This window comes from Haplochromis burtoni, unplaced genomic scaffold, assembly GCF_018398535.1.
Source record: "Haplochromis burtoni strain Fernald_Lab_line unplaced genomic scaffold, NCSU_Asbu1 Contig_48, whole genome shotgun sequence".
NCBI lineage: Eukaryota > Metazoa > Chordata > Actinopteri > Cichliformes > Cichlidae > Haplochromis > Haplochromis burtoni.
In genome coordinates this window covers 231,655-375,833 of record NW_024582409.1, presented here as the reverse complement: position 1 = coordinate 375,833, position 144,179 = coordinate 231,655, and the positions used below count along the sequence as shown (strand labels likewise).

The following is a 144,179-nucleotide window of genomic DNA, read 5'->3' as shown; positions in this document are numbered from 1 at the left end:
TGTGGTGGAAAATTATATTAAAGCTTACATGTGGATATGTATTTGTTTCAAGGTGTATCTTTTTTTGAGTAGGAGCAAATTGGTTTTGGGCTGACAGAGCAGGAGGATGAAAGAATACTGAGAGAAAGAGTCGGTGCACCAGTTTAAATCTCAGCACTGGATTTGTTGACAATGAGAAGAATGTAGATTCGTCCCCGGCGTAACCTTTGAGGCAAATGCGGTGTAAACATGAGGTAATATCTCCAAGTAGGTTGAGGAAATCCAGCCACAGAGGTTGTTATTTCCCCAGAGTCTGATACTCCGGTCTGCCTGTAGGAGGAGCTTTCACAATTGAAGTAAAGGAAGCCCCGAGAGGAGCTGCAGCATTGTGCCGCTCTGTCTCACAGCAGACAACTCGAGGTGGAGAAGGGGGGTAAACTATGTCTGCTCAGCTTAAGGGTTGACTTGTATTTTGTTACCTCTGCTTTTTGGTCCTGAAGAATGTCAGTAACAACTTTATCATGCATTATTTTTTCGCTGTCTTATAATTTTGACAAACAAACACTCGTTTCAGGAACCACACCAACATTTAAAGACTGAAAAAAAAGTCAAACCCACAGACAAAGCCAGTCCATGAAAGAAATCACTGCTACCCACTTCAGCTACTCCAAACCATAATTCACACAAACACAAGTGAAACTTTATTGAGTGCAAAACCACTGGCTCCATCCAAGTTTTTTTTAGGAACTAGTATCTAGGGAGTTAGAGTTCACTTTTCAAAGCCATGTGGGAGATATACGATTGCATACTCCTGTTTGATTTGTCCACTCTGTCCTTGTTCAGTGTGGGATCCCGAGAAACACTTTCCCATGGTAGGATGCATACCCTACTATCCGCAGTCGGTCCTAATGGATGCCGTCAGCTAGCTTTCAATGAGTGAAAACAACAGGAGAGGAAGTACAGTAAAACTGAAACAGATGTAAAGTCCTGTCGACTCTGTTAGCCCAGTTATTGACTGTCCCCTGTCCAGGTAATGAAAGGGCACCGTTGTCGTGTACCACATGACCCCATTGTCTTTGATGTGTTTCGTGATGAATACCTTGTAGTAAAATTGAGACTAAAAGTTTTTCATTTTCTTTCTATATTCTTCAGTTTGGTCTCCAAAACCCAGTATAGATTTCTCCCTCATTCCTCAGCCCCAAATCTGATAAATGCTGAGTGAGTCTGCCCCCAACAGTTCATAATCCACTTATTCTGATTATGAACTTGGGGGGGGGGGGAATTGCTGACATAGAAATAAATGTCTACGAGTTTTGCGTCGGTGAAAATGCTAGATTTTGATAGTTGAGCTTCTTGAGGTGAGCTTTGTGTTATCTTTGCGATAAGCTTAAGGCCAGGAACACATGCTGCAGTGACTGGCCTGCAGCCTCGACAAGTTTAATGAGACAAATAAATGAATTTTACTGTTGCCACATACAGCTCCTGAGCGCTTATTATCAGGATTATTGTTGAAACTGTTATGAATGGACGAGGGGAGAAAAAAAAGATGTCGGATTGTAAGCGGTGTTGGGGAGGGGGGGGGGCATGATTGGCTGATGTTACATATGTCCTTGATTACCTTCCTTCTGCTTTTATTCTAATAAGTGGCATTCTTTGTACTCCCTAGGACAGCTAGACAGTCTGACACACGATGAGAATAAATATTGCATGTGGTAGACATTAAGCTGTCATCCTGGAAAAAAAGAAGAGATGGAGAAATCCGTGTGGTGTTCTTCGGCGCTACACTTTGCCTGCTCTTGTCACAATTGTCACATCTTGATGACTCCCCCCTCTCTACCCCAGCCCCCTTATTTTCTCTCGCCCAGTCAACTGCCATGAATGACAGCATGGATACCCCATATAGAGAATTATTTTGGGTGATGTAGAATGTACTCCTCTGGGTTACTGTTTGAATTTCTCATGTTTGCCTGTTTTTTGTTTGGTTTTTTTTTTTTGCACCCCCACCCCACAGAAATATCTTTAATGAGTTATGGCTTTGATATTGTGTCCTTAACGACCATCTTAAAGACAAATCTATGGCGGATGGGGTTGTTAAGGTTTCATCTATCATGTGCAAACGTTTAAAGTCACAATATTTAATGGGTGTAGTTATCAAAGAAAGGAAAGTTGTTTTAAAAAGCTTGTTACCAGCACACCCTCAAGGTTTGTTTGAGATACGATGTGAGATGATGCTCTTAATTAAAGCTGCTCCCATTGTGCGTGCGCCATGTTCTGTTTCCTCCAGCCCATGATTGCTTTGAAGATTGAAAGAAGTTGGTAATATTGCTGATAGTGTGTCTGTGTATGCGCGCGTGTATGTGTGTGTATGTGTCAGATCTCCTCCCTTTCTTAAAGACGCGATGGGTAATGCCTTTCCATCCGGCTATGGCCACAGGGAGCAGAGAGCGTCTGCACTCTTGTCGCTCAGGAGCTCACCACTGGGAGGATGAAAAGCTTCCCACAGAGCCCCTGACTTCCCAGCCTCAAAAGCCACCATGAGCTCATACCTCTCATTTCTCTCTCCCTCCACAGAGGAAGGGAAGAGGAGGGGGTAGTATATGCTGTGTGCCGCAGCATCTTGGCCCCCTAGGTTGCTCATCCTTGTAACCTGGGACCAGACAAACAGGGGGGACTCTGGGTTTATTACTTGATGATTCTGTGTCTGGCATCTAAGCCAGTAGCTGTCAGGACATGTGAAGGGAGTAAGTAACACATTCAGCTGAGCTACCCAGACTCAGGTGCTGGGAGCTCACCTGTGGGTGTGTCAGTGATCGAGCTGTGGAGGATGTAGGTAGCGGATTACTCTTCGGGTCTGTCAGCACTCAATCGCATCGGGACTGAGCACTCAAACCGGAGGTGGCCGACCTTATACAGGCTTAACTGGCTCTGCACTCATGATGAAGCCAACCTGTTTGAGTGTATGTCAGACGCAGGCCCAGGTCATTTCTCAGGTAGCTGCCCCTGTACTTTAGATGTTCCTATTGTTTGAGCCATTTAAGCAGATCAAAGCTCTGACAAAGCCCAGGGAAGCCCCCAGGCATTCAGAAACACAGGAATTATCCCCCTTTAGGATTCTCACACAAAAAGACAAATAGGCAAGCTCCGGAGGGTGGCCCCACCTGGGGAACATCTCTATTCAGAGCCAGTCTGTTGCAAAAGGTCCAATTGTGGGGGGTTTTCTTCTTGTAATTGTAGAATATATTGTGTTTTAAATTACATGTACTTTAAATACAATAAGCATTAGATCCAAAGCTTGCAACAAATGGTGTGATGCCTATTATATTTTCTAAATGTAAGACGTAAGGTGTCACATGGTCTTGGTTTCATGTTGACTGTTTTTTACCTTTAAAAAATAAAAATAATAATAATGCATACATGTTTGAGTTTTGCCAAAGTTTTTCTGGTTTAAAAAAACTATATTTTTCCATTTGATCTGAGAGCACAAACACAGCTTGTTCCTTGGACTTGTTTGAGCCTTCAAGCCAGTGAATGATTAGCAGAAATAATGTCTCTGTCACCCTTAATCACATTAAAACGTGGTTAACATTTAATTTTTCCCACTTGATATGCAAAAATTTCCACTTGATTTGCAGCAGAAGCCATTGGAATTCCATTATAAAAAGAATAAAAATTTCAGGCATCATTTGTTCAGAGAGGGATATCAAGAGCAGAAAGTGCTGAATCTTTCTATTAACCGAGCAGTGAGAGATGGCACTCAGTTCTGGGACATAATAGAGACTGACAAGACACATGCACTCGCACACGCTCTCTCTCACACATGCACACACACACGCACACACATCTTTCTCACTTGTATTAGTTTAGAGTACGAGGTTGATGAAGAAGACCTACAGGGAAAATATTTTACTTACATCTTATTACTGATTTTAACAAAACTGCATATCTTTTCACTTGCTTATTTTTAATCAGGCAGTAAACCTTCCCCTAAAACAAAAGTCAGGCCTGTTTCTTGTGTTAAATAGGCATTTCACACTGTGAATGGGCCTCCACGAACAAGAACACCCCTTTATTCTTTAGTATGACTGAGAGCCATAAAGACACAAAGAAATCTGCAGCATGTTTTACATAAACATTTTTCCAAATTTACACATCCACATAAAATTTCACACAAATAATTGGAAGGGACATAAATACAAATTGCAAAGTGGCACGGGTAGACAGTGGTGAAGTTGACAGAATTGGTTTTGGGAGTCATGTTGACGGCACTTCAAAGCTCTTAATTGACAGCGCTTTGTTTCTGGAGTTGTGGGAAGGGGGTGTTTCATGTTCCTGTGGCAAGGTGTTTGTCTGGTCCTGTGTCACTCAGTGCAAGGACCCGGAGACCCCCGTGCTCATTTGCAGCTCACGTTCTCCGTCTCGGCTCCACATTATTAAAATCATCCCTCAGCCTTCTACCAAGAGCCTCTTTGTTACTTGGCTGGCTTGGCTCAGCTCTGTCAAGTCTCCACCAATTACAGTCTCAGGTACAATGGTCTATTCAAAGGATCACAGCCCTTGACTGGTGTGGAGAGAGTGATTTGTGAATCATTATTCAGCCGCCTGTAGAGAACGCAATACCTGAGGAATGCAAATAACGTGCCACCAAATAGACAGCTGTGCTGCTAAAAGTGACAAACTACAGCTGTTATTATCTCAGATTGGATTTTTCCCCTCTTGGAGCGCCCTCCATCTCCTATGTTTTCAGGTTTTCTGCTTTGGCTAAATGTGTTTTATTTTTCTGTCCTTTATTGGCGAGATGTTGGATGCCACCTTATTGTGTGTTATTGTGGTGGCAGTCAAGCGTCAGATCTGCATACATGGTGTGAACAGTAAGGGAAATATTAGGTTATTCCTCTTAATAGATGTCCATCTGAAAAGGCAGACAGATGACCTGGCATATGAGGCATTTCAGATTTACTGCGCCGGCCTGTGGTGTTATTTTAACTTGTTGAGAAAAACATTCAATCAAAGCAAAACTGTGCTCTTCGTTTTGCCCGTTACCTTGTCATATATTGTATATTGATAATCATTAGGTAGGAGCAGCGATAGGGTGCTGCAGGTGATAAAGCGGTGACATTGTTATTGGAATAGATGTGGTATTGAGGTGGTGTGGTTCCTCCCAGTCTTTGATTCTTATGGGCTTTAAACAGGAAACTAGGATTACAGATAATGACAGGGACCCCTTAGAATCAATCCAGCCCAGGAGCCGCCGTGTGAAAATGGATTTGTGTGATGCTGCTCTTTGAGATCCGTCCAATCCCAGCCTCGGAGCTTGTGAGGCTAATCTCATAATTGCTCTAACCCCCTCGTATTGTTCTGACTGAGGGTTACCATTAGCTGTGAGGATATCTTTGTCCTGCAATGTCAGGTGTCCTGCTGGACAAGAACACGTAAAGAAAAAAAAAGATCATGCAGTTAAGAAAGTGCCAAAGATAACAGTAGGTGGTTAGTTGCAGTGCTTTCTCGTTGCTTGAATGTTAATGTTTATCTAACATTCAAAAAAACACTCGGCTGGTGGAAGATTTCTTTTTTCATAGTTTAAAAAAGTATATCGTGAATTTCACTTCCACATTTCAGAGAGAAATGTGTGACTTTTTGCTTGAGCGATTTCAAAATGCACTTATTAAGAACAGTCTTGTTGTCGAACTGATTATTTTAATGTCTATTTAAATCATTTATTTATTATCTGCAGGAGCAAAGGTGTCACATTTATTCGAGAAGTGCAAAAAGGGAAGGCATCATCTGTTTGTTTTTTGAACTCTTTTGAAAAGAAGCCATGAGGTGAACTGCTGACCTTAGCCACTTTTCCACCTAAAAGTGGCTAAACCGTCTTTCTGTGCAATTAATTTAAGAATACCTCAAATTACAACAAGGACAAAACAGCGTGAAATGACATGCAAATGTCTTTAAAAGTCTGAATTAGGTTAATGATACAAAACACAACATTTAACACCATAAAGAAGGTGCTGAAAACAAAAAGAATCAGGTAACATATTTAACAATAAAATAAAATGAATGAAAACCCAAACTTCAGCAAAATTAAATATTCTTGACACTTTTTACTGCTTTATGTCTTAAAGTGGAAATGAATGCCCTCCTACTTTTGGCATCATTTTAGGATCACTGAAAATATTAGGACCTGTTTTATACATATATATATATAAATCCAGTTTTTGTATTTTTATTATGTTTCTTTCTCTTTGCTAAAGGATGTGTAGTCAAGTCTGATTTTTAGTTGAGAACTTGAACGGAAAGAAAGTCAAACTCTGAAAGGAAATGCCACCTTTAGAGTGCAGTCTCCCACAAACACTCATATTTTCAGCTGCTCTCATGAATATGCATGCATGCAGCGAATAACAAATACGTTCATGTTAATCAAGTCCTCCAACGTGTTTTGCGACTGCTGTTTTTCTTTTTTTTAATCAGGTTGGTGAAAATCAAGGAGTGGGTGGACAGTCATGACCCCGGAGCCTTGGTCATCCCCTTTAGTGGCGGCCTAGAGAGCCTGCTGCAGGACAAGAGTGAAGAGGAGAGGCAGAAGTACAGCACAGAGCACAAGACGCAGAGGTTAATTAGCATTCAGTCTCCCCACACTTTATTATCAGCTGTGTCCTCCATGCACTCCTTTAATTGCATGTGCTGATAGAATAATAAATGGCAGAGTAATTACCATTATAAAGCAAAGGATCCCTCTTCTTACTGAACAACTCAGTCAAAGGGTTTTCCTCTAAATTAAGTTTTTAACTGTCATCTGTCATCTGTAGGTATAATTATAACTTGGGCATTTTGGGTTTATTGTTCTTGTGTGAAAACCTCTATGGAGAGAAAAATTGTGACAGGAGATTTTTTTTCCCCCTTCTTTCTCTCAGCAAAGATCGAGGCATTGGGTTGAATTCTTAAAAATGTTAAATGAGTCTACAAGCCTCCTAATTAATCAAAGAAACCATTGGAGAGTTGAATGTCTTATGCGAAACGAAGTGACCCATCTTATTCACTTAATGAGTTTATATTGGAATGAATGGGGCCTTGCCATTGAGGTGAACTTTGTCTAGGCATCAGCAGCGATAAAGAATACTTAAACAGTTCAGACCCCTCGATTCAAGCTGAAATCTCTCCCCACCAGTGCCCTGAGCAAGATCATCAAGGCAGGCTACGCAGCCCTGCAGCTGGAGTACTTCTTCACTGCTGGACCAGATGAGGTCCGTGCATGGACCATTCGGGTAAGTGCCAGCTGCCTGCTGTGCGCATACGTACATGTGAGCGTGTGTATCAGACTCACACACACACACACGAATACACACAGTATCCCATGTTCCACCCTGCTGGCACCTTCACTGATATCGCACACTTTCAACTTTGTCATGGTTGTGCTTTAGCTAGTCATTACAGACCAAGGATAACTTCAATTACTGGTGAGCTGCTGAACAGTGAAAGTGGGGGCTACATTGATTGAGGAGGGCAACAATTGATTTTGCCCATTACGTCCATGAGAATGTTTCCATCCTGTGCAGATCTGCCTGCCCTCCTCCTGCCGCTGGAGATAAGGAGCCCGTGCATTGTGCCTGCCTAATCTGTGTGACGGAGGTTGTCTGTGCCAAAATTGATGTCGCTTTTCATTCGACTGTTTGTGGGCCTTGCTGGGGGCTCCTCCTCCCCGTGTGTCTCAGTTTACTGAGCCCAGCCCGCCAAGAGCTTTGTGCAATGGGATCGCAGCATTTACATCAATACAGATGTTTGCTTTGCATGTTGGTATTGTGTCCACTTATATTTTCTTTCCTTGAGCAGATAGAAGTATCGAGTGCAGAAATAATAAGCTATTTTGTCTGAGTAACATTTATAAGTTCATATCGGTGGTTTAAAAATACAACAAAGTAACTTTTGAGAAACTTCAACAACTAAAGATTTGGGTTGTATTCAGTCATACAAATTCATATCCATTCTTTCATCCCATCAGATATTTCAAAGGATTGTAATTTGAATGTTTTTTTTTTTACGATACAGAATGCTTTCAATCTCATAAACATAACTTGTCCGTTTGAAAAAAGGAGTCCCATTTTCAAAAAAGCATTGCAATTTTCCACAATGGCATCTATTCAAAGAACTTGTCACCAAGCAGATCATTATGGTTTTGTTCCCCGAGTGTGAGACCGTTCACTGTTCACATTTTGTTGTTCAATTTGTTCAAAATCTTGAAATAGCCCACTATAGATGGTGGAGGCAATAATGGTAGAAAAAGTCTCATGTGTGGGCGGGTTACAGATTTGACCACTGATGGAAATACTGCTTAAATTTTTATCTTGCCCAAAGATGGCATCACTTGTCCACTTACAAAACACACATAAATAGGGGTGTTTGTTCTGCGTGTGATGCAGCTTTACCAAGATCATTTTCCCTTGACTTTGAATAAGCTCATATTGGCTTCAGCCTATTTTCAGACATCTACTTTTCAGTGCATGGGTGGATTATTTTGCATAAGATTTACGAGTGCACTGTTCTTCACGAAAAGATGAATCGATTTTTCACACAAACAAAACACTAATTTAAAATGCTATCTCGTGCTTCATTATTATTACTATTATTGTTGTTATTATTGTTATTATTAGATAGAGACGTGGCTTCAGACAGTTACATTATGAGTAATACACAGGTTTCCAAATATCCCCTAGAGGACTCCAATATGCATTTGTAATATCTGCTATAGCAAATTGCAGTGATAAATGTCCTGTTTCTTTTTTAACTAATAAGAAAGACTTTTTTTTTTTTAAAAAAGCACAAGATTTTGCCTTTTTCTCCATTTAAATATATTTATATAAATATATAATAAAATTGCATGTTTCTTATAAGGAACATAATGTTCACTTGATTTTTTTGGCATGAGAAAAATGACACATACTTTTTTTTAATGGGATCTATATGAATTTCTGCTCTCCACTAGACAGGGTCTCCTTTTTTTTTTTTCCTAATTCTTTTATATTGTGGTTGAAACAAAATTTAGCCACCTTCAAACGATTCACCAAAATCATATTTCGGGTGAATGTTAAATGTTTTGTTGGAGATTATATGACACCCATCCACACATCAAACTTGATCCTTTATTTTTCTTTTCTAAGCATTTTTAAACTAAGCACAACCCAGAGGGGAAGATGAGCTCACTCGCTCTTCATCCTCACAAGACACGTTACATTTTAGTCAGATGACATCACCGTGTTTAGATGCACACGTCTCAGCATGACTGATGTCCTCGCTATTTAGAGCAAAGTCCCAAAACACTTCAAAGGCATCCTGGAAAGCACGCTTGTCCTCCTCGGCATAACTGATTACAGCCAGCCTTGATTGTGTGTGAGGGGCATTTAGTCAGGTAAGCATCAGTGAGTAACTATATTAAGCCAATACATCTTGCATTGTAAAAACTACACTCAGTAATGTCGTGTTCCTAAGTCCTTTAACATGCTTTATTAGGCAGCCTCGAGGTGACCATTATCTATCAGCCTGCTCTGCATAGCTCTTAACTAGGACAATGTGGATCTCTTGTAATGCACCATATGAAAAAAATCCCTCCCTTAATCTATTTTTCTCCAGATAGACAAACCTTGATGCTGATTAATGGTAGTTAAACTCACAAGCACTCCGTCAATGAGATTGCAAGTAGATGGTAATGTATTAGAGTCATTAAATACGCATCATTCTTTTGGCATGAAATATGTTGACCCCAACCTGATTATATACATAATTAAAACTGCTCAACAGTTTCTGAGCACGGAGCTGCAGAGCAGAGAGGGAGCGAGCAGGTCGACAGGCAGGAGTCATAATGATGCACAGCAGCCACGTCACTTATTTGGGTCATTTGTCATTTCCACCCAGCATTATTTCAACGCATATAAATTGCACATTTTGTCAGTCACCAGTTTTGTCTTGGAGTGTTAGAGAGGGCTCAAAGTGCAATATATAAAATATATATACATATTTTATACATCTATTAAACTGTTACATGTAAATTGAAATCTCAAACAGCTCCAGTTAATATCAAATCTCTGCTGTGTAAATGTAAAAAGTTATAATACTCCAAAACTCACAGGAGTACATTCAACATAGTGAAATACCACTGAAGGGTTGAGCTGAATTTGAATTACCAAACTCTCACAATAGTAAAGGCCTGATGCAGTGGGGTCTATACCACGCTTGCTTCTCACTGCAACGCTGGGTCTTCTTGCTGTCATGACCAGAGAGCCGAGCAGCGACCCACAATGAGGCAAGATTGCTTGGACAGAAATCAATACCACCACGGAATGGGAATCAGGAGGCATTGATAGCAGTGCTGGGTCCTTATCGGTGTCCAGGCTACCCTAGCAGGTCACAACTGAGTGGAAAGCTATCCAGAAATCAGGACTGAGGCAAGAATACCCCCGACTGAAAATCACCCCCAGAGTGATCACAACGCTATCACCCCATCAAACACCGTGTCGCTCGCATGCTGTAATCCATCTTCTCCAAAACAATTCATTTGTCCTCTCTTTTCCTTCCTTGTGACAGAAAGGAACTAAGGCTCCACAGGCTGCGGGGAAGATCCACACAGACTTTGAGAGGGGCTTCATTATGGCGGAAGTAATGAAATTCCAGGATTTTAAAGAGGAAGGCAGCGAGAGTGCTGTCAAGGTGAGCAGTCAGGGTGCCAGAGGAGATGAGGGGAAGTCTCCTGTGATCAGTGGAGCTGACAGTCGCCACACAGCTCCTACTGAAAACTGCTCTTCACCTTTACTCAGGGGAAGAAATTACTGCACACACTCCAGCACCACTCCTGACAAGCCAGCTGATTCTGGCTCTAAACACTGCCATTCTGCTCCAGCTGTGCATATCTTTATCACAATGTGTCTTAACTGGCTGATGGTAGTTCTTGCTCGTGGCTCAGCGCAGTCGCTCCAAGGAAGCACTTCTTCACCTCACCAGGCATTTATCAGATCTACAGAGTGCGCTGTTAGCTTAGAGCTCTCTGTTACCAAATCCCCAAGCCACTGTAGGCATGTGACAGTGATATAAAGCGGCAAGTTAAATAAAGTGTGAAATTCCTTAAATAAGGACTGTTTCATGGTTTGCAGCACAGAAATGTGACTTGCATGTCTCCTGTTTTTATGGGCAGTGTTTGTTTTGACCTTTTTAACTGCACCTTGTGGACACACCTATCAAGTGTATTAAGTCATTTCACTGCTAAAGGCAACACAATACTTTTCTTTCCTGCTCCAAGTTGTACTTTGACATTGAAAATTTGTTTAAAATCTGCAAACTGTAATCAACTTATCGAATGCACACGGTTAATAATGAGTTCATCGACACTGTAGGATGCCTTTTAAATTAAAGGTGCACTTTTTTTCAATCCTTTATTTTCTTTAACGAGAAAAAAATCTACTTTTAAATCTCAGTTAATTAAAGCAGAAGTGACTCTGATTTTATGTGCAACACTTGTGCGAAGCAGCTGTAAGCCATGCTGTCGCAATCCCCCTATCACCACCATCAACTCCATGTGCCCACTTACAGACTCAACTAATGTAATTATGGTGGCACAAAGGGCCCACGGGGACCAGTGTGGAAAGGAAGCACTAAAAAAAAAAAAACATTTAAATCTCCTTGCTATTCAAGTCCTTTTTAATAAATATTTGATATTTAATGCATCGGCAGTGTATTGTCCACACCCTCCATAAGCTGCAAAAAGAGAGCGAAATATGTAAGTCTCTGGGGGGTTTCGCCATTGTTATCAGAGGTTGAGATCTCAGTGTCAGGTCCTTACTGCATGCTCTCTTACTAATCCCTTTTTGAGCCTCAGAAGAACATGGAGCGTTTCTGACTGTGGCATTAAGGTCCATGCTATTTAATGCCAGTTGTGGGAATAGGCTGTCTGAATAGGGCCAGTGTACAGGGATATCACATTATTAGTAATCATATCTGCTTAAGCCAAGCTTGCTGCTCCAGATGGCTGCTTTCAAGTGCAAATGAACCAGTTAGACGTGTCTGGTTTAATACATACTCAGGAATCACAAATAGCCATTGATTTTTTTTCCTGTCTCCCTCTCCATCCAGTGTTTCTGGTGGTATTGAGCTTGGATTAAATGGTCTCCTGAGCCTTTAAAGGGACATTGATTCTTCTAATTAATTGTGCACTGTGCAGAACCAGAATGCATAAACCTGTCCGTATTAGCACTTCAAGTCAATTATTTTGAGTTTGCCGGGAAGGAGAACAAACACTTACTGTACACAAAAGAAATGTTAGAACTTATTTTGTTTCCTTGAGAAGTTTTATAGTGCTGTAATCAAAGACTTATTAACATTTTGTGCTTGTGCACATGAAACTGAAATGGGCAGAAGAGAGGATTATCACTCAGTGGGAATTCAGGCACCCCTCAAACAAAACATGCGTGCACTTGTGTGTGCGTGCGTGCGCCTGTGCAGGCGTGTGTGTGTGAGTGTGTATGCATGTGTAGATGAACATTTGCAAGTGTAATTTTAGTTCAAGTTAAATCTTTTCTAATATTATTTAAATTATAAAGAGTTTTTAATCTGCTCGAGTTCATCCACATGACAGACTAGCTATTTCTTAGCATACAGCTTACAATCTTTTATATTATTTTAATGATTCTTTTTATTTTTTTAACCCCACAGGCAGCTGGTAAATACAGACAGCAGGGAAGAAACTACATCGTCGAGGATGGAGACATCATCTTTTTTAAATTCAACGCGCCGAACGCACCAAAGAAAAAGTGACGCAAGAACAATGCGTTTGTTTGCACAACTGACTGTCTTGTTGCCTTATATCTGGCCACTTTTACACTTTTTGTTTTCCGTGCTGTAGGACTGAATCCTCCACTCGTGTGCCAAGGCACAGGTTCAGCAAACTCTGACAGCTTTGCTATTTAAGATCAGGATCGGCCCCCACTCCAAATTGTAGCAGCATTTGAAGGAGCATATTACTCTCCAGATACTTCATTAATCTCCATCACGGGTGCCAACACTGACACAGCTGACAGCGGGGACAATGCCACCTGCTCCTCTCCCCCTTCTGCAGATAATGCATGTTTTACAGTAGCCCAGATGTCTACACTCAATAAAACATTTGACAAAACCAGTCTGTGTGTGTTTTGGGATGTCTGTATTGAGTGGGAAGCTGCATGGGGATAGTGATAGCGGTCCTGCCGACCACTGATTAGAGAATTAAAAGACACAGCTGACACTGACTGTAGCATAGAGGGGACAATTATAATTAAATCTGTTAACTGAAGCTGATTTTGGAAGGGCACATGCTGGATGCAGGTGTCTTGGCCAAAAGAAATGGTCACTTTAAATGATTATTTGCAAAGAGACTGAGTTAACCTTTCATTTATCATTTTTATGACATTATTGTATGATATTATACATGCGCTCTCTTTCACTATGCCACCAGCTTTTCGACTCTGTCCCTAAAAAAAAAAAAAAAAACAGAAAAATAAGAATAGCACATTTTTTATGTTTAAAGTTTCCTACTCCCATCCTTGAACAACAAATACACATCTGCACACACACAAAAAAAATCCAAGAAATATTCATACAAGCCATATTTTTACAAAAATAAAAATAAAAACTCCAGCTTTTAGTATATTCTGTATGGTATGAAAATAGAAGTTGATACAATCCACAAGCACAACCAGAAAACGATTCCTGTTGTCTGAAGTAGTGTTTTTCTCACCCCCTATACTTTGTGTGTAAGTGTTTGTGAAGCGTTTATGCTGATGGAATTGTATGGCTGCAGCCGCAGTGCTCCAAAGTAAGATTGTATTCTCCGTGGGAGTCCGAACAAAGAGCTGCAGATCAGCAGTGCTTTGCTGAATATCTTGTAACCATTAAGACTGCGGAGAAAAAAATGGCTTTTTGATGGGAACAAAAAGATTGAATAAAAATGGTCATTTTTCAGAAAGAGTATTGCATATCCAAGTTTTTTGGATGGGATGTTTTATGGAGTGGAGCCTGTGCTCGCACTACAAAGCATAGTGTTTGTCATGGAAATAAGGTGGATTATAGTTTTCAGAGTTTGAGATCAGTGGCAAAATATAGGATAGTGTTTATTGTGGTTACTTAGAAAGAATGACGGATGACAACATGTGTATCAAATAACATTAAGCTTATTTTTCTTGGTAGCTTTACCATTAACCAGTGGTTTTAATCACTGAAATTTCTTGCAGCAGACCAAGAATGTTATTGCTACCAACACTTAGAGCTCTCGCGTACAGTATATGCTTTTACGACGGACTGCTTTGAGTTGACTGGTTTCTAAGTGAAACCATACAAATCCTCTGGAGAGCACAATGGGGGCTTGAGACTAAACTGTTTTTGCATTCTTCTCGGGGTGGTATTGGTGTTGGCCAACCTAAACCCAACACAGAAGATTATTCATCTGCTGCAGTTTTGAGGCTCAGGGATTGATGAGTTGTTCCCAGCGGTCTGGGTCATGGAGTATTTTGTTTTTCATAAAGTGACAATAAATCCTTTCAGGGCAAGTAATAAAGCTATTTAGAATCATGCAGATGCAGTATAGGAACAAAACACCAGACCGAAAAAGTCCTCAACATGCTGTTTCAGGATTTGATACCAATAATTTTGCTGTCACAGAAGAAGCAAGGATTCATGAATTATAAAGTCATTGGGTGTCCTGACATCATGGAACACATTATAAAATATATATATATGCACAACCTCACAGTTAATAGCAAAAACAAACGCGTGTTAAAGTATCCGTAAACATTACCGGGTGACATAGGTAGGACTGTAAAAACTGCCCGGCAGGGCTCATGAAACGAGCCCAGAAATGTGACAGAATCTCTGCTGGTACAAATGTGCCGTCAGCACCATCAATCAAGTGGTGCCACTCTGCCCCGAGGCAAACCACAGTGGCATCAAACCAAGAAGGACACAGAGTGGAAAGCTCACTTTAAAACACACACCCAACAAAACAGACTGCGGCCTGCTGCTGTAAATCACACGGACACCAAAGAGCTTTGAAGATTTTTTTATTTATTTTTTTAAACGGAATGTGTGAGTTATAACAAATAAACATATAAATAACTATGGCATTTTTCAGAGCAGTAACTACACACGAGGGATCGTGTTGGGAAATTCAATGGTTATTATAAACATGCTGTATCATATTATTACTGTGAGGAAATTATCTCTATTTTGGATAACAATAAAAATGTTGCCATGTTGTAATTGCTGCTATTGTGTGACTTCTCTGTGTGCCAAATGCCGTACGCTGAATGGAGGTAATACGGAAGCAGGATTGGACTTTAAGGGGGGAAAAAAGTTTACATTCACATATGATACTTCATGCAAGCGTTTCCTCTCATTCATGTTGAACTACCATGCTTTGATTTATTGCTCCCACAGTCAGGGTGATAAAACACTGTCCAACGTAGTGCTGAGTGAAAAGAATGCCATAAACAGCTGAGAGGAAGCTTAGAAAAGAGTATTTAAATCATAACCTCTGGAATTTAGTTTCTCTTTTTCTTTATTGTTGCCACATCACAAATCTCCTTTCTGTGCCATCATGGTCGCAGTCTTAATAACAAGTTAGGTGTTTAAACTATCACACAAAATGCAGCAAACCATCATTTAAACAATAAACGGCTACATCGTCTATGTAATGTCCAAGAAACGACTCCTGCGCATCTTCCCACCTTTACTGTTACGTGCTGCTCTAACTGCTGTGCATATATACTGGCCTCTTAATTACACACACCTGCAAAATCTATTGCAATTCAGAGCACCAGCTCTGAAACTATAATTAATAATAGTTTAAAATCCGTAATTATAATCTTATAGTTGATATATAAAGGTGACAAGTAAAGGTGTTGCACTGGACTAGGTGTTTTGTGTCCTCTATTTTGTCATTACTGAGCATAATGCCAGGCATTATTTACTATGCAAAAATATGGAACTGCATTACAATTAATTGTGTAGCTGTAACTGTGGCCACCGAGTTTAACCTCCTGACACGTTGTGTCCTCATATGGAAACGCTGCATTTTGGCTTTTCTGCTACTTATACTTCATTCTTCTCAATAAAATGTTTTTACTCTGTTAAACAATGGTGACTTTTCGGTTATGCTGTCAGGTTGAATCTACTCCACAATGACACATAATGTGTATCTGAGAAACTTATACCACGTTGCTGAACTCTGTGCTGCACCCTTGCTCCGCTGTTTACCGCACTGCTGGTTGTCTAGCTGCTGTTTATGTTTGTAAATGTATGTCTTTTCATACTTTCCACCTTTGTGCCTGCTTGTCGTTGTTTAACCTTTGCTTTTGTGCCATGCAATCTACTATCAAAGAACCGTCTATCCTTATATGTTTAAATAAAATTCATAGGTTCGATTGTGATCCCGAATGGGAAATGCATCCACACATCCTCTGTGTTGACAGGAAGTTGAACTTCCACAATAAGAATATCGTAAAAAGTTTTCTAGTAGCTACGTTTGACCTCAGCCCTCATTGTATAAAGCGCCTCTGACAAAGAACGGTATGATTGTTCCTGTCTCAGGTGCTTCATAGTTGTGTCTGACACACATTTGATATTCCATCCACACTTCTTCATTCTGCACCAGTTTCAATTTTCTCTCTCTGGACCCATTTACAGTGCCCCCAGTAGGGCAGTTTCTCTCCGTGGGGTCACTCTCTCTTGGACTGGCCTTCATGAAAACAACTGTCAATATGTTAATACGAAACACTCAGAGCCATTGTGGACTCACTCAGTTATCTTTCTTATTTCTACTATGTGCCACATAAGCAATGTCCACTCCTAGAAGCTGCTGCAGAGAAGTTTTTGCATTGCAACAGACTGCTTTGCTTTTATAGACTTTCAACTATAATTTCATAGAGTTTATTAATAAAACATTGCATTTGCATAGTATTTTAAAGGTCCTCGCTCATGTAGTTAAAAGGTCATTTCTGCCCATGCTACACTGAACTTTTACAGACAAAATGAAACGTCCACTGGGTAACTGCTCTGCAGATTTCAGATTCATCTCATGAGGTGCATACAAGATCTGTCAATACAATCTAATTTCCTTTGTTTGTAGCTATGGCTCTAGAGAATACTCACAGGTTTAAAGACAAACACAAGAGCAGTAACCTGCCTCTTGTAGGCCACTGCATCCACCAGAGTGTTGTTTTTAGGATATTTGACTCTTCCCTTTAACTTCGAGGTCTGTAGAAATTGTTGATACGTTTCCAAGGACTCCTGGAGTAAGACAGACGTAGCTGCAAGGTTTTTCTAAAGCTGTTTCCATTGGCCTGTGTTTACCTGACATTTGGATTGACAGCAGAGTGATTGGAAATATCCACCATTCACTGCCGTGAGCTCCTGAGTGCACGGAAAGTGCTTTTGTAGTCTGGCTGTAATGGGCCAAGTTTGAATTGAAGGTTGGGAGAAATAGCCTCACTGCGGTCGCGCACTGTGAGGAACTGACACACCACAAATAATACTGAGAAGTGGGGTCCTGATAGCATCACAGCCACAGAGCAGATACAATAGCATGCAGACTCTCATTTCAATGCACTTTCACAATGTTGTAATACGCACAATCAGATGGAGGGGAAGAAATCCAGTCAAATACAACCTCAGATTCTGTCTCAAATGTGTTTTATCCCCAAGTAAATGACACAAAAACTTCCTATTTCCATATGCATCGTGGGAGAATTCAGAATCGGAATTTCACATATCATCGCCTTAAAGAGTAGAGTAAATCTCTTCCCTAAATTTTAAAATATGTATGAGCTAATCTAGCATTCTGACTCAGTACAAACCATCAGTTATATTAGTTCAGTCCCAGCAGGCCACTAACTGAGTTTTTAGTCAAAATCCACCCTTTTGTTACTTTGCATGATGAGAAATTAAAAACCTTGTACACACAAAAATATTATATTCCTAAGTTATGGCACCAGCAAAGATAATAGTGGTTTGGTCGATTAAATTAGAGTCACTTTTTGATTGATTAACATTTTGATACTTGTGTTGTTCATCTTTTATTTCCATGGGTCCTTATATGTGTGTATGTGCATAAATGTGTGAGCAGGGAAATATTTGTCTGTGTGCTTTGCTGACTGATTTTAACTGCATCTTACTGTTTTTTATCTGCCCGGAAACTGCAGATGGAAATTAACTGGTAGCTAAATCGGATACAAACCATGCGATTCGTGTATTTTGTACATGGTCGCTGAAACTAATGAAAAGAAACCCAAACACCTGATATTTGCATTAGCTCGATTGCTTCTAAATGTGTGACTTCACAGCAGCCATCTCTAATGTTTTCTTGCAAAATGGTAGGCTGATCTGCAGGACCTGTGGTCCCATGATCTGTGACAAATGACAGAACATTAGCCACATTGGGACGTAACAAATATGGTTTTAGTACACCCTTTTTAAGCAACTTTATAAAATCTTCCTTCTTTAACAGGGAGAGGAATATTGCAAGTTTCACTTCACTACATTTGTCAAACAGTTGTAGTTACTTTTCAGATTACAGTTTGTAATATTTTATCTGTGTCCCATTTCTTTTTAATAAGAGGTGAACTTGCTGGTGTGTTTCCGGTCATTGTCCTGTTGCATAACCCAAGTGTATTGTACTTCATGGCACAAACTGATGGTTGGAAATTCTCCTTCCGGATTTTCTGGTAGAGAGCAAAATTCATGGTTCCATCAATTACGACAAGTGTTCCAGGTCCTGAAACCGCAAAGCAGCCCCAGACCACCGTATTACCACCACCATATGTGACTGCTTTTTACGGAAGCGTAGAGCTGCCACCCAGGCAATAGAAAAATACAGCTATATCACAATATAACTTGAAAACTTTATTGTTCTAACAATATACTTTTCATGTTAGTACAATATACTTTTCACATTTGAACAACATAATATCACGTATTACAATGTACATAATTATCACGTTATAACAAAAAAACCTTTCACATTCTTACAATATAAATATAATATTACATGAATGTGATAATTATGTCAATTGTAATAACGTGATTTTATGTTGTTGAAACGTGAAAAGTACATGGTTAGAACAATAAACTTTTCGCGTTATAACGTGATATAGCTCTATTTTTCTTTTGCCTGGGTGGCAGCTCTACGCTTCCGTAGCTTTTATCAAATGCTATGTTAGATTTACGCCATGTGTAACAGGACACAAACCTTCCAAAAAATGTCAACTTTTGTAATGTCAGTCCCTAGAATATGTTCCCAAAATTGCCTTGAGGAGCATCAAGATGTTTTTTTGGCAAATGTGAAACAAGTCTTTTTGTTTTTCTCCTTGAAACTTTCAGATAAATACCATTTTTGCCCAGTGTCCCTCTTATTGTTGAACACTGAAGTTGACCTGACTCAGGCAAGTCAGGTTTGCTGTCCTTCAGATGTTGTTCTAGGTTCTTTTGTGACCTCCTGTATGAGTCACCAATGCGATTTTAGAGTAATTTCCTGGAAAGGTTCACCACTGTTCCAAGGTTTCTGAGTTTGTGGATAGTGGTTGTAACCGTGGTTCTCAAGAGTCGCAAAGTCTTAGGCTTTGCATAGATGTCAATTACTTTGTTTAGATTGCGGCATGGTGTGTTGCTTTTTTGAGATATTTTTGCCTACTACTCACAGTACTTATAGTAAAGGATACTCACTATTGATCACTGATGAACAGATGATCTGGTGGAGAACAGCTGTAGGTGGCAGACAGAGCTCTTGAACTATAGTTAGGATCATACAGAGAGCGTGACTGCCATGCTTTGGACTAAAACAGGGTTCGTTCACTGCTAACAACAATGTAAATACAACCCTCAGTGCCACCAACACAGTCCAGCTGAAAATGCATACCAAACAGGAAAAGAAGCCAACAAAGGATGACTGACGTGTCGGCTGACAAATAATAACAAGGTAAAACAAACCAGCAGCCAATCATTTTATGTGGAACGGCGGGATTTCCTGTATGTGACGCAAATGCTCCCAGTCAACAGCGGAGGCCCCACCCTTTGTGTTACCTACCGCCCGTCAATCAAAATAGAAAAAAATCAGACACTTATCACTAATTTCCACGCGTATACAATCAGTGTAATCTCTTGATCATGTCCGGTGGCTTGTGACTATCAAGACTCTCCGTTTTAGGACAAGTCACGCAATGACTGGTACGTAATATCCATTATTTTGCACCCACGTATGCTAACGAGCTATCTCGGGTTCCTCTGGCTAAATTAGCTCGCTAGCAGGCTAGTGGGGATTCTCGATGGTGATAGTGCTAATCATCGCCGGCTAAGTTGGCAGCAGCGGCTAACGCAGGGCTCGATAGCTTAGCTGTCTAGATTAGCTTGTGTAGGACACATCACTGTTTAGCCTTCATTTAACTAATCAGTGCTACAGCCCCGTTAAATGGAGGTTTGTGATATTAGTAACAGCGGATGTAGTTGTCGGTTTAGTGGCTAACTGTACTTTAACGTGGGTGTGAGTCACAGGTTTGTTTAGCTAACGTTAGCTTCGGCTGTTCCCACAGTAAATGTTTTTCACTTCACAGCCCCAGAACAGCCAATGAAAGCGGATGATATGGCTGCCTTAGACGTGGACAGCAGTAAGAGCGACTTTTTGCAGCAGGAGGAAGGCAGGGGCAATCAGGTAAGATTTTTCTACTGTATCGTGGTTCTCGTCATAGGTCTTGCCTGCGGTTTTAGTAACAAGAGAGTTTGCGTTACATATTTGAAACCAGGTGGGGGTTATTATTGTACCCTGATTTGAACTTCTCAAGCAACACTTCCTCCCAAGCTGCTTACAAATCCCGCCTCCTTCGCTAGATTTGATGGGACAGACTCCATTCAGACCCAAGCCTTATTGTTTAGGTGGTGTCCACGGTTTTGTCTGAGGGGCACTGAACAAGACAGCCATTTAACCAGTACATTCACTTCTTAGCATCAGTCACATTTTCTGTGCGGTTCAGACTGATGTCCACACACTTTATTCCTTTTAAACCTGCCCCTTTTGAGCCAGAGACTTGGTCATCACCCTTCGACCTGCTAGACATGCTGACCCAACCTACACTGAGGTTGGGTCACTATATTCAGAGGTGGACAGCAGTACTGTCTGATGTAGTGAGCCAGCACCAATGCTATATCTGATTCTATTTTAGCAGAAGGAAAGGTTTTGGTCACACCTGAGCAAAACTGTTGGTTGGACAGTAAATAAGCAGGTTCGGGTTACTTCATTTGTCCTCTTAGGTAGATTTGGTCGGCAGTAGTCAGTTACCCATCCCTACATGTGTATTTTCAATACACACAACAGATAATCGTAGAAAAGATTAGGGGGGAAAATTTGTATCAAAGCTATGATTTGTTTATGTGACTAATAGCTGCCGGAACAAAGCTGCTCTTTAGGCCTGAAACCTTCGTCTAGAAGGAGGAAACTGAAACACAATATGCAAAGGGTGCAAGTCGTTGAGTAAAACTAAACCAACCAACCAGCGTAACCATCGTGTGTACTGGGATGTTGGGTTCAGCTGTGGCTCACCAATCAGGCTCTTAGACCATTTAACAGTTTGAGTTCTTTACGACTCAATGTCCAAACCATAGCATCAGGGTAGGGGCTAAAACAGAGCCAATAAAAGCACAATCAAATTATGGTTTAATCGTTGTGGAAGTGAGCAAGCATGACAGGCTCTGGTGCCCTTTTTTACAAACAGCTCCACCATTTGCTTCAAAGTCCAGCTTTGAATCAATAAACAGACATTTGTTTGACGTATTTGTAGTTATAAACTGAATTAAGTAAACTAAATACTCCCTAATTCACAATGGGTCACGCCACTTGTTTTATTTGACAGGGATTTGTTTTGGTTTGGTTTAGACCTATGCCCTTCCTGATTCCTGAAAAGGATTTGTACCCATTTTACCCATGGCTCACTGATATATCATGGCAGGTTCATAGTCTATAGTATAATATTGCAATGTACACAGTCAGACAGAGGAAACTGATACCAATTCTGTGTCAATGTCTTTTATTCGCAAAGTTAATAATACAAAAACATCTTATTCCCATATTCATCATGGGAGAATTCAACATCAGGATTTTACTTATCATTACCTTGATGAGCAGAGTCAATCTCTTTTTCCTGCTCCATGTAAGCCATCAGTTATACTAATGCTAACTCAGTTTTTATTCCATTTCATGCCTTTTTGTTATTTTTCCAAGCTGAAAAATAAATTCCACGATTCCTGAGTTTTGATATAAGAACTGGTACTGGGGAAGAAGATGTTGGTTTGGTGTATAAAATGGCAAAATAATTATCTGCTTAATAATTTTAAACATAAGATACACTGGCAACATCTGCACATTTATTAAAACAATTGATCAACATGGCAAATAAAGGAACATGAGATGTATTTAGTTAGATAATATTTTTAATTCATAAATGAGCTCGAGCAGTGGCAGATTATCTAAAATGCTATTTTAATACCTCTCCTGTTACTGTAGCCTAATGTAAGGGTAGTTTGATCACATTTAGCATAATGGTTGTCTTTTTGTAAGTCATTGCAAATTCACCTTCACAGCCCAAGGTCAAGTTAAAGTGTTTAGGAAACAAGGTTTGTTTTTTGTTTTTTTAAACTATTCCTGTGTTAAACTAAGGTTGACTATAGCTTCTGTTTTACAACGGGATAAAGACAGGCCGTCCATTTTTCAATGTAGTTTTCAGTCTCTCATCTTAGCCTGTTGTTTTACACTTTAATCTGTTGTTAATGAAACTTCAACATCAATCAATCAGAGAAAAAGCTCTCCAACACCTTAAGATGAGCTGATATACATTAGTTTTAATAAGCTTTAGTGTTATTTTTTTCTGTAAATGTCTGTTTAATTTACTTCCATCACTCGGTGAGGATTTCAGGTTCTTGTTTTGTTAGGTCAGTACTGAAGACTTAACTGAAATAGACATTTCATACAAGCCTGCATGTATTTTTGTTGCTCAATTTCATTTATTCTTTGATGATATCAGTATGAGCTCTGAAATTTGTGTCTGTGAAGTAAGTTTGCAGTTTTTGGTTTTCATATTTTCATAAGAGAAAGTTGTTTCGCTATGTTCAGTTTCTGTTTCTAGCTGGTCCGAGGTTATTGATGTATTATGCATAGTATTGCTCAATATTTCTTTTATTAAAAACAAATGTGACCAAAACACTGCTGAGAATCAGCCATGTCTGCTTGAAGCAAGGCGTGCACCAATTCCATGCATTCACTTTAAAAACAAATCCAGCAGAGACAATTTATTATAAATAGAACCTCAGCTCGTTACAGCTCGGATGAGAAAATCTCATATAAGAGATGTTTGATGCAGTCAACACAAACAGCGACATGCCCATTCACTCAATTGAACTGTAGTGGAAAAACATGGCGTGGATCAAACAATGAAATAACACAACCAAGTACAGTTAGGTGTAGGGATGGGTATTGATAAGATTTTAACGATTCCGATTCCATTTTCGATTCTGTTTAATGATTCGATTCTTTATTGATTCTCTTATCGATTCTTCTTTTTAAAAAAGGAGAACACTAAGGTCGATTAGCTTAGAACTTTGTTTTATATCTTCTCTTTGAACAAGATAGAAATTTAGGAGTAACATGGCCTTACAAACCCAACAGTGAGATCTTAAGAGATCCACAGCCTACGGCTCTTCAATGGGGTGTCACAGGGTCCCCAGGAAAAAAATGTAAATGTAAAATAATAAAATAAATATTCTTCCTGTAGCAATAACAAAGTTTAACATAAATTATTCTGTAGCAATTACACAAGAATATCCAGTAATGTCCCTGCCTACAATTAAACACATTCACTTACCAAAGTGAAATCGGGGGCATCTGCTGTGGCAAATGGGTGCAAGCCTTTTACCACAAACTTAGACACTGCTCGGTGACATTCGTCTATCCTGGCCTGAAAGGAGACGCTACCGGTAGACTGCAGCGAGAACTGCCAGCATCTGAGCCAGCCAGTCTGTCTCTCTCATCATGGTCACCTAAATGCACAGTAATGGCAGGTTTTGTAATAAGGCAGATCGCCTAACATAATATGCACTGTTAGTTGATTATTTACCTGCCGCATTAACGGGAGAGGACGTGCAAACGTTACCGCTGCTGCTGGGTTGAGATTCACGAGTCCGGAGCGGAATTAAAAACACGACATTCATTTAAGGTCATCGCGTGTTTTGTGAGCAAATGCTTTTGCATATTCGTAGTGTTTCCTCCCTTAAATGAAATATCTACTTTGCAAGTATTGCAAGTTGCCCTGTTGTCATCCGTTCTCGTAAAGTATAACCAAACTTTTGAGCGTTTGAGCCGCTTAGCGCCGTGTTTCCTGCCAGGTAAATGACGCTCCGCAACGTGGTGACGTCATTCGGGGCGACTGGAATCGATAAGGGAATCGTTTGCAAAAATGGCAAACAATTCCAAGGAATTGAAACAGTGGGAACCGGTTCTCAACAAGAACCGGGTTTCGATACCCATCCCTAGTTAGGTGTGTTGTCCATATAGCATCGATGCAGGACGCTGATAACATTGGGTAGATTGACTAGCGCTTGCATCTTCGGGGTTTGTGGTTCGACTCTCCTAGTCAGCTGTGGCGTTTGCGTGTTCTCCCTGTGCCTGTGTGGGTTTCCTACACATGTGTCAGCTTCAGTCTTGTTAGGTAATCAGTGATTCTAAATTGGCAGTGGATGTGAGGGAAATAAAGTGCTTGAAGTGTTGTATGAATGTAGAGAGCTTTGAGTGGTCACTAAGACTAGAAAAGCAATAGTTAGATGCCAGTATATCATCTATTATTGGAGTCAATGCTACAGTGCTAATAAAAGACAAAAGGAATCAGCTTAGTTACATTAGCATGAATAGGAATGGCAGACAGACCTCTAAATTTCAGCCAAACAAAAGAATTTTGGTCATTTAGCAAATGCAGGTTTTTATTTTCACGCAGTCATCTCTGTACCTTAAAAGATGAATATAACTAGAGTTCTGAATCTACTTTTTAAATGTGTTTTATTTTATGTGATTTGTTTTCTTTCTCAGATCTCAGATCCATCTACGCAGCTTACTGGGACAGAGAAATGGGAGGTGTTAACCCCCACAACAGCAGCAAAAGATGAGTCTGGAATAGTACAGATCCAAAGTCAAGGGATATTAACGTCAAATGGGCAGTATGTTCTTCCTATCCAGAACTTACAGGGTCAGCCAATCTTTGTGACGTCAGGAACGGACGACTCCTCTGCCAATTCAGTGCCTAACATTCAGTACCAAGTAATTCCTCAGATTCAAACAGCAGATGGACAGCTGAGCTTCTCCACGGCCAGTGTGGAAGGACCAACCCTGACTCAGGATGCTACGGGACACATTCAGATCTTGCCTGATGGTAGCCAGAGTCTCAGTGTGACATCAACTGCAAACATCCTTAACAACAACCAGAACCTCATTTCACAGACTGCTAACATCCAGCAGATCCAGGGGGTTTCTATTGGCAGCTCCACCTTCAACAACCAGGGCCAGGTTGTTACTAATGTGCCTGTGGGTTTGCCCGGGAACATTACCTTTGTTCCTGTTAACAGCGTAGACTTGGACTCCCTTGGCTTGTCTGGTGCTCAAACTATAGCAACAGGGGTCACTGCTGATGGCCAGCTAATTATGGCAAGTCAGCCTGTGGATGGCTCTGAGAGTCTGGCTAAGACAGATGACCACCTCTCACAGACACTACCAGTAAATGACTCGAATGCAAATCCTGAGATATTTGTGCCAACGTCTTCCTCTCTACACATTACAGCAAGCGAAGCAGGTCTGCTAACCCAGAACACTTCATTACCATCAGTGGCTACGGAGCAAGCCAACCCAAGTTCTGGTCTCCAAGAAGGCTTCGTCCAGCAAAATCAGGAGCTAAATGTCCATGCGTCATCAGCTCAGCCAATCATCCAGCTGCAGCAGGTTCCTGTTCAGACCACCAACGGACAGGTGGTGCAGTCAGTGGCGGCAGGTGGGCAGAGTCTGCAAAATGTGCAACTGATCAACCCGGGAACCTTCATCATCCAAGCTCAGACAGTTACGCCATCAGGTCAGATACAGTGGCAGACCTTTCAAGTGCAAGGAGTGCAGAACCTCCAGAATCTCCAGCTGCCCACCACACCGCCCCAGCAGATAACTCTTGCTCCAGTCCAGACCCTGTCCCTGGGTAACATCAGCACAGGACAGATCCCCAACCTGCAGACAGTCACAGTCAATTCAGTGGCCCAGCAGGAAGGAGACACCGATCACCCTGCAGGTATAGTAGCTCTTCATATTGTCTCAATACACTCGGGAGAAGAAAAATTTTGACCAATTTGTCCTTTTGTGGCATCTGTACATGTACCTTATTGGTATTTATCTCCTTTTTATGTTAGCTTAAATGCATCTTTTCAGAGTGGGACAAATTAGACCTTTGCTGTTGTTATTAGTGCGTGAACTTTTTTGCTCTCTGACCATTTTTAATGTAGTCGAACCCACCTACGAGTAAAGGTCTAATCAGCAATGGAACTTAAAACACATGGTAGACTGTCCGGGGCTCTATTTAAAGGTTTTAAAGTCAAAATGCTCTTTCATTATTTTACATCCCATAATTATATTCTAATTCTCTTTAAGTTTCTTGCATATTTACTTTTAAATCTAGCCCGTTTAGTGGCTTCCAGAAAGGTCTTTCATGTGCAAATTACTTGTAAATTGCTATAATGTATTCAATTACTAATTATACTAATGCAATGAAGGTCAGTGGAATTTGTTCTTGGTGCTCGGAGTAGACAATCCAGTGACGTCTTTGTATTTGTTTTACTTATTTATTCATAATATATTTATATAATAATCCATGTAACTTTTAGATTATGTGTTGTTGTTTAAAAGCACACTTGGAAATATCAACGTTGGTAATGGCTGGATTCCATTTAGATGCTTTTGTTTCAAGATCCTAAAGTTGTGCACGTGAAACATCGTCGTGTTTATGGGGACACAGGAATAACATTAAACAATTACACCAGTGCGTTTTCTCCAATGACCGCTCTGGTCCATATTGACATGATAGCATCCAACAGTTTCGGCAGATTTCACATCATAATGTGAATTTTCCATTCCCAGAGGTGCTGTATTGGGCTGAGATCTGGTGACTTGTGTAGGACATTTGAGTACCAAGAGCTCATTGTCATGTTCAAGAAACCGGTTTGAGATTAGCAAATTATCCTGGACATAGTCAGCAAAAATCCTCCTGTAGGGTGTGTTGTTTAAACAATGCTCAGTTGGTACAACGTGGCCCAAAGTGTGCCAAGAAAATATGGCCCACACCATTACACCAGCAGCAGCAGCCTGAACTTTTAATACAAGGCGGTCTGCATGCCTAAATGCACTGATTTGCCCCCATGTGTTTCCATTAAAGAGCAGTTAAACAGGTGGACCTAATAAAGTGGCCAGTGAACGTAGTCTGCTTAGTCTCATCAACACTCATTGTTTACGTCCTCAAAACGTCTTTGTGTTTCAACTTTATATGTAATTATTGCTGTCATAACATTGTGATGAAATTTCTGATTGTAGCAAAGTCCATCCACCCATTTTCTGTCACTCATGTGGGCCAAAAAGTCCACAGGGTACGCTTAATTAGTCATCAGAATTCTCACTGATACATTAAGTCTGCTGCCTTGCTGTCAATCACACACAGTTACAAAGCAGCTCTCACTGTTCAGGCTTTTTGGCCAGTTATAACTGAAGACTGTTAATATTAATTTTTAGATATTCAGATCAAGGAAGAGCCAGACTCTGGAGAATGGCAACTTAGCACTGATTCTACCCTGAACACGAGCGATCTGTCCCACCTCCGAGTCAGACTGGTGGATGAGGAGGATCAGCTTGGCCAAGAGGGCAAGAGGCTGCGCAGAGTGGCATGTACCTGCCCTAATTGCAGAGAGTCGGGTGGCAGGTGAGTAATCTTGACCTTTGTTTCTTTTGTTTCTCTCATCTATGTATCAGTATCTTTAATGTCAGTGCCTGTGTTTCGCAGAGGATCTAGCATGGGGAAAAAGAAGCAGCACATCTGCCACATCGCGGGCTGTGGGAAAGTATACGGAAAGACATCGCACCTGCGAGCACACCTGCGCTGGCATTCAGGGGAGCGACCTTTTGTTTGCAGCTGGATGTTCTGTGGGAAGAGGTTCACACGCAGCGATGAGCTGCAGAGGCACAGGAGAACACACACAGGTGCCCTTTTTTTTGCTCCCTTGATGTTTGCACATCAGGAAAACATCCATAAAATCAGTAAAATGTGTTAATTTGTGCCCTGCAAAGCGTGAGTCACCTAAGAAATAACAGCGTTTGTCCCCCTCTGGATTTAAAATGTCAGGTTAGGATTGAAGACCATTGTGAGAAAAACACACATAGCTAGATTCACTGGCTTAGAGGGAATCTTAAAATGTGCTTTAAACAGTTTGTCCTGCAGTTGAAGGATCTGTTAACAACAGTGAAACTTTACAACAATAGTGAGCTGAATGTTTATTGTTTTGATTTTTAGTCATGATTCATGAAATGCAGGAAGTATGAGTGTATGTATGAGAATTCCAGATAAATCTACTGCCACAACGTTAATGGCAGGACAGACCTTTGATAGCGATATCACCACTTGGTCATACTGTTATCTTTGCATATCGCTGGCAGAGCGAGGCCTCTGACAACACGGGCTAAAGTAGCCTTTTATTACGCTGTCAGCTGCAGGATATGAACAGTTAGCATTCACAGTTAACATTTCAAGAGGATGTTCGATGATTGTAGGCTTCTAATTGGTAATAATTGTAATCAGCTGTATAGCGTCAATTTGTCATTTCTGTCAGTGACAGACTGGCTTTAGGAAACTAATTCAGATTAAACATTGGACCCAGGTCATACAGCGTTCAGTAACAGCACACAATAAAACTATTAAGAATGTGCATGTCGCTGGCAGTTCTGCCTTTTGTTATTTTTGTGTGTTCCATCTATTCATGGATCAATCAATTTGAACTTTGCTTGGCACTTTTTTTTTAACTTCTTGTGATCTGGTGATAGACGACATGCTTAACCCTCTCCAAATGAATTCAGCATCAAACTATCTTTGAAACTGTTTCCTCTCTCTCTCTCTGGCAGGAGAGAAGAAGTTTGTCTGCCCAGAATGTTCCAAGCGCTTCATGCGGAGCGACCACCTGGCGAAGCACATTAAAACTCATCAGAACAAAAAAGGCGTGAACTCTGGCAGCGCCGTGGTGGCCTCGATGGAATCCGCAGGGTCCTCAGACAGTATCATCACCACGGCAGGCACCACCCTCATCCTCACCAACATCCAGCAGGGCTCCAGCAACGCCCAGGACATCCTAGCCAACGCAGAGATCCCACTCCAGCTCGTCACCACAGTAGCGGCCAGCGAAGTCATGGAGTGATTTACACTCCGCTTATGAACTTCTGCGACCTCCCTCATACTGTATACTCCTACCTGCATTTTTATTCACGTTTTGAAGGAAAAAACTAAAATTATAAATATATAAATATATATATTTTAACACAGAAATAGTCAGTCCGTGTCCATCCTCAGCGCATACTGAGAGAAAACAAGCAAAGGTGGAAAAAGACATTGCAGTAAACACACAAGGAAATGCCTTATTTTGTACAATACTGTGTAGTTGAAAAATGTAGGATTCCACTTTCTTTTAAAATTTACTTATTTGTTAATAATGTGATTTTCATGAAAATGATTGGTAAGTTGAGCAGTCTCTTTTCTCCTCACCTTTTGTTGATGGTGTATTTTGATATGTATTTTTCTCATAAAGTGGGCAACCCCCCCCCCCCCCCCCCCCCCCCCCCCCCCCCCCCCCCCCCCCCCCCCCCCCCCCCCCCCCCCCCCCCCCCCCCCCCCCCCCCCCCCCCCCCCCCCCCCCCCCCCCCCCCCCCCCCCCCCATATATGTAGACCCAGACCTTTATACTGCATACAATCAACTGCAGTATTTATTAACTGTTAAGTTTTTAAAAATATGTTATCTTATTATGCATTCTTGTTTCCTTCCAGTCTGCTTGCAAAGCCCTCCTTCCTCCCTTTTTAATGAGTTTGCTCAAGCCTGCTACATTTTGCAGGTGAAAATGGAAAAACAATCAAATTTTTTTGTATTTTAATTCCTCTTAACATTTACTCTTGATATGATATACATTATTTGCATATGAAATATTTTGACTGAAGAGCTGTTTATATTGGGCTTTACATAAACGACGCGTTTGCGCCATTGAAGGTTCAGAACATTTCAAATGGCTCCATTATATGTAATTCATGTGTTTTTTGGGGGGGTTTGTAGAAAAAAGAAAAAAAAAATCCTTTTTGGAGGATTTCCAAATGAAAATATGTTGTAATATTAAGAAAAAAAAGCCATTTTTCTGGAGGTAATTGCCAAATTGAAAACCAAACTCAGGGTGACTCGTGACTGTGTGATGTAAGTAAAGGTAAATTACCCCTGTAGCTTCTCGGGCCATAGCGGGATGTTGTGGGAACATTTGTTTTTTTTTTTGATGGACGGAAAAGCTGAGGCCAATGAAGCTGTCATCATGTTACCTATTTGATCCTATCATGTCAGCTGTGCTTTATATTATAATTTCTCTTTTCATAGCACCCACCTGTTCATGTTAGGAAGTTTTCACCAGGATCTGGCTCTATCGGTCCTATCGCGCACTTGAAAAATGTCTGTATTACTAAAAAGTGGTACTCTTTTAAACGTCACTGCTCTCAACACTTTAATCTTGTTCAGATTTTGTATAAAAATATTTTGTATGTTTCCCAGCAAACTGTCTGTTATACCCACTGTCAGTAAATGTGCATTGCTTTTTTTTTTTTTTTTCTTCTCGTGTTGTATTTCTTTATCTGCATGTTACATTCCCCTGTAGTGGGTTATCCATTTATGTCTCTTATTTCTTTCTTCTACTGCCACCTCCCAAACTGCTTAACTATTAAATTGAATACACATACACACTGAATATTAAATTTACTTGTTTCATATTTATTCTTTAGTTTTTTCCCCTATTTTGAGACCTTCCTCTTCAAGAGAGATTAAAATGCCATCTGAGTCAAATAGCAAGAAACGCATGAAGAAGAATCTTCATATTCTGTGCTAAACACTGAAGGTTTATCCTCACTCCAGTCTTCTGTATAAATATGTCAATATAGCATCAATATAAATGTTTCTGTTATACTTGAATGCTCTTTATTTTTTGATTTCTTCATTTTTTTTTTTAATGTATCTTGGTTGTACCATGTCTGCTGTCTGAGGGCAGTTTGATATTTCATACTAAAACGACTAAACGTGAGACCAGTTTGATTTTTTTTTTCTTTTCCCCCAAAGACGCATCAGCTCTTTGCAAAGCGCATACTGTGGGTTAGTAGTCCAGTAGATGTCACTACAGCCAAGGGATGAGGACGGGAGGTACGTTTGACCCCTTGACCTTCCCCGTGTAGCTGCAGCTAAGATGAAGACAGAAGTCACCGAGGCCAATGAGAAGTGCAGACCCCACAATTAACCGCAAGTTAATGTCACACAGAAATGTCAGGAACATATTCTGCTGCTGGAGAACCAACTGCTGTCTCGTGACTTTGAACAAACCCTGCAGAGAGGCACGAGACGTAACAGCTGCTCTGCCTCCGACTTCAAAATGTGCACGCCATTTCCTGACGCTAATTTATTAATATTTTGATTAACCTCGGATCTGACACGTGCCGCATCACTATCTTTAACTCGTCCACTAAATGGGACATTTTGCTAATTCGGTAGTGTTTCTATTTTGTTCTATAACATTAGACTCAAGTCTGCAGAATCAGGGAGTTGGTTACATATTATAGCCTACCTGGTTTTAGTGCCTGTGAACATAATTAAAGTGGTAGTCTATGAAAAGCTTTATCTGGTAAATCTGAGTGGAAAGCACATGCTTTTTGACTCTTAGTCAATTTGAGTTTGAAAATGTGGTCCATAATGTTCAAAAGGACTCGTTCATTTTGTCGTTCCTTTCATTTGCATAATTTAATGAATCCAATTCATTGTAATGCAATACCAAGTGCACCAGGAACATAGAATGACAGTTAGAGTTAATGAAATGTGTTAACGGTATCATCATTTACGTGTATGTTAATTAGTCCAATTAATTTCCTCTGCTCGGTAATCTGAATATTGTAATAATCTTTGCTCCCCTGCAGGAATGAAATCTGTGATGCACAGACCTCAGGGACGATCAGCGCCGAGTATCGTGGTTTTTCCAGTTGTGAATTGTTGCAGATTTGAGAAAAATTCAGGTGCTTTAAGGTATTTTCTTTTAGTTTTTTTTTTTTAGGTCTGTGCAGCTTAATATTGCATACCACTGGTTTTGTGTCATCTGCTTTAAGCTTTTATGATGCAAATCATACTCCTAGACCAGTATCAGACCCCAGGATAACTTAGTCTTGCTTGACAAAGTGCCACTGCCTCGTAACAGGAAGAGCCGCGGTTCTTCTGGCCGTGGCAGATAAAAGGTGCCATCAGTGGGCGATCCTCCGTGGCAGCTCGGCAGGTTAAAGGGAGGAAAGAGAGATCGGGTGGCTGCTAAGCGTGACACTATCCACACTCACTTTTCAACTAGCCACCTAGATTTGAGGCGAACTTTGTTCAAGCTCCTCTTTTTGTGTTCTGAGACGCTTATGTCAACATCACCCCGCAGTATATAATAACGACAAGAGCTTTCGGCAGTCCAGTTAATGAATTTTGAGATACATCTTACATTTTTAAAAAAAGAAAAGAGCCACAGCTACATGCAAGGCTTAGATTTGATCAGGTGATGTCTTCGCAGCACGCACTTAGTTGCAAATTGTAAGCGATGCCGTTTGAAGACTACGTGGAGCACATTTTCGCAGAACAACAATGAATCAGAATTCATCCTGTGTCCTGCTTTGGAGAGCAGAAGCAAAGAGATTTCCATCATATGACTTCTGTGTTGTGTTTTTGTGATAGACAGGTATCATTTCAAGCAGCGCTTACACTACAAGTTGCTTGTACGCCTCCATTGTACCAAATAGATTTGGTTCTTCTAACTCTGTTTTTGAACAGCGGTGTAATTGTACATGGTGCTCAACTTCTCTTCCAATTCATGTGCAAAATGCATAAATACAATAACTGTGCAGAGGGAAAGGAACACTGTAATCATGCAATAACATTTCCAACTGTATGTGTGATAGAATTCAAAATGATATTGGGATTATGGTTCTTAACCATTGGGAGGTAATGTGAACTGTTGGCAGAAATGACTTATTTCATTATGCTGTCCCAAATATACGAAATACTTCAGCGAGAGGGCTGCTTCTTCCCTATCCGTGCCCAATTTTAACTGTTTTCCCCAGTTGTTGAAGGATAGGCCTGCAATTTTGCAGAATGACTATTATTTGCCTTTCTCAAGGAATCAACAACTTGAAAGTACAGTGCAATGAATTGTTGGGGTTGTGCAGCTGCATTCATTTACAATGTGCCCCCCCCCCCCTCAAAACATTTCACAGAATTTAAAGCATAAAGCCTTTATCTAATTTTTGCTTAGATATGAGCTGCAAGCCTCTTCATAAGTGAAAAGCACTTACCATGCCGCTTAATATTTTGTTTACAGCGGGGTACTTATGTACTTATGTTGTTTTTCTCTTTAACCATTAGGAGGACATTTGAAAGTATGTGTTTTTTTAAAAGTGCCTCCCGTTTCAACATTCCTGACACATTCTTGCCCTTGATCAACTGCAGAAGGCAGACAATAGTGCAGATCATTTTCCCCAGGCAAGGAAACACAGCATGGATCAACTCAATAACCTGATATTCGCTGTCTTCTGAATGTGGCCAATTTAGCAGAAGGTCAGTGCCTTTTTTTTTTACTTCAGAGACTATTTGGTGACCTCCCTCCAGAGCCCCAGCAGGACCAGAAGAGACAAACAGAATCGTCGAGCTAGAAAGTGCTTGTGCTGACATTGCTTTAAGGTCTGGACTTGTCAAGGTGAACAGATACCTGGCGTGGGACAGGGGGGCTATTATGTAAACCTGGTGGCCAAGACTAGTAGTTGCATGCTTGTGGATTTGATTTTGTTTGCGCGCGTATGCGTGTGTTTTTTGGTCATTATTGATAATAACATTATAGATGTACAGCCAGTAGAAGAGTAAGGTGTGTGCGTGTAGCTGCAAATCGTCTTCCATCATCCTCCTATGCAGAGGTGCCCTTCACAGCGACAAATTTAACACTCTTGTCTCGGGAAAATTATGGTCTGCTATGTTCTGTTTCAAGAGGGTGGAGTTCAGATCAGATCTGTCTTTGCTATCTTTATTGTGAAATTTCGCTCTCCTGCCGTTTTGCATTTATTCAATGTATGTTTTTGGGTGGGTTTTTTTTGCAAATCCAGCTGAGAAAATTGAATCAACAACAATGCAAGACCTCCATTTGAAATTTCCCACATTATGCCATTCTTTGTACTCATACACAGTATGAGTCTGTTTTTAGTGTGGAGACAATTGCATAAGATAACGTTAGAGATCTATGAGAAGATTAGCAGGGATAATTTTTAGCCTTTCCTCACAGCAGTCATATAGTTTTCACTCTGTATGAAATAACTCTCTTTATTGTGAACCTCAAGGTCAAACAGCTTCAACTTTCCCGAGTCGAGGGGAGGGAAAAAAAGACAGAAAAAGAAACACTGCGAGTGTGCGCTGAGTATTTTCTTTCTGTGACAAGAGCTGGCCTCCGGACCATTGAAAACAATTTCCGACATGAAAGGAGACGTTTTGTATCTGAAAATGTACATTAAATGGTGTCAACAACATCCCAGAGGTCAGAGCAGAGTCCCCATGGAGACTGAATCTGGCTGCTGCGCTCAGAGACCAGACACCCCCCCTGAGTGGCGGCTCTGTGATGGCTCTCAGTTTCTCTCGTCATGTCCCTGGCAGCTTTGACACAGGTAATATGCATGCAGGCTGACAGTGCCTGGGATGTGCGGCAGAGACAATGATGTACATATCATTTTCCTCACTGACTGATTGAAGACTGTAATCTGTGCTGGACTTTCTCTCTGATTACACACGTCTCAGGGAGCAAAACAAGGACTCTGAGCTGCCACTGGGCACTGGGCTCATCCAGGGCTTTCAGCCTTCAAGAGGACTGAAGTCCGCCTTTAAGGTGAGCTCAATTTTCGTCCCATTTACACTATTGTTACAAGTGTCGGATAGAATGCATCTAGTAGATAGTGGTCAAACAGTGGCTGTCTGAAGATGACACAGGAACAGAGATGTATCTGACACCCAAGGTCATCCTATTCCCATCTCCAGCGCAGTCACAAATGTTTAGAGCTCCTGTAAAGGCACTCACAGCGAGAGAGCGGAGCAATATGAATGTTACATTCACTGGCAACATGCAAAGTGTCTCCTAGAGCTCAACAGGCCAATATTAAACCTTTCCAGCAACAAAGAGAGAACATGCTGTCGGTAGCTTTTAGTGCTCTATTGTTCTCTGTACAAAGAAGGCATTTAACTGGTCTAATGATGAAGCAAACCATTATTTCGGGGTATTTTCTTGCATAATATGTCATGTTTGCAAACAGCGCACTCGCACACGTAATACACTCATAACCTGTCTGAATAACCTTGCGGGGTACTCTTGTGTCTTTATGTAAAACCTGAGAGATTTCTCTGTTGACAATAGGTCAATCCTTTACAGAAGGTACCTAGCACATTACAAGGTTGGTCTCCAGGGAGAAGTAATGGGTTCTGGGCAATTGACCAACCTGCCATGCTTTACTGCACCTGCACTGAGTTAGAGCTGTCATCATTACCACTTCCTCTAACGTTCCCCCGCAGCAACCCAGACACTCCCACTTACAGCGATATTTCACTTTGGTGGAACATTTTCACTTTTTTTTTTTTTTACACGCTTCCCCCCGTATACGAGTGGAAGAGTCTAGCTTTTAGTTTCGAAGCAGTACGGTAACCTCTGGCAGGCGTTTTGGGGTCCGCACTAAAACATAACATTTCCAGAACAGGCCCCAGTTACACGCTATGATCTGACTTGAACTTTTTCGATTGAAGAAGACGCTTTCCAAAAGGGAAAAATCTTAAGGAAAAAAAGGTTGTGAAAGACGTCTGCCCATATTCTTTCTGTGTCAAAATATGAAGAATATGAGGTTAGTCATTTGAATGGCATTCATCCTCTATTTTAGTTGGGTTATTCAAAGTGATTGCGAGATTGTACAGTCTGAAAATAATCATTAGGCAGTTCCGAGAAAAAAGCTGTTTGAATGGTTCATTAAAGTGAATCAGAAACGGAACAAGCTCCTGCATTAGTTACTTAATCAAGACTTGCTGTTAGAAAGCACCTTTAACTTAATTTGTATTTTTCATTAGTGCAATCCTTTTGAAATTGTTCTGCATTTAAATATGTAGCTACACTACAGACAGAGGAGGAATCAAAACTGTGGAGGTCACAGACATCACGCACGTACAGCTTACTGATTACAACGCCGTCTGAAATCGGGACTAATCAACAATTATGACAACTTCTTCGTGCTTTAACAGTAGTTACATTAAGACTAATGTGGACAGAACAAACAACTGCAGAGACGCAAGTCTTTCCTCGCAGGTTTGTCGACAAATGATCTCACCGCAGGATCTACTTAGTGACTGCAGAGGTGTTTTCCATCCTGTATCGTGATATTAATCAGCAGGTAGTTCTCTCCATCGGAATTGCAGATGTTTAAGTTTTCAATTTTTTTCTTAATTTCTTTTTTTTCTTCTGAGGACTTTTGAAAAGATTTAGTAGATTCACCCGATTTCACAAAGCCTTTGAGATAAAAACAGCAATATTCACTTTCTGTTTAAATATTTGGAGAATTCTCTCGCACAGGTTGTTTTCAGAAACGTGTCTGATAAATTACAGTAAGGTACTGACAGCTACATTTGACACCATTAAGCTATAATTGTACAGTGTCACCACTCTAATCCACAACAGCAGCTTCTTACTGTTAAAACTATCACGGGAAAGTCCAGAATATAGGTTTTACAGTTTATGACTGGCGAGTGCCATTACATAGTTATTTTGGTATTCATGCTGTAATCGCCATAAAAAGATAATGTAACATAATATTGTATGTACCGTGAACTCAGTTTCCTGTCTTTTCAAATATATCCTTTCACTCCTTGCGCTGCATCTTGCTACATTCAGTATTTTGACACCCTGAAGGTGAATTTCCAGGAATCCCATACATGGTGGTCCGCAGTTCTTTAACACATAAATGCTGTAAACAAGAACACACATCATTAAAGTCTAAAAACAAAGCAATACTGAAACGGCCACGTCTAAATTCATGATTCCAACGTATCCATTAAATTTACACTGTCTGACTGTGTTAAATGAATTCAGTCAGTAGTTTGTACTTTATAAAAGGTTTTGTTTCTGCTCTCTGGGCAGGTAACTAAGATGTAAGAAGACATGAAAAGATGTAAAAGTCACTATTACATAGAAACTAGCCAGTCACTTTACCATATTAAAAATATTTCACATTTTTTGAATGACAAATATCCGAAATTATCAAGGCCTCAAAGCCTGCAGCAACTTTGCTCTGACTTGCAGATGTTTTTCTCTCGGTTTTCACTTCCTCCTCCCACACATGTCTTATATCAGTATTTGCCGGATCCAAAACGACCAGCTTCGAAAATGAAGGAGAGGAACTTTACATTGTGCCAGAAAAAGGAATGGAAATTGCGGGCAGTGTCAGATAATTGAGCTTGTCGTAAGAGACATGTTAATAACAGACGGAGATGCAGAAGACTTGTCACTCCGTACCCTGGGTGACAGACTCTCTCTGCTGTTGATGAGCTGTTTTAGAGGGGAAATTGTTCCACGCAAACACCATCGTTATTACAAGCTGGCAAGCTGCTCGCTTGTGTACCCAATTCTGCTTGAACTGACAGAATCCAATTGACCGGCACATATTCATGCACTTTATTTTCTTTATTCTCACCAACAATGCAGATAATTACTGCACCAAGTAAAACTGAAAATAGAATTTCACTGTGTCCCAGAAAACAATGCCGGAGCTGTCTCAGCAACATGTCTGCTGAAATTGCCATGACTGGGAGACCTACTGTAAGACAAGCAGCAATCCAATATTACTTGTCAACGTAAAATCTACTGAAACTGTGTTGGCACTTTCTTGTGTTGCAGAATACAGTGAAATAACTTGCAGTTTTTCTGCTGTCATCGTCCCTTCAGCTGTGAAGCAAGGCCGCATGCAGTTCTTTATTTAGCAATGCGCTACACCAAGCCTTATCGACACATTTAGCGTTGTCTTATAACCCACACTGGATTCGAGGGTCTCTGTGCATCCCGTTGAGGGTAAACACTTCCATTTACTGTCGCTCGACCTCAGGGGGTTTCTGTTTGCATGTAACAGCGTAATCAGTATCTGTAAACAAAAATGGTGAAATTACAGTATCAACATTTGAACTTGAGATGTCATCAGTAAGAGGAGATTTGGGTTACCTCATCGGCTGATTATGTGCAGAATATTTTTTGTCTTTGAATCTCCAGGTTATTAATCAGCTGCAAACTGGAGTGTACTTTTATGCTCAGACGATGGCAATATTTTCTGGTTTAGTTACACATGAATAATTCACCATTTCTCCCTTTTTTTCCATGTGTCACTGAGGCTTGTTCTCAAAGAGAGATGACATATTTCAAGAAAACAGCACTTATTTATTTTCATGTGTTTTTGTTTTGTGTTCTACTGTAAAGGTTTTTTTCCTCACAAGTTAATATGTTTTTTCTTCTTTAAATTTCTTTAGCTGAGCAAATTTTCTTTACGACATCTTGTTTAGTTTATTTTTGATAACTTTGTATTAATTGGTGCAGTATTTAAACTGTCAAAAGGATCGACCCAGGATGTCATTACCTTGTTTTTTGTTTTTGTGGGGGGGGGGTTTTTCCAAAAAGAAATCTTTTGACATTTGTAGCAGTGCATGTGGTTTTAAAGGGTTGGAAAAGGACTGAAAATGTGTATGAACGTTACCCAGAAGAGTTGAAATAGATTCATTTGCCTAAAAATGACTGAACATGGATTTTGATGTGGTTAAAAGGCACATTTGCCCTAAATTTCAAGCCTGTGTTCTGCTCAACAATCCCCTCGGGACCTAATGTAATCAGCAGAGTAGCAAATGGGACGTTGTCTGTGATGCTCATGCCCTCGGAGAATAGCGCCCATGGCGGGAAGGTAAAGTGTCTCCCAGGGACCGAGACCACATCTGCTGAGTTCATGTCCCTCTACCACCTCTGACACGTCTCATTAATAAGGAGCTTTCAGTGACATTTATTTAGTTATTTATTTAACTTTAACTTTGTTGTGAGTCCCTGTGTGCGGAGGATGTGTGGCTGTCATACTAATGTATAGGGACAGTGTAGTGCCGCTGTCCAACAAGTCGTCCGTTATCTGAGGGAAATGTGTCTGTCCAGAGGTGGGGGCGGCTTTGTGCTCTCAACCAGGCCACCTCTCAGCCTTTGTGCCAGTAACAAGCTCAGCTCAGGCTCCAACGAAGCGAGAAATTGTAAACTCTCCGGAGAGGCCCAGTGGAGAGATAAGGGCTTAGTGTTTGCTGGCAATGTGCATGGGGAGGAATCTGATACGGCCGAGTCCCACGCCAGAATGGGAGTGATGATACCTCCCCTTCTATGGAGAGTTATGTTTAATCCCCTTTACCAGTGTATTCACTTGCAAATATTCCTGTCACCATTAATATGTATTAACATCCTTCACACACTGTTCAATACAGATTTATCAGACTCCATTTTTCCTCTTGTGCTCACCATCATCTCTGTGCTGCTCTTGGACCACAGCTTTTTATGAGGAGAATAGACCTGAATGTGCTGCTGATGTTCAAGCAGTCTGGAGATCCTACAGGGTTTAATGTTGACCCCACCAAATAACCAAAAAGCGTGAGAAGAGGTGTGTTGTGCAACATTGCGTGCATAAAAATATTAAAAACTAGATTAAAAATCCCTAATCTGCCTTCTGTTGTTCCCTAAAGTAAGCCGTAATTCAAGTGGTAACATATTGGCACCCTTTATATTTGTTTTTGACAATATTTTTTATATCTTCATAACAAAATTACATGATTGGATGACTTATAAACCACACTAACCTAACATAAGCATGTATATCTTTTATGCTTACCTGCTATGATATGTTTTTGTTATAGATAAACTCTTACCTGCATAATCTTCCTACCTGAAAAACATCTTTAGCTCACTGATATCTACAGAAACCTGCTTATGGCTTAACTTTTCATGTTAAAATCTTATTTTTGATCATTTTTTTAACTTTAGCTAATTTCAAATTGCAGCACGTGGCATAATCTAACAAGATGAAGAATCTTGGATGGGATTTGGTTGACATTTTGTTTGTGTTTGGGGGTCTAATCCAGACAAAGCCCTGAGAAGCTCATTACAGCCTGGTGAGGCCTTAAGCCTGTGCTGTCTGCATTAAAGCAGCCAAGAAGTGTCTGTCAGCTTTCCTGGCAGAGCCCAAATCAAGCTGTCAATTACTGGACGTGTTTATGGAAATTACATGTTTGTTAACATGCTGGAAAAATGTGCTCTCGTCTCAAGCAGCATGTGTTCGGAGAAACAATTTTGCTCGGAAATCACCTTTCAAATGGATGAAGGTGATCCTCATCAGATCACAGACACAGGGAACATTTTAACGCTCCCTGTCCTGATACGTGCGAGGAAAAGCCCAGACGGAAGGAGACACAACCAACAATCAAAGGTGGAGTCCATGAATGACGCTGTGTTTTTGTTTATTAAGTCATCTCTGTTGTTCAGCCTCCTTTGTTGTTACTCTTAAAAAGGAAAAAACACAGGTTTTGGTTTCTAATGCAGCTGTGAAAAGAGAAAGCTGACATCCAGCTGTGCAAAGTAAACGTTGCACTAAAGGCGTTCTATATGTATACAAAAAAAGGGTGATTTCACCTCGACAGGGAGCAACGTGTCTGATATATAAACAGGAATATCAAGTTAATAAGGGATGCACAGCATCTCTATATGAAGTTGACACTTTACACCAGGAGAATACAGCTTCACCTTAAATAGATTTGTGACAATGCCTCGTGAAAATGAAGCGCTCTCTCCCATTCAGCCTAATGTCTCAGATGAGATGTTTATGTCAATTTCCTCGTTGAATTTCTTGCACATAAAGGCCTTGATTTCAGCCTCCCAATGATCATGAAATTGAGCCAATCGACATGCATGTCTCAGATGTCTGGTCGAGCTCATCTTAGACAAGGTAATTTTGTCGGAGCAATTACCATTGTAATGTATTCCAAAGTCAGGGCATTTTCTGCTGCTTAGGTGAGCCGCTGACAGCATGTTTTGATTTTTAAGCAATTGTGCTTTTCACTCCGAGATCATGGCCCAGGTCTGCATTTCTCCCTATGTAACAGCCCGCTATGATTCCATTATTTCACATTAACATCTAATTACCTCACTCAGACCCGCAGCTATATTGAAAAGTCAGTGCGAGTTCTGGGGTTTGATGAAGCTGTAAGTAAAGATGGGTGTTTACGAAAGAAGAAAATCCAACTGTAAGGCATACGCAATTCCCAGTGGGACCATATTACCTGTCAGGGATGATGACAATGCCCTGGAGAATGTCACTGTGCAGTGAAACTGTCATCACACTATTACGCTCACCATTACTGGCCCTACATCTCCATGTAATGGCTGTGGCACACTTTACAATTCAGATTGTCTTCTCAGTCATTGGCACTTAAATGCTGCACTCCATTTTATGAAAAGATAAAGATCTCTGTAATCTGCCAGAGCTCAACCATCCCTTGAAAGCTTGTCAGGCAGCATTTTGTTGTTCACAAGAAGTTGTCATACCCCATAGCATCTCCCATTGTTGGGCTGGTGAAAGTGTCTTTCTGAGTGCACTATTGTGTGCTTGTTGATGTGCGCTTGCCTATAGAGTCAGATAGTGTTTTGGTCCAGCAATCTATTCGAGTCATCACAAGAGGAATGTGTAATGTGGTATATTGTACAGTTGAGCTGTGACTGCAGAGCAGCACTGCACGTCAGGCGATCCCTTAGTCACGGGTTGCCAAATTAGATCTCAATGGCGGCGTTTGTTTTGTCACACTTTATCTCAAATGCGTAGCATGCCATACTCGCCGGGTTTACATTGGAAATGTGGGTGTTTGTAGGTTGAAGAATGAGTCTGGAAATAATAAAGATTTTTATGATCCTTATCAAATTGAGAAAAATTGATACGAATTAAGCCGTCGATCTTTAAAACAAATGTACATCCTTACTTTTGAGATGACGGCTGGGCTCTGTAGCTTTTGGCAAATGTTCTTAAAACTATTGTGAATAAAAGAAAGATGTAGTCACATGTCACAGTTAGCAAGGTGCATCCATAAATGGTATCAGTGCATTACACAGAGATAGATACTTGCTAAAAACGGAGTAGCGTGCACATAAAACATAAGGATTTACCTGAGAATAGCCTTTTTGGTGGTGACTTTTGTTTGTACAACCAAGCTAGCTTTAATATTTGTTAGATAATTGCATTAATAATGCTTCAGAATTGGCCAGCGCAGGTGAAATGGTCCAGTTTAGCAACTCAGAGTAGCTGAGCAGAAGCTTAGCAGATAGCTTCTGGCTTACCTGTGCCCAGTAATGTGGCAACCTCAATGGTTATATAAAAAGATTCATTCTCATACAGTTGTCATGAAGTGTGGATGTAAGCTATAAATATTAAAATCACTTTTTTGTGCTAGGCTGTATCAGAAATGATTATTTAAGGTCTAGTTTGGAGTCTATGGGGATTGATTCACTTTTGGGCTTGTGATGCTTCAAAGTTGGCTTCATTTTTTAGTCCCATAGTTTACCACTTTGTTTAAATATGACTAAACTTTTAATTTCTTTTGATTTATTTATGTATTGTGAACAGACATCAGGAGAACTGTCCGGACTCTGTAGTGACTTTCTGTGATGGGTTTGGTTTACTGGTGACTTCAGTAACTACCCTGACTATGTTTCGTTTGTCACACATTTCAATTTCCATATTGAAAAGTGTAAAGAATGCTTAACACTCTCAGACTAGATTTGTAAAAAAAAAAAGCACTTTCTCACTGAAAATCTGCAGCCTACATAAAGTACAGTCTTTGTTGCTTCCACTCTAATAATAAGCTCAAGTCACTTTTGATTTGGGGAATTGTTTGCACGGAGAAAAATACATGTATAGAATATCACCAGACATATGTCTTCACATTTCACTTGCCGGCAGATCTGGGAACAGTCCAAATGGAAAAAGCTAAACTGCGAGCCTGTGTGCGATAGCAGATTGAGTTTAACAAGCCAGATGGGTTGTAATTGTCTGATCAATCCAATGTTTGTGAGCTTTTATGCCTTTTCTTATGGTTTGTTTTCCTTACGTGCTATTTCCTCTGCTGATTTGCCTTCCCTTGGGGAGTGTCTGTGTCAAAAACACTCTCTGCCTGACCAGCTCTACTTTGCTCAGGATTTTGTGTGCTGCCTGAGTCGGGCAGTACCTCCCGTGGAAGCGACTGGAGCAGTATCATCTTCCACGCCTGTCTGCCATGCTGCTGCAGTCTCACTGGTCACCTTTTCAGAGCAGTTGTCTGTTACAGTGCTTTATGATTAACGCTGCCCCCGCTTTCTCCTCTCCGGAGGTTAGTAAAGACTTTCTTTTCCACTAAAGAGTCACAGAAATGTCATGTCATCTTTAGTGGAAGCACTCATCCGCATTAAGATATTTACATACTTCCATAATTAAGCTGCCTTTCCGCTTTAACATGATTTAGACTTGAAAAGAAATAAGACGTTCACACGTATCTAACTTACAACTTTTCCGAGACACAGCCTCGTGATGCAGGCATTGTTATTTTCATGCCACATGTAACAGCAGGCACTCATTCTAATCATAACTTGAGAGTTGGTCCCTGTACAGATGTGAAGAGGTTAACCCTTCACTTTTGGAAGCCGCTGGCTGGTTTTCTTGCCTCTCCTTTACTTTATCACAGTAATTGAGACTCTTTCATGGTACTTCTGTTTCTTTTCCTAGATATATAATGTACTGGATAGATCCTCAACATGCTCAATCACAGAGAACTAATTTGACTGTATTGTTTGACAAGTGTTCCTTACAGCTTGGTGTGAGTGAAATGCAATCTGAGAACAATTATGCCATTTTCTGAGAACAGTATGGGGCAGGTAAGAACCATTTGGGATTTTTGCAGGTTAAATGTAATGGCTACTCTTAAGTACAGAATTTCAGAGTTTTTGGGGGGATTTTTTTTTTTATAAATATATTCAAACCTCACTGCTTCCTGCAGGAAAGAGAAAAGAAAGTCAACTATCTGTACTGGATGCGATATTGTAACATTTACAAAATGCCCATCCTCGTATCCTCTTTCTTGCATTTTCTTTAAAAGCTTCAGGATCTGTGACTGTCTGCCTCAGAAAAAGAGGAGATCCGGTCATTTTCATGGTGAGGCTTTAATTCTAATTCTGCACCACATCAGGTACCTAATCTTAAAAAATGGTCGGTAAAAGACCCTGAAGGTGCACTGGCATTTGAGAGGTAGTGAAGTAAAAGAGCTCAAGGTTGCAGAGGACTGAAGCCCATCTGAGCCACATCTCTGAAGCCCCTGTTGGACTTTTAAATTTTTATCACTCCTGATATTTGTTCTCAATGGCAAATTAACAGCCTTCCTCGTGCCATTCAGTTTCCTTTCTGAAGACAAGGCTTAAATTTTGTCTAACTGCCTGAATTTACTACTCTTCTATTTTTCACACGACAGAATCGATAGCAGGACTGAAGAAGAGGGGATAAAAATTTATGGTATCTTGCAATTTAATGGTTGAAAAGATGCAATTTGAAAGATCATAAATTGTGAAGGAGCTTATGCTTCATTGCACTTGATTCAGTGCTTGCTGTTAGAACTTGATTTGCGAGTGTCTGCAAAGTGTGATTAACGAGGCGATCAATGTGCAGTGCAGCACACTATGGCACTCCTAATGCTCTTCATTAGAATAAATAAAATAAATTGACTGCAGCTCTATGAAAACTCTGTAATGGTTAAAAATCAAAGAATGTCATCCCCCCCAGCCACAATTTAGCTTCTCTCAGCCTGCATCCACCTTGATCACATTATCCTGACAGCCTTGTCTCTGAACCTGCAGGGGCCCTGAGACGAGCTCACGGCGAGGGAAGTAAAAGGAAGTGGTGTATCGGCGGGGGCCGCAGCCTATTGCTTAGTCGACTGGTAATCATAAATCGGAGGCTTTTGTACAGAAAGTGTTGGGGGGAATGCGGTCCGTGGAGTATTAATGCATGAAATAGCATTTCAAGCTGATAAACGGTTCGCAGGATGGTCAGTCTGCGCAGATTGCTCTTCCCTCTTTCCTTTTCACCCAGGCATATTGTTTGTAATAACATTTACCAGAAAAATTTATTCCACCTCATCTCATGTTTTCTCACCAGACAGCTTGGTATTGCTGTTGTGGCGGTGGGCAGGTAATATTCACTCCTCCTGTGGGTTCTCTCTGGATTATTGTCTTTCCAGATTACACTTTGCTGAATTGTCTTCAATACGAGCTGTCATGCAGTCACTTAACTTGGCCCTTTAATTGATTTCTTGCTCCGTCTCCTGTGCAGCTGTTAAAATCAATTAGCTATAAGTAACTGGGCAAGAAAATGTATTTGTAAATGAGCTGGTATTGATATTTTCATCTTTCTCCATTAAAAGCGAGGCATCGACTCAAAGCTTCACGTGTCATGTGTCATGTTGTCTCTTTGCCTATATTATTACTGAGGAAATAGCTACAGGTAAAGCAAATATGACATTCATAACAGCAGAGCAGCTTGTGTGCACGTATTTTCTACAGCTTTCAGTATGTAAGCTGTTTATTTTTATCCTCTTCACTATGGCTCCGTGCAGGATGTTGATGATTGAGTCCATACAGGTGACCACCAGCCCCCCTCTTTGTCTTTGCAACACATTTATGCTTCTACTGTAAGGTGAGTCACCTCTCCTGTCACTCGGTCCAACCTTTATTAGCTCTCTGCCCATTAAACATGGCCTGAGTGCTCATTTTGCGTGGAGACATTTAATTGCGTGCTGCTTAAGCGTTAGACCTAATAGGCTAAGTGTTGGCTCCTACAGAGGCTATATGAACTGTGCATGAACTGCAAAACTTTCCTCCTTCCTAAACCCTTCACTGTTCATTATATTAATCAACTTAGACAGCTTACTTTGTTGTCTAATCATGGTAAGTTTGTGTCAATTAACTCATACATTATCATAAAAACATCCCCTTCATTGCGAGGAATTCCTTTAAAGCGTTATTCGATGGGTTGCAAAGATCTGTAACTATTTAAGATCAGTTAAATCCAAAATAAAAACATAATTGTTTAAAGGTTTGCTCACTAGATTGGGTTCAAAAGCACTGGAATATATGAAATTGAATTGTGTCAAACTGAAAGTCACTCATGTGTGTATAAGAAAGCAAATATTCTCTTATATATTCCAGTCATGCTGAGCCCAGTATGGCTCCACAGAGGCCAAAATGTGCTATTTAGATCTTGGATAATCCAGCTACACTATAAATGTAAAGATCAGCAGAACTTAATAGTGCTTTATATTTAAGCCCCCATTAAATATTCCAGCAGGTTTGGCCAATCTAACAGAATACTGGAAAAGACCAATAAAGTTTATTCAACACTAAGGTTAATCTTTCATCATGGATACGTCACGCCTAATGAAACACTGTTGAAATCTAAAAATGTATTATTTGTTTTCAGTGTAATGACCTTCTGCTTGTTTGATCCTTAGTTTTAAAAGTATTTTATTTTATACACACAGAGAGCAGCGAGAGAAATGTATAAATGCATATGCTGTATGTAATTACTTACAGGAAGCACTTTGTTCTCCATTTCTACAAAAATTAATCAAGACTAAATATAATGAACAAACAGGAGGGAAAGGCATACAGGATTTTAAGCCTTTTGAGGTGAACACCCTACCCACACACAGGATTTGTAGTAATCTACTGTGGGTGGATCATCTTTTAACTGATTTAAATATTCTATTCAATTTTTTTTTATTGTATTTCAATATACAGAAAGTCATGCTATACAAAATAAAGCACTCCAGTATCGCTCCACTTATTCTCATTCAGTTGACATATTAAAAAGAATAGGTTGAAGTGCACGCTTATTTAATGTGTCACACCCTTCTCCATCAGTTATCAGTTGTTATTTATCCGGCCTCCTTACTTATATAAACCTTAATAACAACATGGGGCAAATTTCTAATAATACATAACACATGCACTACATATGTATGTATATGTATGTATTACACTACATAAAATACAAATTATTATCATCTTATCTTGTTTTAACAACTATATAAAATCTGCTCCACAGTTTCACTCCACACGCAAAAAAACAAAAACGTTTGTGGACGTACACCTTGCTTCTACTACTAGGGTTGGACCTCTTTTTTTCCTTCAGAACTGCCGTAATTCATCAAATTCCTCAGATTTTCATCCATATTGACTTGATAGCATCACAAATTTGCATGATGTGACTCTCCGATTCCAGCACATCCCACAGGTTCTCTATTGTATTGATTTCTGGTGACTGTGGAGGCCATTTAAATACAGTCAACTCACTGTCATGTTCAAAAAAACAGTTTGAGATGATCTGAGCTTCGTGACACGGCGCTTTATCCTGATTCTAGACTATTTTTTCTAGTCTTATTTAATTTATTTTTGATGCTCATGCACATCATAGCCTAAATTCGAGAGGCACCTGCTGCGGTCTTCTGCTGCTGTAGGCCATCTGCTTCAAGATTCAACAGGTTTTGCATTAAGAGATGCTCTTCTCCATATCTTGGGCATAACAAGTGGTTATTTATTTCTAGGGTTTTACAGAGAATGGTCCAGACACTTGGTTGTGCAGGAAAATGCTAGCACCCCCCCCCCCCATTCTGATAATTATGACTTTTATTTTTAAAAGTGCTAAATTGTGTCTTTCTTTGTGTGCTGTTTTGGTGAAAGTCGAACTTTCTGTGCCTGTGAAAACAAAGCCATACTTGCAGAGCACATTTAAGCACAGAAGAATGCCAAATACTTTACACTGTATTTGTTTATAAATCATAAATAGTATAGATTACTTTTTACTAGTTGACTGGAAGCCTTCTGTGTCGTCCCTGTCGAGGTGGTCAGTTTCTGCAGGGTTTTCTTTTCTTATGAAGGAATTGTTTTAGCCGTCCATGATGGGAGGAACATTTCTTGTCCCTTGTTTGCTTGAGATTTCTGCAGCTACTGTGGGTCAGACCTCAGACATGGTGGCCACTGATATATTCCATGAGAGAGTACTGGATACCCTAACGTAATTATAGCAGCATCCTGAATTATTTTGGGGTTTTTTGTTCTCTTCATGATTTCCCTGGGTATCTCTTTTCAAATGGAGGACAATGTGTGCAGTCATTTCTATATTTTTGTTTCCCACCGTCAGCCAGGACACTGCTAATAATCCATGAAGGCATTTTTTTTTATCCTAAAAGGTAAACCATAACCTGGCCCAGACAAACAGGAAGGGTCAGTGCTGAAACAAAACGCATTACGTTTTGTTGTTTAGTCTTGCATGTCTGTAAATAACATATTTATTTCCAAGAACTGCTTGAAGATCGGGTTTAAATTGCTCAGATAAGATGATAGTAGAAGAAAAATGTAAAATTTAAGGTTATGTTGTAATAGTCTCTCTGTGAGGTACAATATCCACCCCTCTTTATTAGGAATTTTTAAAACTACTTTCAAGTTGGGCAAAAGGCCGGAGTGGAAAATATATGAGTTTAATCCCACAAGAACGCAGACGAGGGGTTAACACTACCATTGTGAGAACAAATTAACTAAAGGATATTCTATGAAAACATTTAACATGTTGGATATACATGTATATTTAAAGCAGTTCACACCAAAATCTAAGGTACGTGTGTTAGTCTAAATGTGTTCCCTTTGGTTTATAGCCCTATTTAACTGTCGGCTATGCTTTGGTGTAATAGTTGGAAAGATTGTGATGTCTGCCTCCTCTGGAACATAATAAAGCTAGAAGACAGACCCTAGAAAGTTTTCATATCAAAGCTTTTCACTTTTATGTAATACAATACACCTGCGTGGCAGATAACCATCTGCCAGATTATATTATTATTAGTATTATTATCATTGTTAGTATTATTATTATCATCCATTTCAATGCTGTAACAAAACAATTTCCTAAACAAGAGATAAATAACATTTTTGTCAGAGTCTTTCCAAAAATTCAGCCGAAAAAGAGAAAGTTGTATTTTGTGCGTACCAAATTACACCTGACAGCTAAAGGGAGTGTGTAGCCAAAAGGGATGCCACAAGTGTTTACATCCTATCTCACGGTTAGATGCACACTTCCTTCGGCCCAGATACACAGTTGGCAGGTGCAGTTCAGAGGAAAGAAAACCGTAGGGACAAAAATGTACATTTAGAAGGTTTTTTTTTTAATGTTTTGAGTAACCTGCTCATTCCTGTAAAGATACATTACTATGTTAGCTTGTTTCTACTACTGAAAATCTCATAATTTGAACGTAAAGTAAATTAAAATTTTGAATTATTCAGTTTCAATTTGAGATGATAATACAAATTTTGACCTACGGCATCGCAAAAAAAATGTTTACAGGTGGAAATAAGCTTTTACACAACATGTGTTTTCTACCACAATGCAAAAACGATTTAGTTTGATGTGAAATGTCTCTTTAAGAGGTGAGTTACAAGTAAAAGTGCAGCATTGGGAAGGTTATTTGAGCATTTATCTAACCTTTAAGTAAGGAAAATGTAAAAGCATACAGAAGTTACCTTGAAAGAAGCCTGCTGCATCCACCTGATAAATCTAATGAAGTGAAACTGAAGTATTCAAATACTTACTTTTAAGGTATCATACACGTTTTTCAAACACTATCAGTGATTTAAAGTCTATGCCGCTGTAAGTTTAGTGTTCTCTCCATATGTTGCGGTTTCTGGTGTGTCTTTTAACTCCCACTGTCCCCCTCCATGCCGAGGACAGAAACAGCTGTTGTTGCTCACAGCTACATAACAGTATCGCTTTGTAAAATCATTGATTTGAAACTTTGACATCACACTCCTCATCATGTTGGAGCATAAGGAGCTGGGAGGGGGCACAGGGCAGCCGAGCTGTGAATAGACCTCATCAGTGAGGGTGAGGGTTCAGATCCTTATATTAGTTATACAGGAGTCACCCTCCCCGACCTAAGGCAAATAAGCCACTTAACGCAATTATTTGCAATCACTAAAGGTGGTGTTCATTAGAAAAAAGATTTTTTTTTCTCCCTTGCCTCGACATAATTTCCTATTGTTCGTGTGAAAATGGCAACCAAAAGGGCATTTTAAGTGTTATTGTAGAGGGATTTTTTTTAAAGACTGCTTCAAAGTCTGAATAAACTTTGAAATTGTGAGATAAAACTGAGCCTTATTGCGCATTGACCCTCGCTGGGAGAGAAAATGGCAGCCTTCTGCAGCACATTGTATTGGGCTGATTTGTAAATATAAGCTTTTGAAATGCAGTACAATGCTCCATCATGAATATTTCAGCTGTTACACTTTCCGTGCTATTGTAATACTTGGACTGTTTTTATTAACCTTATCAGTAGGTATTGTGGTTGGAGATTTTTCGTCTCGAGAAGAAATCGGCTCCGTGCACAGAGCGAGCAGATGAACAATCATCTCAAACTTTCCTTCTAGTGTTTATCTGTACATCTGTCTTTGTTTGATTACAGTCTGAAGAACAGAAGCCTCACTCTCTTTAGCCTTCTATCTGTGTGGGGTGTAATGTGCTATTTGGTAATGCATAACAAATATCTGACTAATTAGCAGCTCCCTCACGTTGCTATATGTTTTTTTCGCTCTGCATATTTCTGCCTTCCAGATAGTAATGCAATTAAGCGACAACACTCCCCCCCCCCTCGCAAAATTGCTTAAGTAGATGTAATTAGGGAGCGAATGTTTTGATGAGGAGAATAGAACTTATGGAATATATCTATAAGCCTTCACTGTGGAGAAACATAGAGCAGCTATAGAAAATGTGCATTTGCAGATTGTGTTGTGTTTCTCATTTAAAATACAGACTGATGTCTTTGCATAGTCCACATGAAGATTCGAAGCATGTAATTTTCCATCTGTGTCCATATTTCTGTCTCCCTGGACGGTGTTTTCTTGCCGAGACACATAAAGACTAAATATAAGAATTAAACTTAAATTAAGGGCACAGCTCTTCAGAATATACCCATTTAATTTGGTTACATTTATTATCATTTGGTAGAATTTTCCACAGACTGCACTTGGTCCTCATCACTTATACTGAAATAGCATTAAAGGGGCATTTGAAGATGTAAGGTGTAAGAAGTGCATAGATCTTTTACTTTTATTACAAACAAGTCAGAAAGTGAATCACCCAAAGATGTAATGAAAGAATGTATGAACAGTAACATTTATAAGAGTAAAAGCAACTTTAGATGCTGCTGTATATGTTTTAAATTTCCACCAGGGGATCCTTAAAGTTTCATTTAATCAATAGAAATACATCTTCATTTATTATTATGCATTTATTTGGAAATGCATTTTGTATCTTTAATTTCTACGCATGTTGGAGGGAAGTTATAACTTCAATTTAAAGAAATGAGTCAACTACAAGTACCTCAAAAATGTGTTAAAGTACAGTATAAAATGTATACTTTGTAAGTATTCTCCTAAGATAGACTTTTTCCTGAAGTTTATACCGAAACACTGATGTGCATTATTTGTCGATGTAAATAAGGCATTCCTTTGTATTGTGTCATTTAAACTCCTCTGAAAATCCCCCATTATTTACCGAGAAAGCAGCTGAGCCAATCCCTCCTGACATTAAACCCCATACACTGAGCCGCGAGTTTGAGAACTTGTGGTGGCATGCGCATCTGTGTGAAAACCGGTGGCTGCGTGATGCGTCACAATCGCCTCTGATCAGTTACAATGGAAATAAATAATTCATGCTGGAGGAAATGAGTCTAATTAGCAGGCAGTTTGGGTCCTTTGATAAAGCTGGGGACTAATTCTATGAAGGGCAGGAAGCTCTGTCATCAGTCAGCCCTGAACAGATTAGCATCTATTATGAATGAGGGACGAGCACCCTGGTGAAACCAAGTGTGTCCGAGAGACAAACTTAATAACTCCTGCGATGGGACGAACTTCCCCGCAACCTCCACCTCCTCCACAGTATAACACACGTATATCCCCTCTCCCCCTCTCTCTCTCTCTCTCTCTCTCTTTTTCTGCCATCCTGCAGGTTTATTGTGTGCAGGTAGGAGCATGCCGTTGCAGTGGAGAGACTCGCCCCTCTGTCCATCACTCTGACAGCTGTGGAAATACATTCGCCATGCTGCATTAAGGAGCACCCACAGTGTTTAACACCACACTTAAACACAAAAGAAATCTGGGGCACCTTCTCCATGCCTATTTTACACAGCCTTGCCCCAAATACGCAGCTCTTTAATGAAAATATCTTTCAAATTTAATGCTTTTTTTCCCCAAATCCTGACAGGATTTTTTTTCTTTTATTGAAGAATAGGTTGCAGTGAAGAGATACTTATATAAATGTGAAACTTGTGGATTCGACTGATGTCGCATCTCTTCTTTTTTTTTCCTCTTTTCTTGCAAGAACAACACAATTGAGGCCAATTAGAACTGAGTGCAGAGCCGCTGTGACAAGCAAAGGTCCCGGTATCAGGGGGGACACGCGTGGGCGGGGTGGACCTGTCAGCGCTACATTGAGAGAGATAACAATAAATAGCTAATAATGGCACTTAATGAGCTTGATTAAGTTGATTTGTTATGGAAAAAGTGCGGCAAATGGTGGATGTAGGCGATGTGATGAGAGATTGATTTTAATAGATAGAGAACACTGTTGGGGCTTTGCTGCACAATGGGGCTGCAGAGGGAAAATAAGGTACAAAGGGATGCTGAATGGATTCTCACGAGACATATTTGAGATAATTAGATAAATTTCACACTAACATACATCATTCACTCAAGGACATGATGAACATGTTATAGCCTATTTCTCACCAGGGTTTCATATAGTCTGAAGGAAAGGCTGGTGTGATTATTTTCAACTTACATGTTTCCAACAAGTGCAGTATGTTCATACAGTATATGAATGTCGGTAAATGCTATAATGGGAGCAGTAATGACTGCCAGATAATTATCCCTCCCACTCAGACTTGACGGCTGCTGAATTTCTTTCATTTCACCACATAATTGTCTATGATTGAACTGGAGATTTTATATACTTCTCTGTTCTTTCAGGCTGAGTTGACTTTCCACAGAGATGGTGGAGGTTATCACAGGGCTCTACAAGTCCCCCGAATTGCCCTGTAAACAACATGCAATAGTGAACAAAGTTTCCCTGCATGGCTTTGAATATGCCTCTCCCAATTTTCCCTCGAAAGCGACAGAAAGTCATATGAAGGGAAGTTTAATTAAGTAAGAACCTGTTGAGGAAGATTTCCAATCATGGTCTTCAGAATGAGTGCATTCAGCGTATTCATCTCCAGGCGATATGCTCTCTCTTTATCCAAGTGTGCGCTGGAGCTCTCTAGAGGGACCCCAGTTAATTGAATACATTAAAGTAGAGCGCCGGAGGCTTTATTTATTTTTCTACTTTAGTCAGGCTTGTTTAAAGGAGACCAACTGCTGATGTTTGGCCCCTTCTAGAGTTTAAATGGTCTCTACACTGGGAGTGGCGTGCAGGAGTAGAGGTTTGAGAAGAGATTTGATGTAATCCACAGCCTTCTTTATTCAACACGAGCCCCTGAGTGAGCCTGGTTTATGTATTTGGCAGTCATTCAAATGTGCATCTTGGCCCTCAGGCCCACGTCCCATTATGCATCTATAGGACTCAGTGCATACACTGAAGGTTTTATTTTGCTCCCCTTTAAAGTTTATCTGCCGCTCCTGCGGCATTCTTTCTCGCTTGTAACTTTTACAGAAAGTTGAACCACTCTTTGCCAACTTGACATCTTTCTGGGGGTTTTCAATTTTAGCATCTTGTGGTTCTTTCATGCAAAAACCAGCTATGCACAGATGAGGATACCCTATAATAATTCTTGATTTATGTGAACTGTGAACTGAGACTGCACGTGCATTACGGACACAACATGTAAAACAAACAAAAAAACAGAAAAAGTTTCAGATCTTTTGTTATATTTAAATGAGTCATGTGCATTTCTTTTTAAAGTCTCTTTAATTTGCGTGTTTATTCGGACGTCTGCGAATACATATGTGAGTGCTTACTGACTTATTACCCCGAATACTGGATGAATGAGTCAAACATTGCACAAAACTTCAGTTCAAATGTTATTTTGTTCATTAGTTGCCACGGGCGCAGTTTAAGTTTGTGTTATTTCAAATCAAATACACTAGTAAAAGAAGCAGTTAGTACCTGACTTTTAATTGCATCTCAAGACCTGCACCCTAACCCGAGCCTAGGTGGCTGTAGCAACGCCAGAGCCAGTTGTCTAACAAGCAGCTTGACTGCTGGACCTTGGGGGTATTAACATCATGTGATGTGTGAAATTCAGACAGTGGCTTCTATCCCCCCAAGAGGGCACCGAGATCAGATCCCTGGACAATACTCATTAGTCAACATGCTCTTCACCTTCATCATCGCATTTATCACGAAGGCACAGAAAACTTACTTGCACAAGCACATTATATGCTCATTAATAACCTGATACAACATTCATCTTGCAGAAAGAAAATTAATTTCCTTGCTCTTGTGCACTTGTTCATTTTAATGTCAATTGTCAAAAAATCCTTTTTCTTTGTTTTGCCAAGCAGGACTTTCAGTATCCATTTAATCATAGTTAAAAAAGGTAATAGGACAAATGTTTTACTGCATTGTTAATCTGGCCGGCTATTAAAAACTGTTTTGAAAGTTAAAGCCTTCTCTCTCTCTTTTTTTTGCCATAACAAGCACAAATGTTCGGGCTAAACAACAGAAAGGTCTTTTTTGAAACGCGTGTTTGCTGTTGAGAAAGTTCAGTTTAATCAGAATATGTAAAACACTGTGATTTGAATACCAGGATGCCTTTTAATAGAAAAAAAAAAAGGACTAAAGTGAGATTTAAAATGAACAAGGTGATTAAGAGCGACCGTGCTGGACATTTATAGAGCAGGACTGCACATAATGAATAAAGATTCATGCTTTAGTCCCAAATTTAAATTTTTGCACAAAATGTGCCTGATGTAGGCAGCTTTTAATCACCTTACTGACAGGAGTAACTGCTTTCATTTAACCTTGACTGAAGATCATGAATTCTAAAGCATTTAATTGGATACATCATTTAACAGAATGAACAGAGCAAATTTTCACCAATTCAAAGGCTCAGATTGACAGACAGTGGCAGTAAGACCCACCACAATTAAAGCTGATCTGTATTCACTGGCCCTGTCACCCATCGCCATTAGTGATGTGACTGTTTGATCATCTCTGCAGAGAAACTTTGCTGAACTTCACCTTGTTTTGAAAGGACTAGACGTTGAATGAAAGACGAGGTTTGAGAAGGGGAAGGGGACACACACACGCGCACACACACACACACACACACACACACACACACACAAAACCCACCTCTGAGACCAAAGCTCCCTCTGATGTACCTCAGGTTTAATAGCAGTAACTCCTAAAAACCGGACACGACTGGACAAGAGAAAACAGTTCAAGTCTCACGCCATTATGTTTATTATATCCATCAGTGGCTTAATTGAAATGTTTCAAAATCAGAAAATAACAATGCCATCTTTTTGAGACATTGAAAGTAATGGCTTTGTCTCGGCGCTCTCTGCAGACAATTGCCCCAGTGATGTGAAAAACTGTGTCAAGTGGTACACTGTGAAATGTGCGGCAGACACTTAATTGTTTTCCTGCCTTTGACTTTAGAGAGAACAAATTCAATCTGCGTGCCAGACATTTCCTCTGTGACTAAGCCTAACCAGCCAAAGCATGTTTGGTTAAGCAACCACCCCCAGGGTTAAATTTCTGATTTTGCAATTACAGGTTTTTTTTTTTATCCGCAAAATACATTGTGTTATTTAAATGAACATAGCTTTGGGATGTTTCTGTTAACCAGATCCAATGTATTGGTTCTGAAAGTCAGGTCTGGGTACCCCCGAGGGTCCATGGGAGCGCCTTGGGGGCTGTTCTCCAGAAAAATGAATTGTAGATTAATTTCACTCTATTCTAACTCACAATTTCATACAGAGAGAATAGAACAGTTTTTGGGTCATCAACAAGACATCTCTATATATGAGGATATTTGTGGTATCCCTGTGCCAGCCTGCGGAAGACTGTAGGAGACTGTGGAGTTTTGATTTAAATAAAAATACTTTGGGAATGAGTCTCTGTCTCGAGGAATAAACAAAACCAACTGACTGAGTGTTGAATCTGCATAGCGTCAGCTACAAACCAAAACACTTCATTCCTTCCTCTTGGGAAAAATCTCAAAGATTTTGCAACTGGGATGACAGACACTGACTTGTTCCAGCTGGAGTTGATCAACGCTGACATTTTGGAACAGAAGAAAGGCATGTTAAAGGAAATGCAGATTAGGGAGACCAAATCAAATCCACTCAAGTGTTGTTCATTCTGCCCTGCCACAATGCAAACCATGTGTACTGCTTTTAAGTGGTGAAAATAATCTTAAGATTACAGAGTGGTCTCTGGTGCTAATTGTCTAAGAGCTGTTTTTCTTTGGCTCCCATTAATTCTTCCTTTAAGAGCTCGCCCTGCATGTTTTTACTGGATTTTGTCAACTGTTAGCTTTGGAGATATTATTTGATGGCAAATGTAATGAGGGAATCATCATTTCAACATGTGTGGTGAAACAGATCTCACAAATGTTCTCCGGGACAGCTGTCGTGACAGATTTGAAATGTTAAGAAGTTTAGACTGCCTCAAAGGAGAAGCACTTAGCGCCCGCTCACTGATGTGAGTTGTTCTCATGCTCAGCGAGGGAAGAGTTTGACAACAAGTCCAAGGCATGAACAACTTCACTGCTTCCAAGCAAGAATCTGTGATGCACTCAACCACATAAAAATGCAATATTTTTAAAACCTCAAATTTTATTATGGTTAAAATATCAGTTTCTTTTGAAACTGGGAGCTATAATGTTATTAAAAACACTTTTTTTTTGTTTAAGGTTAGGGATAGGGTTGCATTTCAGGATGATTGACACTTGTGGTGCAGAATGATGCGCAGACCTTCGCACAATAAGGCCTTTTTATATACTTCTCTACTGAGAGCTTAATTTGCACTTGGAGGTGTGCCTTAGAAAGAAGACTGATATACTCTCTAGAGAGTCTGGATTATTTTACAGAGGTAGAACATTTTAAGGTGTATTAAATCACATATTATTCCAACCAGATTATTAGTTCTGTTTTTAAACCTCAAACAAAGTTTACCACAACTTGTCCAACTCACAGTTTCTCACATCAAACATCAAATAAAAAGTAAGGTGTACTCGAACTTTTCTCAGAAGTTCTGCATGCAGGCTTCATTTTCCCCCCATTACAACACACACAAAGTGTACTGTTACAGAAATGGTCAATCACTTAAAAAAAAGTTAGGTAGGGTGGTTTAGAGGGTGGGGGCAAAAAAGCAAACCAACACCATCCATTTATCCCTCTTTACCTCCCGACACCCTCCCTCCGCTCGCCTTGCAATCCAGCGTCACCTGTCTGGAGTTAATGGTGACGCAGGGCATAGCAGCATGCATAGGTGCTTTCATGACTGATTGATATTGTTGGGTTTAAGGCTATAATATTAAACAAATGGTCCATTCTAAAGGGCCCAAGGGAAATTTTGAAATCCTCGCTGTGAAACAAAAAGCACCTTGCAGCCACGGGAGTAAGTAAACACACTGCAGTGAAAATACAGCAGCTATCTGAGGATGAGGGTCTGTAATTATCAGGCTGGATTTTAACCAGTCACTGATGCATTCTGAGAGAACGGCGACAGTGACGTGGATAATTGTGTGAAAATGCCTTGTTGTTGATAACAGAATTTTACATCCTCGATATTAAGAAACACTCCAGAAAGAAGTTTTTGTTTCCATGTTTCTTAGGGGGTTTTTTTTTTGCTTTCTGTTTTCTGCAGCTGTAATGACTGTTACTGATACAGCACTTCATCTTATTGTGTGCAATAAAATGTTACATCCCCTATGAACATGTTTTTTAAATGTAAAGACACAAGTTCCACAGACTGATCTGAGATTATGTATGTTTCATGTGTTACTGATTTGTTTTGACAGCCTTACTCACTGTATCCACTCCACTGAAAGTCATGCCGGGCTTGTCCATTTGCCTGTAGCCCGGATTCATGACCAGCAATGAATTCTCCAATGAAGAGTCTGAAGGAGAGAGTTAATGAAGTAAAAATTAATGAAGCACGTGAGCACCACCATCTCAAGGCTGTAAGCTCCTCCATGCCTCATTTATAATGTATGATCTCAATAAAAATCAATCCAATGTACCAGTTCTTACTTAGGGTAAGAATAGATTTACAGATTACAGCCCTGTGTTCCCCTGGTCATAATTACCCCACCACCTTACCCTACTTCAGCTCCTTTAGATGTTTTTTATGTAAAGCTTCAGAACGTTGTACACAGACACATTCATGGTCTTCCTGTCAAAAAGCTGAATATTCAGCTGTGATCCACCGGATGCAAAGCCTCACAACCCCTCGCTACTTTTTCCTCAAAGGCTCGAAATTGACTGAATTTCCGTCTCGTACAATACGACTTTGCGGAGAAGCACACATGTCTCGGGTGTCGGGTTTTTTCGGATAAAGCTCTGATGGTCCTTCCACTTTCTTCTCGACTCCTAAAGACTTTCTGAAAGTTGAAGACAGACCAAGTGCACCGAGTTACCTGTATTAGAGCTCCCCCTTCAGGTGCCACAGAGAACGATGCATCTAGGGACTGAACTCCTTCACATGATGAAGAGCAGCAGCGTTACATGACAGCGTACAGCACATTATTTACCAGACACACACTGAGATCATGAGTGTCTATTTTTAGATCGTTATTTTTACAAATATATTTGGCAGTGCCTTAGTGATAACTGCAAGGAAAACGCGAAGAACGTGATTTAAATTCCTTTAATTATTTGTCCAGTTGTTAAATGTGCAGACTCTCTCCTGTAAATCCATCTTTACCTTTTAAAGCAGACTGTACACTCACCTGTATACTTGCAGTAATGGTGCATCTGATATATAAACAATATACATGAAATAATTTCCCCATTTAAATGTTCTTTCTGTCATTATTTTTTTTTTTTTGTCTCGTCAGTTTATCCTGGAAGTGAAGCTGCAAACTTCGCAATGCTCCTCTCTCAACTACCTTAAATGATTAACATTCGCAATTGCAGTCAAAGGTGGATAAGAGGCAGGTTTTGTTTTACATAAACCCGTACGGGCTTTGGAAGTGTACATGAAAAACTGAATTGTCAAGTTCAGCTGCCTGATGTGCCTACCCCTCCACCTCCATGAACAATTCTGTATTTATAATGTCATCTTATCACGCTCCCCTTGAAGGCAGCAGCAAGTGCACTTATGCCTTCCTTTGTTAGGGTGAGTTGGCAATTTCCTGTGAGATGGAGCAACTGCAGGCAGCCCTTTTCTTTGATAATGTCCCTGACACCTGGACCAAACTGCTGTTTCCATCACTTTCTAGGCTGGAACAGGAGGGAAAGGAACGTGTCATGAGCCTCCTGCCACCCCAGAGTCGCTCACTATGCATTTAACAGCACTCTGCTCACTATACTTTACAGGATGTAGAGGTCAGAGCCAGTGGGTGACTCTTGTGTGGAAAGTCTTCTTGCTGAGCGGCGTCAAATAGTAGGAGCGCCCGGTGTAACTCCTCTTTCACGTCCTATTGTTTGTCTCAATTTATCATGGGAAATATGTAAGTATTTAATTAGCATATTCACAGTAAGGACTTAGCTTTACATGGTCTACCACAGTGTACCATGTTACATTCGTACCATGTAAAGCTGGTTATTAAGCAGCAAGCCTGAAAGGGTGTTTATTACAGAGGCCTGACAGATTGATTCTAAATTATAATTAATCAGTTGATTTTGACCCACAGATTGTGATTGTGCCCTGTGAGTTTCATTTATTCAGCTTTTCTTCTGGCTCTGCTACAATCACCATAGACCTGCAGGACTCTCAAGCAAATTAACAGTCTTCACGCTACCCTGCAGCCATAATGAAAATATCAGTCAATCAAAACCCATATTATGCTGTGAAATCCTACCACATATCTCCAGACCTGCATACAAATAGTAACTGCAGAATAAGCGCTCCACCTGTTCTGGCTTTATCGCTGGAAGTACATCAATAAAGCAATTTTTAAAAGCCACTGTACTGAGTTTTTTACACTGCCACTGTGTCTGTTGACATGCAATAGAAGAGATGATTTGGGCATTAAGATGCTTTTGGGGATTCCAGCCTTAATACCTGGAGGTGGGAGAGCAGGGCATGCAGGGATGTGGAGCCCATCTGCGACCTGTCTGCAGGTCCGGTGATGTATTGCTGTGGGCTGGACGGTCACAGTCAGGGCTGTGTGTTGCTGTTCACTGTGCCATAGCACTCAGGGCACTTCAACCCCTAGTCCCTCCTTACAGGTACCCCGCAGCAGCCCCGACACCACCGTGCGCTACTCATTTACTGCTACACTGGTTTTCATAATTAGCGCCGCAAGGCCTCATTAAATCTGCTCTAATGAATAAATATTGTATTTCATAGCCTGATTACCAGATCAGCTCAATGCTTGAGCGTTGTAAACAATTACTTCCCTAAATATTCATCACCCCAAAGTGGATGATCATTGGTATTTAATACAGGACTAGTATTTTCAAGTGCATCTTTATTATACTAATAATAGTTTTTGAAATGTTGCTTTTGGAGGGAAAAAAAGGGGGGTGAAGAGAAGAGATGTTGTATTAGTAGCTATATATATAATAATGCATTCTTTAAAAGTGTGAGGATACGATGATTATTTTCTAATTATTAATTAAGAAACACCAGACTCACAGACTTAATTAGAAATGAGAGAAGATTACAAATTTGTAAGTTGACAGAATTATTATGGGCTAGTGTTATTTAAGTCATTTTTACACACACAGTCTGCCTAAAGTGTGACTAAAATACCATCACATGGTCCAACAGCTTTAATCAAATAATGGTGGTCTTTTACAATAGCAATTTTTTAACCATAAAGCAATCCCTTCAGCATGCTACCAAAGACCAGAGATGGTGGCACTGACAAAATTACAAGAGAGTGAGCTGGAGGTGCCAGAGTTGAAGATTTTCATTGGGAGGATGGACAAGATTAGGAATGAGTACATTTGGAGGGGAAGATCAGGTTGAACAGTTTGGAGCCAGTTAGGGAGGCAAGGCTCAGAGGGTTTGGACATGTGCTGAGGAGGGTTACGTTGGAGGATGTTGAAGATGGAGCTGCAGGGCAGGAGGTAAAGAAGAAGACCACAGAGAAGATTCATGGATGTGAACATGCAGAGGGTTTGTGTGACAGAAGAGGATTCTAGGGACAGTGTGAGAAGGAGGCAGGATGATCTGCTGGGGTGACCCCTGAAGGGAGCAGCCGAAAGAAGAAGAAGAAGATATCACCCTCATGTCTGTGCTGCCAACATGCAGCAGGAGCCAGCAGCTGGTTAGCTTAGCATATCTCTCATCTCTTATCTCTCTCCTCCTCCTCAGCAAGTTATGTTAAGTGTTCTTATTGTTTGCATTCATCACACTACAATCCTCAACCGGTTTCAATTAACATTAAACGGGAGCAGTGCAAATAATTCTTTATAGTCTGTCTTGGTTTTCCCCCATTTTCTACATTCTGCTAATTTAAGCTGTTGGCCTTAGAAACACATTAATTATGCAGACATTGGAAGGATATTAATTAGATCACCCAGTTCTTTAAAATAATTTTTTAATGAAAATATTTCTCAAAGAGATTGATTTTCATCTCTCTGGCTTCAGTGCAATGATATTCATGAGAGGCTCAAACTGGAGCAGGCAACTCTCATTGAGATGGTTTTAACTTTCAAACACATATACAGATGAGTATATATACCGTTGAATGCATACATTTTTCCTCTAGAGTGCTGAAGCAAACACTGTCATGCTGTGGGGATGCATTAGCTCCTCTGAAGAGGCCACTGATTATATTATTCCTCACTCGAAGAAACCTCAGGACTGACGTTCCTCATACAAATCAGGAGTAACATGAAGCATAAATGGTACATAGCATAGATCAGTTATCTCTACTGTACATCATATTTCTACTTTTTTGAGGACAAGCTGCTGCATATCACAGATAGTAACAGTCATAATGTGGCGATGCTGGGTGTGTACAAATGTTCAATTATTTTCTGTTTATAATTTTTTTATAATGAATTTGTTTGTGCACGGTGCATATTAGGCTACGGACAAATCCTACAGCTGTGCTATCTTCATGAATCTCTGTGAATCAGTAGTTGGAATATCCTAAAGATCTCTGCTCATAAGTGTTTACTGTCTTTAAACGAGTGATTATTAGTTAGATTATTGATCAGATTGTCTGCACTCCGTGTGTACGGACTGGTCTGAAGCCACCATACTGACCTGCATGATGAATGAATTCAGGCATAAATCCTGGATGAAGTCAAGCAGGCAGTGATCCGCAGAAGATTAAGACTCTGCAGCTGTGCTGAGAGATCACTGCATTCTTTTTTCAGCCTTCTGCATGCATTGTATGGGTATAGCTAATGTTATTTATTTTTAGTTCTCCTCTCTTGTGTACATTTCGCTTCAACAAATGGCAGGATGCAGATCAGTGATGACGTGGGCAGTAATGAGTGACTAGACAGACGGGCCAACAGTGAAGGTCAGCTGTAACAAACTTACTGATAAACAACAACACGGAAAAGCTTAAATTTGTTCTGCTGCAACACCACAAAGCCTTCTAACCTCCGTACGGCACATACAGTCATGTGAAAAGAAAAGTATATTCTGTTTCAATTCAAAGGTTGTCTATATCTGGAATAATTTAAAAATCATCTGGTTCTCAGCAGCTATTAAAATTCTTTAAATACAACCTCAGGTGCGCAATAACACCTGGCATTTTCATTATTTATTTAACAAAAACTAAGCAGAAAATTGAGAGTGTGAACAACTAAGTGCACCTTTACTGCTTCGATTGTATTTAAGAGGGTAAGTAGCAGCCAGGTGCTGTTAATCAAATGCATTTGATCACCTGTAAGTGTGAGCATAAAGCTATAAAGCATACGTTTTGGCGGTTTGTTGATGTGGGGCATTCAGGTGTGCGTTAGCACAATACCAAGGAGGAAAAACATCAGCGATGATCTTAGAGAAGCAATTGTTGGTGCCCATCAATCTGGGAAGGGTTATAAAGCCATTTCCAAGCAATTTGAAGTCCATCATTCTACAGTGAGAAAGATTATTCACGAGTGGAAAACATTAAAGGCAGTTGCCAATCTTCCCAGGAGTGGACGTCCCATTAAATTCATGTCAAGGTCAGACCATGCAAAGCTCAGAGAAACTGCAAAAAACCTACATCTCACACTCTACAGGCCTCAGTTAGCTTGTTAAATGTCAAAGTTCACGACAGTACAATCAGAAGAAGACTGAAAAAGTATGGCTTCTTCAGAAGAACTGCCAGGAGAAAGCCTCATCTCTCTGAAAACAATATGGCAGCATGGCTGAGCAAGGTTTGTATCTGAACAAACCACAAAACATTTGGAACAAAATCCTTATAGACACACTACCAAAGTGAAGAAGTTGGCCAAGTTCAGAGAAAGCCAAACACTGAGTTAGCCAAGGTGGTAGAGGAATGATGATTTGGGCTTATTATCATCGGGTCGACCATGAACTCCTCTGCATAAAAAATATTCTAGAGTCAGATATAAGAGCGTCTATTTGAAAGCTAAAGCTTGGCTGAAGCTGGGTGATGCAAAAGGACGATGATCCCAATCACAGCTGAAAATCTCATCTATGTGTGTTTCAGTGGCCCAAAGTCCAGACTTGAACCCAACTAAAATGCTGTGGTGGGAGCTTGAGAAATGATAACTTCAAGTTGTTGCTGGTAAAGGTGATTTTATAAGCTACTCAATCACCAAAAATGATTGAATTTGGAGGAACGGTTCAATGTATAAAAATTGTGTGATGAAGAGCTGAAAAACTTCAAAGTGGACAGGTATTTGTTATAATAAGGATTTTCTGTGCTCTGGGTAATGAAGTGAGATTAATTAAGTACAAAAATATTGCTTATTTAAAACTACAGTATTAATATCAATTCAGCATTTTGTATATTTGTTTTTGCATTAATTTAATGTGCATCCTTATTTAGTCTAATAATAGTGAGTGGGATTTAGGGAAAAGCTGTTTTGGGCTTTTATCACATAAAAATGTCAACTGTTCTCCAGTTCTGAGCTAAAATGAAAAGATTGTTTGTGGCAATCCTGATTGTGAGCATGTAAAAAATATTAGACTGAAGGCACACTGGATGCTTTGCTCACACTTCAGCAGATCAGCAAAACCACTTTTATTTGTATTTTGACTTGTGTGGTGCCTTTAATGCAGCATGGTTGGTGTAAATGGTGATTATCAGACCCATTCAAGCTTGTGCCGGCAGATGAATGACAACCTACACCCCCCCTCACAGTGCAGTGGTTGTGACAGCCCTGAAGGATGGTGTCTGCCTTGTTAAATGTTTTACTCTGTGTGAAGGAATTCCAGCTTACCATAAACCCTGATGACACCTAGCTAACATCATGCTAGGTGACTAAAGTGATGTCCCATTCTTAATCAGTAGGGTTTAATATTACGTCAGCCGACTCAGCCCACTCTATGCAGCTTTAACAGCTTAAAATCTTCTGAGAAGGCTTTACACAAGATTTAGGAGTGCATTCATAGGAATTTTTGACCATTCTTCCAGGAGTACATTGGTGAGGTCAGACAATGATGTTGGAAGACAAGGCCTCTGCTCTAATTCATCCCAAAGGTGTTCTTTCAGGTTGAGGTCAGGACTCAGTCAAGTTCTTCCACACCGATATCGCTCATCCATATCTCTATGGACCTTGCTTAGCGCACTAGTTCGAGTCATGTTGGAAAAAGAAGAGGCCCAAACTGTTCCTACAAGGTCGGGAGCATGAAATTGTTCAAAATGTCTTGGTATGCTGAAGCATTTAATTTCTTTCACTGCAACTAACTCCTGAAAAACAACCCCCTCCACCAAACTTGACACTTGTCACAATGCAGTCAAACAAGTACCATTCTCCTGGTAACTGCTAAACCCAGAATCGGACTCAGCCCTCAGCGATGGAAACTCATTCCATGAAGCGCTCTACACACCGTTCTTTAGCCAATATGAAGACCACGTGAAGTTCGGAGATCTTTAGCGATTGACCCTGCAGAAAGTTGCCGACCTCTGTGCACTATGTGGCTCAGCATCTGCAGACCCTGCTCTGTGGTCTTAGGTGGCCTACCACTTTGTCACTAATTTGTTGTCGTTCCCAATCGCTTCCACTTTTTTGTAAGTTGACAATGGAATATGCACAGGTGGCATCCTCGCACGGTACCACGCTTAAGTTCACCGAGCTCCTGAGAGAGACCCATTCTTTCACAAATGTTTGTAGAAGCAGCCAGCTTGATTTTTTTTCTTTTTCTTAAAAACACCCGTGGCCATGGAAGTGATTGAAACACCTGAATTCAGTAATTTAGATGTGAGAGTGAATACTTAGTGAGTACTGCCAATATAGTGCAGCGGTCCCCAACCCCCGGGCCTCGGACTGGTACCGGGCCGCGAGAGTTGAGGGTCAGGTGTGAAATGTATGGTTTTCAGGGTTTTTATCGTTAACTCGGTTTTCCTGGGTCTTTTCACGTGTTATGAATACATCTTTTTTGGTACCGGTACTAGTTTTATTTTGTTGTATTTATCCGCGACACCTTAAAGGCCGGTCCGTGAAAATATTGTCAGGCATAAACCGGTCCGTGGCGCTAAAAAGGTTGGGGACCGCTGGTATAGTGTATTTGCCTTTTATGTCACTGCAATCACACAGAAACCCCCCCACCTCGAGTATATCAAGAGTATATGCAGCTGCCGCTGTCGAGGATGGAGTGATGGTCAAGTCAAAGAACACTGACAGCACTTTGCAGAAATCAACACTTTATTGAAACTGTACAGCGAACCCAATGAACACAAAGCAAGCATCACCAAAGGTGTACAGAGCCTTATAACCAAGCAGCAGTAAGAGAACCTCCACCTACAGTGAGGAAACTCCAACCTTTTTTTACTTCTTTGTCAAATAGTATCATACAATTAGAGTATTTCCAGGTCAAATGAAGTACATTTCAAAGACGAACTGCACAAAGGTTAATTTCATCTCATTGTGCATACGAGTATCACTTCTGAACAGAAAATGCAGGCCATAACTCTACTGCACCTTCAACCATTCCTACTTAACTGCGTAAGGCAGAAAATGAGCCAAAGAGACTGGAGCAAAGCGAGAATGTGCTTTAACAGGATAAAATGATTTACAGGTATGAGATTCCCATTAGAGTGTGCTAATTGTTTCCACACCATTAGCGACAGTTATCTAATGAAGGATATTTAACCAGGCGCTGTAGTATATCTCACAGTTCCTCTAGGTTTTTTTCCCAGCTGCACCCCCCTCCCACTCACGGCATGCACATCACTGGACCATTCCTACAGGCCATCCCAAGCAAACATCTTTTTTAAAAAAAAGAGGTGAGAAACAAGCATAAATTTGCAACTGGGGGTCAGTCAATGAGTGCAGTACAAAAATCATTACATTTAAAACAATGTAAAACAGAGCAGATCATCTAAACAAGCCTTTCTGCAGCAAATATGATGATTCAGCTATAATAACAGACTTTACATTCGAGCCATATGTACATTGTAGGATTTAAGAATCATCTTACAGTTAAGATTGCAGATTTGGAGTGTTTCGCTCAACCCTAGCTTACAAACAACTAGCCTTAATGTAAAGCTCAGTTCTTGAGAACAGACAAGAAAAATGTGCAGAAGAGAAACAGCCTTTGTTCTTCTTCTGTCACTGAAGTGTCAGATTAACCAGCGGAATAAATGCAACGCGCTACAACGCTTCAAAGCTATGAACATCGTGATGGCTGTGTGTGTAAAAAGTGGTCACAGAGCAAGTCAGTCAGGTGCAGAGGCTGCTTCGCATTCACGTCTCACTCACTGCTTTCTTCCAGCTCCTTTCTCAAGCTGCAGAGAGAAAATTAATCTGTTAATAACCTTACCCCATAACATAGTGAGATAAAGATTTTAAGACAAATGTGCCACTCACCTTTTCAGGTAGGCGTGCACATTGTCAAAGCCGTGGTATTTGGCCAGGTACACCAACACTCCCGTCGCGCAGCGGCCTTCTCGGGCCCGGCAGAAGCTGCAGTTACAGATCCCTCTGCATGGTGGGCACTGCCACTCCTACCCGGAACAATGAGAATGAAATGAGTCACACGTACAACGCATACATACACAGAACACAGTACATGTTTGCAAACTTACCGGATTCAGCAGAGCATCTCGGACCTCTTCCCCATAGCGGTTACGAAGACACGGCCCGCAGAACTGACCCCTGACGCCCACGCACTCCGGACTACGGCAGTTAGTTTTGGTGTCGACTGTCTTCTGGCGGCACTGGTGGCAAGTGGTTCCCTGAAAAGAAAGGAGGTTTGTGAAGCCGAGTTGGGGTGTTTTTTGTTTGTTTGTTTGTTTTAAACTGCTCAAATGTTTCACATTCTGAGTCAAAGACTTACAGTGGAGCTGTTGTAGACTTTCTCTCGCACATTGTGGCAGATGCGCTGCAGCTCCATCTCTGTGATGTCCTCCACAGGCCTCACTACATGGGGGATGGCCTTGCATCCAGTGAAGGATCGGCGACGGGGCTGCACACCAATTTGTTTTTAAAAAAAAGTTAATTAGCATGCTATTATGTCTTTTAAGCGAGTCTAGAACTTTTTAAAATGATTAACGGTGCAATCTGACTTACAGGTTCATCAACTTCCTCATAGAAGCGACTTTTGCGGACCAGGCTGAACTTGTCCTCAAGCTCTTCCTCTGGAGGTGGGCTGGGAGGTCCGTCCACCAGGGAGCGGGACCGTGTGTGGGGCCGAGACAAACGCTCTTGGTTTCTCCTGCAGGATCCCGGGGTTCCCATGGACCGCCGAGGTGCCTGTCGGGGCTGAAGATGTGCAAATGTTAATATAGTATAGAGAACCAATTGGCGAGGTAAAAATAAAACAGACGATTTGTTTATCTCCGTTACCGTAGTTAACGACATCCGCCTTCCAGGAAAGAGTCCAGGCACTTTGTTCAGTTCTGCCATGAGCTTTGCAAGCTGTAAAACAAGTCGCCATAAGTAAATAAGGCCAAACCATGGTCAGTTTACAAAGTGAATTGAATGTAACCAATTTTACCATTTCTTTGTTCTCCTTAATATTCAGGGCTCTTTTGCTCATGAAGTTCTCCTCTTCATCCTCCGAGTCAGAGTCTCGCACTTTAGGCTGAGGCAGTGGTTCGGATGCAGGCCTCTTCATGCTCGTCTTTTTGGTGGGGAAATTTAAGGCAACCTTCAGGGTGTTGGACTTGCGGCCACGTCTCGGGGGTTCAGCATCTACTTTCTAAACAAAAATATAAACATGAAATTAGAGGAAACGCTTGGGCTTTCTGAAGATGTTCAGTTCCGTTTTGCTTTGCGCAGACCTTACCATAGCTTTTATCCGATTGCTGATCACATTCTCCTCAAACCCGCTGCACGTGTCCTCCTCCGAGGTAGCCTCAAACACTTTCCGCTTCTCCACCGTTCTCCTCGTCTGTCTCAAGTTGTTCCTCTACAACGGACACGAGCATTAGTTTCATACAGTTCACACATAATAACATTTAGCCTAAATATTTCATTGGCATTTTATCGTTACCATATTTGCATAGCCTCCATCGGAGCCAAAACTGTCGCAACTGTCATCAGAAGAAGAAGAGGAGGAAGTCTCAATGGGGACTAGCGGGACGCTGCGGAAGCTCCTCAAGCTCATCCTGGTGGATGGAGACTGGGCGGCCAGTTTCTACAAAAGAACAGCAAGAGCATTTAGAGAACAGGTACAGGAGCACAACTGCTCAAAAATCAGGAGGGCCTATAGAGCCACGTGATTTACTGTTCTCAATGAAGACGCTAACAAAACCACCGAGACTTCCTTGCAAAGCCTCAAAAGAAAAGAAATGGTGGAGCTTCATATGAAAACTGAGCAACAAGAAAGAAAAGTCTCTGAAGCCCAAGCTGAGGTCCAAAAACCAGACAGAGGTTCTTTAAAAAACAAAAAGTAAAGGAAAAGAAATTGCTTAAAACCACTTTCACAGTTAATTCTTTCGATGGGCTTTTCATTAATGTTTGAGCTTCGGATTTATGGGACACACCCCTGACTATAAAGCTAGCAAAGGCAGACAATTGGACCATGATTGATCTGCATTAAAAAACGTGGATGTACGCAATAAAAACGTTCATTCCGCCGTATATGTTGCATTTCAGTTCGTTTTTTTCAACAACGCCAACAATAAACAAGGACTATAAGGATAAGGGAAAGTTGGTGTTTACAGTCCAACTTAACTAAGATAATTTATTCAAAAAAGTATATTATCCACTCAAAAAGTTAATAAAAGCACAAATGATAAAGGAAGTAATTTTATTAAAAACGTCAGGGTGTTTTTCTTACCTTGGAGCGAGTGAGAGGCATTTTTTTCTTTTAAAACTCGTGACACACGAAAAGAAACGGATCCAATCCGTGCAGCAGCTCTGCAGCGAACAAAGCAGGACCTGCAGCTGCAAGCGGTCCACACTCCGTTCATTTCCCGCGCCAACGCAAGGTCCTGAAAGCTGCATAAAACGCAGCGACACGTTTTTTAAGTAACAGAGCAAATTTATTATGAAAAGCACAAGTGCCAAACTCTTAAACAAGCCTTTATAATTGCTTGAAGTGTGCTCTATGTTTATGTGAACCGCCAGACGTAAAAACTAATGAATTAATGAATCATTTGAGGTATGTATCTTCCACGGCCTTTACCGCGGCGCGAATTTTTTTACAGAGCTATTTGCATACAAGGCGGGTAAAATGTTGATTCTTTTCCAACTTCACAAACAGACCAGATTTTTCCCCCCTTTTTTTCTGCAAGGTTATTTCATGTTCAGACCAAAGTTCAGCATCCACACTTAAGTTAGAAGCCAGGAAATCAAATACAATTTATGAATCCTGATTTATATTTATACATATAAATATTTATGGTGGAATTTATACGGGTTTTTGTTGCTAAATAGGATAGATTGGATAGATTTGTTGGCAAATGTGGGATTGAGATAGAAAAAAAGAGAGAATTTAACGAAATTAAGTTAAATTTCAAAGAGAAAGTTACCCTGCAGACTGCTGTAAAGGTGCGATAAGACAAAAGAATGGCTGTAAACAACAGGAAGCGGGCATGATTGCTTATACATCAAAGGGAATAATGGGGTGGGGTGAGGTAAATCAGTTCAAATAAAACTTTGCACTTCTGAATTATTATATGTTAAAAAACACACACACACAATAAAATTGGTGAGGCAGGAATGTAGTTTAAATTTAAATCTTTATTTTTAGGATTGATAAATAGCATCATATTTTCAATGCGAACCACAGTTTTGAATGTCATCTGCAAAAATCACAGACTACACTGTCGTTTTTAAAAATACGTGAACAAATAAGCTCATTTTTTAAAATACAAATCCCAGTTACTAATTATGTCATGTGAGCAGACATAATCCATGTGTAAAACCTTTTCAGTGTGTAACATGTTCAGTTCTTGTGTGGCCTACATTAAGTTCTTCCACCACCACCGCGCCCTCCCCTACCCCCCCTCCTCGGTCGACCTCTGACTTGTTTATTGTCCTGCCGTGGTAATCTCTTATGACGCTCCACTTTGATCCACCCTCCGTCACTGCTTTTGCCCCCCTCCTTTTCCTCACTGGCATTTTGTGTCACAGACAATAAACCCGGTATCGATGGTGTGCGGCTCTGTGGTCTGGCACTGTAACTGTTGGACGGCGGTCTCCATGGATGTCGGGGGGTTTTGCCACCTTTATTATGAGCATGTCCACCTCTACCACTACTCTCTGTATGACCCCAACCCTGCACCCCACCCACAGTAAATGTATTGCCCGTGTTGCTATTTCTGCGATAGTTATGCACTGCCCCTGCACTGAGCGGGCGCTCTCTGTCTGAGGTGCTCTCTGACGTAGTGCTGGAGGGACTGCTGCCCTTTGACCCCAGATAGAGCGTTGAGAGTTTGGCCGACAGGCTGGCAGTTGGCGAGGAGCTGCGTGAGTCGGCCCAGTGAGAAGAGTTGACGCGGTTTGGAGAGCGGCGCACAGCTGCAGCATAAGAAGACACATGTCTTTCATGTGCAGACAGGAACTGAGGCAGAGTGCGAGCATCAGAGCTCGTGAAGGCAGTGTGAGCAGCAGTCGTCGGCTGGGATTTCTGGGCTATCATCTGCTTCAGTCTTACATTGTACATCCACTTTGGATCAATATCTAAAACAGAAAACACGTACCTCATATACACCTCCTATATGAAGAATTTTTTTTTTTCCGCTAAAAAAACGATATGAATAAATAATAAATATTTACCGCGGTTTGATCTGTCCTTGAGGTTCCAGTCTGTGCTAGCTGGGGCTGTTTCAATGACGAGCTCCACAGTCTTGATCTCGTCTCGTCCACCATTGACGCTCCATGTCATCGAGCAGCTGTGTCTGGTGGACTTGGGAGACTTGACATCATTCTGAAGTGAAAGTAGTGATATTTAATGTATGTTGTTAAACATGATTGTGCGTGACTGCCTGTGTGATGCATTTTCAAACTGCAGCTGCTAAAATGACCCACCTCATAATTGACGGTATAGTCCACTCTCTGGTTCTCCTGTAGCCCAGTGACCCATTTGTCCATCACAAAAGGTGGCTGCATTGAAAAACATTATTTTGTTTGAAAAAAACAAAAAATAGACAATTGCAACCACCACAATACGTCAGGTTAAAATGCACCGATCAAAACATTTAAAGCAATTAGGTGTGTTACAGAAACGCGTTTCTGACGGCACCTTAGTCATCCGCAGGATTTCAACGTCTTGTCTGTTGGCGTTAAAGATGACATCTTTGATGTAGGTTATAGCGACTTCATCGCCGTCGAGTTCCATGTACATTTTCCATTTGCAGTCCTTGAAATAAAATAATTGCCGGTCAGATAATGTAGGTCTCAGCGACAATAGATGTAAAAGTTTTTAATTTCACTCATCTTTGTGGAGAACTTGGTAAATCTTGTATATAAACCAACAGCACAACCTACAGGTAGTTGAATGACAGTGGCCAGAAAGCCTCACATTGTGGGTGAAGACAGATAAGTATGAAATAAAACTTTTAAAATAAACTGCTAGCAGACCAAAGGGGAGAAAAGACAGAGTATACATGTAAAATGAAGTTTGCATGTAATGTCTACAGCAATGCAAACCTAAGTTAAAAGACTGATCTTTATGGTTCTCTACATAAATATACCTCAAATTCGGCACATTTCATTAAATTACTCTAACAGAGAAACAGAAACAAAAATCAGCAGCAAATATTTTCATGCCGCTATTCTAAATTCCAAACATTTAGGCCTTTTCAGAATCCAGGATTAATTTTTTGGAGCAGGAAACTGTCTGATTTTAGTTGATAAAACCTTTTTTTTTCTCCTCATGGACTACTGCAGAGAGACACACATCAAACTGGGGAGGCACAAATCGAAGCGGTCCCCAGCCCTCTTCTTCTGCATACTGAATGCTGACGACGCACGTAATGATTTCGCCAATCCCTAAAAGCTGCCAGGAAGCTACAGGTCACTGCTTAACCACACAGGGTTCATGGCACAGGCCAATCCATTGTGTAGTGATCACAGAGAAAGACATCAGAGGAGTGGCACTAACACACTCGTCTGAGGAGCCTTCGCCCTCTCCTTCATCGTCCCCGGGGGCTGGAAATGACTCAAAGGGGGGAAGCTTGAGCAAGCCTCTGGCTCAGAAACACACCAGTGGCCCAACGCTGGCCTGGTGTCGGGCCTGGACGGTCGCACCGGGGCTCCCAGGTCTATGCTAGTCTAATCACTCCAGCAGAAACAATGTCTGGTAATGATGCCTAGGACCCGAGTGCGTCTAATGACAACTCATACATAATTCAGCACCTTTCACTTGGCTGCACGGTGATATCCTCATTAGTAGGGGACCCTCAGTGGCTGTCAGATGGTGGCCGCACAATCGCAGGCCCTCATTTTGTCTTTGAGAAGTGCAGCTGCTTCCATGACATCGCCAGCAAAGAGGGGCGAAGAAAAAAATGCAGTGCGGGTTTGTTTTATTTAGTGCAAAAAACCTTCCAGTTTGTAAAAACAAGGCTGACACGGAACCTGACACCAGGCAGGGGAAAATAATTAGCTCTCATTTTCTCAGCCTCCTGTTTCCTTCTCCCTGCTGTGTTTTCTACCCACTAAACCACCACATGTCAGAAGAAATGGGAGGCAATTAGCAGGCTCGTTTCAGCCCTGCCGAACACACTGAAAGAGGACTATTTATGATGGGACAATGAACAGCTGAAAGATTAAATAACGTTTGCCTTTTAAAAGAAAATGACTTCTGGCTAAATGGGCTATTTTTGATTAAATTCAAACAGCAAGTGAAGAGCCACCCTTTCTCCACAGTTTGAGACCCTAACAAAGGGCTGTGAGCAAGTCGAGGTGGATGTGGTACATGGCTGAGCCTGAAATGTTTATTTGTCTGGTTTAATACATGTCTAGTGATGCCTTGAATGGTCAGCATAACAGCCGCCATCACGAATCCTCAGAACAAACAGCTTCAGTTGTAGTGGGCCGATTCAATCGCATGTCTCTATATCTCCTTAGAAAGTATCAATTATGCCAAAAATGCTCAAAGCAGAAAACATTTCTTTGTGATATTCTTATTTTTTGGGGTTTCATCGCTTGCTCACAGCTGCAAAATATGTTGGAGTCAGTGTTTGAATGTGTTTTCTGACAGACTTACAGACTTTCCTGTTGCTGGTTTCCAGTGGTACCCAAACACCAGCTCCAGATTTACAGTTTTACTCTGCTCCACCTCTTTTTCTAGTTCATCCTTGGAGAAGAAAACAAAAGCACATAAACATAAGCCCCAAAAGGTGCGTGACAATAAAAATGTAACACGTCCAACGGATGAAGATACCTTCAGCAGTGGCGGGAAGTGGACGAACCCGAGGTAATCATTAGTTAGCTTTTCGATCTCACACTGGAAAAAGAAAAAAATTCCCTTTGAATTCACCGCAGAGCCAAATATCAGAGAGCTCTGCCAATACCCCGTAAATGTTTTTGGTTAATGGTTAACCGTGTCTTGCCTTAAGGTGCATGACGTGACCTTTGGACTTGACCCCCATGTCCCGCATGTCAGTTTCTGTGAGCAGCAGCAGCCTCCGTCCGGTGATGTGGTTTTCTTTAAACAGATCCGCATAAAGCTGCATGTCACATGCGCTGTCTCCTGGCAAAGACACAACCAAACATTGAAACGAGCGCGGAAAGAATGAAGAATGCGAAACAGAAAACATTTAAGACGATCTGAACTGTTTAGAAAGTAAATGAACAAACCTGCGCCAAATATTTGCTGCATCCAGAAATACTAAAGGAAGAAAATCACGATTTAATCGTTTTAATAGCAATCATGACTGTATCACAATTTAAATGGCTGCAAGTAAAAACACACTGATACCAACCACATGCTCCTCTGTCCAGGTATATATGTCCAACGTGGGGAGCAACTGAGAAGACAAGACAAATTTAATCCAAAGCAACAGAATGTGGTTGGATATAGGCATCATGTGTCCATCTAAAAAAGGCCAGAACTCCAAAGTAAAACTCACAAGACTAGTAAATATTATTAAAATGGAAAATATCCATATTTTTGTCCACATCTTTGAAACCATTACTTTTTCAGTTATTGTGCTTTGTGATTAAGAAGACTGGATGTAGCCGTAATGGACTATATCCAACAGAAATGCCCATCTGACTGATCTAATGTGATCTATTTGAATGAAAAAAAAAATCATTTATTGCTCATTAAATGCAATCAGGCAGAAACTTGCCAGCCAAAATAAAGATTTCATCATTGTGATTATGAGACTGGTGTGTAATGACAGAAATAATGCAATGGGAAATTGGAGAAAATACGTCTAAATGAATGAGTAATCCCCCATTCACTGTCTTCTTCCCACGACATCCTGTAACAGCTCGGATTATGAACTAAATGCCGGGCTCAGTCGACAGTCGCTGAGGCTGCTGCCTCATAAAGCCACTCAGCCCTACAGAGCTTTTCCGCCTCCTCCTGTAATGCAGTTCAGAAGTAAACAGATTCGGAAACACTAAGCCAATGCCAGAATCCCACTGGAGTGACTTAACATCACTCTTCAAAAGCCACATTGTATCTCACAAATGAGCAGCCATGCTCGTGTGGCACGTCATTGGCAAGTGTGGTTAAATCTAAAAATTTGAAATGGGGGATACAGTCTTTGTGTTTTAAGATTGATATGTGGAACATGCAGGAGAAAAGGACTTTGAGTTGGGTTTAATTCACACAATTGTGCCCCCATGTGGACTAAGTGGATGATGGGTAGTCAGGCCATGGATATACCTATAAAGAAGCATGTAGTTAATGTCTCAACAAAAGATTGAAAAATGGCCACAGGAAATGCATATTTTACTTTTTTTTTTAAATGAAAACACTAAAAGCCATCCTCTGTTATCATTACGTTTATTAATACTAGCTATAGAAATGTAACTAATATCATTTTAATGGCAAAACGTTTGTTTTATTAGTCACTAATTGTTCAGATGTGGAAAGTAATGAAATCGAGCCAAGGCAGATTAGGAGAAAGTCAAAAGAAAATCATCTGTTAACAGGAAAATAAATCAGATGAAGAAGTTTCACTATTATAATGGAAAATAAAGGAAATAAGAAGTTTTCACATGGAAAAACACAAAATGCTGATTGTTATGTCTAGTGTAATATGTCTACGAGTTGATGGCACAAGAGGATAGGCAATATTTGTACAGGATTATTAGCTCATGGCAAGAAGCTAACAAGCAACAACAGAGGAATACAGAGGATTACATCCTCATGAGACTGACTGATTATAACAAGCGAAGGGGACAATTTAATGGGCTATGCTCAAGGAAGCATGTCCTTCCCCCACAAGAGGCATAATACCTAAGTGAACACTAATGCTAATATGATTTTCTGTACTGTAAAGAGCAGCTCTTGAGACGTGATCCTGTGTGGATAAATACAGCGTGGCGTCTATAGAAAGATGTTACTTTGTTAAGCTCTAAAATGTAAATTCTTTGGCTGAAAATTCATGTTTTTTTGGAGGCCTTAGGAAGAAACCTGTTTTCAAAAGTAAAATGAGAGAATGAAGCTGACAGCCACACAGCAAAGTCCCTCTCCTACTGTTTTGAACCTGGGTCACTCAGAGGAAAAAACATGTACTTTCTTATCCTGGTAAGAGACTGTGTCTCAACAACTGCACTCCACCACAACCAGAACAAATTGGCCAATCTTAATGTCAGCAAAATGTCACTTCATCATAAAAGCCTGGCCTTCTCTAGGCAACTGGATCACATGGCTCTTTCTTCACAGCATGGCACTATACATCCAGAACATTAGGCATACGGCAAATTACATCCATAATATCCACAGGTGGAGGGCTTCAAATATGTTCTATAATTGTGACCAAGTTCCCGCGCCGTATGTGGTGGAAATACATCATGAAAGCAGCTTATAAAGCAGAATAAATGCTCTTTTATGGTGTGACAAAGTAATGATTAATGAAATAATTGTCGAATAATTAATAACGCAACTTAACAAGCTGTTCATATTAGTGCTTTCACAACACCAGTAATATACAGTGGGGGATGTAATTATTTGATCCCCTGCTGAATTTGTAAGTTTGCTCACTTACAAAGAAATGAACAGTTTTTAGTTTATATGGTAGTTTTAGTTTAATGGAGAGAAACTGAATTTCAAACCAAAAATCAATAAATTACATAAAAGTTATAAACTGATTTGCATATCATTGTCTAAAATAAGTATTTGATTATTAGCATCTCCCAAGCATAACATGACTTGGTACCCTGGTGGAAAAACCCGTAACATTTCTTGCAGTTGGTCACCAGGTTTCCACACATCCGGGGAGGGATTTTACAGAAGCTCTCAAAACCCTTAGGTTTTATGGCTGTTGCTTGGGAACTCAACATTTCTGCTGATCAAACTTAAGATTGGCTTGTCTATGTGACTACTTGAGCAGTGGCACCTTGCAAGTACTGCAAGATTCCAATCCATCACAGCGTAGTGTGCTCCCAATAGTGTTCTTGGTGGCTGTCACAACTGCCTTCATATCATTAACAAGCTCCTCCTGTTTAGTTTTGGGCTGATCCACCAGCTTTCTCATGATCATCCTCCAGGAGGAAAGACCTCGCATGGAGCTCCAGACTGAGGGCAAGTGATGGTCATTTTATATTTCTTTGCACCAATAATTGTCCCCTTCTCGCCACTTCTTGCTTCTTGCATATGGTCTTATAGGCATTTCCAGACTTCTGCAGGTCTGCAATCTTGTCTCTTTGAAAGCTCTTTGGTCTTGGCCATGGTGGTGGACAGGTATGCTTTATAGTGTGGTGTGTTTATGTATATAAACAGGTGTGTTTATATACATAACAAGTTGAGATCAGGAGTAGCTGTAATTCATTAATTGATTGATTGATTGTTGTCAGCATGTCAAATGGGCACACACCCAATCTATAGGTGCCAGAATTCTGGGTTGTAGGAGATCAATAATATTTCACTCAATTAGCAGATCAATTTATAATCTTTGTGTAATATGTTTTTTTTTCTTTCCATTAAAATGAAGCTACCACACAAATTAGAGACTGTTCATTTCTTTGTAAGTGAGAAAATATGCAAATCCAACTGGGTATCAAATAATTATTTCCCCCACTGTATTCAGTGAGATCACACTATGTGATGGATGCAGGTGGAACAATACCAAACACTTGAAGGGCTCATTCAGTGTCATCAGGCCACAGGAAGTGTCCCATTTCCACTGTCATGTTGACACAGCTCACAGACCTGGAGGAGTTGCTCGACTCACGTGTTGACCTGCATGTTAGAGTGCAGGACAGGCCAGCCAACAAAGCCTCAAGTCTTCTATCACAGACTGCAGACTCACATACTCATTACCAGAGGTTGTGATATGAGAAGACATCTGTGAATTATTAGACTCCTCAATCACAGACTGAAAGCACGGATTAGTACTTATCTTTAGAGGTAAGAACAGCTGAGAGGCAGGACGATATCAAAAGCAGGGACACCATGGGAAAAGACAAGAAAACAGGATAGAAAAGAAGAGACATAGAAGTAAATAACAAAGAAAAAGGTAAATGAGAAAAATCAACAATGTGAACCCTAAAACCCCCAAAAGTTGATTCTGCCCATTTGGACGTAGCATGAACCCTTAATAAAATTATTTAAGAAGCCAAATGTTAAAGTGAAGTTAACAGGACAGCAGAACGACAGAGCACATAGAAAAGAAGCACGTTTAATGCAGTTTATTCAAAGGCTCAACTGACTTGTTAAAGAAATTGTGAGTTGTCTATGTGGGAGAGACAGCTTCCAGGTATCTAACATGTGCATGATTCTGATGCATGGCCATATATAGGTTAAGACAAATGACTAGGTATCATTCACAAAAAACACTGGACCAGGTCTTTATGCTCTTGAGGATACTTGAGGGTGCATTGGAGTTTGCCCAACCAGTCTACATTTGTTTTGTGGACTTGGAGAAGGCATTTGACCGTGTCCCGTTGCTACGGGCCATTTGATCCTTATACAACCGTTGCTAGAGCTTGGTCCGCATAACCAGCAATAAGTCGGACTCGTTCCCGGTGGGTGTTGGATTCCCTAAAGGACTGCCCTTTGTTACCGATTATGTTCATAATTTTCATAATTTCTAGGCGTAGCCAAGTGGTGAAAGGCTTCCACTTGGGCAGACTCAGAATCTCGTCTCTGCTTTTTGCAGATGATGTGGTTCTGTTGGCTTCATTAAGTGGTGGGCTTCAGTTTGCACTGAAGCAGTTTGCAGCCGAGTGTGAAGCAGTGGTGCTCCGACTGCAGTGAAGCGGATGCTGTACCGGTCTGTCATGGTGAAGAGAGAGCTGAGCATAAAAGTGTAATATTTACCGGTCGAGCTACTCCCCTACCCTCACCTAAGGTCACGAGCGCTGGGTAGTGACTACACGAACATGTTTGCAGATACCGGCCTCCCCCTTTAATTTAGGGTGAAGAGCTCGGCCATCCAGGAGGGGCTCAGAGTAGAGCCACTACTCCTCCACATCAAAAGGAGCCAGATGATCTGGTTCGGGTATCTGACAAGGATGCCTCCTTGGCACCTCCTGGGTGATATGTTCTGGGCATGTCCCAACAAGAGGATGCCAGGGGGAAGACCCAGGACAAGCTGGAAAGCTTATATCTCTCAGTTGTTCTGGGAACCCCAGACAAGCTGGATCATTTTAACGTTGGTAGGCGATTACTAAGCAACATGATGATATCACAATATACCAAAAATTCAAGGCTTTTGGACATAAATGAAATGTTATCATCATGAAATTATTTAATTATATAAGGCTGTATAAATGCTACAAATGGGTCATCTTGTCCCTCTAGTACAACATTATGATGTTCTAATATAGATAAGAAACTTCAGGGGCCTAAGATGGTAAATGGCCTGTACTTGTATGGCTTTACACATCCAGTCATCCACCCACTGGTGATGGCAGCTACATTGTAGCCATAGCCACCCTGGGGCACACTGACAGAGGCGAGGCTGCCGGACACTGGCGCCACCAGGTCCTCTGACCACCACCAGTAGGCAATGGGTGAAATGTCTTGACCAAAGACACAACGACCAAGACTATCCAAGCCGAGGCTCGAACCGGCAACCTTCCGATTACAAGGCGAACTCCCAACTCTTGAGCCACGATCGCCCCAGATATGTGTGCCAATTCTGGCTACTCAGTTGCTGGTGGAGGAGCTGTGGGCTGATAAGATTTTGGTCAGTAATAAAAATGATCATTAGTTGAGCCCTAAATCGTTTTGCATTGGATGTTAGATGCAAAAAAGGCAGAAAAAGGAATAGAATTAAAGCTGTGACTGTCATGTCAGAGGCTGGATGCTTACAATCTAATAGTAATTTTTTATTGTCACGATGCAAATGTTCACAACTCTGTTTCATACTTTTCTACTTTCCTTCTCATTTCAGAATAAGGTTGAGGGGACTTCAGAAGGTAGCTCAGAAAATAAGCCTCTACATGAAAACGCGAACGTGAACAACAGCGCAGAGTCGACGTGCTGCCGCCGAGACCACTTCACAAAGTGATGCGGCTGTCCTGAAGGTGAAGGTGGACCAAAGTGAAGAGGGGATAATGAGGAACTCACCGGACTGTTGGACTGTTCGATGAGTTTGCGCTCCCACATCTTTAGTCGCCGCTCACGCTCCTTCAGCTCTTGCTCTTTAGTGCTCAGGTCTCTCTCCAGCTTCTTAAGTCTCTCAAGTGTAGCTTCAATCTCACACCTTCATCATACAGCAGGAGAAAACTGTTAACATTTAAGGATGGCTGGATTTTTCTTATAAAAACCAAAACCAACATTTTTCTTTTTTTAAACCATGTCTCTTTATTTTCTGGCTTCCCTACAGTCTGCACCACTCAGTCTGAGCTCACTCCTTACATAATTTCCAAAAACAGCTGCCCTGTAGTTTTTAACGAACCTCTGTAAAGCAGTGATAGAACATCCAATGGATCTGGGACTACATTCAGTTAGACTATTCATGACAGCAGGACAAGGTATGTGTTTGAAGGAATAAACGAAGTGGCTCAATAATAATCCAGGTTTTCTTTTCTTTTCTTAAATATGTGTATAACTGACAGCAACCACAAACAAAGGATAATATTGTTATGTATGGGAAGTTTTCTGGTTTCCGAGTTCTATTGACAAATCACATTTCAGAAAGACGATTAGGGAACAAAAGAGAAATCCACTGGCAATCTCAATATATCAGTCTGACTTTAGTGAAATTCGTGAGAAGAATCATTCCACTGTTGCTTTTGGTCTTTGAGGGGATTTGTAGAGTGAGAAAAATAAAGAATATAACCACAAAATAAGACAGAGAGTTTTAGGACAGCATCCAGTGACACAACATTAAAATGAATCCAAAATAAAGCCCTGCACTCAGGAGGTGATTACGAGTTACGCCGACACTTTAAATACCAAGTGCAGGACAAAGCATGTTGGGATTTGTTTTGCCCAGCAGGTGGGGCTGCGCAATGTATCGCAGAAAGCCATGCTGAACTTCAGGCCCGCTAAAACTCCCACACTCTTTTCATAAACAAATGCAGCCCAGGCAGGAAGGCCATGACTTACTCCTCCCAGTCCTCCACCCACTTCCTTCACAAATAGTGAGCTCTACGGCCTCCCGCTGTACTGACAGGCCTCTACGTTTGGCATTGCCCTGACCCTTCCTGCTCAGTGAGCATTATAAACAGATAAAAACCTTTTATAGAAAAAAATACTTAAAACTGAAATAATCAGCGTATGAATCCTAGCAATGAAGGAATCGACCACGTGTCAGCTTCCAGCCCCACATCGCAGCTGCATACAGTTACATACTGGTATTATCCAGCAGTCACGTTATTGTATTTTTAAGTTATTGTACTTGGAAGGGAGAATGCGTTCATTTTTAATTTACACAAGCACTTCAAGTCCATTATGTAAATGTGACAAATGTAACAATACAGCTAAAACAGGAAAGAATATGAACCTTAAAATGAAACTCAAAAGCTTTCAATTTAAGTTAAATATTATGAAGGAAAGAGCCAAAAATAGCATCTATAAAAATAGAACTATCTGGGCTTTTCTTGGTAACACAGATACCTGGGAAGCTAGAAACAGGTACAACAGGTTTCTCAACGTCGCTTTTTTACGACTGGAGGTGCCATCTTTCACTTTGAGCCGGATCTAACTTCTTGGGCCAAAACACATTGTCGCTTTCTGTTTTCAAGCAGAGATTTACTTCAACCTGCTCCACCTGCAGATGGCTGCCTGGACACAATAACACCAACACAACTTCTGAGGAAAAAAAACTCCAAGCGCAGACAAGGCCCGGGGAGAGGCAGACAGAGAATAAAGTAACAGCTGAGACTCAGGCTGTGCCGAACACCACCAAACCTCCAGCTGCTCATACAGGCCAATTAAACACTTCTACTTGAAAAAGATGGTGATTATTTTTAGGGTCTTATGGGTAAAGAGAGGAAGTATATCCAGATGGATGATTCTTTGGGGGGTTTTTATGTCTTTATGTAGCTATCAGTGTGATTATTAAAGATCTATATGCATGATCTCAAGTCCTTTTTTGTGTTTCACGGCCCCCGTCAGCTACATTTCCACAGCATTCTTTGAAAACAGTCGCACATCTCCCTACACTGAGGCAGTATACCGGCGAAAAAAAAGACAGTTATAAATACATTTACTGGGTTTGAAGAATAGCTGATCACATTACCTCCATTCAGCCTTGTTGTGAAGGAAAGAGTTGCACTGTTGAGGAAGCTGGCTGTCATTAGACATGGACTCTAAAGTAGAGAGGATCTGCTTGAACATTGGTCGCTCCTAAATGAACATAAAACCATTAGCAGTGTATATAATTCATATATCTGCTTCATATTTGCATGCTTGTACAACTTACTTTTGGTTCTGTTGCCCAACACTTTTTCATGAGCTCAGCAAAGCTGGAAGGACAGCCACTGGGGATGGTTAGCCTCTAAACCCCACACACACAGGCAGAGGAAAGAACAGCTTTAAAGGAACCTTAATATGCTAACTTAGATAAGAAGCTCAATACCATTCTTGTGTCTGTTAGATTGCCTTTGTCCTAAAGGGTCTCCTGTTTGTCAAGCATTTAATTATTGCTCTATATGAAGGATCACAACTGCCATAATCAAAAAATAAAGATACACATAAATACACTTTTATTGAGTACACCTGGCATCATTATGTGAATGAGGCCAAGACTCATTCACGCTGTATCATTTTCGTCAACTTTCCACCTACTGCCTAATCTCCATCATGCCTTGCTCCCCACAGCAGTTGCCAGGCCTGCATTCAGTCCTGACAAAATATGGCAAAACACCCTGTTATACTGCCAAAATGTTCCACCAATTGCAGCTGATTCAGTGTGTGCACTGCCTGAATACTGTAGGGTACAAGACGCCGCTGACCTAATGCTTCAGACACCCACCAAAGGAGGGAAAACGCATCTAAAAGGATGCAGCCAACTGTCGCAAACGGGGGTCCCCGAAACCAGGAGGCGCTTAGCTAACCTAGCCAAAAATTAAGCCCAGTAATGATTATTTACGTGTTGATTATTACTAGTTGTTGTTGTTAATACTCTGAATAAAAGTGCGTTTCAGTTTGGCATACATCAAAGTTGAACTTTTTGTTTTTTATAATTTGGAAAAGGGTTATTGATGCAAAGGTAATTAAACACAAGAGGAAATTAAAACAAGTATAACGTTATAAATTAATTAAACCTCTAATATTATTCTGGTGTAATTAGTGGATTATTGATTTATTCGGTAAGTCATTTATTTACTTTTTCATTTATTTATTTAGATATTTTTATATGCCAGTTTCACTTCTCCATTCAGAATTGCATTCATGTAATCATGCAGTAAAATACCTCATTCTTCTCAACCACAAGCCAGGCCACTTGTAAGCCTTCCAGGCCTTTGAATGGTATCTCACGGGTGAGCATTTCCCAAAGCACCTGTCACAGAAGGTAGAGAGTCAGGTAACAGTGTTGTAAAATTACACAAACAGCACACTACATGTGTGAATGTACACATGGGCCGTGATAAGCATGGATCTGCTGCTGTTACCCATCACCACATGGTTGAATTACACAGAAATATCATAAATATATCAATACCCTCTGTTTATATAGCATGTGTATTCATAGCATACAAATAAAACACTAAAAACATTTATGCATTTCCCTTGAAGACCACACGAAACATTAAAAACATCGAAAAAGAATCACGCATGATTTAAATGCTGTTGGGCCGCTGAAGTACTCCCTTCATAAGTCAGCTTCTTTTCAACTGGGCTTCACTAGTGTCAGAAATAATCACCTGTGTCAACATCTTAAAAACCACATAATGAAAAGGTGGAGGAGCGCCGCTTTCAAACATCAAAGAGTAAGACTGTATATGTATACCACATTCCTAAATGTATGCTTCTTGACAGCTGTGTCTAATTACACGTATGTATTTGACTACAGAAATCAGATGAACGTGCAGGCGTCTGAGCGAGAAACTCACGGCTGCTGAGGTAATTTTACCAACGGCAGATTGTAAAATCCTACATAGATCCAAGGAAAAATCATTTTAATTAATGCGTTTGCATTTTACCAGAGTGACTCAATCTTTTATAATAGTGAAAGCAACTTTCAAAACAACTTTGGGGCAACCGATAAGCGATTCCATAGTGAAACGACTTCCAAATTACTCTCGACACTAAGTTTCTAAGAGGCTGTAATCCTGCAAAGGTCGCAAATGCTGTTTTTTTTCCACTTAGAGAGAAGAAATGTTCAAATGAAAAGCATCAATGGGACTGGTTGCCTGATTTTGTTTTTTGTTTTTTTCCTCTTGAGAGATTTTAGTGCTATTTGGTCGACTGCGTTCGTTCTATTTGATAAAATCTTATTTTTAGACTGAAATAAAAAGCTTGCCAATCATATGTTTCCTCTAAAAAAAAAGATAAAAAATAAAAAAAAATAACATAAATTGGCTCCAACTTCTTGACCTCAGGCTTTTAGCTGCACTTCCTGGTGAATTATTCACTTCTGTGATCTTTGAAGTACAATAATGAACACCTTTTCAATGGTTTTGATTATATTATTACCACGAGACTGAATGAGAAATAACAGAAATCTAGCAGGCGGTACAAAGCTCCAATGAAATGGCCTTGACCTGCTCTATGAGCCAATAGATTCTTGCTCAACTTTACAGATTTGGAAAAAAAGAAGCAAAAAGAAACTTTCTTCAAAGTCTAAGACTTCAAAGACTCCTGTTGTGAAGGACCTCTGTTATACGCGTCCACAATGGCATCCTTTAAGCACTGATTCTGCCTAAAGCTGTCATCAGTTTTGATATAGTGTCTAATTATTCATCTCTTTGAAAGAGTGCTGCTATTTGTTATTTTCTTTACATTTACTCTTTATAAAATATAATCATACAGTACATAAATATACGAGGAAAATACCCCTCAGCTTCCTGGTAGACACACCTATGGTATAAATTTGAAAATCCTACGTGGCCTTGATTTTCAGAAAACTTAACCTCTGACCTTGAGGTCAAGGTCACGGAGATTGTAACTCGTTCAAGATTTTTAGTAGATACTACTATGGTATCAATTTGAAGATCCTACATCGCCTCGTTCTTGCATTCACAAGCGTAGGTCTCCACACTGCCCACTGGCCAGTAGTTCACAAAACAAATGGATATAGCCACTGTGACATCACTCATTAGAGATATCCCAACTTCTCTGTTAGGCTGACTCCATTTCAGTGTTTTAAAAATGCACGTGCTGAGTGAGAGATGGATTTGAAATAGGTACCAAAAGCAGGCCCAGTATGAAGCACAACCTTCGTCATAATCCTTTTTGACTCAAATGGGGACCAGAATTTAGTAAATTCTTTAACTGGTGAATGAGACCATAAACTCTTTGAGAAAGTGTCTTTTTCCCCGCCATAGGTCATAAAAGTAAGGAAGAAGTAGTTATTTGACCAAAGTCTTCTATGAAATTTCTTTTTGCAACCACAAGCAAGAATGCAGGTTTAAAGTACTTTCTCAATGCCAGAAAGTTGATCCATTTTACCTGGATGCAACACTGTTGATGTGACAAAACATTATCCAAGTGACTTCATGCGTCTCAGCTGACGGCAAATTCCCCCAACCGTACAAACAGATCCTTATGAAACTGTACTTGCTATAAGGTCGGGGAAATCTGCAGTCAGCTGAAAGAAATGGAAGAAGTCACTTGGATGAGTGATGAAATGTTTCTTCCACTGAAGAAACATCTGGATGAAGTGAATAAACTTTCTGGAATCAACGCTTCCTCATTTGTTTCACTTTTCAAAAACAGGTCCCTCATGGTAGCTCCTAACAAGTTTAGTTTGCCAAAATTCGCTCATGTTCAGTAAATTTATCTGTTTGGTCTGTGGTTCTTATAAGAAGCTTATTGCATCTTTCATTATGATACCATTTGGAGTTACCGGTTCCTGGACAAAAACAGGCTTATGATCTAAACTCGTCACAGTGAGAAGAAGTGGCCACATAACAGGTTGGGACAAGCTACAAACACACAGGCAGCATTCAACAAATACAAGAAGGTCACATTAAAAAGACGTAACAACATTACTGCAACACAAATTGTGTGCGTGCAATGTTAGCGTTACGTTCGGTCTGACGTCTTTCGTGACACATCAAAAGGAACGAGTCAGCTCAGGATTAATAACGACACTCCAAACCTCTAGGATCTCTAACAAAATACTTGCGGATAAATCTGTTGCTATTACCCAACCGCTCTTTTCTTGTTAAACCCAGGAAGCTGATTTTAGTGTAGAAGTAAGTAAATTGTCCTCTGAATGACTACGCTGCTCTGTATGGGAGAGGCTAGGTGCTAGGTGAGCAGGACAGGAGGAGAAAGCAGGTCTGTTCAAACCGTCAGAGACTGCAAGTGATAAACTTTAACTGTTAACTCTTAGGATCTTATGTGTTAAGGGAGGGCAAAAGGACACGAACACTAAGACTTTTCTATTAACCTTAGAATAGAGGCGAATAAATGGTAACTATACAGAAAAATGGCACCAGCTCCAGCTTCACGGGGCTTACATTTAAAACGGCAAAACTCAGACTAAAGAAAACCAGACAAAACTATTTCATTTTTTTTTTAAACTGAAACATAAAAAATAAAAATCAAAGGGCTAAGATGCCAAACATTTTTGGCACTGAGATAGAAGAAGTATATTATTATGAAATTGTTTAGATGTTTAAAGCGTGCATAACTATATTTATATCATAAAACACAACAGGAAACAGATGGTATATTTTGTGTCCAAATGATCTAATTCATACACGATGGTTTTATGACACCCCTAAAGATCTTTATGTTGCCCTGAGGATGAAAAGTAAACATCAGATTTATGAAAATGCAATAAAAAAAAAAATCTTCACCCTCAATAGATATAAAGCAAGGACGGGTTATTTATTCAAACAATTAGTCATTAAGGAAAATGTGCTCTGTATAAAGTGATGTAACACTCAAGCATATTTAATTTCACCAGGTTCCATTACATTCAGCATTTTACACCGTACTTATGCAACAACACTACAGGGGAAAATGTACATGTAATTAAATTAGCTGAAATCAGCATTTTCTACCATTTTTCTGTGTGTGTGTTTCAACTCAGGTTCTTTTTTGCCACTTACTACTCCGTAGGAGAAGGTGTCACAGGTCTCAGATACAGGCAGGCTCTGGATCACCTCCGGAGCCATCCAGGGAAACGTACCCACTAAGGACATGTGCGTTGTGTGGGTGACAAACTTAGATGCCCCAAAATCACAGATCTGTAGAAATAATAATAATATTAATGTTTATTTGGGTATCCAGAGTAACCTGTCATTCATAAACCTTGTGTCACACTTAAAATATAGCAATCATAGCAGCATGTAGATTTAGATTCACCTGCTGCTGATGCAACAAATCTACAGCACTGTAATCATATAATTATTCCTGGAGTCATCGTATGTTTCAGTCACTGTGACGCCACAGGCAAATTAAATGTCTCTATGATACAGAAAAAGCCTCAAAGCACTGACATATATAATCTTAAGGTTTTGGCAGATTTACAAGTGGATGTACTTTGCAGGACTCTTAAAGCAATCACATACTGTACCAACACAATTACTATCAACTTTGGTTTTGTGTCTATCTATCTTATCAGAGAAGAACTGGTCACCGGTCAGCAGCAGATCAGCAAAGAGGATCTCCTTTCTCTCAATCTCATCCACCTATGGCGAGAAACACCGCAACACTGTCCCTGATTACTTGAACATGCCAAGTTAGTCACTGCCCTCTTGTGTCCGTATACTGCTGAAAATATCAAATGAGGATTTCGTGCTTATATTTCTTTTAACACTGAATAGAATGTGAATCCTTAGCTAACAGGGCCATCACATCAAAGAGCAGGTTGAGTTTGTAGAAGTGAGACATGGCACTCCAAGAACCCTGAATTCAAATCTATGCAACAGAGCCACAGCAACAAGGTACAATTTCTCAGTCAGGAAAAGCTGTTAAAACTTAAATTTAAGACAAATTCAACATTGTAAACACTTTTTGTTCCCACCTCATCAAAGTTTGCTTGAATAATGTTTCTGTCCTAAAAAGTGCCTGGAGGTGTTTCAAGGTGGCTGGGAAGGACCAGATTTTATGATTACAGAATTCGGATTATTTCCAATTATTTTATGATCATCTGAGATTAGGTTTCAGTCCATAGGTTATATAAAAAGGCTTACTTTGAGAACTTTCTCTGCAGATAAAACAACTGAAAGAGAAAAAAAAGTCAGTAAATGCAGATGTTTACTTAAAATATTTAAGAAATTAAATTTGGTAAACTCATGTCGTGGTCAGTTACCATTCCTGGACTTCAGGTCTCTGTGGATCACCTTAACAGGAGCTTCTGAGTGTAAATAGTGCATTCCTGAAGCAGAAATAAAGACAAATTTTCAGAGGAACATTAATAAAAACTCATTTGGAAACTACAATCCTAATAACACGAGCATTGGGACACTGTGTAAAACATAAATAAAAAGGGGAACGCAAAGATATGCAAATCTCATGAAACCATATTTCGATTTTCATGACCTCAGCCAGAACTACATTAACATTAAAACTGACGTCTTTTTTTAGGTCAAAGGGCATTTAGAATGGACTGAGGCAAAGCAGAAAACTGTTCTGTGGTCAGATAAATCCAAATTTGAAATAAAAAAAATGAATTCATTTTTCAAAAACAAAACTGAAGATGACTAAAGATGAGGAGGAATGTCAGTACCTCGTCTAAAAACCTACATCTCTGATGGTGTGGTTGTGCACCGCCATCTATGAAATTGACAGCTTCCACATCTGGACAAGAACCATCAACGCTGAAAGGTATATACAGGTTTTAGAGCAACATATGCTCTCACCCAATGACGTCTTGTATATATTAATAAGACAACACTAAAAGGCATACTGCAGCTATTACAACAGTGTGGCTTCATAGAGAAAAGCCCGTTTGCTGAAGTCCACACCTTTCCCCAACTAAAATATCTGCAACATCATGAAATTAAAAAATACGACACGATGAGAGCCAGGACTGTCGAGCAGCTAGAACCTAATATCAGTCAAAAACAGGACAACGCTCCTCTTGGAAAAATCCAGCAGCTGGTCTCCTCAGTCCCCAGATGTTTACAGAGTGTTGTTAAAGAAAGCGAGGATAGTGCAGAGTAGTAAACATGGCTCTGTCCCAACTGTTCTGTGACGTGTTTCTGACATCAAATACAAAATGAGCTAATACTTTCCTTAAAATGGCACATTTTCTGTTTAAACATCCGGTGTTTTCTTTGTTCCATCCTGAATAAAATATGTGTTTATGAGATTTGCAAACCACTGCATTCTGTTTTTATTTACATTTAACACAGCACCACAAATTTTGGGGAAATTGGGTTTGTAGTTGCTCTGATGAGAAGATAATGCATGCTTTAAATGACATTGTCATTTAAAGCATGCCTGTTGTATATCAGCAATGAGCAATGAGGCATGGAGCTGCAACCTGCAGCCTTGTTGACTCATTTTCTTTATATTTCCATGAAGGATGACTACACAGCTCAAGCAGATCACTACAAAACTGAACTGCAAGACTGCTGCTAATGCAGTAGATCTATTTACTGTATGGCTGGTTAACATATAACAAGCTAAGAAAAAACTTCTAATATCAGTATTTATTTTATTACTTTTGGTGTTAAATTGTGTGTCTCTTTATTTTTTAATATACCTCATTTTATTCTATAAGCTGCATTTCTAAGAATTGGCCAGAAATTCTATGGAGCTAACTCTGTTTTTTTAATAACTGTCAAATAATAAAATGAAATAAAATAAAATCATTTACTACCGTCCTTAAGTAAGAATTTTAAGCTCATAAATCAATCTCACAACATTTCAGCTGTTATTTACTAGTAAGATACATCTGAAGTTTACCTTTGGCGATCTCTGCAGCCCATGTCATGATCTGCCCCATGTCCATCTCCTCACTGACATCACTGGACAGGTAATCATAGAGTGAGCCGCCGCTTGCATATTCTGAGGAAACACGAAAACTTTATACTGCTGCTTTATGAATAAAAATGAATGATGTTACAGTGGCAAAACGAGTTTTACAGCATGCATATGAGTGCAGTATGTGAAAAGGTTATGCAAACACAAATTGGATATTCGGCCACACCACTCATAGTGTCTCGCTAGATTGCTACGGCTTGACGCTGTGGGTGAGCACCAGTCGTAACGAGCTCTCTTGTCCCCTCCGGACATGGCTGTTAAACGTCTACAACACAAAGTTGCTCGTGCTCTGTTGTCAAAGGATTCGTGCATTTCTAATGGGCCATTAGAAATGTATGAAACTTGCAAATTATGTGGACTTTTGCAAAATCTCCTTCATAAGACCGCTGACGACACTAAAAGACAACTATGATGAAACAAAGATTGAAACAGGAACACAAACTTTAAGCTTTACTATGTGTAGACAGAGGCAATCTTGTGAAGTAAAGTCCTTCAACAGAGATAAACAAGCACCAGCTAAACAGCAGGGACCCTCCATTTGTGCGCAATAACCCCATCATATCCCAACACAATACTGTAAACACGCACAAGCACCGAGATAGGAACATAATTAACAACCATAAAATACACCGAGGACTTTTATTATTATTATGAGCCAGAGTTTCCTGTTGACCCTTTTTTGTTTGCTTTTTGACTTTGATACAGGAAAAACTGAATGAAAATGGACAAGCAAACTCATGTGGGAGACATCATGCAGCTAGTTCAACTGCGAATACATGTCTCCTTCTGCACTTTGCACCCATCCACATTCCTTAGATAATCTGTGCCAGCTTCAATGTAAAATGCACTTTCAGTTTAGCGTAGTGTCACGGCAGAGTCTTAATCAGTGGAAGGGGAAAAAAAAAACGCCTTAAAATGACTGTAACTGGCAAATGTACTTTAACCCTGAAACAATACTCTCCTATAATTCATCAGGTTTATGAAGCCGCTGAGTGACGGCAGTTATTGTTAAACTCCTGCAGGTCAACAGAGACAATCAGGTATCTCAGATAGGTTGTAGATAGTGGCTGCGAGAAAGAGGGAACTGATGCTGTGTGTCAACACAGTCATAACAGAGATGATGAATGTGAGCACGGCAAACGTTTTTTTCCCTCTATCTGCTGCTAATTAGATTCTGCCTTATTAAATAGAGACCACAACCTACTCCTTGACAACAAAACCTTCCCTTTCGGAGCTCTGTAGTACAACCGATCCTGCAAAGGAGTAGAGTGCACTGATCGTTTTTCCACTAAACTTTGATTTGATTTCTGATTCTTTTGTGCTTTTTCTTTTTTAACACTATTACATAGAAAATGGCAAATGAATAACATTTTACAAAATGTGGTTAGGCCTGATTAGCCTTTTCATAATAATCTTAGTTTTCTTTCTGATGCAGCCAAATATTCTTGTATGAAAGAGCACCTCTTTAAGAATATCAAAGGTCTTTCTACACTTCTATATGAGAGACACTTAGAACACTTAGATAACGTCTACAGATAAATAATTACACTGAAAGTATGGACTTGGTTTTACATAACTGCGCTACACAAAATAATTTAAGTAATAACATTTTACTGACTCCATAGTGTAGTAGATTACACCTTCACCTAACACACAAAAGATCCCGGTTCGATCCTGGATTTTCATCAGGAAGGAAATCCAGGTCAAAAGTTTTGCCACATCAAACATGCAAAACTACCCGCTGTGGCAATCCCTTGTAAATAAGGGACAGTGGAACGTGGCTAGCAGCCGTTGATGACAGGAAGGTTTTGCATGGGCGAAAGAAATTCGATTTGCATGAAATAATCTAAACTGTTTTTAAAAAGTTGCTTTCCTTTCTGATTGCTTTGAGAAAGTCCTCAGTGTCCAGCAGAACTAAGGTAGTAGTAGAAATGAGTGCATGAGAAATCTCTCTGAGATATTTTTATGGCTCATTTGACACTGGGGAAACATGTACAGAGAGAACAAGATGGGACCCACGATGGAACCCTGAGGTACTCCACAATAAAATGTAGCTTTTAAAGAACAATTGTTTCCGGTGCTGACAATGATGGATCTATCTTTCAGTTGAAGTTGATCAAGAATTTTACTGTTTTATTGTTATCTTTTGTTCATTTAACTACCTCTTGTTCTCTCATATGTCAACAAACTTTAAAAGTGCAATTTTTTTTTTGTTTTATTACTTTTTGTAAAATATTTTTTATTGTTGTATTATTTTGTTTCTCCTAACTTTCCTTTTATATCATAATGTTAGTTGGCCTGGTCTTCAGCCATGGCTAAAGATAGTCAGAATCTCTCTGACATGTTTTCATTATTAGATATTACAAGCTGCAGAGGAAATGCAACACCCTTGTAAAACATTAGCATAAAGGTAAATACAGAAAACCACAATCTGTTAGCATGTCTCTCTCACTTGTTTGTAATGCTACACACTTATTAAATAGAGCCATGTTTTATAGAGAGAGAAAAAAAGTGCATTGCATCCCGTGGCTTTACTTTCAAAGCGATTTGAAGTATTTAGTGGAGACTCATGTAAACTACTGCTTTAGCATTTTTCCTCTTCAGAAGAACAAAGATCTTATATTTGATGCCTTATGTTTGTTGTGAGTCAGGGTGTTTCACTCATTCATTCATTGTTTTGTTTTTTTACAGTTTCGTAAACAGATAGTGAGCTGTCAAAGCAAGGACAACATATTAGAAAGATAATGGATGAAGGGAAGAACCAGGATTTCCAAACATGCAGCAGTTCCTGAATCTCATGGGCATTTTTTTTCATAGTAGCACAATGAAACCGAAACTCTAGGTGTCAGTTCACCACTAGAAGCAAAGCGAAGTTTAATCTTTTATATCAAATGAGTAACTACATTACGAGCCTAAAAATAGCATCCTTTCTACCTATACTGAGCGACACCATTAGGCACATTTAACAGTCAAACTCCATATACACCATTCTGCAGTGAAGGTCGAACAATATGTTAGGCACATTTTTGAGCTGGGGCTCGATTTAAACGACTTTTCTGCAGGATTCCCTGATAGATGCGAGCATGATGGGCCCCTTGTTTACAACAGTTCACAGCTACACGAGCATTTGAGGCTTTATTCTTTTCGGTCTTTGACCTAGACAAAAACTGAAAACAGGCTCACACAACTACTGTATGAATGTGTGCACATCCTGAGGCCTCTGGCATTCACTCCCACTTCCATAGAAACTTCTGCTCCATTGAGCAACTGGTGCGAACAGATTTGGCTGCTGCCTTTTCTATCATGATGTTATCTGGTGGCTCTGTTGTATGCTGTTTTTCACTGAGGTTTCTTTGCTGTAAATATGCATCATTATTTATAAACTTACCGGTGACAATTCCATAGTTGGGAGCCTCGACAATCGCGCCGTAAAACTGGATGATGTTGCGGTGGCTGAGGACGCTGAGGATTTCAGCCTGACCAGTGAACACACACAAGGAATTTTCATGAGAATAGAAGAGAAAATAGAAGCCTTATTTGCATTAGAGTTTAAATAAATGAAGTCTGGATCAATAATTTAGTTCACACATGATTTCAGTGTGTGTGAAGTAATATTTTATCTTTAAATCACCTTTACCAAAGGTTCATTTAAGTCTCAGGAAATGACAACATTCACACTCTATTCAGCACGTACATAGCAGAATTGCACATACCGTGCATGCACTGAGTATACTTTCCTTATAGCATATTTACTATGCTACAGATAACTACATTCTTTAACGAACAAGCTACATATTTGATTACTACACCTCATGATGACATACCTTGCAGAACCAACTTTCACAGCAATAGCTTAAAATAATCACTTTCTGTATGACTTCATCAGTCTTTCGTATCACCACACTTCTTGACAAATCTGCTGTTGAGGTTTGGACTTTGACTTGGACATTGCAACACCTTGATTCTTTCCTTTGCTGTTGTCCTGTTGCATGGCCCAACTTTATTGACGTTTGACTCTAGAATACTTCGGTATTCAGAGAAGTTCAAGATCAACTCAGTGACTTCAAGGTGCTCATTTCCTGTAGCTGCAAATCAAACCTAAAAAATCACCCCTCCCACTACCATGCATGACAGTTGGTATGAGGTGTTCATGCTGATATACTCTATTTCACTGTACACATGTAACATTACCAAACATCTTCTCTGTCAAAAATAGTCCCAGAAGTCTTGTGGTTTGTTCAGATAGAATCGTACAAGCCTAAGCTGCGCTACCATGTTCTTTTTAGACAAAAGAAGCTTTCTCCTCATGATCCTTCCAAAAAGCCATATTTGTTCAGACTTTTTTGAATTGTGCTTTCACGAACTTTGAGATTTAACATGCTAACTGTGGTCTGTAAAGTCTGAAATAAAAGCTCTTGGGTTTTTTGCTTTTTGTCAGAGCACTGCGTAATCTGACTTTGGGGTAATTTCACTGGGACATCTGGTCCTGGAAAGAATGCGGCATATCCCTGAATGCCCCGAACAAGCAAACTGTCAAAACTTCTAACTTGCTGATGATCATTTTGTTACGTGCGTTTGGCTGCTGTTTAACCTCTTAATTCCTATGGAATTAATGCTTGGTTATTCAAAGGACCGCACAGAGTCCTGTGAGAACTTTTTTTTTCACATGACTGTTATTAACACCAAACCACAAAGTATCCCAAAGTATAAAAGTTAAAATTATGACCTGATAACTGCATAAAATACTTCCTCAAATTGATTATAAAAGCTCCACCACCCTAACCTAGAAATGAGTGCTTGTATAAGATTTACTGCAATCCATTTAGAACCCAGTTAACTTAAAGTGGATGATTGAAGGAGTCACCATTTGTGAATTCATAAAAACAAGAATTTAATAAAAAGCAGAAGTGAGAACTTGCTGGTTATCCTGATGCCCCAACAGGAAAGGTCAAAGCAGACTTTGACTTTTTCAGACTTTTACAGAACTCAGTGGCATGGCTCTCAAACTCTGACTGGACGCCAATGGTCCTATGGAGTCTTCTGGAGCGTATACAAAGACGTGTCAATGCATAATCGTGGCACAGAAAGGTTAATGTCTAACCATTTTTTTTTTTTTTGAATGAACCTGATAAAACGATCTCATTTAATCGCAACCAAACACTATAATTAAAGGAACATCTGGTTCAATGTGCAAGGATTACATTATTATTCCCATTGAACAATCTTCTCCCCAACACTTGAGTGAAGTTGAATGGATATCTGTGATCTTTTACAATTTCATAAAAGAAACAATGAACAATTTTCTGAACATCCGATCACAGGCCGACACACATAATACAATTTCCCTGAAAAGATTTCAAAGATAATTCTGTTTTGTCTTTAAGACAATAGGCCTGTGCTTTCAAAGACACTTCAGGAGCAGCCTTTGCTGTAATTGGACCAAATACATTCTTTCATTTGGCTATAATGTTTCTTTCACAGCACACTGCTTAGAGAGGGGGAGTATAATGACCATGAGTGATGGGTACAGAAGTCACCAGATCTCGCTAAATGGGATAGCAATTAAAATGATTACTATGCTGACAATTAAAAATATATATGAAAAAAAAAAGATCCAGGTAATTAAGATTCTTACCTCATTTTCAATCTTGAGCAGTTTTTTCACCGCCACCTCTTTGTCCTGGGAAATCCACTTGGCCCGGTACACACTTCCAAAGCTGCCGCCACCACAGTTTTCGAAGAAGTGGATGTCATCGAAATTGACTTGCACGAAAGACGAGCTGGGAGACATCATCTCATAATGGCACTCAGTTCCAAGTCAGCTCCTAAAAGAGCGAGGGGGATTACGGGAAAGGAAGGAAGTTGGGTTCACAACAAAATCCTTTGCGGTAAAACAAACTTAATCCATCAAAGAGAAGCTTCACTGTCAAACACCATTTGTGAGTGTGGCTGCAGGTTTGAGGCTGCTTTGCCATTGGTTGATTGAGCATAGCAGGGTGATATCGCTCATTTTAAACTACCATCCCCTGTCTCTTCCACTTTTACACATACAGTCCTCCACATCAGTACCAGTAAGCAATGGACTCAGGGTCCAGACTCTGCTTGTATAAGGACAAAGGCATGTCTGGTATGCTGGGATCATGCAGCTAAAGTCGCAGATTACTCCAGCAGGTTTGGTTCAAGTAGGACAACAAGCTGGGAGATCATACAATTTTGACAATAAAAGCTTCTTTTCTTTCAAGACAAAAACACCTTGAGTGATCCACATATTCTCTTTCTCTATTTAACAGAAAAGATGAGCTCTTCTTGCTTGTGTTGAGGCCAAACATGATGATGTGTGTGTAAGCCAGGGTTAGTGGTATAATGCTTCCAAACCGGACACCACACAGATTTATTATCATATCCTTTTGTTTGTCTGTAGCGACATAAAAGCATCTTGTAAAGAAATAATTCCATCATTACAGGAAATTATAGCATTGCTATTGTTCATAGGTTTCCCATTTACAGCTGAGCAATTACGGCTTTTAAAAGGCTGTTACCTGGGTCCTCATTGGGATTACTATCCATCACAACGGGAAATGCCACCATTGTCACAGAGGGGAGCCATTGCTCTCTGCTGATTTACTTGTATTCATGCTATACTTAGCCTGGCAGCAATTTGCTCAGTGGACCAGCCCCCCAAGTATTGTCTGACCACTCAAGAAGCCAGGGTTACAGGGATACGGGAGTACTCCTGCAGTCATCGCTGGCAGTTTCTCACTTAATAGCAAACACGACTGCAAGCGCCGCAACAATAAGGCCTGACAGCCATATGTCAAACCACAGGTAGTCACTGTAATCTCAACTAAATGATGAATTAATCACTGAGACAGCAAGGTCAGCTTTTGTGTCACATCTTCACAGCTAAAAGTGTGGTTATATGCAGATGTTACAATCTTAACCAATCTAACCCCTACTCAGTTACTATGCTGTGTATGAGATGCAGTACCTGAGTGAGGGTTAACTCACTGCTCAAAACATTCAACAACAACTAGATACAGTATGAGCAACATTAGGAGTAAACTTAAAGCGGTATTACTTTGTTATTATTACATGTTTTTAACAGTCTTATATTAATGCACCACGTCACACTCAACAGCCCGCATCAACACATCTGCACGAATGTGTGTTTAATATCAAACAAGACTCGCATTATATTTAATCTGCTGGACAGTGAGCCTATGTCGAAACTGCTCATTGAGACTAATTGGATAACTGGTGAACATTATCGAAACACACATACCGACATTCAGTGTGAAGGCTGGCGCTCCGGAGCGGCTGTTCCTCCACGCAGGTAGCACCGGGCACAAGACAAACTTTGCGAAAGAAAGGATAGTTCCGGGAAATCTCACGTGACGTCGCTTGATTTCCCCGATCCAGTGTGGTTTCACTGGTTGCACAACTTTCAGCCAGCTGAACTGGACAGCATCCAGCTTTTGATACTGATGGCAACAGCTCCCCCTGCTGGACACGAGCACGAACGCCTACATTGTGCGTGGTGATGGATATTACAGTTATTTCTTTCTCATTAACAAGCTCTTACTGGGCAGCTCAGTGGTACACTAAAAACAAAATAGTTTTAATTAATTTGATTCTGTAAAAATGTTTTAAAATGTCTTTTAAAACCGCAATTTCTTTTTTAAATGTGAAAAATGTAAATAAAAAATAATGTGATGATTTGCAGTATCAGAAACTGATATTTTATACACAATAGAATAATAGAAATCATATAATCATACATGTTTCTAATGAGAAAATTACAATTTTCAGGAAAAAGTAAGGCCATTTCTAGGCAGCAACACATTTCAAAAAGGTTTGGACAGGGTCGTGCTTAATAATGCACAGTATGTCCTCTTTGTATAACAATAGCCTATGAACTTAGATGAGTGACGAAACCTTTCTCCCATTGAAAACACTACGTCCAGATGAACAGAATCAACCTTTTGGGATTTACTTACCTGGATGATTGAGCATACATCAGGACAAAAGCCTATGAACATCTGAAAAGAGCGATCAGCTGGACTTCTGCGAGAGGAATGTCCCTTTCTTGCCTTATATAAGATTCTAGCTGCTTAATTGCTCTGGGTCTTCTTTGCCAAATGTTTAGAGTTGTAGAAAGGTCTGGTAGGCCACTTCAGCAACCACATTCTTCTAAAGCCATGCTGTTGTAATAAAAGTGTGTAGTTTAGCATTGTCTCACTGAAATATGGAAGGGTTTCCCTGAAAAAGACATTATCTGGATGAGACCACTCTAAATGCTCTAAAAGGCATTGACAGTCCAAATCAAGTCTAAGAAATGTCTTTGTCAACACCTTTTCAGGTATACACAATTAGCAATTAAACCCAGGCTACACCCAAAGACTTGCCACTGTCAAGAAAGTTAAGGGTTGATGAGGTGTGTGACTTCTCACAGCAACCAGGTTCTGAAATGAAACCTCCTGGTCAGCCTGGGTGGGGCCTTTTTTAATGGGGTTGTCCCTTTGGTTAGGTTGTTATTATAGGTGAAGATGACTGATAGAAGGCAAAAAGGTGAGCGCAGTGCAAAGCTGTGACTCAGAAATCTGGAAAGTGGAAATTTACTAGAAATTTGGGAACATTTGTATCCTTGAAGCCCACGAGGTACATTCTACAATTGTTAATATGTGATCTATGCATAATGTGATCTTGGATTAACTGCACTATGCAGTTGTTCATCACAGATGTTTTCAGATGTATTTGTATATGTGCAAAAGCTTAGATCAGTCTGCAGTGTTAAATCTTTTCATTGGATTGTCAGATTGTTTTTTTTGTTTTTTTTGGGTGATGACACGACGTAATAAAATTGATATATTCAGATATGCAACAAGATCCTTGACTTGAAATCGAAAAGTCATTCTGTGGATTTCTCTCTATTAAAGACCTATACTCATGTTCCAATCCATCAAAAAACATAATTGCTGTAAGACCTTCATCATTTCAGCAACTCAGGAAGCTTGGTGGGAAATCAATAAGATCACCAACCACTCATTTAATCCATGTAAACTCATGACAATGTGGATTGCTTAATCAATAAGACCACGTAAAGCAAAGGAATCATTCAAATGTACTGTACTATCTATATGAACTAATACAGAAATATATCACTCAAAAACCCTTCAAAAGTATTTTTCATCTTAATAAAGCATTTAAGAATAAAGTACAATTTATATAAAACAATTTTTCATTCACTTCAATTTACTTTTGACTCCACAAGAACTAATGTTGCTCCACATCGAGACTTTATAAACAAAATATCAGATGAGTTCAAGGTTGTGATTTATTGCGTACACATGTACCCCAACTGTCTATAAGTGTTTACCATCAGGAAGCCTTTGGCCAGCTACATCAGAGCAGCATCAGAGCTTCCTCACTAATAACAATAATACAGCTTATAAATTTAACTGTACATTTACAACATGCTTTAGGACAGGGGTGTCAAAGTCCAGGCCTCGAGGGCCGGTGTCCTGCAGGTTTTAGATGTGTCCTTGATCCAACACAGCTGATTTAAATGGCTAAATGACCTCCTCAACATGTCTTGAAGTTCTCCAGAGGCCTGAAAATGAACTAATCATTTGATTCAGGTGTGTTAACCCAGGGTGAGATCTAAAACATGCAGGACACCAGTCCCCAAGGCCTGGAGTTCGACACCCCTGCTCTAGGAGGAAGAATATGAGTACTTCTCCAGTCTCCACTGTGACGTCAGAAACACTGTGAGATATCAGATTCACTGATTCTCTATTCATCGCATATTAAATCTAGGTAATACATTTCTGCAAACTTAAAAGCTGTCAATGACTCATTCTTTCCTCATGTAGTGGCGAATGGAAAATATAAAGCAACCATCTGCTTCACTGTTGACACAATTCACAGGTCAACAGTATAAGTCAACAATAAAAAATGTTTAATGCACTTCTAGAAATGAATGGAAGTGATGATGATTAATGTTTGATCAGACACGCCAAATCACTCAAAGCTAAACCTGAGATAAGAATTAATTTACATTTAATTCCTTCTTGCTGCCCCAAATATTTTCAGCTTAAGCTTTCAGAAAAAAGTCATTTAAACCAACTCTTAACTAAACAAATATACACTAGAAGTTTAGAAGCACTAATAAATTACTATTTCTTAAAGCAGAACCTGATTTACAAGATAGAAAGCAGTCTGTCAGTCTGCCATTTTTTTATATTTTTGTTTTATTTCTTTATACCATTCAAATTAGCTTGAAAGTCAATATCTGGTATGACCACCTTTATTCTTCAACACAGCCGGAACTCTCTTAGGTAAACATCTTGTAATTTCTTTAGGTAGTCTTCGGGAATATGGACATTTCTTGATAGCCATTCAAAGCTCGTCTTTGGATGTTGGCTGACTTTTGTTCTGTTGTCTGTTAAGATCCCATGTTGCTTCAGTGATGTTAAGGTTCGGGGTCTGGGGAGGCCAGTCCATGAGTGATAATACTCCATTGTTTTGTTATCCATGTCTCTTTTGGATTTTGTTTTGTTTGGTTTTTTTTTACTGCATAGGCCTTTTGGGATGATTGTCATGCTGAAAAATGAAGCCAGTCAGAGGTGTCCAGATGGTATTGCATGGTGGATCAAAATCTGATGGTACATTTGTGTTCATATTTTCATTATTTCTGACAAGAGGTCCAACACCACTGGCTGAAATGAAGCTCCAAATTATTGCAGCGCTTCCACCATGTTTTACAAATGGCTGCAGACACTCACAGCACGCACCACTCTCCTGACCTCCTCCGTAGATATCGACAATGATTTGAACAGCTCACAGTCATTTCTATTGTGTGCTCCAGTAGATTTTCATAATGTACAGACTGTGATCAGCTGACCTGTTCTGCTGCTGCTCTGCTGCTCTAATTCAACAAGATGTAAGAAAACGTTTCATGACTTGTCTTGGTTGATTTCCAGCTTATACACTGACACTATACTGACCAAACTGTCTTTATACTAGATAACAAATATAAAGTTGAACAAATACATCTAAAGGTTTTTTATTATTTAGAGCGCACAAAAAGGTTTTCAGACACTTATGATATCTCAGGCTTTAAAGAGAAATGTGCTCACATGAATAAAAACATAAAACAATCATAATCCTCTGCATGCTTGTCAAAATAAATATCTGTATACAATTTACAACACAAGAGTCTTAAAAACTTAAATATATATAAATATTGTCTGATACAAAATATACGAAACAGCTGAATATCAGGAATACTGAGACCTGTAAGCGTCAGCATCATATAGCGTTTACATCTAAAATCTTACACAGTTTGATGAGATCCCTCCAAACATCATTCATTTCTTCATGCTGTTTGTTGTGATATCTGTACGACAATGATACGAGGAGGTACGTCACCCGCCAACAACTACTGCTAAAATATCACTAATTACTGTAAGAAAAAGCTTAACAAGGCAGGCTTCTGAAACAACATCTCATTATCTGATACAACATCAGGTCCTCAATCCTGTACTAAGTAAACTCATCCCAAGCGAGCGCACATCACGTCATGGAGTAGCGTCTTCGTGTAATGTTTCTGTCCCTGAGTGGATTTCAAGACCTGCGGGGCTCAAGTCCATGAGAGAGCTGAGTAAGCATCCTTTGGTTATCGATCACGTTAAGCTGACGAATATAAGTCCAAGCGTCAGGGTGGTTCTTGCTTGGCAGTGGTGACTCTGGACCTGATTTAATTGAAAAGATGGGCAGTGTCAGGGAAAAAAATGCAAGAAGAATTTGTAAGTTCATCATATAGGAACCCAAAATATTTGTGCTTTTTAATAAAATATTTGTGCTGATTGAGTATATCTAAGCTATACGGGCAATCAATATAAAGGGATTAATGGGAAACTGCTGGATAAATGATTGAATATAGATGTTAAAGGTTCAGAGATACCAATAATATACTCCAACTAAACTTCAAAAGATCAATATTACAGCTTGCTGTCAGTCAGTCAAAACGAGTACTTTTCTCGACCTATTGTGAGAATATTACTTTATTTTTTATTTTGGAAATAAGAAATTAAAATTATGGGAAGCTAATCGTTGTCAGAATTTCTCCCAATGTGCTTTCTAGAAGAACGGCCTCTTCTATTAGTTCTTTTCCAGCTTGCAGGTTTATTCTAAGATGTATCTAAAAGACATCAAATTAACAGGACATAAAGTCTTTTATTGTTGTTTCTTCATCATACAGTTTTTTGATATTGTGCTTCCAAGATATATTTTGTTTATTTATTTTTATGTTTAATTTTATAAAGTGTCCTTTTGTTGTATTAAGTGCAACATATGTGAAATTAGTACAAAAAAAAAAAGAAAACATTTGAAACTTACTGAATCTCTGGCTTCTACAGTATCTCACTATCTTCACTGTGTTAGCTATCATCCGCTGCAAGACAAAGAGCAATGATCAGCAGCAAATATCGCCAATTAGCTGAGAAGAACAAAAAAAAAAAAAAGATTCACAGATGCGCAGCAGAGCCTCACCATTTTCTCAAAATTGACCAAACTGTCGATAAATGTTTTGTTGCCCTCATGAGTAAATGTCATGTCTAGAAAAAAAACGACCAATTGGAAAGTGTTAAAGCTGTTGAAGCAATTCAGCAGCGAAACAATTGTGGTCTACCGGCCAAAATGATAAACTGTCATCCAATAAATTGGCCTAACCTTTGATCAACAGGGGCATGAAAGGAATGATGGGAGGTTCCAGTTTGGCTACTGTTAGCCGGTACGCCCTGTGGTTCCTGGACGGATCCTGTGGAGACAGTCATGCTGTGGATCAATCACAGTCTGGACACTAACCTCATATTTTACTCTGATCAGGTGGCTCATCTTAAATGTTTTACTTTGGAGCTTACCATCAAGTTTTCAAATTCCACATAAAACTTCTTGAATTTACTGGGAAGTTTCTGCAAACAAAAACACCAGACAAAAGTTTTCTTGCAGTTAAGTAATTAATAGTTTTCCAAAGACGGACAATGCACAAATACACACCTCCCATGTCTGACTCAGTCTGCAAACAGCCGGGTTACTTAAGCCCATAATGATAGCAAAGAAGGCATTCAGATTTCTGTACTCCTTGCAGCTTTAACAGGAAACATGAAATTAGTGTGGCAAATAAACCAAACTACAAACCGAACTAGAACATGAAATCCACATACTGGGCAGCGATCTTGATAAACTTCTTAAGAAGCTGTACTCGCTTGCTCAGCTGAGGACACAAACACATCTCAGTGATCACCCAAAACTGAATTTCATTGAACCTCCTCAGGAACAGGTCCAGGTTCACAGTGGTTTTCTTCACATATTGTCTCCCAAATGTGTGATAGATGAGTTCAAGCTGCAAGATGCAGAAGAAAAACAACTGATTTTCATGTAAAATAAGCAAGTGAAGTAACTGAATATTTCATACCAATAAATAAAAGAAGATATATATTCAGCTCTTCTAATCAGACTCAGTTGCTGTTGAATACCTCATGTACACAGTGGAAAAGTTCCCAGTCATAGGAAGTCATGTGGTAAGCCACGTCCTTAGAGCTCATTAACTCAAAGCTGGCCAGTGATCCTGTAGAGGGACCCTCCTGCTCAGGTAAAGTGGTCTCCAAAGCATGAAAAACACATTACATTTATAAAACAGAGACTGAAAGCTGAACTAAACTAACTGTCATTTCTATCAATTTGATGGAGTGTTTAAAGCCAACTGGTTGGGAGTGTAGATGAGTTCATACACATGACGTGTTGGGTGATATTGATATAGTGTACAGCTGGGGTTGGAGCTGCAGCTGATCTACATGTTAATATGCGAGTTTCTCATGTAAATGTAATTTGTAACACACCAAAGAATCCAACTGGTCCCTCCGACACACAAACAGCCGTCCATTAATGCTGAGTGTGGAGAACACCGACATATCACTGGGCTTAAAGATGGTTTTCTCTGCAAAAGGAAGACCAAAACACACAAAGGTTAAAAAAATGAATGGAAAACATCCATTTGTCTACCGTTTTCACTCAGACTAAAAAATAATAACCATTAGATGGCTTGACAAAAGATTTTAGAATAGGCATGCAGGTGCTCAGTGCCCTATTTAGTTGTTACTTTTTTCTATTTTTAGCATGAGGATCACACCTTATGTGATCCCAAAACATTTCCTCCAATTCTTTTTTAAACATTTGTCCAAATGATGAAAGAATTAATACCATCAGAATTATTTGGCATGTATAAACTTCAGAAATCAAATAGTATTTTCTTTGCAAACATGTTACCATGCTGACATTAGATATTTACTGCTGTGTGTAGTATCAAACAACCAGAATAACCTGTCTTTGTCTGCATATGCTTTTTTAAAAAAATATATATATCCAGGTGATTAAAACTTTAGTTTTGCTGTAGTGTATTTGATAGAAAACACTGCATACATTTGGACCCTTGACCATCCATGTTTATAGACCACAATTTAGAGGTTCAAGCCAAAATTAGTAATTATTAATTTATGGCTGCCTTCTAGTGTGCATTCGTCCTGAATCCCTCTACTCTCCTGTTTTTCCTCTCACCTTCATCTGGTCATAATAAATGGCTGCCCCTCCCTGAGGCTGCATCTGCTAGAGGTCTCTTGCTGTTAAAAGGACGTTTTTCTTTCCCACTGTTGCCAAATGCTTGTTCATAGTAGCGGTCTTCTTTCTAATATTCTAGAGGCTTTACCTTACAGTATAACTATTGTTGCGAATTGGCACTACTAATTTGAATTGAAGTCATGCTTCGAAACCTTTGGAACAGATGGCATGAGCATGAATTCAGGCTGCGGTTTGGGGAAGGCCTCAGACAGAACTGTAAGCATGTTCTTATGAGAGGTGAATGAACTGAAAAAGGGAAGCATGGAAACGAGAACAGCTTGTAGTACCGGCCCTCTCTATATTACAAACAGACAAAGAACTGGAAGGTGTATGTATGAGGTGTGCTCCTGGTCCTGAAATTCAGATAAATTGTGCTTATTTATTTATTTATTTGTTTTTATATATCTAGACACAATATTTCATGAAGTGTTATCCAAATGCATTACAATAAAAGACTAACATCATATTTGCTAGCTTACTTGGTTAAAACACCTTTAAACACTCTAGCAGCAGCAATTGCCTGCGGACTTGTTCCTACAAACTTAACAGACCTGATCCCATAAACCTGGCTGTCTTTCTTTGAAAGTCATGCCCAGATTTTTCTTGGCAGAAATATTCAAACTCAACCAGCCTGATTGTAGATCATTAGTGCTGCTTTCAGGTCTCACCAGATGCACTGTTGGGTTTAAGTTTACAGATCAGACGCACAATAATCATTCAAACTCATGACTACAACTTTGTGTATGCACAAAGGACGAAAAGTGCATACACATTCTTTTCATTCGATTTATGAAGCTGCTCTAACACAAAGACTTCTATAAGTGTCAACCTAAAATTTACCACATGTACCTCTTATTTTTTTTCTCATCTTCATCCATTTACTAAACAGGGGAAGATGTGCATTTTGCCTAACCAGAGACACGGAGAAAACAAAACAAAAAAGGTGTCTTTGGTGTCAGTACCTAACAAAGAGAAGAAAGGCTACTGAAGAATAAAAAAGTAATGCAGGTTGAGCTGTGAAGTTCATACCAAAGGACTCTGGCAGAGGTAAAAATAAACAGTCAGACTACAAACAAAAAGAAGCACAAAAGCACATCGGTTCACAGAAAAAAAGCAGATCATTATGCAAGGCTCCAGTGATTTTAGCACCAACACTGGCTACAAATATTATTAACATTAATGAAAGGACTGATACAATTAGATAGTAAATTTGCAGTGAGGTTTGTGAATAATAAATAGTTCATTTTAATATAGCTAGGTTTGCTAAGAATAGTCTGCTTTCTTTTATGATAAGTCCCGTCATGCTTTTTAAAATCTCCATTTCACATATGGCTTGGCTCACTTTCAAAAAAAAGTCTGATTTATTCCAAAATTCATTCTTTTTAAGTATAATTTTATGCGTGGGGAAGAGAATGTTTTAGCAGGCACAGTTTATAAATGAGACCAAGGGAGCTTTTCTTTGGTATTGTTCTTTTACCAGCCTGAGATCCTGAGTAGCCTGGAAAAAAGTTTACTTGATACCGACCAGTCTCAATGCCCTGCAGGAAAACAACCCCACAGCACTGTTTCTGACAGCAGAGATGGTATTAATGACATGATGCCTAGTTTCATCCACACATTGTTGGGAATTATTTTTTTAAATCCAGCATTTAGGAATAATAGAGGATGTTGCACTCATGGGTACTTTCAATGCAGCATAATTTTCTTGTGTCCTTTGCTTGATCTGTTCCTTGATGACATCTCTCACTCTACCTCATAGTTTTATTTTTTCCTTCTAACACAGTTGTCCTTTTGTATCTTTTCTTTTTTATCAGTGGATCCGACACAGTTGCACAGGCACCGGAGAATAACTTCAAAACCTGCTTCGCTTTTTCATTGCGGATAACTATGTGTACATTTGTGACTATAAAAATAAATATATCGATTTTAGGATCCAGAAAACTTTCTGGATGCTCTTTATGAGCCTTGTGATAATCCACTCCAAATAAGAGCAGCCTCAGCTTTGTTGACTTGCCACTGGTAAGGAAAGTCCAGGTCAAGTTCAGAGGAAGGCAGAGCTGCATTAGTACTTTCTGGCGGACACAAATATCAGTACAATAAAGAGCAGCCACTTGAACCAACAGCTTTCTGCTGAATGTAATGAGGAAAACTGAGCTCGGGTTATTTCTTGGGCCACTTCAAGGCCATTCTTTAGCCCCTAATAAAGCAGCCTATTACCGTCACCAAACTCACCACAAAAGGTCACACATCACCCAGAAAGACTTAATACATCACCCAGCTTTAGCTCTACCTTCTGTCATCTCCAATCATTTGACAAGTAACTGCCGTTGCTCTCACCTCCTGCCGAACTGAGGCCGACCAGGAGCAGGTCCTCCGCTGACCCCAGCTTGTCAGCCACAGCACCGATAACCTCCCTGACTGAAGAGGCTACAGGGACCCGGATTGTGATGTAGGTGTGGTCACAGCAGTAGACTTTGAACAGGACTGAAGGAATGAATTAGAACAAAAATAAGACTGTAAACAAGAAGGAATGATGGCATGGTAAAGTAGCAAGGAAGAGAAAAAGGCAAGATGTCACTATAATACACTAAATGACCTTAAAGAGACCAAAACATTTATCCAAATTAGCACAGCTACCACAGAGATAGAGAGAGAGACACCCACAACCTCTCGCATCCTCATCCTCACAACTAATTTAAAGTCACCAATTAACCTAACAAGCATCTCTTTGGACTGTGGGAGGAAACTGGAGCACCCACACATGCATATTCTGCACAGAAAGGCTCCAGCTGAGCGAGGTGACAGCGCTAATCACTGCACCACTGAACTGCCCCTAAACAAATTATTTAAATCAGTACAAAGAACAAAAACCAAACCAAGAACAACAATTTTCAGTGTGTCTTTTGGAGATTGGAGAGATGACCTGAAGAACAAGCGGTACCAAATCATCATGCTTTAACAGAAAACATCCTTTGAGTTTATGAGTAGCGAACCTCTGTTGCCATTTCAAAATACTGACTATCGCTACCACTGCATGATAAAGAGTTCCAAATAGATAGCTGAATGTGACAGTCAGCAGCCCAGCTACCCATGTTTATGATAACCGGAGAGTGGATGTTCATCCACAACTCACTTTCATCGTTACTCCTGATGGGCTGACGTTTCTGAAGCTTCTCCTCTCCCACACTGAAATGCCGCAGCAGGACTTTGTGCTGTGTGGGAATTTTAGGTTCACAGTTTAGGTTCACAGACGTTTGAAAAAACACGAACTTTAATTTGGAACAGAAAGAGTCGGTCTTATACCTTTTTCTGTGAGGATCTGGCATCTTCAGCACTGAAGAATAAAATAAAAATATTTAAAAAAAACAGTTAATGACTCTTTAGTTAAGTTTGATCGTTATCTAAAGAGCCTTTCTCCTTTAAATTCTCAACACTAACCACATACAGCACCTTTCATCCATATCAAAACCTAAAAACAAAAAAACAAAGCTCTGACTTACTTGCGTTTTACAATTCTTTCCAGTTCTGTTAGTTGATCCCTGAGGGCAGGAAAGGCTTTGGCATCATTAGATACTGCCATGAAAAACTCCTGAAAAACACAGCAAGCTCTGAGCAAAACAATGATTCAGAAGAACTAATTAAAACTCGTTTTAACATACAATTACAAAGTTTTTCTTGAGTTTTTCTCAAGCACCACACCACATTAAGTTAGCATATCATCAAGAATCATAAGTCCTTTCATTTAATAAGAGTTTATATATATATATATGTATATTCTAATGCTCACATCTATAATAAATGCACATTTAAAATTGCAGTTTCAGTGATTTTGATTTTCTGGCATGTGTCTGTTTATTTATAGTGAGGAGAGAGTGCAATTAAACTTAGCAGAAGGTGCAAACACCTTGGATAACTGCAAAGGTATGTGTTTACGGTTGTAAATAATTAATATCAACCATGAAACAAAAGAGTGGCTGTCAGCATTATAGCTGTGGATATTCTTGGATTTGAACATCATGCACTCAGACATAAATCTGATTTTCTATCAATTTATCAGTTATGGTTAGTGGTGTGGCGCCTTCGCTTTATTAAAACATTTCAAAATCTTATCATTATCAAGAATCAAAAAATCTAAGAAGATGATTAACAATTAATTGTTTTTAAGTAAAGCAAACTGATTAGGAACACATCTGAAACACTGGAACAAGTCTTGGTCAGAGCTGCAGACGGTTCTGCTGTTGTTACTATTCTGTACCTATATCAGAGGTTAGAACAACCTTCATATATGTTTAGGCTGACCTCCAGAAACAACCCTGAGACATCCTCTTCCTGCAGGTGATCCCCATTTACGGCAGCCCAGTGCATCACCAGCCGGATCACCCTGCGCTTGTTATTAAGCGTGTAGTCCAGCTTCTCCTGTTCAGATCCCTGCGAGGCCTGGGCATGGTAGCTGCACAGCAGTTAAAGATTGAAACAATGTAGCTGCAGCAAACCAGTGAGCTCTATGTTTTCAGGTTCACAGGAATGGTAAAGAACATTAAAAAAAAATTAGGGAACATAATGCTGAAAGGATATTGGGACATCAACACCGGACACAGCTGACTGTTGGGTATGAAGACACAGTGCATGAGCACAAAGTCATCTAAGGCTGAGTCTGTAACAAAAAAAGAAAGACGCTTATGTCAAACACCTGTGTAGCCGGCGAAAGAGAGCATCAAAGAGTAGCATCGGGCCTTGATCCTCGCGGCCCCATCTGTGTCACCTCTGCCGACGAATGAAAACCATATGTATCCACGCAAGCGAGAGTAATTAGATCAGCCCTGTGATGTGTGGCTAATTATAGGCAAGAACAAACGGGTCAGTGCAGAACAGTCGGCAGAGGACAGAGGAGAGAAACAGAGCCGGCGAGGGCGGAGGAGAATGTTGCATAGGTGACAACTCTCCACAATAAATGATCATCGTATTGACAGGCCGTGTTAGATGGCACTAATTCGACACATGGGATGTGTCATGGTGAGCAGTACCTGACTCTGTGAATTGAGAATCCAATCGCATCATTTCAAGGAGGTGCTCCAAAATCTTCTCCGGCGTCCCAGACATTACGTTGTATCTGCAGGAAAACAGAATAAAACACACCCTTCACTAATCAAGAAACACTGGCTCTTAATGCTTGATGACACAGCTATGGCCCTCGACTGTTCCTTCAACGTGTGTCTGTGATTGCTTCATTTGATAACAATCCTATTTACAATCAGTGTTCTTGGCCAGCTGAAGATGAAGGGGAGTCTGGGCTAAGTGCCACGAGAAAAGCCGAGGGGAGAAAAAAAAATGAGGGGGCATCTTCTACGTGAAGGAGAATCAACACAATCCAGCCTCGGTTGTTTTCATTACTTGATAACAGCATGGCAAGAGGGAGCTACACAAGCAACGCCATGTCTTCCCCACTCATGGGGGAGAACACAGTCTTGACACTCTTACGTTTGAGGAGTGGAGTTGATTAGAGGGCGACCCTAAACAAGTAATTGTGACTTGCCAGGTCTTCTTTTCCCCCAAGGAGCAAGGCCATCATAACCATTAATATGTCTCTCTAGCAACTGTGCTGCAGTGACAGATGCCTCTATTAAGATAATGCTCGTTGGCTGCAGCTCACAGGATTGCTGTGTGTGTGCTGCCTGCATGTTATCTGCTGGTCACACTGACTGTTAGCGTCCAGCATTTTTCCTATTGTTCACAAATGCAATCACAAGTTCAAAAGTGACCATGAAAGGATCACTCCTGCAGCAACCTGGGATAGTCATGTGATTGGACAAATATATTTTTTTAAAGCTCATACTTATTACTTCAAAGAAAAAGGATGGCTGAAACAATTTTAAATATTTTTAAGTATCAATTTTTCCTTGCTGTTAAATAAAAGCAGCAACTTAATTTATATTGTAACATGAAGACAGTTAAGGATACACGTTTAACAGACAACTGCCAGAAAGTGCAGCTCTGTACTATACATGCATTAGTAGTGGGCATATTTACTTGTAATGAGAGGAAGAGGATCCCTGGACAGATGTTCGACTGCTGCTGAGGCTCTTCTCTAACACCAGAACGTCCTGACCGTGCTCCTTCAGTCGCACAGTGTTGGCTTCCACATCCTTCATACAAATAAACACAAACACAGTAATGCATTTACTATGGAGACCACTGACCTATGAAAATGTTGTTTCAGTTTATAAAGTCATGTGACCTGATCGACCCAGGTCACCTGCCAGAGGTCACATTTAAACAGTGTTAAACAGTAGTGACGTGTTTGCCAGCACATAAGCAGCTTCGTGAAAATGTTATTCTTTAGAAATGTAAAGTAGCAGTTATTATATGATATTTAAAATTTTTATACATATTTGGATATTTTACTATAAATATATGCTTTTTAATTAATTTTTTTCTTATTATTATTCTTATTATTCATTCCCTATTTTATTTATTTAATATTCAGAACCATCATTGCACTATTTTGAGCCATGCAATAAGCATGCATAAACTATCTGTAATACTAAATTTCAGTACAATTTTTTAATTGTTTGTTTAAGCATTTTTAATAGCATGTTTAACACACTTAATGTGGTCCAAAGAAGCAAATGCAGACCTAATATGATATTCTGTAAATCAATCATACACGTTTAACAACTTTAATAAAATATGTTAAAAAAACATGTGATGTCACTCCATCAGTCACTACATGTGTAATTTCAACACATTTAGATCTGCAGACCATCACTACGTAGTTAATCTAGAACAAAAATCTCTGCTTCTATTTTCTATTTCAAGCAGGAAATCTATGACGTGTCAGAGCTCCCAGATGTTAGTTTACATCCACACCTAATTAACCTCAAATCAGTGAAAGAGGTCATTATCAACATATTTCATATTTAGTGGGATGATTGAGCTAGTGGGTGCAAGGGACTGGCATACGATCACAAAAGATGCATTAAATAACTTTTATGGATGCATTACTACATTTTTGCCAACAGAGGGTGTTGGTGCTTTTTCATTCTTAATGAGATGAGTTTAAACAGACACTAACCCTCAAAATCCTGTTAAAATCCTCCTTGTCGACTCTCAGGAAATGACAGTTGTCCTCTCGCAGGACAATGGAGGCGGCGCGGGGGGCGTCGTTGACAAGCGCCAGCTTCCCAAAGTCGTCTCCTTCATGAAGAGTGCAAACAACACCCTGTCCAGGACGGCATACTGATCAGTTACTGGGTGATGAATCAACGTCCCGGTCAAAGCAGTATAATCAGTTTGATGTCTCTAGAACTAACATGATTTCACAAGAGGAAAATACCTACTTTTCCATAGATGACAACATTGACTGAGCCCTTTAAAATGATGTACCAGGATGTGCCCTCCTCACCCTGATTGAACACTAAGGGAGAGAAGATTTGATTTCATATAGGCTGTCTTTGTTGAATTAATACTGATTGTGTGCTGAGCAAATTCAATCATTAATCAGCATTAACAATGCATCTATTACACATTACTATTTTTATCAGATTACTTACATACTGTTCCTGCCTTTGCATGGGACTCAAAGATCAGCACTCCGGCCAGCTCTCTCTTCACCTGCAGAGGAAGATCAGGAGGATCAACATTAAGAGAAAGCAGCCAAAATAAAAGTAAAGGCATGCTGTATGTGTGCAAAGCTCAATATTCCAGCTATTCAATGCAGCACAGGTGTTTAAAAGATTTCTTTAAAACTGAATGTGAGTGAAACGCACAGCAGTCCCACATCACACATCTTGTTTTTTGGTTTGGCTGAATCCGAGCAGCAAGACAAACGGATGATTTTAGTTGTAGAATAATCCCCTGAAGCTATGCAGTACATATTCGATGCCTTGCTTATCCAGCGTGTATGTCAAAGTGTTCTTGGACAGGATCAGTGAATGAGTGTTTAATATGCAAGTTTTCATCTTTGCATCATTTTTCTTCACTCTCACCACTCAAATGGGACCAAAAGGTCTAATGAGCCAGATAGGATGTTTTTCACCAGGAGAAAGACGTAATTTCAATCTGTGCATTAAGAGAAGGAATAATATGGTCACATAATGCAGGTAAACTGTACTCACAGTGGTGGAGAGGTGTGACAAGGCCTTAATATGAAGCAACTCCTCATAAATGATCTCCAAATCATCTGCTGTCCTTTCAGATGGACTAAAAGACAGAGGATGAAAGAAGTCATGAAACAATCACCCTTTTTATTCCTTTACTGATTTCTGCTTCAGATTCTTACGGTTTCCTCAGGATCATCCTCAGATGGGCATCAGGCCCGATCTGCGAGAGAAGCAGCAAGGTATCCTGTAGCTCCTCTTGGCTCTCCCTTCTTTCGTCTTCAGTGGGGAAACTGGCATCCTCCTGTTCATCGTCCAGAAAGCGGTAAAAAAGGTACTTGTCCTGGAAGCTCAGCTCCTGGTCCACTGCATCACAGAAACACAGCGCAGACAGCGGGCATTCAATTTCAAATCACTGGGTCGCGCGCTGCACACGTGCAGACACACATCACGCAGAGCCTCACCGTGGTTGAGAACACCTTCTTCCAGCAGCACCTGCCACATGCCTACAGCCTGAACGCGAGAGTGGACACATGAGCTCTGCTGCAATTGCCAGTCAACCAGTTCTGTCCCCACACAACACCGCCTAGGAAAGACAAATGCCTATATGAGCTCCTACATGGCTGAGATCACTTTGATTTTCTGTTTGTTCTGTGTTTTATGAACTGATTTCCTTTTTCATGATTTTCTGCTGTTATATTTTATTCTCTTGAAGTGCAAACAGGGCTTTGCTATAAAAGAGCTTTTATATTCAGCCGCTGTCTACAGCCTGTACTGATAGATGTGGTAAATAAAATTGAATATTATGTGAATACATTTAATGTCTTCATAACAAACAAAATTATGAAGATTTCTTAAAATAAATATAACTGATGATTGACTACAAACTATAAATGCAACACTAAGACGTGGTGAACCTTTACATTTACACATCAGGCAAACACAGTTCAACACTATCATTTCTTTGAATCCACTAATGATATTTACTCACCTTTTAGCTCTCACCAGATAAATCTACCTGGCTGCCATTTACTCTAAAGCAGTAGAAGCAAAAAGTGTGTTTACTGCCCTTTTTGCACCTGTCAGTCCAAAAAAAGCTCCAGAACATGTAGTGGAGCCTATCCTAGCTGTTACTGAGGGGAGAGGCAGGTTGGCAGTCTATCACGGGGCTAACACAGAGAGAAAAACAACTATTCACACTCACTCTCCCACCTATGGGCTATTTAGAATCACCAAAATAACTGTGGGACTGTGGGAGGAAGCTCGAGTACCGGAAGAGAACCGATGGCCACCCACTGGCTGGGTTTTCATCTGTGCCCCTCTGGTTACAATGCAGATTAGAGTTTTGAGATTTTACCATGAAGTGTTTTCACACCTGCACAACAACCCTGATCTCCTCTGGACATTACCTGGTGAAGCTCCTCAGTCCAATAGCTGTCAGCTCTACTCAGGCAAAACACCATACTAAACCATGTGACACTGGCCAAAGTTCATCCCACACATCCCAGCTTTTGATGTTGGATACTGGCATAAATCCTTAATGTTCTTCAACTGCTTTCTTTGCTTTTAGAGAGTGATAAAAATAGAAAAAAATTAATGAATACACTTTGCTTGAGTGTTTCCATTAAAAAGAAAGGGGTGCCAAATGAAGCTTATGCATAAGTTCAATAAGGGGTCTCACATCTTTCTGTTCCCAGGTGTTGCCAGCTAAATCTAAGCTTCACATCACTTCCACTTTCCCATGCCATCAAGCTGTTTGTGACATCATTGGTCTAGTCCAATCATCTTTCTCCCAGCCTTCTTCAGGCTAATTCACACCGTCTACTTTAAATCTTAAATCATCTCCACCACCAGCGTCTAAACCCGGGGGGGTCCTGCTCTATTCCCTATCACCGCTGGGCTTCTGTTGAAGTCTAACCACCAAATACCTCTATCTAAATTCTCTGCATCAATAAATCATGTTCATCTCTGTCTAATGATCTCTCCTTATTGAACTAACCTGTACGTCTTCAAATGGTACTTCCTGTCTCTGATCATGTGAGGCGCCCTGGAGAGGATGGCGTTCCGGAGAATCTGCCCTGCACGGAGGATCTTCTCGGAGGGGACCTGCACGGTAGAATTTCAGTTAAATCTCAGCACACTGTGGAGTCTAACTGAGTGCAGTGATTGTGTTTACTACCTGAGAAAAGCATTTAGGGTGGGGTTTGGCTGGACTTTGAATGAATGACTTCTGCAAAATAAAGTGAAACATAAAAAAAAAAAAAATGAGAGGAGGTGAAATAAAATGCCTCATGCATGACACTGAAACTCAGGATCTACTGATGGCATTACACTGAATCTCACAAAGTGGGTAAAACTGAAGGTTCGCCAAAGAACAAAACAGTCCAGTAATTTGCGATAAAATACATCGGGGAAGAAACAATGTGTCAGAGAGACAAGTCCGGTCTGATGTTTTTCTTCTCACTGTGGGGCCACAGGATCTCATCCTCGCTGTTACTGCATGACTCACAGCTGACATTATGATTTTATTGCATTCAAATTTGATTTTTATTTCTTTCCATACCGTTCCGTTAGCAGAGTCTTGACTGATGCATTCAGTTGCTTTAATGGGACACAGATACTGTGAATTACAGTCTGGGAGTGCTTTTTTGTTGTTGTTGTTGTTGTTGTTGTTGTTTTTGATTTTTCCAGCTGAGGATGGCCATGGGGTGGGCTGCAGGCCTTTGACATTTAAAATGCATTCTGAATGCTTCAGAGAGCAGTGCAAGTCATGCATTTATGTGAAAGCTTTAAAGCCTCATCATTTATTTACAAGACATTAGACCACTCAGTTGCCAAAGAAACTGGGCTTATTTATATATGTTATAGTAAATTAATTCTGTCTTTGTCGGTTACATAACAAGAATGCACACTTTCAGTTTCTCTTTTTGTGTAAGAGAGCGATTGTGATGTGGCTAAACTCCATAAGTGAACAACGCATGCAGCTCCATAAATCTGCTGTAGTGCAGCGTTATCAACTCAGTGGTCAGGAAATGACAGCAGGAGAGGGGACAGGAACTGTTCGGGATGGAGACGAAAAATCCAGTACTGTGTTTATATTTAGAGCAACTTTAAACAAACTTCACATTCCACACTTATTTCTGTGCCCCACTGAGGAGGTGAGCAACAGTACAGGATGCTCTTGCGGCCTCATAAAATGAAAAGGTTTCATCCTAAATAGAGACAGAGGAATTACCTTATTCAGAGGTTTGGAGACAACAAACGAGTTGTTGCTTATGTTCTCTTTGTCAGGCAGTCCTGGTGGGGAAAAACAGAGGATGTATGTTAGTCATGAAGGATCTGTAAAGATCCTGCAAAGCTGCAGAGAAAAAAAGACTTTATAATCACTGAGATGTCCGCTAAAGTTATAAGTAAAACACACACACAAGAAGCTTTACAGGGGACTCAAATTTACTATAACAAAAATCAACTAATCCTTGAAAACAAAAAAGTTGCATATACTGTACATGTTCTGTTAGAATTTTTTAATTAAAAATTGCATCCTGAATATTCAGTGGTGGTGTGAAGGTTCTCAGTCACCTCCACCTCCTCTCATCCGAGAAGCTTCTGAAGAATGAGGTGAAACGTCTTCAAGCAACTCAAAGAAGTCCAGACGCTTTTCTTTCCAAGCTCCTTAGACTATTCAATGGTCATTTTTTTTATGCTGAATAATTAGGTTCCTCCATAGACTCTGTAGAATAACTGTCAGTGGTTTGAATGTCAGACTATGTTGGCCTGCATTACTACACTTTCTTCATACTATTTCTTTTTGTTGGACCACCCTGACTTCAGAAGTGCCTTCATTACTCATGGCATACATTCAACAAGGTGCTGATTTTGGCTCATATTGACACAATAACATCACATAGTTGCTGCAGATTTCTCAGCTGGACATCTTTGGTGTTTTTCCAGTTTTGGTGACACTGTGCAAACTGTAGCTTCAGTTTCCTGTTCTCAGCTGACAGGAGTGGCACCACTGTGGTCTTCTGCCGCTGCAGCCCATCTGCTTCTGTGTTCAATGTGTTACATATGCAGAGTTGCTCTTCTGCAAACCTTGGTTGTAACACATGGTTAATTGAGTTACTCTTGCCTTTAAATCAGCTTGAAGTAGTCTGGCCATGTTTCTCTGACCTTTGGCTTCAACAAGGCATATTTACGAAGAGAACTCCCGCTCTTCTTCTGACCATTCTCTGTAAACCAATACTGTAAGTTGTGTTCTGAAATACTCCAACCAGCCTGTCAAGAACCAACAACCAAACCACGTTCAAAGATGTCTTGAAAATATCTACATGCCTAAAATTGTATCTCATTGTTTCATTTCTTTCTACATTTGATCTGCTCTACTGCCAGCGTGCAAACAACTGTCAAAAATAAAAATAAAAGTACTCACTTTTAGTACAGGATGGAAAAATGTTTACATCCTAACATTTTGTGAAAAAACTCCATACATAGTTGCTTTTACAGTTGACATCATGGTTTCTGTTTAATATTAATCCTTAAAAAAATAAATTTCCCCAAAGTTCTCCTCACCACAAGTGCAAAAAAGAGTGAAAAACACTGAAAGCACAAACATCTTATATAACCTACTGTATACGTGGTTCAGCCCGGAGGATTTCTGCATTTTATTGAAAGCTTCAGCAGCAGAGAGGGTCATTGCATTTCATGCTAACATTAAAGACATGTACCAGCCTTGCACGGTTTTAGTATGAATTATATTTTTCATGTTATGTGTTTGTATAGAATTTGTGCATGTTTACAGAAGTTAACACATCTGCCCATCATTCTGTTTGCAAAGCTGTGATATCAGTCCGTTCATTCATCCAGGAATGTAGAGTAAAGTGAAAGTTAAACCAAGTGTTAGTCATTTGCCAGGAAAGAAAAATGCTGTTTCTGAGCAGAAATATTTTCCATTGTGGTGGCCAAACAAATGCATGCTTAGGTGGAGTGCATGACTGGAGTGAAGGAAACAATGCTGACCTGTTAATAACAAAGTGATTTAAAAGCGCACTGTAAGAAAACAGTTTAAAACATGTTTAATTCATTTGATTTGCTGTGACAGTAACAAAGCGGCTGAGCCTCTGCACAGGAGAGTGCTTCAGCCTCGAGCCGCCGGTGCTTGTGTGACTTATGTCTTTCTGCATCCGTGCATCGAGTTCAGGCTATAAAACCCCTCAGTACTCAACTCTATGCTGCAAAATACTCAAACCCCAGCTCTTATATTGCTGCAGCAAAGCATGCAGCAACCAAAAAGGCACATCCACTTTTAAAAGCTACAGTAGTTAATAAAATCTTACCTTTAGGGACTGTAAGTTTGAGGCTGGGAGTTCTTTACAGGAAAATCTTTAAAAAGCATTTTCTTTAAAATATGTCCATCATCATTAAAAATACATAACAATAGACAGTGACCCCAGTGTTGGTAAACCAGCAGACTATGGATTTATGGACTGCCGTTCATCATTTTTATGATACGTGACTTTGAAGCAAGTTAAGTGCTCTGTTTGAGCAGAGCAAAGTCAATATCAAGTTAGGTTGCAACAGAAAAGCAGAAATGATAGTATCAGCCTCGACACAATGCCAGAGGTTCCAACAGTAATGGAGTTAGTCAGAAAGAAATACAATAAAAGATCCTTTTTATTCGTAGGAGCAGAAAAATTGGTTGTTTGTAAAAACATTTATAAAGTCAGAGGAGCCATTTACTGTAAAATGAAGAATTTCTTCTTCATCTTGATAAAATCTGAAGACAATCAACATACTAACACTGAAGTAAACTGAATCAACTTGAGGACGGCATGACAGCCGAGCAATTAGGAAGCACATCAGCAGTGAGTACTTTTTTTCTGCCTGTACTCTTGCTCCATTTCATTTAGTGAAACGGAGGCGCCCTTTCTCTACATTTCCTGTCTCTCTACACCGTCGGCCACAAAAATGTTTTATCATTTGTGACATAAAAGCTGCTGAAAGTAAAACAAATCCACAAGCTTTTAAGACTATAACCATCTGTACAAGCTACTGTGTTTAAACGTGTCGGAGCATCAGCACTGCGACATTTTACAGTTGAATGTTAGCATGAAATTTTATGCAATGTTCAGTGAACGCTTCAAAATCACAGGACAGGCTGTGATTTTGAGGCATTTGTTGATTATGATGGCGTAACTGCTAATAATAACTGACAAAGTTAGGAATGAAATATATAGTTGTTAGGTCCAAACGAGGTCACTTACTGTCTGCGTTACAACCGCTTTCCATGACACCATAGGGTGGGGCGAGTAGTCCAGCCATACAGTGATGATATTTCTATAAAAATAAAAGCACATACCAGTTACACTTGTAAATAAAATAATGTTTAATGTAAAGTAAATTGTATAATATATATATATATATAATATGTATCAATAGGAATCAAATAAATGCATACAGGTGGAGTCAATCCATCATTATTACACCAAAACTGAAATTAAAATATACTCTCGATGGCCTTTATTTAGCTGCTTCTGACTCATCAAGATGGCTGATGATCTATGGCAGCAAAAAGATCACAATAACTGGAAAAATACTTAAATGTGTCTCAGGAATCACTCTAGGACTCAAAAATCTATACTTCTTTAGCTCCCTCTTTTCCAGCATTTCCCATCTCTGCCTCTCATTAATGTGTCGTCTAACAAAGGCAGCACAAGAGGAATAGAAATCACCCCCACTGTCATCACTTGTCTCTAGGCTGTGTGGATAAAATAAAAAGTCAATGAGGGTTTCGGGTGTCTGATGATATTTCATTCTTATTAGTCCTAACACGCAAATGTAAGAACGGTTCAGTGCATAATTATTAAAAATAGGGGAAAACCCCATACAAATACCTCCTGTATGTTGCATATTTCTTTTTGCCACTAAGTACATGTCCATTAATGCTGTTCCAACTGCAGAGAGCCACAGAACAAGCACAGCAAGACAATACAAGTGTACTTCCCTCGCACCATAATTGTGTCCTGAGGCAGCACAGATATTACACAATGAACATCATACTGCACCCGTGCACTTACAAATGCAATGTTTGTGACACTGGAGCACTAATAGGGCACTCCAACAGTAACCAGCGAGACAGGTTTTTGTTTTCAAATTCAGGAATAAAAAACACTAAAAAGATGCATAGAATACCATTTAATTCCAAATTATTTCTGTGATTTTTAAACTAACACTGTTTTCTTAGCAGCATATTACTGTACAAAATGTGTTCAGCTAGCTTTGGAAGTAAAGTATAGTTAGATGGTACAGACAACTACCTTTTAATAACGTACACTTAGCCAGTCACACAGCAGTAGCTTGATGCATTTAGGCATGTAGACATGGTCAAGGTGACCGGCTAAAGTACAATCTGAGCATTTCAATGGGGAAGAAATGGGATTTAAGGAACTTTGCACATGCCGTGATTGTTGTCGGAAGACGGGCTGAAACTCCAGAAACTGCTGATCTGATGGGATTTTCCCACACAACCACCTCTAGACTTTAAAGATAATAGTCTAAAAAGAGAAAAGATTCAGTGAGCAACAGTTCTGCTTTGAACTGATAGGAAGGCAGCAGTAATTCAAATAACCATTTTTAACATGCAATGTATGCAGAAGAACATCTCTGAAAGTACAGCAGAAGACCACACCAGGTCCATACACAGTGTATACCTTCTGATGGCTGCTTGCACCAGGTTAATGTGCCACAAAATTCAGATTAACTCAGGCTTTATTTTTGAATATGACAATGATTTCACTGTATGCGAGTCACCTCCATAGTCAGCGGAGCTTCAATAGAGCACCTTTGGGATGTGGTAGATTCTCATCATGGACATGCAGCTGAAGAATCTGCATATCTGAAAATCTCTGAGGAATGTTTCTTTGTTGTTCCACAAAAAACTAAAGCATATCTGAAGACAGAATTGGGTTGAACTGGTACTAAAAAGGTACAAATAATAAAGCATTGAGTGAGTGTGCATTTGTTATCGTATTTTAAACTTTGTCAATCAAATAACGAGATCTGCATACATAAATACATCACTCCAACACAGCTGATTGTTAAAATTATATTTTCTTAATAGGAATTTGCCAAGTAGATTGACAACTCAAGATTAATATGGGGTGAAAGACAAACAAAAACTGATTATGTGCTGCAGCCACTGCGTAATAGGTCAATAAAAAGCTGATTGAGGACCACTTAGTGCCAGACCAATTTTCCCCACCATCCTATCTTCTGGTCAGTGGAGACTGAATGAAGGCAAGAACTCTAGAGGCCTTTGTTCCTCTGATGGCAGCGTACTCAGAGGTTATGCTTTAAACTCAATTCTGCACTCTGAAGTCAGTTAATCACTTAAGCAAGCCCTCAGTGGCACACAACCTTTTCCCTCAAGCCTTTTAGATATACCTCAGTGGCCTCAGGTTGTAACTTGACTTGTTGCTCACCAAGATACTAAAAGATATAAGCTCTCCAAGCTCCGATTTTGATAATGTGCCTGCTGTGAACATGCAAAACAAGATATTTAATTTTAAATTAATCAATGCAAAAGCAGTGATTCAGTCAGAGTCCGGCAATTCTATCAATCTTGGCTGACAATTAAAGGATTTAGGATTAAACTGAGGCACGCATGAACAAATGAACTCAATCCCTCTGAGCCAGTAAAGCCATGCTCCCTGAGGGACTGAATGCAGCAGATGGGATAGGAGCGTTGTTTTCGAGGGGGATTAGCACCGCTGTCAGGTGTGTAAAAAGCAATCAGTTTCTATTTTATTCGTAATGACGTCTTTGACTCTTGTGATACACAACACGATATTTTCTGCAGGGAATTGTTTTAATACCAGCTCACTGTAACCTGCCATGTTTTCAGGACTGTCTAACCTTTTGCCTGTATAAAAACTGTCTTTGTTTTATTTTAAAACATCAGGCATGTAATAATAAAATCTTTTAAGTCATTAAAAAAGAAGTTTCTCACTCGGATGTCATTTTTTATCATCATTCTTCACTCAGTTTCCTCTGGTTTGATGGTATATTAAATGGAAAAAAAACATGTTCGTTTTTTCATAAAAGTCTCGGATGAGAAAATTAGTTCAAAATGTATATCATTTTCTTTTATTTAATAAATGTATTTTTTTTCTTTTTTGTAAATGCATCAAATAGTAATAACAGTTAGTTGTGGTTTTGCTTTTAAAAATCCATACTCTCATGTTTACGCTCTTTTAAGAAATAGTAAAGCTTCATGCAGATTCGTTTACCATACTGCAAAGGGAACATTCAAAACGGACATTTCTTATTCCTTTGTAACAAGTTAAACAAATAGTTAGACAGTTATATTTTTAATGTATAAAAACACAACATAAAACAATCTAGTCGGTATCTTCTGGAGAAAATTAGCATTTATAAGCCAGACATTAGAGAGGCAACAATCTCGTCGAGGCGTACTTCCTGAAATTTCAAACTGCTGCTTAACTGAAATGAATCAGTCTGATTATTCACTCACTGGCCTTTATTGCTTTCATCCAGATTAGAAGATTATTAGAGCATCAAATCAGCTCGCAGATCAGCTAGACTGGTTCAAACTGCAGCTATACTACAATTACTTTGATAAGTAGATTTGGCACAAAAGTCATTTCTGACATTTTATGAGGCTTGTTTATTAAGATGTCTAAATGTGCCGGGAATGCTCCTCTGAAATGCTAATTCAAATATTTATTTCTCAATAAAATAGCAACAGCATCTGCTGCTCTGTGGTCTGCCAGACTCATCAAACTCACCAAACTCGCAGTAGCCCTACTCAGCCATACCTGCCCAGTCTAACTGTGCCTCTCAGACATTACCTTATTCCTAAGACTGAATTTAGAGCCAACTTCGATTCAGCCTTTTTGATCATTTATTATAATTAAAGTCCTTAACTTTGGTAGATAACTTGGATCCAGAAATCTTTCAACCATGACAACATGGACACTAACAATACTCAGGTAGCCTTTGGCCTTTAAATGATGCTTGATTGATTCCTCTCTTTCTTTTCCCCAGTCAAGTATGTCCCGTATTTAGCAGGTTAAAATAAAATAAACAATAAAAGGCGAATCAAATAGACCAATACGGCAAGGCTGGGTTGGTCGATTTGGTAAAGTAAATCTGTTGGACATTTTTCTTTGCCTTTAGACAATAATTCTGATGGCAAAAGAGCCAAACAGGACAGGCAAAAACAAATAAATAAATAAACAAATAAATAACATATCTGGCGATACATCCGTTGCCGGAAATTTCTTCTTGTTAAAACTGAGTTTTTCCTTCCCACTGTCGCCAAAGTGCTTGCTCAGAGTGGGAAAGAGATCCTTTGGTTTTTCTCTGTATGTATTATTGTAGGGTCTACTTTACAATATAAAGTGCATTGATGCGACTGTTGTGATTTGGTGCTGTATAAATAAAACTGAATTGCATTGAAAAAAAAATGATGCTTGATTGGCACTCAGGGGCGCATACAGCACTACACTATCCACAGCAATTACACCACAAAGTGAACATGAACCACCTTTCATGTTGTTGACAACAAATGTTTTTTCTCATTTTCTCATTTTCAATGTGTTCTGCTTTCAGAGATGATGTTCTGCATACGTTGGTTGTAACAAGTGTTGCTGGCAAGTGTTATAACAGCTGTAAGCATTTTATCAATTCGCCTTTGACCTGTGACATCACCAATCTATTTTTACCCAGAGAATAGCTGCTCACTGGATGTTTTCTCTTTTAAGTCCATTTTCTGTGAACCCTGATGATGGTCGTGTGAAAGTATCTTTAGGAAGGGAGAATGTACTGGTTCAAGTTTTTAACACAGAGTCCGTATCAGGACTCACAAGCAGTTTGGAAAATAACATCCACACTTGTACTTGAGCTGATTCTGACAGCATAATGTGCAAAGCATCAATTAGAAAGACCAAATAAGATATGCAAATCAAATTATCCTTCACAGTTTGTCATTAAGTCAGCAAGCACAATGGATTAGTCAGCCCACAGTTTTTGATTCAACCCTTTATCCAAATGAATGACTGTTTTATTTCCATGACTAAATTCATGAACTTTTGCTTAAAGCAGATCAGTAATTTTACAAATACTTCAAAACTAAGAATGATGCTGTTTAAACTGATAATAGAGCAGACCAACACGTCATGAAATTATTATTTACAATTATTTACAGTTTTGGACATCAAACATGGTGAAATAGGACTTTCATCCAAGACACTGTGGTGTAAATTCAACATGGGAATATTGTTTTCATCCATTTTTTTCTATTCATTTTTACAATTGCATTTCACTTACTGTTAAGTTTGGTTTTTACCTTTGTGCAAAAACTCTATATTTCATAAATATTTTAAACAATTGCAATGAGAAAAAGCTCGTCGTTGGAGTCGAACGCTCGGAGTAAAAGCAGAACTATAGATAATAGATCTAAAAAGTTCAACTCAAAGAGCAGCTTAAAAAGGTCCCCTTTTCAACCTGAAGTATAGAAATGAGGTATAAACATGCTTTAAAAATATGAATTTACTCATTTGAAGTAGCATCTTCAAAGCTGAACCCAGAACAAAGGATGAAGTTCAAAGAATTATAAATAATAAAAAACTATGTTCCTGAAATTTCTGAAAACAAAAGGTTCAAATGTAATGTTTGTCCACATTCACTCTATAGAGACTAAAAGTGAGCAGATTTCAACAGACAAGGTAATCTTGCACTTCTGAGCAATACCACAGATTAACAATAGTGAAAGTCAAGATTTTTTAATTAATTTTGCATCATAATCTCTCAGAGAGGATCACTACTTTTATTTTTTTGTTATTTTGTGTAAGTGTAATATCTAATATCACCCTTGGTGATTGCTTGTTGTGCAGTAACAAACACTGACAGTCATTAGTGCACATCTGACTTTTTTTTAAAGGGCCAAAATTTAGATTTCCATTTGCTCATCTTAATTTATTAGGAAGGATTCAACCAGAAAAGGTCACAACCATCCAAAAACACGGTTCAAACTGACAGACGAGCCACGTAATGCTGTAAGCGTCATGTTAGCTAGGAGCGTGTAAGTATAGTGGCGTCTGAAAGATCAAATGAATAAGCCTGGATGTGCCCTGTTCTCTTATCATATGTCATTTTATGTTTTTCCATATGCATTAAACAACTGAAAAAACTGTCACCGTGATATGAAAATTGCAAAATAAGCATCTAATGCACAAAGGTGGTGTACTTTAAAGAGATGACATATATGTTTTATATTATCTATGTCATAACAGCAGATCAGTGAAGCTATTAACCGGGTCATCTCAGTGCAGTCTCAGTTCAAGTTCCTTCACGGTCTTTCACGCTTGAGTACGTTACTGCGTTGTGAGCATCACCGTGCATGAATGCACGCCTGTATTTTGAATAATTCACGAGAGATTACATAAGCAAACGTAGTGCAAACTGTTCTGAAAGTATTCAGCAGTTATTCTGAATATTTATAGGGATGCTTTGAGTTAAAGGGAAACCATTTAGGGAAAAGAGCTTCATTTCTACAGTTATAGATTTTCTTCCTAACTAAATTCAAACCATGAGGTAGGACTGAAAAAAGTAAATTTAAGCTTTTAAACTGAGCATTCAGGTTATCCTCATATATCTAAATTTGCTCCGTGAATTACAAGGTAACTATCCTGCAACTAGAAAGATAAATTTCTATGAAGCATTTTTCATTTCTACATTTTGTTTCAAATGCAACAAATCAATTTGATCGCTGGAAAGCTTTGCAAATGTTACCTAAAGATGCTACCAGAGTCCCATGCAGCCTGCTACTGAAAGCTTCGCCACGCTCTCTTAATCCAGATGTTGGCAAACACTCCAAGCATGTATGTCTGATTTTAAGATTTCCAGGGTATCAAGCAGTCTGTCGCAGGTCACAGTCAGCATGGTCCAGCAGGATCCAGCAACGCCCTCAAACTGCTCTCAGAGCAGTGCGAGCAGACCGTCTCAGCCGGAGAGCTCAGCAGTGTGCCAGTCAGCTGCTGACTTCTTCTGAGCAGCAGTTGCTAGGTGATTACTCAACTCCAGTCACCGAGCACACGGGAGAGCATGCTCAATCTCTCCCTCTCTCTCCCTCTCTCTGTCACAAGCTCAAGCTTATCTATTCACACAATCCTGCTCATTTTCAGCATGGCCACCTTCATAAAGCAAGAGCAAAAGCGAAGGGAGGCCAGTCACAGACAGGATGCGAAGACTAATGTTCAGGAAGATAAAACTGACTGCAATGACTGCAGATGTGCCAATCAAAGCTGAATTGTGGTTTGATTTTTATTTCAAGTAAAGTCTAAAAACTGATATTTGGATGTTTGGATGTTTTCATCTGCAGACAGAAAAAGTCTTGTGGCTTTGCACATTATGTGTTATACTTGGAAAAGTACCACCCTGCTTCTAGTTTGTCAGGTGTTTGACATCTGCCAGTATATATTGAAGTATATACTTCAATATACTTCAATCAATATTAAGAAATTAAACAGGGAAATGGTTGAAAAATACTTTAGAATACCAAGAAGCGATGAATACAATATAAAGAAAAACTTTAATTAAAAATACATAGGTAGTACATGCTGAATGAGTAGCATAGGCTGCTGAGCTACACCCAATAAGTAATATAAAACAGTTCAGTGTTTCCAGTTTAGTGCATTTTAATTTTCCACTGAAAAATTGTGCCAATCTTTAAACAGAATATGACTCAGTACAGCTGTGCTGTCTCATAAAACAAAAGCTTTTTGCAGTTAAAACAGAGTTAAAACGCTGCTCATTTTTGTATTTTGCCTTTTTATGGTTGTCTGACATATGACATTAAAAATGTGTGAGTTGACAGTTAATGAGTTGTTTTTATTGCATTTCCAGAACTTATGTGTGTCTTATAAAAGGCTGAAGAAGTACATAAAAACTGTGCAGCACAGACACTGAACCAATCAGTTGTGTTGTGTTTTTTCGAAAAGGAAAAAAAATGTTGTTTTGCGTATTTCCCGGTGTAACTTATCAAAATAACCCAATACTAGCTTCATATTTGCGGTAGTAGAGATACATAAAGATTTAAATTCATATCAATGTCCCTTTCAAGAACAGAGAAAATCTGAATCTTATCTCTGACTTTGTTACTTATCGGAGCCACAAGACAGCCATATTGGATTCCTGGAGGTGATGATTCACACTATTAAGTGTTTAACCTATATGCTCACTGGCCACTTCATTAGATACACCTGTTCAATTATTTGTTAACACAAATATCTGATCAGTCAACCACATGGCAGCAACTCAACAACACGATTAAGATGACCTGCTGAAGTTTAAATCGAATTTTTAGAAGGTCCCAATCTGGGATGTCTCCTTTAGGGTGTGGTCAGAATTTGTCATGAACAACATCGAAGCACAGATCCATCCTGCCTTATATTCTTTAGGGCACATTTTGAGCCTAAATCATACCTGAGATTGATTGACGCAAACATGACCTAGAGTTAACTGTATTCAAATTGTGCAAAAGACAAATCTGTAGCAACTGTGTAATGCTATGATGCCAATATAGATCAAAATCTCTGAAGAATGTTTCCAGCACGTTGATGAATCTATGCTACAAATATTTAAAGCATGAAGTTAAAAGAGAGTCCCCATTAACTAATGAAGCAAGGTATAACTAATGACATTGTCAGGGAGTGTATACAAAGAATATATCATCAGCAAAGTGAAAAAGTAGAAAGTAAAAGAAGCCAGAAAGCAAAATACTACACCAAGTGTCATCTAATGGATGTTTATTTATTTTAAAAATATTTTAATTATTAATTAGTCACATCACATGTCTTATCTCTCTTAATCCATCAAAAACAACCGAGAGTCATTTTACTTATTTATTAAGTATTTTGTCATTTACATTCTAATTTCTCAACATAAGACAATATGAAAATACCTACAAATTTAAATAGTTATTCAGTTTCTACAGCTATTGATCTAAGACAGAGAAGAAAATGGGATTACTAATGAGAGAAGGTGCTGAAACACACACTGATCACACAGGTGTAGGTGAGTGTGTCACTGTCAAATCTGACAGCCTGTCACATCCAGCCGAGAGAACAATAAGGGGCCTAGATTCTGCAACAACTTCAAGAGAATTTTGCAAATGAAATCATATTTTGATTTAACAATCTTGAATTTGAATTAATACAGGCTTGTACTGAACAGGCAATAGCATAAATTATCTTTTGTAGCTGATGAAGACAGTGGAAGAAGAAGATATCCCATTTTTCTTATTTTCCTCTCGTGTCACAAATTTGACCTGTATGACTATGTGCCTTAACTTGCAAGCTTAACTGAGGTCGGGGACGCTGGTTGCATTACTCTGCCTTGCAATTTGGCTCTGTTTTTGTGAATTAAGAAAAATAAGCAGCCATGCTGGCAGTGTTATCATAGTTGGTTGTAAAATCTGGTTTGCCGTAAAAAAATAAAAAATAAACGTGTGTCAACAAAGTCAACAGGGTTCATCCTCTTGACACAATGACTGTGATGAGTCAGTCAGCCACATTGCTATCCACGGAGCAATTCTTCTAGTCTAGCTGAATAGGATTACAAAGATCAGCAAGGGCAGCTGCAGCTTCACAGGTGCTGTTTTATTTTACAGAAATTCATGTTGCAGGCTTACAATGATGTAACAACTCTGGGCGGAGATAAGGCAATTATACGATGTTGATACAATCTTCCTGCCCTTTCGTTGCACGTATCCACCGACCGCTCCTATCAGAGGATATATGTGGCCTGATTTTTCCAACCTCCCCCTTACCCAGTCCTCAGACTCTAGAGGGCATGTTGCATCCCTGCCACTTCCTATTCATCACTTTTTTCCACGGGTTGCACACCGGGTTGCTTCTATAGACTGATGATACTGACATACCAACCTCCCTGCTGGGCTCAGCAACCAACAGACCTGCCCTAAGGATGAAAACACTACGCATATAAGCATCTGTAATTCCATTTTACTCAATATACTATATGTTGAGTGTGCACATGCCTATAAAACTCCCTTTGTCAGATCTGATAGAAGATAACAAAGCCTCCCATCCAGGCGGCCCCCAGGCTGATGTGATTGTAATACAGCCGCCTTGCCACCCAACAAGCACAAATTACAATTGTGTTGTTTCAATCACAGTGGCCATCGGAAGCAGGAAACAAAGTAAAGAGTAAGCTGATGACCAGGCCGTCTATGCTTCAGTCAGCCTCCCTGTGTATGCTGAGCTTGGCTCATGTCTGCTATGTTAAACAAACAAGCACACGGACAGCTTCTGTCACGTGCCGAGCTACATGAAAGGCGCTCTCGGTGCTCGGACGATTCAGCATAAGAACATAAATATTAAAATTGCACGCATAGGCGCTCAGGCTTTAATATGCATAGATGTCATACACCAAGACATACAACATTTTAAGGAACAAATATGGAGCAAAGTGTCTTGTTAACATTAGTGTAGAAAACCTTTATTTATATGAACTGGTGAAAATGGTGAAAATGAAAGGACGAAACCTGAACCTTTGACCCCCTGTGGACCAGATGTTGACGTAATTTATCATCATCTGAAAGACCATTTCACAAGACAACCATCATCAAAACACCAATTGAGATAATATATATTTACCAGCCACTTTATTAGGTATATCTGTTCAACTGCTCCTTACTGCGACTTTCAAATTTGGAGGCGACTCATTAGATTTGCGAATGTAGACATGGTCAAGGATGGGGGCAAAAGGTGGGTCAAGTGACACTAAATGTGTGACAGTTGTTGGTCCTAGACGACTTGGTCTGAGAGTTTCAGAAACTGCTGATCTCCTGGGATTTTCCTTCACAACAATCTCTAAGATTTACAGAGAATGGTCTGAAAGAGAGAAAATATCCAGTGACTGAGCAGCAGTTCTCTAGGAGAACTCTTGTTGATATCAGATGTTAGAGAAGAATGGCCAGACTGCTTCAAGCTGAGACGAAGACAACAGTAATACAAACAACCAATCATTACAACCAAGGTATACAGAGGAGCATCCCTGAATAATCAACACATGAAACACTGAAGCAGATGGGCCACAGCAGCAGAAGACCATACCAGGTGCCACACCTGTCAGCTGTAAACAGACAACTGAAGCCAAAATTGGCACACTGTGTCGAGTTCTGATGCAGTGGGTGGCAGGGTAAAGATTTGGTGTAAACAACATGAAAGCATGGATCCATCATGCCTTATATAAGTGGTTTTTAGGCAGGATAACATGTCATGTAATAGATTTGAAGGCAACAAAGGTGGTGTAACCTTGTGATGCTATCATATCAATATGGACCACAGTCTCTGAAGAATGTTTCCAGCACCCTGTTGAATCTATTCCACAAAGAATTGAGGCACTTCTAATGGAAAAATGGTGAACGGTGAGTGTACTTTATAACTCCAAGTGACTTCCGGAGACTTGAAGAATCAACGTGCTAAGGCACGTCAAAGTATTTTCCCAAATGCATTTAGTATGTTACGTTTATCCAATTTGTCACCTCTCTGTAATTCTTTTATTTACTGTATTATTCCAAACAGAAGGTTGAAACACCTACAGAAAAAATACACTAAATTATTCACGAGTATAATCATAAATAAAGCTAGTGTTGTTCTCACTCTTGCAAAATTTTCTAAGACTGCTTGGCCAAAGGCAAGGGGACAGTTCTGTGTTGTAGGGAGGAGGAGGTGGTGGAGGAGGAGGTGGTGAAGGAGGAGGCGTGTAGCTTTGTTTAAATGCTTCCTTTGACTCAGACCGGAGCAGGTAATATATTTCCTTTAGCATCACTCTTTTCCCATCTCCTCACATTAGCTGTAATCAAGCTGTATTCTTCTTTTCACCCAATCTTTCAGGGGCTGGAAGCAGTAAGAACACTGACCTCATGCAGCTTAACATTCATCATGCACCACAGAATGCAATTCAGCTTAAATTAAGACCCTGTGAAGCAGCTGAGCTTTATCTGCAAAAGCAACCATCAAGACACGCAGGAAACTTAGAGTCACCACAGCACATCAGAAGTGGCTCACACAGTCTGATGTCTGATGCCACCAGTAACAAGATACACCTTAAACAATCGTTCAGCACTGCAGTAAAACTAAGAGGAAAAAAATAAGCACATATGCCTGGAAGAACATTCAGGCGAACTGTTTGTATGACCAACAAACTGCAAAATACAGAAATGATCATCTGTCTCGATTGCGTGAATTTTGACCGCAGTGCTGCTCAGGTACAGGCTGGCTAACTCAGCACATCTAACAATAGAAGATCCATGTATTGATGCTAATGCTGTAAATCACTTTTCTGTTTTTTTAGATGAAGTTCTGTACAAGAAACACTGCAAGGACGGGAGACATCTCAGCGTAGGGCATATCTCATTTAGAGAGCTTCAACTTTAAACTACCCATTATCCTTTTTGTTCTATACAAAAATACCAATTACCTTGAGAAAATTCTTAAAAGCCTCAAAATTACATGTGCAAACTTACCACATTAAAACCATAATGAGCACTGGAGAACTCAGAAAAGTGCCTGGTAAGATCCTTGCCTTTTAACAGCTGTACCTGTGATGCTGCAAAATAATACTTACAAGCCCAAGTCTTAAAGTTAGATTTAAACACTTATACTGTAATATTATTAGTTAGAAAATACAAGAATGGACCGTCAAACAAGCAACAAAGAGGACCAAGGTTGAGCAGAAAGCATTTCAGTGCCATTATCTAAGGAATGCATCTATCATGGGTGTGACGCCCTTCACAAACCTGAGTTTGAAACTGGTGCTGTGGGAAACTCTTTCCAAATATAGACACTCATTAATTTAAAAAAATCAGAAGCCTCGAAAAAATAGTATCTGTTTATCTTCATGCGCCAAACAGCATCTTCACCATCACTTTGCAGTGAGTCTTTATATTAAGTAACAAACAAGACCAGAAAGATCCAAGAGTGAGATAAGACAATCTGGACACCAGATACAGAAGCTCGAAAATCTAATTTGAGACGAACCGAACTGAAGAGGTCGCCCGGGGGCAGAGGTGAAATGTGTATCCCCGTTGAACTTCCGCGTGAGCATACACACAGCCAAATTAAAGTATCCAGCCACACACAGCTTCTGATGGTCAGTGTGCTGGAACAGACACAGCCTATAACTTAACCCGCTGATGCCCTTTGGTCCCAAAGGAAATGGGCTGTCTCTCTCTCAGGAACCCAGCCCAGCTGAGGGGGGGGTGAGTGACGAGAGGAACTTCTACACAGCATGGCACCCACCAGCTCACAGTAGCAGGAGACAGAAAGACGAGTGAGATATTTCTGACTGAAGCGGTCCATGAACATTATGTTTGTCTTTAATTTACAGAACAAAGTCATTTCTTACAAGTATTTAAACGTTTTATACTGAATGTTACTGCCCAGTTTTATACTTACACTGAATGACTGCTGAAATGATGCTAGTGTGAGTGAAAACACAAGGCTGGAGAGAGAGTTTCTCCTCAGAGCTACACTTCCATCTAGTGGTCAAAAGGGATAAACCAACCACTCATAAGTCAAAATCAGACGGAGCACTAGCAGAAGGTTACAGTAAAAGAATTGGACATATTTTTCCTCCAGAGGCCCAACAATAAATTCATAACCCAACCTTCGCTGATCCACAGGTGGTGTACACCACCTACTCAGCTCAATTCGTCACAGTTTTCAGATTTAACATTTCAGCTGCAACAAGAACAGACTAGGACAGGTGGCTGTTCTCTGACTTTAAGCAGCCCCCTCAGTTACTCACAAATTAAATGATAACTGGAAACCAGCGTGTGCTGCCTTTGAGCTACCCACTCAGCTGATAAGGCGCTGCTTTGTCTTCAAATGATCAAAAGCGGTCTGAATTTTCTGTTTATCACTAAAATGAGAGAAGTTAGTTCCTATGGACACATTTATTCCATAGCATTTTCAAATCTTACTTTGAGACTTTGATATCTGAGATGTGCCACAAATCGTAATGACCCAGATAATTTCTGTACTCTGCAACAAGTATAGACGGAGCAAAACGAGGCACATACCTCCCACAGAGACCTAAACTCCCTCTGCTCGATGCGTAGGAGCTCACTGAATTCCCGTGTAATGATGGTAGCATGTCGGGGAGTGTTATCCAGGATTGACTCCCCAAAGGCCGTTCCCGTCCCCAGTGTGCATATAGTAACAGCATCCTACATGAGACACACCAACATCACACACATTCCTCTTAGATCATTCCTTCATTGGGATTAAAAACTTTCAACTAGATGAGAATGCTGTGATGTTCAAATGTAATATTCTTAGCAAATGAATTTATGCCGATCGCACAACTCTCGAAGGTTAAAGGAGAACTCCTGAGCACTCCATACACTCAACAAGATACAAACATATCACTCCAGTAAGCACCCAGACAAATAGGCTAAGGTGTGCAAAGTTCCACTGTTAACAAATGGTCAGTAATATTCCCTCATCTAACTTTTATTTTTCAAGTCTGATGAATTTCAGGTGGAGCTTTGCTTACAAAATTACAGAGATCTTCACAGACAGAGTAATTCAGCTTTGGGTGTAAATTTGGAGCATTAGTGTGTGAAGCTAAGATTGATTAAGATGAGTGTGATCTTGTGTGATACGCATGAAAGAAGAGAGCGATTTCTTTTAATTATCAATTACTTCATCAGCCTTCATTTTAATCTGGGGCTTTATGTAATGCTCGTGAAATTATACCTGATAACTTGATGTCTCGGACACCTTTACATCCAGCGAACCTGAGAGAACAGCATACCAGCACGTGCCAATATCTCCTTGTCGAAATACTGGGGGGAAAAAAAAAACAGTTTGAGAAAATAAAATAAAAATAGATGCACCGTCTTGTCCTCAGATTAGTTTCAGAGCTTTCACCTACTGGTGATGCCTTTCTCCAAGCACTCGTAAAATCCACACAGGCATATCTGCTGCAGCAAACTGGGGTGGAATCTCTCAAAGGCCTTCACATTTTTCAGCCGTGCCAGGATTATGTCAACATCTGCCCCCGAGCGCTCTGCTGGTCTGGAGAAATACAAAGAACAGCGTGATGTACAGTTAACTAAAAATCTACATGAAAAGCTAACTGCAGAGCTGCAGAGCCTGCATCATTCAAAGCAACTGAACCTTTTTTTAAGTAAAGTTTACTTTGAACTCTGAAACATGAAGTCTGCAGAAGACACCATTAAATTCTAACACTGTACTATTCTATTTAACAAACTTGAAAGTCAATATTTGGTATGACCACATTTATTCTTCAATACAGCCTCAAAATCTCTGACAAATTCTTTCTTGTAATTAAGTAGTCTTTGGGAATAGTTTTCCAGGTTTCTCGAAAGATCTTGTTTGGATGTTGGACAACTATTGCTCAAGAGCACCTTAAAAATTAAAAGAAAGTCTCAAGACTCTTGCATGGGTTATTTTGAGCTGTGGATCATGCAAACCTATTTTAACTGAGTCCAGGAATAAAAATATAGCAATTAACAGAATATGTACTCTTTAATAAAAGCACACCAAATTTAGTTTGAGATTATCTCTCGCATCTGTCTCATTTAGAACAATTTGTTTTTATTCTGCAGTCAGATTTTTGTTGAACCAATAATTTCGTTCCTCTCAAACAATAACTGTCAATTTCCCAGTGTGCACGGCTGCTGCATTCATGAGTTGCATTGCAGCAATAAGAAAGGCTTTATTTCCAAAGTTGCACAGACCTTAGAGTAAAAATTTCCTTTGTTCTTTTATTTAAATTGAAAAGCCTGACCCAGTTTTGACTCCATTTTTAATGGCACGTTCAAACTGAATATCATTTGTTATTGCACTAATCCCTGCACTGAATTTTTACCTCTCTGTTCTGTGCCTGTCTCACTTTTGTTACATTCAGTCCAGAGCCTCTGATGTAACTGGTGGGTGGATGAACTGCAGCTTACATCACCTTTGAAATAAGGTCCGGCTTTTTAAAAAAAGTGAAACCAAACATTATCAATAATTCAAAGATGGAAACAACCTTTGTGCTTTTGTTTTTTGAAAATGTACTGCTCTATAGTTTTACAATACACTAAGTAACAGCTTGCAGAAAAAAAAAAGACTTTTCATCGTGTATTCCCTGGAAACCTTTAACCTCACATTATGCCTCTATAATTGTATGTACTCCTTGATAAGACCCTATGTTCAGCAGTGCAGCCGCTTTGAATGTATTCTGTTTTTCTACCCTGCATTATCATAATCAGGACAAGGCAAGAGAAAGAGAGACTGCGAGAAAGAGCGAGATGTGTGGGAGCCTGACTTTCAAAGCCAGTGTCTGTTTGAAAACTGACCTAGATGAAAAAAACAGAAAGAACAGAGAAAAAAGCAGAAAGTGCCAGTTTGACGTGCAAGTGAGAAACGATTATTTTCATCGTGCAAGCTTGTTACAATTTGTACAATGCAAACAATGATCAACCTAATGACCAGTAATCCAACCTGAGATGTCAAATAATGAGCGTATTGATGAGTGAGATGTAATTTGTCTGTGAGCTTAGTTCAGGAAATGACACAACTGCTTTTCGTATTCACCAATCGTTTCCAAACTGTTAAATAATCAAGCAGTTTGGATAAACTTAGATGTCTATCATCCACTGAATTTCAATGTAAAAGTGTCAAATGAATGATAGGGTGACTCATGGATGCTGTTTGCTGTTTGGAAAAGGTGAGTCACCCAAGAACCATTTGACTTGAGGGACACAGGTGGCTTCTACAAGCAAGCAGAGGATATTACTGTGTAAACACGTCTGGCACCCTGTGTCACTTTGCTGTGTGTAGCTGTTGTACTTTGGACCTTTTGATATGCTGCACCCCTTATTGTCATCATCCTGTAGATCAATAGTAAGCAACCCACTAACACCTGAGCTGCATCCAGTATATACTTGCATATTGGCCAAACTGTCTAAGCATGTAAATGTAAAAAATAATGTAAAAAAAAAAACGTGCAGTAAGAATTAAAATAGAGATATATAATAGATAGATAGATAGATAGATAGATAGATAGATAGATAGATAGATAGATAGATAGATAGATAGATAGATAGATAGATAGATAGATAGATAGATAGATAGATAGATAGATGTGGCCGTGGCCAAAACAGACTAAAGGGCCACATCTCTGTGACAAAACCATCAACACAACAAATGGTGAAGCCAGCCTGCCTGCAGTTTTTCTGACTTCATAGTGTAGAGGTTAACACATTCACCTAATAAGTGAAAGATCCAGCAGAAGATAGAAAGAGTCAAGGAGGGGCAATCGTTAAAAAAAAATCTATGAGGTTAAACACGCAGAGTTACCTGCTGTGGTGACTGTTTGTGAATAAGGGAGCAGCAGAAAGAAGCAGTACTTTATATGAGTCCTCAGTAATACTTGTACATGGCTGCCATGTTGGCACAATCAAGTCAAAAGAGCACAAGATTGAAAAGTTGACTGATTTTCCTGCAGCATTATGCCAAGCAGAAAAAAGATTTTTGCTAGCTGAAGGACTCCAATATAGTTAATGGTCATAGCTTGGCCACCCTTGCAATAATCCTCTATGTCCGCCTGCATTCAGCAATTTCATTACTGCTCACGGCAAAAGTTGCAGAACAAATTTCTCTCAAATAAAAAAGTACTATACATTATAACCATAACACATATTAAATATCTTTTAATGTCTTATTATAATGATATCAGTATTTGATCTTTGATCTTCCAGTAGTCACAGAAAGCAGTTTGCTGCTGATTATTACAATAATCCCAGATAGTGAGCAATTGAAGTAAGTAGAATGCATCAAAGAGCCGAGTAATTGGCAAGTAATTTGACATAATTAATAAATCCCAGTCTGAAGCTGATGCCTTTGCTTTCCCCAACTCTACAGCTAAGTGGATCACTGTGCGTGACTCCTTTAGTCAACAGTGAGGTCAGAGGCTGTAGGAAAGGTAACCTTGGCGCGTCCAAGGATGCACTAACTCAAGCTGTGATCGGACTCACGACGTCCTAATTCCGTTTATTTGAATGTTTAAATGCAGCCACTGAAACACAACGCCCAAGTTCCTTACAGGATAAAAATCCAAATCGCGATATTTCCTCGTTAATTCATCGCTCTTACACTAGCCTGAGATGGGTCGGGTGAAATGGTGTAAAGTGATTACCTCTTATCCAGACAAATCATCCACTCGGCAGATTCCGAGGAATGTGAAGAAGTGTGCGCTGCTACCATCTTGCGATCCTGCTGTTGCTGCTGCTGCTAATGCGGAGGAGAGGGCTGGACCAACGACAGCAGCGCTTCATCTGCCTTCACTCACTCACTGCTGACAGTCCTCGCTGTCCCTCCTTACCTGGGCGGGAGCAGCGTGGACGAAAAACAGCCCACACTGACGGGTTTTATGCAGCTGTAGTGAAAAGCTATGTTGTTAAGAAAGAAAATCTCAAACTGAGGACGGCAACAGTTTTCAGCAGAGATGTGGCTGAGGGAAAACAGAGCTCGGTCACTCATTATTTTTTTCAGCAATGGAGGTCAGTTTCTGCTATTGCAATTTTTAGGCACATGCAGGTAAAATGAACGCAGTCTCATAGATCAGTATGTCCCACTGTTCGTGTTAAGATCAAACTGTTGCTTGGAATTTTCCAGTCATTTCATTTTTAGAGCTGTTGAACTTACACCGAGAGCTGTAAATAGAAGCAGCTTTTGTTGCTTGAATGAGGTGAGTCAGCACAAAGTGGCACTTCTCTACTGAAGGATACTGTTGCAAAGGTGAGGTGGAGGGCATACAGGTGACCTGTGATTGGTCGTAATCACATTAATGTTCATAAGTATTTAGACAGTGATAAAGCTTTTGTAGTTTTGCTTCTGTGAACCGCCACAGATGGTTTAAAATCAAACAATCGAGATGTGATTGAAGTGCAGACTTTCAGCTTTGATTTATTGGTTTTTACAGACCTTATTTTCTGAGTTTCCCCATTTTCAGAAGATCAAAATTAGTTGGAAAATTGACTGAAATGCAGCTCCATGGCTAGGTGAGACCTGTTGTTCAGTTTTCCACTGGCATTTTCAATATGAGGTCCAAATTGATGCAAAAATAAACCAACAGCAAATCACTTTAATTTTTTTTTTTATAAACAGAATGGAATAACAGGTTGACTAAACAACAACAAAAGACCCGGAAGACCACAGAATAACGTGTGATGTTACAGCTGATGGAAGTAGCAGGATGAACTCTGAAGTGTACAGGGATATAAGCTCCACTCAGATTCAGGCAAATGCTGAAAAACTAACCAGACAGCTCTTCACAGTACAAATGGACAAAGAGCCAAAGTCGCAAAGGCAACCCAAGATTTCTCAGAGCAAAGAAATAGGATAGTCTTCGACGGCCAAGCCAGTCACCCGATCTAACCCAATGGAGCATGCTGTTCAGACATTTAACACAAAACTGAATGGAGTGACACCCACAAACAAGCAGCATCCAAAGGTGGCTTTACAAAAGGCCTAATGGAGCATCTCAAGGGAGGAAACAACATTTGGTGAAATCCATAGATTCTGGACTTCACGCAGTCATTGACTGGAAATGTTAGGACATGTATTTAAAACAATCCCTTATTTATTTAATATTTGTTTAATTTTGAGGGTCTGTCAATGGAGGTCTGTGCTTAGAAATAGCTACCACCTAAACAGTTTAAGTTAAATCCCTTTAATTTAAGCTGAAATTCTGCACTTAAATCACATTTTGATTGTCTGATTTAAAATCACTGTGATGGTGTAAAGATGCAAAATGGCAACAAAATCTTTTTTTTCTTATAGATTGTGGACCTGATCAATTACAGACTGCATACAGTCAAGTCCAAAACACTGAAGCAAACTATCTGAGTACACATGGCTGTTTTAACTGACTGCAGCACGCCTCTCATCCCTGTATAGTGGATGACATTTCCAACATATCAAAGTGGGAACATTTTCATAATAGCCATGAGAAAATTGGGCTTTGTTATGACAAGCCACATAATAAAAAGCCCATTGCTTTACTTCAGTTACCCTGGCAACAAAGTACCTCATAGAAAGAAATACCAAGCCTCTGTAATTATTTTCTTTTCCATCATCTGATGCTCAGATACCTTGGTACCTAAGTTACAGGCTTATGTTATTGGTTTATTTATTTAATTATTTACTTATTTTTTACTGAACACAAGTCATCAGCACTAAAAGGCATAAAAGAAAACTCTTCCTAAAAAAAGATTTTTGTCTCTAATCTCAAGTAAAGAAAGTTTCATCCACAAGTTGACTAAATCATAATAAAAGTAGGGCTTCTAAGTATAGTCCTGTTTCCATCATTTAACTAAATATTTAGTTAATGCCTTTCAGGGTGAGGTTTGGATAGTTTGAGAGAAAAACCAAACAAGAAGCAGTCCAAGAGTAAAACCCTCGACCAGAGCAGGAATAATCTTGTACTTTCTATATATTCATTTTGTTTTACGTTAAGATGTTTGTAGTGCAGTAAAAATAAGTGCAAAGATTTACTTGGCCTTTTGAAATCTGTGACTACTGGAAGATTTAATATAACTGATATAATTTTGAGTACAATTACTTTTTTATTTTTTTATTTTTTTTTTTACTTGAGTAGATACAGTAAATACCGAGCATTCATCTTCCCGTTTAGTAAAGTTCATTTATTAAAATTATGTTTAATAAATATCAAGTGATTTTTTTGTTATCACAAGTTAATTTTTTTCAATTAATAATTATTATTATTATTAAGAAATATTGTACATTTATTCATATTATTACATACTTAAATGGTTATAACGTCTTATTGTAATATACACAACAAAGCCATAATAAAATGAATCAGCTTTTCTCCAAATGTATCCCATGCCAGCATGTTCTTGTCAGTCTGACAACTATTGTCATTTCACATAACTCTATGTAGCATTATTATCACTTTGACCTTCAGATCATCCATTGACGTTGAAGGAGAGGTCAGAGGTTAAATGTCAATTTTTGACCAACAAATCATTAAGTTGACCTTGGTGACCTTGGTGGGTGAAAGACAAATTTCAATTTTCAACAAAGTGTTAATATGACCCAACCCTACAAGATTTTTTTTTTATCAGAATTCATTCAAACCTTTTTTTTTTACAGACAGAGTAATGACACGCTTGCAAACACTGCATAACCTTCTTTGTGGGGATAGCATTACATAAATAATAAGGCAGTGATAAAAATGGAAGATCTTAAAGATAAAGGAAATGTTTCGAAACATCAGATCTGCACCCAACACCGGTTCCAAAGTGGTTCTCCTTCAGGAGAATTTCACCAAGCCAATATTTAAAATCCAGTTCCTTTACCGACAGCAAGATGGCAGCATTTGTTCTAAAAAAAAACACCTAAGAACAGATGAATCCGGGCACAAACTTATTCGATTCCTGGAGCAGAGAAAAGGGAAGTGCACTCAGTTTTGTTTTGATTTTAAAAATGTAGGCGTCTAACCAAAGGGAGCTGTGCCCTGCACCTGAAGGAAACTTTTAGGTGTTTCTCTGTCTGTTTCTGATCTTTCAGTGGACCTTAAATTAAGATTGCGTTGTCAGCGCACATGTTTTTCTTCCCAGTGAGCTGAACTTACATGTCTTGCCCTTTCTTGTTAAAATAAATAGCTGAGGTGTGAGGCTGAGTTCAGGCCAGGGCATGCATAACACAAAACACACATTCCTGTAATGCTGCATACCACTAACTCACAGCAGCAATGGACCAACACATAACAATGTGCGAAGACGTCAACATGCGCTGCAGTAATTTGCCATGCACTGCAACTCTGCAAGCTATCAGTTCAAGACATAACAAAAAGATTTACGAAGGTAACGACTGAAAGGGTTTTCATTTCTTTCTGCTGCAAACAAATATTTGTTGTAAAAGAAAACAGAAAAGAGTAGTTCTGCAGAAAAAAAGACAAGACACCAGGTGTGGAGTATTTCTTGTGCCTGCAAGAGTCTGAGACACTGTCTCAAAGGTTCCACTCTCAGCAGCTCACCTGCTCCTTTTTCCATTTGGTTTTCCCCGTGCATTCGATGGTGTTTGAAATGTTGCTATAGGGACCACTGGCTGCAATGTGCCATCGTATCCTGAGCCCACTGACTGTGTATGTGGCTTTTCAGGCCCACAGTTGCTAGGAGATGCTCCTGCAAGCTGAAAATGGTAAACACATGGACACATGCAACCCTTATGTGCACACACAGCATAATTTCAAAATGCTGATGAGCATTTGGAGAAATATTTGCTACTGCTGGTATATAACTCTTTTGAAATCCCTGCTTCACAAAAAAGTATCTTCAGGATTAAACGTGTTAAATTTCTTCTTGTCAGATAATAATTCTGAGCCATGATATATGTGTTTGCAGACCTAAATTACTGAATTACAATGCTACATTCAAAAGAAGTTGTGTTTAAAGCAGTGTGCTCCATAATTTACACTGTTCCAGCACGAGTTTCAGCATTCCCATGGCGGTTAAATGTCACTGGATTTACATAAAACAAATGAGCACAGAACACCTTTGAAAGCCGTGCAGTACGGCGTAAACAAGCAAGAAGCTTGCATAAACTACATGGGAGCGGCTTTAAGGAGCTACATAAAACTTTATATATCAGATAACCACGTCTCAGATGGAATGCTAGGGCAGATAACTCCAGAGGAAATGCCTGAGGACTGGATCTTTTCCAGAGACGTCTCCATCAATGTTTTAAGGCGCAAATTTACAATGATGGGCTAAAACAGCCCAAAATGCTTTCTTATTTTATTTATAAATATACTCTGAGGAGAATTTAGTAATCGGGATCCTAAAGTAGTGATCTGTGATAGGAAAAAAATCAGAGTTGTTCATTTAATATTTCATAACCTATACAATTAAAAATGTAGATGGGATTATTCCTTAGGCAGCTGAATAAATAACACCATCTGCTCAAAGCTCTTGCTACTGTCTGGTTTCTCTTTATCAATAATTACTAATCTATTTGCATTTTGTTATATAATGCTCCTTGTAGTTGCATATACACTTACTACAGACTGTCTTCAACACATATAAATATTTCTTCAAATGTAACACTACACATGTTTAAAACATCCAAACAAATATCTGCTAAGCTAAAATCTATATACCATTATTAATTCAAAGGTGGACTCTGATTCGCCAGTTTGTAACAAAATATTCAAATATTCCGTTGATGTCTTCTCGCACTTGATCTGGCTTCTGTTTCCTAGGTCAGCTTGACTGGATGATATTTTTGCAATGTAGGTTCTTAGCCACTGAGGAAATCTGACTGCGCTCTCATTCAGCATCTTTGTAGCTGAGCTCAAAAGACAGAATGTCTCTTTTTTTCTGAATCAAACCACTGTACATGGACTGTGTAGTGGAGAGTTAACTCGCACAACTATGGCTCTCCTGGGAGGGGACCTGATTTGTAAAGTGAATATCAAGTAAAATCTGCAGGCTTTGTGTTTTGGGAGTTTTATCCTGCTACGATGAGAAACTGACTGTCCTGTACACTCACTTTGACAGATAATTTAAGCATAATGAATATGAAATTAGGTACTAAAAACTGACCCAAAATACTAATTAAAGCTAGAGCGAGCACATAAAGGATATAAGATCTCTGCTGGTGACCCATTTTTTATTGAGGTCATGTATATTCTCAGTAGATACTTCTGACAGACTTTGTGTTGTATGGAGAAATACCAAGTCACGATCACTGCTGAGACACATGACATTGCTGAATTCATGACACCGTTAGTCTGTGTTATATTTTTAATTAACACAAGCAAAGTATTACACTACACACTGCAGCTGAGCCAAACTGCCTTGCACTTGTAGTCAATATGTTTATGCAGTTTCTGCAGTTTTTGTTTGTTTGTTTGTTTGTTTGTTTGTTTTGCCTCTGCGTACCACCGCAGTGGATTTTAAATCAAACAATTAAAATATGAACTTGTAGACTTTCACCTTTAATTCAAAGAGTGTAACAAAGGTTAACTCAAAAGTAATTGAAAAAAATACAGTGATTTGAAATATGAGGACTGTTTTTAATACTTGGGTGAAAATCCTTTGCAGCCAATGAATGTCTGAAGTCTACAAACCATTGAGATCATTAAATGCTGCACTTCCTCCCTTGAGATGCTCTGTCACACCCACAGCTATACAAACAACCTTCAGTTGCTGCTTGTTTGTGAGTCCTCTCTTCAGAGTTGTCTTCAGGGACTGAAAAGCTCTGTTGAGTTGAATATCACATTTCTCTTGGGTTGTTTTCCCATTATGCATTCAGCCATTATCCATTTACATTGTGAAGAGCTGCCTGGTCAGTTTTCCAACATTTGCCTGAATCTGACCGGTGCTTAAAACCATGTACACTTCAGAATTCATCC

General features: G+C 39.7%; 5 protein-coding genes across 14 annotated transcripts in view; 2 read left to right on the top strand and 3 right to left on the bottom strand.

Moving 5' to 3' along the window:
- Positions 1-13,493, top strand: part of LOC102291406 (obg-like ATPase 1) — a 48,233-nt gene extending 34,740 nt beyond the window's left edge. For all 6 annotated transcript variants that reach the window (XM_042220394.1, XM_042220392.1, XM_005921485.3 and 3 more), the window contains 4 exons: positions 6,445-6,585; positions 7,142-7,238; positions 10,549-10,671; positions 12,667-13,493. In XM_042220394.1, the coding sequence (XP_042076328.1) occupies positions 6,445-6,585; positions 7,142-7,238; positions 10,549-10,671; positions 12,667-12,768 (463 nt within the window). In that variant the 3' untranslated portion in view covers positions 12,769-13,493. The remainder of the gene's footprint in view (positions 1-6,444; positions 6,586-7,141; positions 7,239-10,548; positions 10,672-12,666) is intronic.
- A 6,514-nt stretch (positions 13,494-20,007) lies between these two features.
- sp3a (sp3a transcription factor) lies at positions 20,008-29,859 on the top strand. Its single transcript, XM_005921489.2, has 6 exons — positions 20,008-20,202; positions 20,586-20,683; positions 25,100-26,336; positions 27,824-28,010; positions 28,092-28,288; positions 29,204-29,859. Exons 1-6 carry the CDS (start codon positions 20,196-20,198, stop codon positions 29,491-29,493), a joined length of 2,016 nt encoding a protein of 671 aa, XP_005921551.1. The 5' UTR covers positions 20,008-20,195; the 3' UTR covers positions 29,494-29,859.
- Positions 29,860-66,458: 36,599 nt separating this feature from the next.
- Positions 66,459-70,189, bottom strand: cdca7a (cell division cycle associated 7a). The gene is made up of 10 exons (XM_005921490.3): positions 70,057-70,189; positions 69,268-69,411; positions 69,061-69,183; positions 68,770-68,973; positions 68,619-68,690; positions 68,343-68,534; positions 68,110-68,238; positions 67,859-68,008; positions 67,641-67,777; positions 66,459-67,558 (listed from the first exon to the last, which is right to left on the bottom strand). Exons 1-10 carry the CDS (start codon positions 70,075-70,077, stop codon positions 67,525-67,527), a joined length of 1,206 nt encoding a protein of 401 aa, XP_005921552.1. The 5' UTR covers positions 70,078-70,189; the 3' UTR covers positions 66,459-67,524.
- A 731-nt stretch (positions 70,190-70,920) lies between these two features.
- Positions 70,921-98,338, bottom strand: zak (sterile alpha motif and leucine zipper containing kinase AZK). Of its 2 annotated transcripts, XM_005921491.2 has the most exons (20): positions 98,189-98,338; positions 96,542-96,731; positions 94,295-94,382; positions 90,829-90,930; positions 89,228-89,293; positions 89,109-89,137; positions 88,023-88,160; positions 84,212-84,298; positions 83,219-83,293; positions 83,036-83,142; positions 80,917-81,052; positions 75,149-75,193; positions 75,024-75,054; positions 74,777-74,916; positions 74,608-74,670; positions 74,431-74,520; positions 72,466-72,582; positions 72,252-72,326; positions 72,000-72,150; positions 70,922-71,903 (listed from the first exon to the last, which is right to left on the bottom strand). In XM_005921491.2, exons 2-20 carry the CDS (start codon positions 96,698-96,700, stop codon positions 71,188-71,190), a joined length of 2,415 nt encoding a protein of 804 aa, XP_005921553.1. In that variant the 5' UTR covers positions 96,701-96,731; positions 98,189-98,338; the 3' UTR covers positions 70,922-71,187. The 2 variants fall into 2 exon arrangements, with proteins under 2 accessions (XP_042076325.1, XP_005921553.1); XM_042220391.1 differs by lacking the exon at positions 98,189-98,338 and having other exon boundaries at positions 70,921-71,903; positions 96,542-96,724.
- A 3,186-nt stretch (positions 98,339-101,524) lies between these two features.
- rapgef4a (Rap guanine nucleotide exchange factor 4a) lies at positions 101,525-138,356 on the bottom strand. 4 transcript variants are annotated; one of them, XM_005921492.3, is made up of 31 exons: positions 137,934-138,356; positions 134,661-134,803; positions 134,483-134,571; positions 133,804-133,950; positions 119,939-120,011; positions 116,914-116,975; positions 115,858-115,908; positions 115,678-115,784; positions 114,143-114,264; positions 113,861-114,044; positions 113,697-113,781; positions 113,133-113,193; positions 112,920-112,996; positions 112,655-112,801; positions 111,610-111,725; positions 110,607-110,692; positions 110,158-110,236; positions 109,882-110,032; positions 109,083-109,171; positions 108,886-108,916; positions 108,716-108,794; positions 107,920-108,066; positions 104,808-104,905; positions 104,445-104,570; positions 104,133-104,311; positions 103,966-104,056; positions 103,830-103,880; positions 103,639-103,726; positions 103,459-103,523; positions 103,306-103,360; positions 101,525-102,659 (listed from the first exon to the last, which is right to left on the bottom strand). In XM_005921492.3, exons 1-31 carry the CDS (start codon positions 137,999-138,001, stop codon positions 102,532-102,534), a joined length of 3,075 nt encoding a protein of 1,024 aa, XP_005921554.1. In that variant the 5' UTR covers positions 138,002-138,356; the 3' UTR covers positions 101,525-102,531. The 4 variants fall into 4 exon arrangements, with proteins under 4 accessions (XP_005921554.1, XP_005921557.1, XP_005921556.1 ...); XM_005921493.3 differs by lacking the exon at positions 115,858-115,908 and having other exon boundaries at positions 101,526-102,659; positions 137,934-138,355; XM_005921495.3 differs by lacking the exons at positions 133,804-133,950; positions 134,483-134,571; positions 134,661-134,803; positions 137,934-138,356 and adding an exon at positions 132,761-133,763.
- Between the last annotated feature and the right edge of the window lie 5,823 nt (positions 138,357-144,179).

Excerpts from the sequence above, each read along its gene's own strand:
- sp3a (XM_005921489.2), top strand. Across the intron at positions 20,684-25,099 it reads AGGAAGGCAGGGGCAATCAG|ATCTCAGATCCATCTACGCA; the intron begins GTAAGATTTTTC and ends TTTCTTTCTCAG. Across the intron at positions 28,011-28,091 it reads TGCAGAGAGTCGGGTGGCAG|AGGATCTAGCATGGGGAAAA; the intron begins GTGAGTAATCTT and ends TGTGTTTCGCAG.
- cdca7a (XM_005921490.3), bottom strand. The coding sequence starts at position 70,077 with ATGCCTCTCACTCGCTCCAAG. Across the intron at positions 69,184-69,267 it reads ATGGAGGCTATGCAAATATG|AGGAACAACTTGAGACAGAC; the intron begins GTAACGATAAAA and ends TGTCCGTTGTAG. Across the intron at positions 68,239-68,342 it reads ATGAGGAAGTTGATGAACCT|CCCCGTCGCCGATCCTTCAC; the intron begins GTAAGTCAGATT and ends ATTGGTGTGCAG.
- zak (XM_005921491.2), bottom strand. The coding sequence starts at position 96,700 with ATGATGTCTCCCAGCTCGTCTTTCGTGCAAGTCAATTTCGATGACATC. Across the intron at positions 94,383-96,541 it reads TGCTCAAGATTGAAAATGAG|GCTGAAATCCTCAGCGTCCT; the intron begins GTAAGAATCTTA and ends TTCACTGGTCAG. Across the intron at positions 74,671-74,776 it reads GTCACGTCATGCACCTTAAG|TGTGAGATCGAAAAGCTAAC; the intron begins GCAAGACACGGT and ends TTCTTTTTCCAG.
- rapgef4a (XM_005921492.3), bottom strand. The coding sequence starts at position 138,001 with ATGGTAGCAGCGCACACTTCTTCACATTCCTCGGAATCTGCCGAGTGG. Across the intron at positions 134,804-137,933 it reads ATGATTTGTCTGGATAAGAG|ACCAGCAGAGCGCTCGGGGG; the intron begins GTAATCACTTTA and ends GTATTTCTCCAG. Across the intron at positions 133,951-134,482 it reads CCGAGACATCAAGTTATCAG|GATGCTGTTACTATATGCAC; the intron begins GTATAATTTCAC and ends TGTCTCATGTAG.